The sequence below is a fragment of the Pristiophorus japonicus genome, chromosome 19 (assembly GCF_044704955.1).
Source record: "Pristiophorus japonicus isolate sPriJap1 chromosome 19, sPriJap1.hap1, whole genome shotgun sequence".
Taxonomy (NCBI): Eukaryota; Metazoa; Chordata; class Chondrichthyes; family Pristiophoridae; genus Pristiophorus; species Pristiophorus japonicus.
The window spans coordinates 35,132,375-35,254,270 of record NC_091995.1 but is presented as its reverse complement, the minus strand read 5'-3'; the positions used below and the strand labels follow the sequence as shown (position 1 = coordinate 35,254,270).

The window sequence follows — 121,896 nt, the reverse complement described above, 5'->3', positions numbered from 1 at the left end:
TTTTGGGGAACGTAGGGAATCGAGGGATATGGGGATCGGGTGGGGAAAGTGGAGTTGAGGTAGAAGATCAGCCATGATCTTATTGAATGGCGGAGCAGGCTCGAGGGGCCGTACGGCCTACTTTTTATTTCTTATGTTCTTAACCTGCAAAGATTTTGTGTTTTCGTTCTCCTCCTGAAAAAGTGAATAAAAAATAATACATCTTAGAACGAGCGTAAATTGGTTGACGGGTCAATTACTGAATGCAGCGTCCAAACAATTCTGCCAGCTCGGTCGGGTGACTTTACGCTCCATTCATTTTCCTTGCAGTGATAAGTCGGAAGACGATCTTTTCAGTAATGTGACGTTTGGGATGCGTACAACTTCTGGTCACAAGATCCCGTTACCAAAGTTACAGCAAGGACACCGTGTAAGTGAAGAACTCATTGACTTGCGGCGCTGCCCGGGACAGTTTCAGCCCCTTCCCTTTAACAATGCGCGGGGAAGGCCACTCTATCAATCACTGGGAGCGAAATTGGATACCGGGGTGGGGGGGGCAGGGTCACCAAATTGTGTCGGTCGCCCGTTAACCTTCCCGCCCCATACACAGTTCAGTTGACTTCAGCACTACTGAATAGCATGTGCGTGCGGTATAACGGGCGGCAAAATCGATTGCACCAGTTTTCTGTCCCCCCCGCCCGTATTATTACCCTAGTTCCCTTTGCAGTCATTTGCCACCTGTCCGCCCATTTCACCAGTCTGTCTCTGTCCTCCTGAAACCAGCTCCCATCCATCTCACTGCTGGCTGCATTGCCAGGTTGTGTGTCGGCTGCAAACTCTGAAATGACATCCTTTGTAACCAAGTCCAGCTCATTAATATATATCAAAAAGAGCAGTGGTCCTAAAACCGATCCCGAGGGGACACCATTGTACACATCCCTCCCAATTCAGAAAAATAACCGTTCACCACTACTCCCTGCTTTCTGTCTCACAGTCTTGGTGCCAGCTGGGGCTCAGTGGGCAGCACTCTCACCTCTGAGTCAGTAGGTTGTGGCTTCCAGTCCCAACTCCAGGAACTTGAGCACAAAATTCTCGGCTGACACTCCAGTGCAGTGCTGAGGGGGTGCTGCACTGCCGGAGGTGCCGTCTTTCGGACGAGACCTTAAACCAAGGCCCCGTCTACTCTCTCAAGTGGACACAAAAGATTCCATGGCACGATTGCGAAGAAGATCAGGGGAGTTATTCCTGGTGTCCTGCCCATTATTTATCCCTCAATTAACTTAACAAAAACAGATTATCTGCATCATTAGCACATTGCTGTTTGTGGGAGCTTGCTGTGTGAGCGATTTGGTTGCCACGTTTCCCACATTACAACAGTGACTACACTCCAAAAGTGCCTCGGTGGCTGTAAAATGCTTTGAGACGTCCGGTAGTCATGAAAGGCGCGATATAAATGTAAGGCTTTCTTTGTTTCAGTCAACTTTGTATCCATGCTGTCATTGCCTCTTTAATCCCATGGGCTTCAATTTTGCTAACAGGCCTATTATCTGGCACTTTATGAAATGCCTTTTGAAAGTCCATATGCACTACATCAACCGCAATACCCTCATCAATCCTTTCCACTACTTTATCAAAGAACTCAATCACCTTTGTTCGATACTATTTGCCTTTAACAAATCAGTACTGGCTGTCCTTTATAGTAGGAAGCTTACAACGCAGCTATGAGCTCTCTTGAAGGGTGATAGAGAAAATACACACGGAATAGCAACCCACAGAAATTAGCTAATTCGCTTTAACTCCAAGAGGGAGAAATTGGCCTCCTTTGCGCCTCCCATTATCGTCTCTGGGGTGGGGGGGGGGCGGAGGGAGGGGGGGAGCAATAACGCGACCGGGCACGGCAAAATAAGCGACTCCCGCTGAACTCCCTGTGCGGTTTGTGGCAGCGGTCACCCCGAGCGCCCCCGACCTCCTGCGCCCGGAGATCGTGATGTCATTGCCGTGTGCATCGCCCCGATGGCCGAACGTCGGTTCCGCCCGCCCCCCCCCCCCCCGCAGCATCGCTGGGCGACAACACCGGCAGCTGTAAGAGGCGATGTTCGGGAGGCTGGGAGCTTGATGGGGGGCGTGGGGTCGGTTGGCGGAATTTACAGGGGATCTTGGTGCAGGACTGGCGTGCTGGGGGCTGATTGGGCTGGATCGCGGGTCCATTGGCGACAAGGCACATCATCCCAATACAGAGCCTGCGGAAACGGCCCTTCCCTTTTCGGGAGGAAACATCCCCTCCTGTGTGGTTTTGTGCTCCAAGGGAAGTGGTAGCGCTGATTTAGCGCTCCACTTCCTTCCCAGTGTGCTAACAGCCAATTTAGAGAAAGTTGACAAACGGGGTGCTAATGAATTTCTTGTCCTAAGTCTTAAAATGTGTCGTATAGCTGTAAGTAATCTCGATGTCTCGCTTTCCACTCTTAGATACAGAACGACAGAAGCCGCGTGACTTTAAATAGTACCGCTCTGCTCGAGAGCATGAAACAGCAAGGAGGGTTAGACAAGTTCCGCGAAGGCACTTTGTATATTACAGCAGAGGTGACGGACAAAAGTAGTAAGTAATCAACCGTATAGAATTGTTATTTATATTTTAAATAATCACCAATGCTAAATACTGTATATGTCTCTCATCAACATCCCACATGTACACCAACGACACCCAGCTCATTCATCACCACCACCTCTCTCGACCCCTCCACTGCTTTGATTTGTCACGCTGCTGGTCCAACATCCAGTGTTGGATGAGCAGGAATTTCCTCCAACTAAATTGGCAAGGGAATACACATTAAATGGTAGGACACTGAGAAGTGTAGAGGAACAAAGGGACCTCGGAGTGCATGTCCACAGATTCCTGAAGATAGCAGGCCAGGTGGATAAGGTGGTTAAGAAGGCATACGGAATACTTGCCTTTATTAGCCGAGGCATAGAACACAAGAGCAGGGAGGTTATGCTTGAACTGTATAAAACACTGGTTAGGCTGCAGCTGGGATACTGCGTGCAGTTCTGGTCACCACATTATGATGTGATTGCACTGGAAAGGGTGCAGAGGAGATTTACAACAATATTGCCTGGACTGGAGAATTTTGGCTATGAGGAAAGATTGGGCAGGCTGAGTCTGTTTTCTTTGGAGCAGAGGAGGCTGAGGAGAGATCTTATTGAGGTGTATAAAAGTATGAGGGGCCTGGATAGAGTGGATAGGACGGACCTGTTTCCCTTGGCAGAGGGGTCACCAACCAGGAGGCATAGTTTTAAGGTAATTGGTAGAAGGTTTAGAGGGGATTTGAGGGCAAATGTTTTCATCCAGAGAGTGGTGGGGGTCTGGAACTCACTGCCTGAAAGGGTGGTAGAGGCAGAAACCCTCACCACAGTTAAAAATTACTTGGATGTGCACCTGAAGTGCTGTAATCTACAGAGCTACGGACCAAGAGTTAGAAAGTGGGATTAGGACGGTTAGCTCTTTGTAGGCCAGTGCGGACACGATGGGCCAAAATGGCCTCCTTCCGTGCTGTAAATTTCTATGATTCTATTTCTATAAGTATTAGGAACACCAAGGCCATCGTTTTCGGTCCCTGCCGCAAACTCCTTTCCCTAGCCACCAACTCAATCGCTCTCCCTGGCCACTGGCTGGGGCTGAACCAGATCGCTGCCTCAGCTTCCTATCTGATCCTGAGCTGAGATTCTCACCCCACTAGTTACTGGTCACCAACCAAAAAATGAACCGTTTATCCCGACTCTCTGTTCTCTGTTAGTTAGCCAATCCTCTATCCATGCTAATATATTACCCCCAACCCTGTGAACTTTTATCTTGTACAGTAACCTTTTATGTGGCACCTTATTAAATGCCTTCTGGAAGTCCAAATACACCACATCCACTGGTTCCTCTTTATCCACCCTGTTTGTTACATCCTCAAAGAACTCCAACACATTTGTCAAACATGACTTCCCCTTCATAAATCAATGCTGACTCTATCTGACCGAGTATGTTCAAGGCAGAGATCGATAGATTTTTGAATATTGAATCATGGGATATGGGGATAGTGCAGGAAAGTGTTGAGGTAGATGATCAGCCATGATCTTATTGAATGGCGGAGCAGGCTCGAGGGGTCAAATGGCCTACTCCTGCTCCTAATTCTTATGTTCTTAAAACCTACCTCTTTGATCAAGCTACTGTTCACCCTGTCCTAATATATCTTTATGTGGCTCGGTGTCAATTTTTGTCTGATAACATGCCTGTAAAATGCTTTGGGATGTTTTACTGTGTTAAAAACGTTATATAAATACAAGTTGCCATTGAACATTTTTTGTGCAGGACATACTGAAAGAAAGACACTGGACAACATATCATTTCGAATTTCACCCTACGATGTGAGCTTATCAATCATAAAACCTTATTTTATACCAGGAGCTGAATTTTACTTCCTGGTATGTATACCTTTATCACAATGAGTTATATATGTGTGTGTGTGTGTGTGTGTACATGCACCAGTGCGTACTGAGCAACTGTAACCAATTTAAATCAGTGCCCCACTAACAGGTTGCACTGTCAGTGTATGGCGAGAAAGTTAACCGGTTAATATACACCAACCACGGTTCATGTTATTAACACAGGTACGTTGAATCGTAAGTGGACTCTCAGAGCCCTTCGATTAACCTCATAAATTATATTGGCCCAGAAATCCCGGCATCCCCGGGTCCGTACGGAGTGTGTACAGACCCGGGAAGGCATCGCAAAAGCCGGTTTTCAGCGCACAATGCGCATGCGCTGAAAACCGGCTTTTCCGATCTGTCACTCTGACAGATCATCGGCATCTCGGGAGCGAGGATATTTGCAAGGGCAAGATTGCAGGATTGACCCATAGCTTGCCCAGAAAATGTTCTCAAACCTCTTGCGCCTGATAAAAGCAGGTGTATAGCCTACTGTTACAGGCACAAGAGTTTTAAAACATACAAAAACGGAATAAAATAAAATTAAAAAACACATTTTGTTGTTAAAAAAAAATCCCTGCCCACTAAGGTAAGTTTATTTTTAACCCTAATTACAAAACTTTTTTAAAAATCAGAAAAATATATTTTCTGTCTAAGACATTTATTAACTTTAATTTCAATTAATTTTAATTATGTGAGGTGTGTCTTTTATTTTTTATTATGGTGTTTAGTGTGTTTGTTTTCTATTCTCATTAATAACAATGAGAACTGGTAGATACGGTTCTCAGTGCCATTAATGAGAAAGCTGTGGAACACTGTACCTGATTGGTTGAGCAGTGACTGCATCTTCTGGGTGGGAACCTGGAGGACGGGAGCACACTTCACAGCGCGGGAAGAGAAGGCCTCCCCACCGGAATCTCACGCTCCTCCGGGACCACCAGGTAAATTCGTAAAAATTCTCCGGTCAGAGGCGTTCGTCCAAAATAAGCCATCGACCTGAATTTCAGGGCCATTACCACATATGCAGGCAACTGTATACATTAAACAAAAAAAAGATTAACATTTATATAGCACATTTCATGACCACCGGACGTCCCAAAATGCTTTAAAGTCAATGAAGCACTTTTGGAGTGTGGTCACTGTTGTAATGTGGGAAATGCGGCAGCCAATTTGTGCACAGCAAGCTCCCACACACAGCAATGTGATAATAATGATAACTTTTATTTATAAAGCGCCTTTAATGTAGTAAAAGTCCCCAAGTGCATCACAACAGTGTTATAAGACAAAACAGATAAATTTGACACCGAGCCACAAAAGAAGAATTTAAGGCAGGTGACCAAAAGCTTGGTCAGAGAGGCAGGTTTTAAGGAGCGTCTTAAAAGGAGGAAAGAGAAGTAGAGAGGTGGAGAGGTTTAGGCAGGGAGTTCCAGAGCTTAGGGCCCAGGCAACAGAAGGCACGGCCACCGATGGTTGAGCAGTTATAATGAGGGATGTTCAAGAGGCCAGAATTTGAGGAGCGCAGACATCTTGTGGGATTGTGAGGTTGGAAAAGATTAGAGATAGGGAGGGGCAAGTCCATGGAGTGATTTGTAAACAAGGATCATAATTTTGAAATCGAGGCGTTGTTTAACCGGGAGCCAATGTAGGTCAGAAACCACAGGGGTGATGGGTAATCGTGACTTAGTGCGAGTTAGGACACGGGCTGCTGAGTTTTGGATGTCCTCTAGTTTACGTAGGGTAGAATGTGGGAGGCCAGCCAGGAGTGCGTTGGAATAGTCAAGTCTGGAGATAACAAAGGCATGGATGAGGGTTTCAGCAGCAGATGAGCTGAGGCAGGGGCGGAGGCGGGCGATGTTACGGAGGTCGAAAAAGGCAGTTTTAGTTATGCTGCGGATATGTAGCCGGAAACTCATTTCAGGGTCAAATATGACGCCTAGGTTGCAAACAGTCTTGTTCACCCTCAGATTGATGTTAGGGAGAGGGATGGAGTCAGCGGATAGGGAATGACCAGATAATCTGTTTATTTAGTGACGTTGATTGAGGGATATATATTGGCCAGGACATCGGGAGAACCTCCCTGCTCTTCTTTGAAAAAGTGGGATCTTTAATATCCACCTGAGAGGACAGACGGGGCCTCCGGTATAACGTCGTATCCGAAAGACGGCACCTCCGGCAGTGCAGCGCTTCCTCAGCACTGCATAGGGAGTGTCAGCCAAGATTTATATGCTCCAAGTCCCTGGAGTGGGACTCAAACCCACAACCTTCTGGCTCAGAGGGGAGGATGCTATCAACTGACGCATATGGCACTTTATATAGATACCCCTCTCCTGCTAGGTAGGCTCTGTCACATGTATACTGTAAGCTTCCTCCATTCACCATTCTCATGTACCTAATCTCTAAAATGCAAGCATCTCCCCTCACACCGATCCCACAGGGGTTGAAATTAAACATAGGCGTTGGGCTTGGACTTACCAGTAGATCTGTGGCATCAACAGCGAATACAGGTTTATTAGATTGAAGGAAGTACACAGAAATTTCGGTCTGACTTAGAATTTATATGGAGGCAAAAGTGTTTGAAGCTTCAGACTGTGGCGTATGTAATGTATCCACCAGTGAGTGTGCTCACAGGTTTGTGGAACTGTTGCACTGTGAGTGGCTCAGCCAGTCACGTGATGTTCACAAGACTCAATAAAACCCCAGCCAGTAGGGGGGTCTAGGTCATCCACGATGAGTTGTGAGCCCAGTGGATGAACTGGTAATATGCAGTGCGATTTTTAAACCTTTTGTTAATAAACCAACTAGTTTTTAACAGCAATGTGTTGCTATGAATTCTTGAGCAAAGAGACCCATGAGGCAAATAAAGATGAGTGGGAAAGCAAGTTGTGAGGAGGACACAAGAAATCTGCAAAGGGATATAGGCACGCTAAGTGAGTGGGCAAACCTTTGGCAGTTGGAGTATAATGTGGGAAAGTGTGAGGTTATCCACTTTGGCAGGAAAACGAAAAAAGAAAATTAATATTTAAATGGAGAGAAATTACAAAATGCATAGTTCAGAGGGACCTGGGGGTCCTTGTGCCTGAAACACAAAAAGTTAGTGTGCAGGTACAGCAAGTGATCAGGAAGGCAAATGGAATGTTGGCCTTTAGTGCAAAGGGGATAGAGTATAAAAGCAGAAAAGTCCTGCTACAACTGTACAGGGTATTGGTGAGGCCACACATTGAGTACTGCGTACAGTTTTGGTCTCCTTATTGAAGGAGGGATATACTTGCTTTGGAGGCTGTTCAGAGAAGGTTCACTCGGTTGATTCCTGATTTGAAGGGGTTGACTTATGAATAAAGGTTGAGTAGGTTGGGCCTGTACTCATTGGAGTTTAGAAGAATGAAAGGTGAAATATATAAGATACTGAGGGGGCTCAACAAGGTTGACGCAGAGAGGATGTTTCCCCTCGTGGGGGAATCTAGAATTAGGGACATAGTTTCAGAATGAGAGGTCGCCAATTTAAAACGGAGATGAGGAGGAATTTCTTCTCTCAGGGGGTTGTGAATCTGTGGAATTCTCTGCCCCAGAGTGCTGTGGAGGCTGGGTCATTGAATATATTTAAGGTGGAGATAGACAGATTTTTGAACGATAAGGGAGTCAGGGGTTATGGGGAACGGGCAGGGAAGTGGAGCTGAGTCCATGATCAGATCAGCCATGATCTCATTGAATGGCGGAGCAGGCTCGAGGGGCCAAATGGCCTACTCCTGCTCCTATTTCTTATGTTCTTAAATACATTACAGCATGGGAACAGGTGAATGGGCAGGTGCGATAACTTCTGTGTCCCCACATGGTAAGGTGCCGGGTGGGGTGGCGGGGCGGTGTTGGAAGATTGAACCAGAGTTTCATGGAGGGTACGGTCCCTCTAGAAAGAACAGAGGAGGGGAGGCGGGGAGCAGGGGAGGTGGGGGGGGGTGGCAAACAATGCATTTGGTAGTGGTATCATATTGCAGGAGGAAGAATTGGCTGAATGGGGAGGCTGATGGGATACAAAGTGAGACCCGGGAGGGGAGGTGGATGGGGGGAGACCCCATCATGCTTGCGAGAGAAGTGGGGTGAAGCAGGGGTAAGGGGACGTCCCCAGCCTGGGAGGGGGTCAAGTGCCGCAGAGGAAAGGCCTCAGTTGAGGGGAAATGGAGGACATTTTCGGGAGCTCTGTTGGGGAACGTAGAGTCACCAGGGCAGGTTCGAGGGAGTTGCGGGAACTGGGAGAACGGGTTCGAGACTTTACGGGATGCTGGGTGGGAAGTGTCGAGGCAGTTTCGGGACGCCATGGGCTTGTGGTCGAGGTCAGTGGAAAGCCTACACAGTGGCCAGAGAGAGATCGAAGCACAGGGCTGCATTTTCAGATGGTGGATTTTTCGGGCGGTAATGGTGGCCGGGCAGTGATGTCTGCACCGGGAATCGGTTTGCGTCGGCAGCCACAGAACTCACCAGCTGGGCCCTGAGTGTAGGGCGGAGCGCGAAGGGAGGCGTTACACACCTCTCTCAGGGCGCTAGGCCGTCTGAGCCACTGAAAATCCCGAGCTAAAGAGCTGGTCTCAGAGCGCCCTAAGAGAGGTTTCCCTGGAAAAAAAACAAAACTCATTCCCGATACCTTGAACACCCCACATTAGGATCAATCGCAAAAATAAAAATAAAAATAAACAAAACGATCCTACGTACCTCATCCATTCCTTACTGCACTCGCTGCTGCCGGGACAGCTCTGACCGCTTAGTTTTCCAGGCGGCCCCACAGGGGCGCGCTACGGGGCGCTAGAGGCTCAGCGTTAATTCAAAATCGGAGCGCAGTTGAAGCTGGTTGCATTGCACGCCGGCTTGACATTCCCGGCCGGTGCTGCTCCGCACCGCCCCCCCCCCCCACCCCGGCAAAACCAGCAACTAATTTCCCGGTGGGGCGCTGGGAGCTGGCCGCTCGCCCCGAAACCATGCCCACCACCATTGCCGTCCCTGCGGGGTGCTAACGGGGGCCGGCAGACGACCGAAAATCCAGCCCATATAATCTTGCAGCACGGAAGGGGGAGCACTGGGCTCATTGCCGGACGTAGCCAGACCAAGAAGTGCAGGAAGGGAAGGGAGGAATCCGGGAAGGACGACCGAATACAAAGGCAAAATACTGCGGGCGCTGGAATCGGGAATAAAAACAGAAAATGCTGGCAATCTCAGCGGGTCAGGCAGCCTCTGCGGAGAGAGTTAAGGCTTCGGGTCGATGACCCTGAGCCAGAACTGACGCATATTCGACATGAGCGGATTCTGAACAAGCACTGGAAGGGGGAGGGGGAGAAAGAACAAAAGGGAAGGTCTGTGATAGGGTGGAAGGCAGGCGAGATTAGAGAGACAAAATGGGATGATGGGCCAAATTGAAATGCTAATGGCAGAAGTTATCAGAGAATCATAGAAGTTTACAGCACGGAAGGAGGCCATTTCGGCCCATCGTGTCCATGCCGACCAAGATCTAATCCCACTTTCCAGCTCTTGGTCCGTAGCCCTGCAGGTTACAACACTTCAAGTGCACATCCAAGTACTTTTTAAATGTGGTGAGGGTTTCTGTCTCTACCACCCTTTTGGGCAGTGAGTTCCAGACCCCCATCACCTTCTGGGTGAAGAAATTTCCCCTCAAATCCCCTCTAAACCTCCTACCAATTACTTTAAATTTATGGCCCCTGGTTGTTGACCCCTCTGCTAAGAGAAATAGGACCTTTCTATCCATTATATCTAGGCCCTTATAATTTTTATACACCTCAATGAGGTCTCCCCTCAGCCGTCTCTGTTCCAAGGAAAACAAACGCAGCCTATCGAATCTGTCCTTGTGGCTTAGATTCTCCACTCCCGGCAACATCCTCGTAAATCTCCTCGCTATCCTCTCCAGTGCTATCACGTCCTTCCTGTAATGTGGTGACCAGAACTGCACGCAGTACTCCAGCTGTGGCCGAAACAGTGTTTTAGACAGTTCAAGCATAACCTCACTGCTCTTGTATTCTATGCGTCGGCTAATAAAGGCAAGTATTCCGTATGCTTTATTAACCACCTGATCCACCTGGCCTGCTACTTTCAGGGATCTGTGGACATGCACTTCTAGGTCCCTTTGTTCCTCTACACTTCTCAGTTTCCTACCATTTAATGTGTATTCCCTTTCCTTGTTAGCCCTCCCCAAATGCATTACCTCTCACTTCTCCGGATTAAATTCCATTTGCCACTGTTCTGCCCACCTGACCAGTTGATAGATATCTTCCTGCTGTCCGCAGCTTTCTTCTTTATTTTCAACCGCACAGCCTATTTTAGTTAGAAAAAGGTAGAAAAAGGTTAATCTGTAAGGGTGTGAATGGCGGAATATTGATCAGCTGCCATTGGAGACAAAGAAACATAGAAAAATAGAAAATAGGTGCAGGAGTAGGCCATTCGGCCTTTCGAGCCTGCACCACCATTCGATATGATCATGGCTGATCATGCAACTTCAGTACCCCATTCCTGCTTTCTCTCCATACCCCTTGATCCCTTTAGCCGTAAAGGCCACATCTAACTTCCTTTTGAATATATCTAACGAACTGGCCTCAACAACTTTCTGTGACAGAGAATTTCATAGGTTCACCACTCTCTAGGTGAAGAAGTTTCTCCTCATCTCGGTCCTAAATGGCTTACCCCTTATCCTTAGACTGTGACCCCTGGTTCTGGACTTCCCCAATATCGGGAAAATTCTTCCTGCATCTAACCTGTCCAGTCCCATCAGAATTTTAAACGTTTCTATGAGATCCCCTCTCGTTCTTCTAAATTCCAGTGAATATAAGCCTAGTCGATCCATTCTTTCTTCATATGTCAGTCCAGCCATCCCTGGAATCAGTCTGGTGAACCTTCGCTGCACTTCCTCAATAGCAAGAATGTCCTTCCTCAGATTAGGAGACCAAAACTGAACACAATACTCCAGGTGTGGCCTCACCAAGGCCCTGTACAACTGCAGTAAGACCTCCCTGCTCCTATACTCAAATCCTCTAGCTATGAAGGCCAACATGCCATTTGCTTTCTTCACCGCCTGCTGTACCTGCATGCCAACCTTCAATGACTAATGTAACATGACAGCCAGGTCTCATTGCACCTCCCCTTTTCCTAATCTGTCACCATTCAGATAATATTCTGCCTTCCTGCTTTTGCCACCAAAGTGGATAACCTCACATTTATCCACGTTATACTGCATCTGCCATGCATTTGCCCACTCACCTAACCTGTCCAAGTCACCCTGCAGCCTCTTAGCATCCTCCTCACAGCTCACACCGCCACCCAGCTTAGTGTCATCTGCAAACTTGGAGATAGCATACTCAATTCCTTTGTCTAAATCATGAATGTATATTGTAAATAGTTGGGGTCCCAGTACTGAACCTTGTGGTACCCCACTTGTCACTGCCTGCCATTCTGAAAAGGACCTGTTTATTTCTACTCTTTGCTTCCTGTCTGCCAACCAGTTCTCTATCCACGTCAATACATTACCCCCAATACCATGTGCTTTAATTTTGTACACCAATCCCTTGTGTGGGACCTTGTCAAAAGCCTTTTGAAAGTCCAAATACAAGGAGAAAAAACCATAAGATCCGGTGTGGGTGGGGGGGGGGGCGGAGGGGGGGGCGCGGCTGCCGGGGGTGGGGGATGGGGACGCGGCGGGGGGCAGGGAGAAGAAGGGAGCTAAAAATGGGCAGAGGTTATGGTCTGAAATTGTTGAACTCGACGTTGAGTGCAGAAGGCTGCAAAGTGCCCCAACGAAAGACTATCGAATGATGACCAAAGGGTGCAATTGGGCAGCTGGTATGCCATCGTGCGTTAATGGTTTCTTTGTCATGGCATTGTTTCACAGACATCAGTCACTAATCCCGACGGCTCCCCTGCACCGGACGTAACTCTCCAGGTATCGATAAATATCTCCGGGGAAACGACAACAACAGATGACAACGTAGGATTGACTGACAAAATCGGGGAACAAAGCTTTGTAATCCATGTTCCTCCACACACGCAGCATATAAATATCACGGTAAGAGTTTGTTTCCAGTTTCATTCAGCTGACTTACTGCAGTTATAGGCCCAGAATCTGCAGGTCGGAGACTTCCCACGGGCAGAGGCCTCACTCACACCCACAAGAAAAAAACCCCGGCGGATTTACCTGAAGTTCGGAAATTCGCGATCCTGGGCCTCTCCGGGTACCCGCGAGTCCAGGCCCACGTACCCCAGGGATGCAGCCACAGCCGAATTTAGAAGAATGAGAGGGGATCTCACAGAAGCATATGAAATTCTGACGGGACGGGACAGGTTAGATGCAGGAAGAGTGTTCCCGATGTTGGGGAAGTCCAGCACCAAGGGGTCACAGTCTAAGGATAAAGGGGTAGGCCATTTAGGACCGAGATGAAGAGAAACTTCTTCACTCAGAGAGTTGTGAACCTGAGGAATTCACTACCACAGAGAGTTGTTGAGGCCAGTTCATTAGATATATTCAAGAGAGAGTTAGATGTGGCCTTCACGGCTAAGGGGATCAAGGGGTATGGAGAGAAAGCAGGAAAGGGGTACTGAGGTGAATGATCAGCCGTGATCTTATTGAATGGCGGTGCAGGCTCGAAGGGCCGAATGGCCTGTTCCTGCACCTATTTTCTATGTTTCTCTGTTTCGATGTTTTGCAAGCACGTGGGCTGGCCCAACCAATGACAGCAGGGAACCCGCATTCATACTTATGATATCGATGGACTGGCTTTTCGGTTCTGCTCATTTGGAGGTGGTCATGGTGGCGGGGCGGTGAGCTTTGCACCCAGCAGCAGTTTGCGCCTCAGTCAGCAAAATTCATCAGCTGGGCCTTGAGTGTGGGGTGGAGCGCTGAGGGAGGCGTTACACACCTCTCTCTCAGGGCGCTCGTCCGGCAGAGCGAGTGAAAATCCCAAGCTAACCAGCCGGCCTGGGAGGCTGTAAGAGAGGTCACGGCGGGCGGGGGGGGGGGGGGGGGGAAACGTGAAAAATACCCATCAAAAACATTCCCAATAAATAACTCACGCCACCACAACATAAATCGCAAAAAAAGAAATCCAATCAAAAAACAATCACGCTCACCTGAGATTTGCATGACTTAACTCACTGCAGCCGATACAGCTCAGACCGCCCGCAGTCCCAGGCGGTCCCAGCAGGGGGCCTTCTTAACCACCTGATCTACTGGGTGCTATGTATCGGGCGGGAGCCAGAAATCGAGCCGGTGCCACAACCAGGGGCGTTGTACACCGGCTCGCCTCTCCCGGGTGGTAATGCTCCGTGCCCCGTTGAAAGCGGCACCGAAAGTCCCAGCGGGGCGCTGGAAGCTGCCCACCGCCCCGGAAGTGCTCACCGCCGCCATTGCCGCCTCTCTGGGGCGCTAACAGGGGCGGCGGAAGACGGAAGATCCCGCCCCGTATCGGGTTTTCGTACGGAGTAAGTATGAATGGGGATCGCTCAAAAAATACACAAACACATGAAATAATCTTATTTTTAATGAATTGAAATGCTATTTAATTAAATATTTTGAACAAAAATTTACATTTTTTGTTAAAAAAAAATGTATACGTTTTAACGGGGCTAACAAATAAACTTGCCTTATTGGACGGGGTTTTTAATGTATAAATGAGAGATAACATTTTGTTTTCTATTTTTTTAAACTCTTACGCCGGTAAAAGCAGGCCTTACGCCTGCATTTACCAGGTGTAAGAATCTCACGGGCGAATAGACCAACACTCCGCCCGCAGAGGCCCTCTACTTTCCGATTTGTCCGATCTGTCACATGCGCAGCGTGTGCCGAATCCCGGAACTTGCGGGACCCCTGTGGGGGTGTGCGCATCTCGTACACGCCATTCGGGGCCGCAACTTCTGCCCCGTTGTCTTGTACATCTGCTGGTCGTAAGGGGGTAAGGATACTACATGAAATGAACATTGCAGGTCCACAATGCGATATTGTCTCGTATCGAGCATCAGATTGGATACCAACAGTCAAAGGTCACAGCATGGCTGGCATGCAAACTAATGGATACAACTGCAACTTGCATTTATATAGCGCCTTTCACGTAGTCAAACTTCCCAAGGTGATTCACAGGGGGGATTTTCAGACTAAATTTGACACCGTGCCATATAAGGAGATAGCAGGACAGGTGATCAAAAGCTTGGTCACAGAGGTAGGTTTCAAGGCCGCAAATTCAGCCCATTATCGATTTGTTCATTTCACTAATTCCAGGCATAAGCAGTTTCAGTTTATGATGGCATTTTGGATATTAAGGGAATCAAGGGCTATGGGGATGGAGCAGGCAAGTGGAGTTGAGATAGATGATCAGCCATGATCTTATTGAAAGGCGGTGCAGGCTCGAGGAGCTGAGTGGGCTCCTCCTGCTCCTATTTCTTATGTTCTTATTTAGTCTGACAATCCCACCTCCCCAGCCCCCACCCTGACCAAATAATTCTCTCACATGCTCGCTGTTATGTATGCAACACTTTGTAACCAGCATTCTACCACCACCAGAGGGCGTAACTGTTGGAGTCCCAAGGGATCCCAGCATCCCTTGGGAGCACTGTATATAAGCAGGCCTCCCATGCTGTGCCAGCACTCTGGAGTCAGAATAAAGAGGCTAAGGTCACACTTACTCCGGTCTACAGTACTCAGTCACATTGCTTTATTTGAGACATAACACTCGCTATCTGATTTGGGGGCTGAGGAGCATGTTGGGGTGGGATCCCGGTCCGACGGTCTCTGCCTCTCATTTCTGCGCTTCCAAATTTGGGAAGCTGGGACTGCGATTCCTTATATCCGCCCCTTGCTGCGGACTTTATTGGGCAGAAGGCGTCCTCATCATTCACTGGTATTCCCCCTGTCCTGTCCACCTGAGGCTAATTTTAAGCTAAACCCAATAAGAAATTCAGGAGCAACTTCCTTACTCGCTTTGTTTCATCTCGCCCCATCAACATATCCTTCTATCCCTTTCTGCCTCCGGTACTCATCTGGCCTTTCCTCAGAAGCATCTACGTTATTCACCTCAGCCACTCACTGAGGTAGCAAGTTCCGCCTCCCCACCACTCTCTGGGCAAAGAAGATCAGCTTGAATTCCTCCTGTAATTTTGAGGGGCCTGGATAGAGTGGATAGGAAGGGCCTATTCCCCTTAGCAGAGGGAGCAGTAACCAGGGGGCATCAATTTGAAGTAAGTGGTAGGAGGTTTAGAGGGGATTTGAGAAATGTTTTCACCCAGAGGGTGGTGGGGTCTGGAACTCACTGCCTGAAAGGGTGGCAGAGACAGAAACCCTCATAGCATTTAAAAAGTACCTGGATATACTTTTGAAGTGCCGTAACCTACAAGACTATGGACCGAGACCTGGAAAGTGGGATTAGGCTGGATAGCTCTTTGTCATCCAGCACAGACACGATGGGCCGAAATGGCCTCCTTCCGTGCTGTAAATTTCTCTGATTCTATAAATGCCAGATTGGATTTATCAGCAGCTATCTTATATTTGTGGCCCCTAGTTTTGGATTGCCCCCCCCCCCCCCCCGCCAATGAAGACACTTATGTCTCGCCCCTTTTCATAAATAATGTTAAAGACCCCTATCAGTCTTCTCCTTTCGAGAGAATTACATTTAACAAAAACAGCCAATTGTCACCCTTTTTTCACAGGAGAAGTGTGATGTATGTATTTAAACCTTACCCAAATGTAAGACTTGCCACTAGGGGGCACACCTGTGGGAGACCTAAGGGTCACCTGTGCACCCTGGGGCAAGCAGGTATAAAAGGTGACTCACCATGAGGCCTCCTCACTCTGGAGACTGAATAAAGAGATCACGGTCACAACAGTTTGAGCTTGCGATATAGTCCTGTGGATTTATTCTGAACATAACAAGAAGAACCACCCAAACCCCGCCCCCTACTGCCGTGGAGGCCCATCCGGAGCAAGTTCCAACATTTTGGGGTCAAAATGACCCTTTATTACGCCGCCCGTTAGCACCGGTGCTCGGCGGCTAACCGGCGGCAAAGGCCCACCATCGGTGTTCAGCGGCGCGCGCGGCTCGGGAGAAATTCAGTCGGCTCTTTGGTAGAGGCGCCAAGAGATAACACCGCACCATCTAACGCCACCCGCGTGTTGACGTCACCCCCCCCTTGGCGTCGCTCCCACGATATTTGGTTTGTGTTGAGGCCTAACGGCAAGGTCTCCGTACTGCCTGGGAAAGGTGGAGGGAGCATCGCGGTGCCCCGGGGGGGGGGGGGTATTCGCCCAGAGATCGAGGTCAGTTTTGTTCTTTATTTATTTCCTCTTCCTTTCATTAGTTGTAACAGTGCGGATGTTTGTGTGTGTGGGTGGGAGAAGTGTGAGGGTTAGTTTTTTCTTTCTACCCTTTTCTTCCCGTTTCCCAGCGAGCACTGCTGCAGGCTCCCGATGAGAAATCCAGTCGGCCCACATGAGCTCCAGCCCGACGATGAGTGTGCAACGCCACTTTTTAGCGCTGCTCCCTCATCTTTGGCTGTGAAAACAGGAATTTGGCACTTAGAGCCTGCACCTAACGCCTGGCGGTAAAATCAGCACTCGGGCAGTGACACTGCCTCAAAAACGGCGGGACCGAATTTCAACCCCTAAGATCCCACGTGGGATCCAACCTGGGCTCTTTGGCTTGTCAGGCCAAAATGACAACCATTACACTACAACGCCCCATTGAAGTCAATTTCTACCCCAATGATTGAATTTTTCAGTCTTTATAGATAACTTTCAAGTGTATTTGTCTGTCTATCTGTGTATCCACCCGCGCCTCAACCTGTATATTGCCTTCCAGGCGATTGCTGGAACTGACGACCGTACGAAAAGTAAGACGTTTGCAGCAGTAAGGAAACACAAGTCCCCGAGCAAGAGGTATCTTCATATCAACGTGCCCCATGTTTTTCTGTATCCTGGAGACATCATCAATGTAACTCTGACAGCCATCAGCCAGCTCGACATCCATGATCTTCATCACTTCTATTATATGGTGAGTTTACAAAACTTTCACGGAGGCGTTCAACAACAAATTGTATTTATATAGCGCCTTTAACAGAGCAAAACGTCCCAAGGCACTTCACAGCAGTGTTGTAAGACAAATAAATAGGAGCAGGAGTCAGCCATTCGGCCCCTCGAGCCTGTTCCGCCATTCAATCAGATCATGGCTGATCTTGGACCTCAACTTGTCGAAATCTCGACCTCAGAAAAGAATGACTCCGACACTTACAGCTCCGATGGAAGTTTCCCTTTTAATTTACTTGCTCGCAAGGGGTAGGTTTCACTCAGTCAAGGGCCAAATGAACACCTCCGCAATGGTACAGCTTCACAAGATATTTATACAGTAAAACCCAAGTTCTGGCCTCTCCCTGTGTATTGCTCTGTCTCACAGTCAGTGAATACAGATAAAGAGTTAATTACTATATCCTGGTCCTGAAATGGTATCCAGATATTTCCTTTTGTCAGGGTTATCAGAAAGCCAAACGGCCATTACTCCATGAGTCATAGGTAATGGGCTATCACCTGTCTTGTATTGTATCAGGATTATCCAATTTCCTGGTCAGTTTACCTGTTTGCTTCAAATGGATGAGGTAAAGGAAAGAGATAATGGCTAGAAGATAAGGGTGGGGTGACATGGAACTCCTGTAGTGTAGACAATAGGAGAGCACCATGGGGGGTTACTTGTCTCAGCATGACTTGTCTCCTAGCTGTCTGATAACCATCAGCCATCTAACAGCAGGTTTAGCTGTTCATAATAAGCTGGCTGCTAAAATGCAGAAAGTTCTGGAAGGGCCAGGACTCCATTTTAATCAAAAGGCACACAAATACCGTATGGTATCAGCTTAGATAAAAATACATTTCCACATTCCCCCATTTTGTCCTTCACAAGGACAACTCAATCCATTCTGATCTTGTACAGTCTCTCCATTTCCATTTCTTTTAGTTTCATTACTCACTAGGCATATTATACCCTCAGGATTTCCTATTCTGGGAGTAATGCTTAGGAAGGGAGGCTGATGGTTATTATCATAATTGGGCTGGTACCATCCCTGGAAGGCTGTAAGTTTATACCCTGCCGACCTCCATTCTGTTTGCTCCTTTGTTTCTGGCCCCTTAGTTAGTTTTGTCCTGTTTTGCACTGTCAACCATTCTACCATTTCTGATTCGTTAAAGGGGACAGATCTCAGGGGAATACCCCCCCTGGAGTGGACAGGTACATGGGAACATATCCAGCAACTCGACAAGTTTCTTTCTTGAGCATACCTATGACTCAGAGCCATAAATACGTTTACGTGCAATTCCCTTCGGTGGTGGGTCTGTACCCCTGGTGTAATCAATAATGTGAAGTAAAACCCTGTCAAGCCCAGCACCATCAGTCCCCATAGTCCATACAGTTCTTTATTCAGTCTTCCTTTTTCTGTTCCTCTGATTCCTTCGTCCCTTCCTCCTGGTCGGGTGCCCGTTTGCAATGGGATGCGTGGATCCATGTTGGTCTTTCCTTTACCTTGATTGCAGTATTGGTCGCCAGGAAGACCTGGTATGGTCCTTCGAATCTTGGCTGTAGACTGCTTTTCCTTTTTAAAAATCTTGATGTAAACGAATTCCCCTGGCTCCAGGTTATGACACTTCCCTTCCGCTGGCTTGACTTGGGCTTTCTTTACCTGTGAATGAAAGCTGGAAATACATTTGGTTAGTGCAATACAATAATTCAACATATTTTCCTCCATTTTGTGGATGTCCATCTGTTTTGCAGTAAATGGTGCTGTAAAAGGTAGTCGTTGGGGACGTCCCATAACTATCTCATGTGGTGACAAGCCTGTTGTTCTGTTGGTTGCAGATCGCATTACCATCAAAGCTAAGGGCAGCAGTTCTGTCCATTTCAGTCCAGTGTCATTGCATAGTTTTGCCAGCTTATTTTTAAGCATTCCATTATATCTTTCAACAAGTCCAGCTGATTGTGGATGATAACTGCAATGAAAACGTTGATTAATCTGTAAAGCTTTACACATTTCTCTTATGACAGTTCCCGTGAAATGTGACCCGTTATCACTGGAAAGCTTAGCAGGGATTCCGAAGCGCGGTACAATTTCTTTTAACAAACATTTAGCAACAGTAGTGGCATCGGCCTTTTTACATGGAAAGGCTTCAATCCATCTAGAGAACACATCTACAATAACTAATACATACTTGAATCCCATACACATAGGTAATTCAATAAAATCCATTTGTAAATGTACAAAAGGCCCGACTGGATTTGGGTGGGAGGCAGATTCTACTTTTTCCGTCTTACCCGGATTCATTGTCTGACAGGTAACACAATTTTCACAGATTTGTTTTGCAATTGCCGAAATACCTGGTGCATACCAAGTTGCCAAAATATAATCTGCCAATCCCCCTTTGCCTGCATGTGTGAATGTATGAACACATCGGGCAATCCATGGAAGTAAGGATCTAGGGGCCACCACGCGGCCGTCATGGTGAACCCATATTCCTTCTGGATTTTTATAACATTGATCCTTCGTCCAGGTCACCACCTCCTCCGTACTGGTCTGTGTCTGAAAGGCCAGCACGTCATTAATAGTGGGTGGCGGGTCTGAGCAATTATTTTTCCTTAGTGGGAACAATGTCACCTGCATCCCCCCTTTCGACAGAGCTGCTGACTTAGCTGCATTATCAGCTCTACAGTGTAGATATTAACTGTGTGTCCTTCAGCCAGAATACAGGCTCGAGTTAACGCAAACAATTCGGCTTGTTGGGCTGAAAAGGAGTCTGGAAGAGAGGCTGTTTCGACAACATTAAACTGAGTTACAATTGCATAAGCTGCTCTAGGTTGGCCCCTATCATTTCGTAGGGCTGATCCGTCAACATAGTACATTAGATCAGGGTTACACATTGGTACATCTGTTAGATTGATACGTGGTTTAGTCACTAATTCGGTTACCATTTCACATGAATGGGGTTCGCCGTCGTCTTCCGTGGGGAGTAGAGTGGCTGGATTTAAGGTAGTACATCTTTTGATGACAAGGTTCGGATTTGATAACAGTTCGACCTCGTATTTAGTGGTTCTTGCGGAGGTTAGGTGTTGGGTGGCACATTTAGTAAGTAAAATCTCGACAGAGTGTGGGATATACAAAATGGTCTGATGATTTAGAGTTATTGGCTGAGCCTGTTGCATAGCATAATAAGCTGCTGCCAACAAAGGAAGACATCCTGGTAGTCCGCGTGCCACTGGGTCTAGTTGGGTACTGAAATATGCTACCGGTCGCTGCCTGTCCCCATGTAACTGAGTCAAAACAGATTGTGCAAAACCCGACTTGTGATGCACAAATAAGTTGAATAGCTTAGTGTAATCTGGTAATTCCCAAGGCTGGTGCTGAAGTGAGGGACTGCTTAAGGTTCTGGAAAGCATTCCGGGATACTTCATTCCACATGCTTTAAGCATTGTGAGAATATAGTAGATTCATTCACAGCTCGTAGGTCATGGACAAACCTTCATTTGTGTGGGCTTCTGAACTGGACAAATCTGTGTGTTACACGGACTTCTCATTTATGCTTATAGTGATTCACAGATCACAGAATGTAAAGTACTTGTTTTCTAATTTTATTAAAAGGCTTCCAAACCCAAGATTTTTTCCAATACACCCAAAATGTTGATCAAGAGATCACCTGAAATATCTCAAAATCCCAATTCAACTGTTTTACTGCCACTCTTTATCAAAAAAAAATCCTCTTACTGAGCTAGAAGCTTTTGTACCAAGAATTTACACCAAGGACAATGAGAGTGTACTCCCCCAGCCTGCACCTCGAGAGACCCACAAAGGCTTTTTAAAAAAAAAAGCATTACAACTTTTAACCACCGGGACCATGTCTCAACAAACCCATCCTTTGTGCATTTCCTAGCTCCGTAACCTCTCATCCGAATAAATCCACACCTGCGCTTCTAACTTAAAATGTCTTAAACTTCCCACATACAGGACAACACTATGAAGGGTTAAAAAACTTCACTTTGTTTGAAAAAGTGGGCGGAGCTAAAACAAACAGGCAGCTCCACAACTTTTCCAAACAGGTTTCCAGACACAAGGAAAAAAGACAGAAGCACTCTCATTCAAAGACAAGACATTCACGCACTCTCATTCAAAGACAAGACATTCACAAGTCTCTCTCCATTCAATAAAGCTTTTTCTTTTACTAGCTTCATTTTTTTTTCATAAGTCACTATCAGGTTCTCTTTTTTTTTTTTACATTTGATTTACTTCCTCTGTTAATTTTACATGGGCTTGAAGAATCGGAACCCAGGCCTTTTCTATTACTTTCCTTTTTTTTTTGGATCTCTGTTTATAAGACACTCCTGGAGACAAGTTGTTCTCTCTAAATTAAATGAACCATCGGGTGGAAATAGCCTGTTTTCACCCTTAGTCCACTTTACTGGTTTTTGTTTCTTTGGTCAATTGAAGACTGACCACAATTCTGGAGCATGACATAGGCTGGTGTGCCTTTTGTGGTGTTTTAACTTGCTCCGGCACCCATTCTGGATGATTAAGATTTTCCCACAGTTTCTGATCTCACAATCCTTTCGGCCAACCGAGTTCTCTACGCCCACTTCTCCTGGCCGTTACGTGGCCTGAAAAGGCTCTTAATTCGGGCTCAGTCTGGGTGTGTGAGATATGTTGGCACGAACCAACCGTAGTTGATCAATCAGTTACTGTTTCTTTTCTTAATCAATCCTTGTGGTTTTTTTTTTTCGAATCACAATTTTCCCTAGTGACTCTTCCCGTTTCTCTAATGGCAATGACTCACAAAGGTATTGCAACCAACAGTAATACAAGGACAACAAACAATATTCCCGTGAGTACACAAATCATAACCTCTAAACAAATTCTCAGTCTGCGTTGTACGCCACTACAGACCGAGTCCTTAACTTATCCTAATAACAGCTGATAAAACTTAAGGTTCCGTACCCAAACCCTTTGATCGATTGCGCTCTTTTTTTTTTTAATAGTCTTATCACATAAGAACCCCTTCCGAATTAAAAACAATAAAAATCTTATCACATAAGAACCTTCGATCGATTATTAGCGCTTTCTTTTTTTCTTTTCTTTTAATAGTCTTATCACATAAGAACCCCTTCCGAATTAAAAACAATAAAAATCTTATCACATAAGAACCTGGAACCCTTTTCGATCGACTAGCGCTTCCTTACCTACTGAAACCTTCCCCGGGCTGTCTCGAGATTTTTTTCAGAACCTGTTCTCTTCTGCTGGCGAGCTGAGAAAGAAATGGTTATAAAAAAAATACCTTTAACTTTTAAATGCCGAGTCTTGTAGATGCAGTACCTCAGCTGTGGACAACAGATTACATCTGCGATTCAACAGTGAAGAAACCTCTTGTGAGCAAAGGCTCACCTTGTTTGGCCACCGAAGCCTTTCACTGGAGAGGCACTATGCCTGTATCCGTTTTACTCACAGAACAGAGAGTATGCATCTCGGTGGAACCTCCAATAACTGTCGAAATCTCGACCTCAGAAAAGAATGACTCCGACACTTACAGCTCCGATGGAAGTTTCCCTTTTAATTTACTTGCTCGCAAGGGGTAGGTTTCACTCAGTCAAGGGCCAAATGAACACCTCCGCAATGGTACAGCTTCACAAGATATTTATACAGTAAAACCCAAGTTCTGGCCTCTCCCTGTGTATTGCTCTGTCTCACAGTCAGTGAATACAGATAAAGAGTTAATTACTATATCCTGGTCCTGAAATGGTATCCAGATATTTCCTTTTGTCAGGGTTATCAGAAAGCCAAACGGCCATTACTCCATGAGTCATAGGTAATGGGCTATCACCTGTCTTGTATTGTATCAGGATTATCCAATTTCCTGGTCAGTTTACCTGTTTGCTTCAAATGGATGAGGTAAAGGAAAGAGATAATGGCTAGAAGATAAGGGTGGGGTGACATGGAACTCCTGTAGTGTAGACAATAGGAGAGCACCATGGGGGGGTTACTTGTCTCAGCATGACTTGTCTCCTAGCTGTCTGATAACCATCAGCCATCTAACAGCAGGTTTAGCTGTTCATAATAAGCTGGCTGCTAAAATGCAGAAAGTTCTGGAAGGGCCAGGACTCCATTTTAATCAAAAGGCACACAAATACCGTATGGTATCAGCTTAGATAAAAATACATTTCCACAAACTCCACATTCCTGCATGATCCCCATAACCCTGGTCTCCCTAATATGGCGGGGGGGGGGGGGGGTTAGGGCGGTAGGGCGGGGGCGCGAGCTGAAAAATAAACAGTGAGGAGGGAGGGTACTTTTTCCGTTGGTGTTGCAGGATAAGTTGCCTGGGAAGGACACTGAAGTGAGTGCGATGAACAGGCTCAAGAGGCCGAGAGAGTTGCTGAATGACACAGCGAGACACGCGTGGGTTGAACAACAAAGAACACAAGCTCGTTGGGGATTAATAACCCCACCAATTAAGTCTTGAAGTGAGCTCACAAGGATGCCTGATCCAGTTTCGCTGACCAACGCTCGGCCCAAAGTCACAGCCGCACTTGCTTCAACCGGCTGGCGTCCGCGAGTTCTCGAAACGCACAAGATTTTTATTTACGCGAGGCGCGCAGTGATTCAAGGGCTGCAGCAGGCTTTCTGCCGTCAGGCGTTACAGGGCAGGAATTGACACTGCCCGACACACATGCACACATACAACAGTTCCTTCCCTACTGCTGCTTCCCCATACTGCGTCACATTATAACTCTATATATATATATTTTTTCCATAACAAGATATTTAAAATGTCCCCCATGTCCCACCGCCCGCCCCCCTCAGTTCATTTGATATATTTACAAACAGCTTAGAAGGAAAAGGTGTGATATACAGTTTTTTTTGAAGAAATAGGTTAAGCATGATTGTTTCTTGGGCTATTCGTGAGCTCAATACCGATCTATGTTACAACTAGGAACATTAAAAAAAATACACGCACGCATATACGCACCCGTCGGATTAAAAACTGTACGAAAACCCACGAGGCTAGTACAGGAGGGAATGTGGCACAGAATTACAATTCTTGTGGGGGCGAAAAAAAAACTATTTATAAAAAGACCCGTCACACGGAAGGTTTAACAAACCAAAACAAAATTCCGCGACCAGCAATGTTCCCTGCCTTTTTGGGGGCATGACCACTTTAAGGGGTTGCGCCGCTTGTTCAAAACCTCCGGGGGTTACGTTCTTATCGGAACCCTTCACAGCAGTTAGAGTTACACCGTCTACAGCACAGACGGTGGAGGCCCCGACCTGTGAGGGAACATGAGCGGCAGGTCGGGGCCATAAAATGAGCGGCATGCGGCCCAGGGAGCAGCGTGGGGGCGTACCACTGCAAGGTACAGCACGAGCTGGTGCAGGAGGGCAACGGCAGCGAACAGTGACGTCAGCAAGGTCCAGGTCGGTGATTGGAGTGTGGGCAGATACAGCAGGAGCGACGAGATCGGGGCGAAAGAGCGGCGAGAGAGTGTGGGAAGGATATGATCGGGGCCCAGGGGAGGCGTGAGTTTGATGCCAGGGCCCAGGGGCAGCCCGGGCCCAGCCCACACTGCGATATGTGTGCGCACTAGGTCCGTGCAGCAGAGCAGGTCTCCAGTTGTCCTGGTTAATCCTTGCCACTGGACCAAGACCTAGCTCTGTCAGGCCCGTGTGGTGGCTGGTGTGCAACGGCCACCCCACGTTAAAACAATCCACGCAACAGGCATCGTCCACCCTTCAATATGTTCGGGTTCTTCATTCGAAATACCTGTGAACCTCTCCCTTTTTTTTTGGCGTGGAAGCAAGTCATCCTCGCTTCTAGGGACTTCCTACGATGATAAGACAAAACAGAATAATTTGACACCGAGCCGCATAAGGGGAAATTAAGGCAGATGAACAAAAGCTTGGTCAAAGTGATAGGTTTTAAGGAGCGTCTTAAAGGAGGAGAGAGAGGTAGAGAGGCGCAGAGGTTTCGAGGGGGAGTTCCAGAGCTTAGGGCCCAGGCAGCTGAAGACACAGCTGTTGTGTATGCATGCCTGTTTACTGTGTGATGTCTGTAACACTGAATGTACCCTTGTACTGTAAACACCTTACCAGCACACTAGAGGGTGCTGTTGCTGGAGACCCAGGGTTTGCCTGCACACGGCAGATAACCCAGTATAAAAGGGAACACACAGCTTGCTGTCAGCATTCAGGAGCTGCTAATAAAGGACTGGAAGTCTGCACAGTTTAAGCACCATATCCTGCCTCATGGAGGCATTACTAAAGGTGCCTGCATACACCACAACGGCCACCAATGGTGGAGCGATTATAATCAGAGATGCTGAAGAGGGCAGAATTAGAGGAGCGCAGCCATCTTGGAGGGTTGTGGGGCTGGAGGAGATTACAGAGATAGGGAGGGGGCGAGGCCGTGGAGGGATTTGAGAACAAGGATGAGAATTTTGAAATCGAGGCGTTGTTTAACCGGGAGCCAATGTAGGTCAGCGAGCCCAGGGGGTGATGGGTGAGCGGGACTTGGCGCAAGGTAGAAAGTAGAAGGCAGTCCTCAACCCGCAAACAATTTGCAAGTTTGCAAAGCAGCAACAACCTGTATTTATACAGCACCTTTAACGTAGTAAAATGTCCCAAGGCGTGTGACAGGAGTGTTATCAAACAAACTTTGACACTGAGCCACATCAGGAGGTATTAGCACAAGTAAAGTATTTGCTTCATGGGTTCTTTGCTTAAGAATGCATAGCAACACATTGCAATTAAGAACTAGTCGGTTTATTAGCAAAAGGTTTAACAATCACATGACATCTTCCCAGTTCATCCACCAGGCTCACAACCACCTGCCCCATCGTGGAGCCGCCCAACCCAACTGGCTGGGGTTTTATTCAGTCTTGTCAACATCACGTGACTGGCTAAGCCACTCCCAACTCAACAGCTCTATAACGATTTTGTTGTGAACAATAAAAAATAATTAAATCAAAGTCAAGTGCCCTCTGATTAAAGTGGGGGACTCACCAAACACTTTCAAACTAGTGCCCCCTTGTTTTTTTTTGGTGGGGGGGGTGGTTTGAGGGCATTAAAAACACAAATTATACAAGTGCCCCCTGGCTAAAAGGGCGGGGGGGACACTAAAACCTGCACAAAAAACAAATTAAACTTTAGACAAAAAACATCAAATTAAAATTTGGTTGCCGGGGGTGATGATGCATTCCAGTCCCTCCGGCGCCCACCTCTCGCGGAAGGCCGCGAGCGTACCGGTGGACATCGCATGCTCCATCTCCAAGGACACCCTGGCTCGGATGTAACCGCGGAAGAGAGGGAGGCAGTCAGGCTGAACGACCCCCTCCACCGCCCGCTGCCTGGACCGGCTGATGGCCCCCTTGGCCGTGCCCAGGAGCAGTCCTACGAGGAGGCCCTCGGACCTACCCGCTCCCCTCCGCACAGGGTGCCCAAAGATCAGGAGTGTGGGACTGAAGTGCAGCCAGAATTTCAGGAGCAGCCTCTTTAAATAATGGAAGAGGGGCTGCAACCTCGCACATTCGATAAAAACATGGAACACGGACTCTTCCAGACCGCAGAAATTGCAGGCGGCCTGGGAGCCCGTGAACCGACTTAAAAACTTGTTGCACGGGACTGCTCCGTGCACCACCCTCCAGGCCAAGTCCCCGATAAATAGCGGGAGGACTGCCGCGTAGAGTTCACTCCATCGGGGACCCCCGCCTCCTCCGGACGGCAAGGTGGTGCGCCATGGCGTGTCCGGACGGCAGACAAGGATGGCAAGGTGGAAAGTGTGCAGGAGCAGCCCGTACAGGAAACCCCTCCGTGCAGAACTGAAAGGCACGGAGGGGATTTATCAATAGCTCGACAAAGCTGTGAGCATACTCACGGGTGCATACATTACAGGACAGGCGATGAAAAGTTTGGTCAGAAGAGGTAGGTTTTAATGAGCATCTTAAAGGAAGAAAGAGAGGTGGAGAGATGGGCAGGCTTACGAAGGGAATTCCAGAGCTTAGCGCCTAGGTAGCTGAAGCCACGACCACCAGTAGTGGAGCCATAAAATCAGGGATGGACAAGAGGCTAGGAATGGAGGAGCACAGATAGCTCGAGGGGGTGGGTGTTGTGGGGCTGGAGATGGTTACAGAGATAGGGAGAGGGGGGCGAGGCCATGGAAGGATTTGAAAATAAGGATGAGAATTTTAAAATCGAGGCATTGCTGGACAGGGTTGATGGGTGAATGGGACTTGGCACGAGTTCGGACCCCAGAAGCAGAGTTTAAGAACATAAGAAATAGGAGCAGGAGTAGGCCATTGACCCCTCGAGCCCGCTCAATAAAATCACGGCTGATCTGATCATGGACTCAGCTCCACTTCCCTGCCCGCTCCCCATAACCCTTCACTCCCTTATTATTCAAAAATCTGTCTATCTCCACCTTAAATATATTCAATGTCCCAGCCTCCACAGCTCTCTGGGGCAGAGAATTCCACAAATTCACAACCCTCTGAGAGAAGAAATTCCTCCTCATCTCAGTTTTAAATGGGCAGCCCCACATTCTGAAACTATGCCCTCTCGTTCTACATTCCCCCACGAGGGGAAACATCCTCTCTGCAGCCACCCTGTCGAGCTCCCTCAGTATCATACGTTTCAATAAGATCACCTCTCATTCTTCTAAACTCCAATGAGAATAGGCCCAACCTGCTCAACCTTTCTTCATAAGTCAACCCCTTCATCTCCGGAATCAATTTACGGAGGGTGCAAGCGAATTGAGCCCTAATCATTTTAATGAAAAGAACGACTACTTTAGCTGCTAGGATAAGGAAACCTTAACCGGACCTCTTCAGGGTTATCGCTAACATGCACTCATTTACTGGCCGAATCGTTGTTCATACCTAAATTTGCCATCTGATAACACGGGCAACTCATCAATTGCATACAAAATGGCAGGTTAGTAATGTTTTTAAACCGAAATGGAGATCTCTTATCATTGTGGAGTACGGAACATTACTGGAGTAATGTAATAGAGGTTGACTCTGAAAGAAGTTCGAAAGGGCGGGGGGGCGGGTGATGGGGAGTAGTGCCCGCATCACCCCCTCCCCGTCCTCCAGTGTAACTTCAGCGGGCGATTGACCGAAACCCATGGGGAACGGCGAGAAGAGCCAATTCCACCGGTCGCTCAGGAGATGCCTCCTTCACCTGTAGCTGTGGCTCAATGGGTAGCACTCCTGCCCCTGAGTCACAAGATCCTGGATTCAAGTCCCACTCCAGGAACTCGAACACATATATCCAGGCTGACAACTCCCAGTGCAGTGCTGAGGGAGCGCCGCACTGTCGGAGGTGCTGTCTTTTGAGCGAGCTCCAGCTTGACAGATTGGAAAAGCATTGTGCGCTGAAAACCGACTTTCGCGATGCCTTTCCAGGTCCGTACACACTCCGTACGGACCTGGGAGGCCGGGATATCTGGGCCAATGTTTCAGCTCGATGACCTTTCGTCAGAACTGGAATAAGTTCTAGATGTAACAGGTTTTTTAGCACGTGTAGGGGCAGGGAAAAGGGGGAGGGGCAGGGAAAGGGGGAGGGAAGGAAATAACCAAAAGGGAAGGTCTGTGATAGGGTGGAAGGCAGGAGAGATTAGAGAGACAAAAGGGATGATGGTGCAAGGCAAAAGGGGGATGGAATTAGGCCAAGTAAAGAAACCAAAGATGGGTCTAGAGGAGGTGTAAATATCAACAGCAGAATCACGGCCAGCATCTGTTCTCTGAGACAATGGGAGCAGAGGTTGTGATCTGAAATTGTTGAACTCGATGTTGAGTCTAGAAGGCTGTAAAGTGCCGAATAGAAAGACGAGATACTGTTCCTCGAGCTTACGTTGAGTTTCGTTGGAACAGTGTAGGAGACCGAGGTCAGAGAGGTCAGAGTGGGAGTGGCGCGGAGAATTAAAGTGACAAGCGACCGGAAGCTCGGGGTCACACTTGCGGACTGAACGGAGGTGCTCTATAAAGTGGTCACCCGATCTACGCTTGGTCTCCCCAATATAGAGGGGACCACACCGTGAGCAGCGAATACAGTATATTAGGTGGGAAGAAGTACAAGTAAATTGTTGGTTCACCTGGAAGAAGTGTTGTGGACCCTGAATGGTGGAAATGCATTTTGGGTCATCTTTCACTGACTTCGATGGAGAGTAAAATTGGGCAGGATGTTAAACCAGTGTTCATAGAATCATAGAATGGTTACAGCACGGAAGAAGGCCATTCGCCCCGTCGAGTCCGTGTCGACTCTTAGATAGTCCCACTCATCCACCCTTTCCCTGTAACCATGCAAATTTTTTCCTTCAGATACTTATCCAACTCCCTTTTCAAAGATAAGATTGAGCCGGCCTCCACCATCCTTTCAAATAGTGTATTCCAGGTCCTAACCACTCGCTGTGTCCTCTGGTTCTCGACCCTTCTGCCAATGGGGAACAGTTTCTCTCTCTCTACTCTGTCCAGACCCCTCATGATTTTGAACCCTTCTATCAAATCTCCTCTCAACCTTCTCTGCTCCAAGGAGAACAACCCCAGCTTCTCCAGTCTATCCACGTAACTGGTACCCCTCGTCCCTGGAATCATTCTCATAAATCTTTTCTGCGCCCTCTCTAACGCCTTCACATCCTTCCTAAAGTGCGGTGCACAGAATTGGACACAATACTCCAGTTGGGGCCAAACCAGTCTTTTATACAGGTTCATCATACTTTCCACACTTTTGTACTCTAAACCTCTATTTATGAAGCCCACGATCCCGTAAGACTTTTCAACTGCTTTCTCAACCTGCCCTGCCACCTTCAATGAAATTGTGCACATTTACCCACAGGTCTCTCTGTTCCTGCACCCACTTTAGGATTGTAAAATTTAGTTGATAGTCTATGCAACCTATCTTGAAAATGTAACCCTTTTAGCCCCGGTATCATTCTGGTGAATCTATGCTGCACCCCCTCCAAGACTAAGACCTCCCTCCTGAGATGTGGTGCCCAGAACTGAACGCTGTATTCTGAATGGGGTCTAACCGGAAATTTAAGCAATTAAAGCATAAATTCCACTCCTTTGTATTCCTATTGGTTCTAATGTTCAGCTGCTTGTCCTAAAGCCTCTTTTACGAATGTGTGCCTGCTCTGATCGTAGCTACATTTTGTCCTCAGGTGCTCGGCAAGGGCAAAGTGCTGGATTTCAGGACAGTCGAGAGGGTGGAGGAGACCACGGTTCAACTTCCCATCACTCAGGACATGGTCCCTTATTTCCGCATTGTTGCCTATTATATCCTGGACGCGAACGGCACAGAGGAGATCATCGCGGACTCGCTCCGGGTTGAAGTGGAGAGCCCATGTGATACTAAGGTTTGCCACACACATTTCGTGCAGTTTTTTTTGTTTGCGATATGTGTACCTGATAACTGTAGCTAAAGTAAACGTTGGTCCCTTAGAGGATGAGACTGGAGAATTAATAATGGGAACAGGGAAATGGCAGAGACTTTGAACAAATTTTTTATATCAGTCTTCACTTTAGAAGACACTAAAAGCATCCCAATGACAAATAATCAAGGGGCTATCGGGAGAGGGGAACTTAAAACAATCACTATCACTAGAGAAAAAGTACTTGGTAAAATAATGGGACTAAAGGCAGACAAGTCCCCTGGACCTGATGGCTTGCATCCTAGGATCTTAAAAAAGGTGTCTGAATAGATAGTGGATGCATTGGTTGTAATTACCAAAATTCCCTGGGTTCTGGAGATGTCCCAGCGGATTGGAAAATTGCAAATGTAACGTCCGTACTTAAAAAAGGAGGGAGACAGAAAGCAGGAAACTATAGATCAGTTCGCCTAACATTGGGAAAATGCTGGAGTAGATTATTAAGGAAGCAGTAGCAGGACATTTGGAAAATCATAATACAGTCAAGCAGAGTCAGCATGGTTTTATGAAAGGGAAATCATGTTTGACAAATTTGCTAGAGTTCTTTGAGGATGTAATGAGCAGAGTAGGTAAAGGGGAACCAGTGGATGTGATGTATTTGGATTTCCAGAAGGCATTCGATAAGATGCCACATGAAAGGTTATTGCACAAGATAAGAGCTCACGGGGTTGGGGGTAATATAGTAGCATGGATAGCGGATTGGCTAACTATCAGAAAACAGAGAGTCGGGATAAATGGGTCACTTTCAGGTTGCCAAACTGTAACTAGTGGGTTGCCACAGGGATCAGTGCTGGGGCCTCAAGTATTTACAATCTATATTAATGACTTGGATGACGGGACCGAGTGTAATTTAGCTAGATTTGCTGATGATACAAAGATAGGAGGGAAAGCAAGTTGTGAAGAGGACACAAAGAATCTGCAAAGGGATATAGACAGGCAAAGTGAGTGGACAAAAATTTGGCAGGTGGAGTATAATGTGGGAAAATGTGACGTTATCCACTTTTCTGGAAAAATAAGACAGCAAATTATTGTTTAAATGAAGAGAGATTACAAAATGCTGAGGTACAAAGGGATCTGGGGGTCCTTTTAGATGAAACACAGAAAGTTAGTATGCAGGTATAGCAAGTGATCAGGAAGGCAAATGGAATGTTGGCCTTTATTGAAAGGGGGATAGAGTATAAGAACATAAGAACATAAGAACATTAGGAACAGGAGTAGGCCATCTAGCCCCTCGAGCCTGCCCCGCCATTCAATAAGATCATGGCTGATCTGGTCGTGGACTCAGCTCCACTTACCCACCCTCTCCCTGTAACCCTTAATTCCCTTATTGGTTAAAAATCTATCTATCTTTGACTTGAAAACATTCAATGAGCTAGCCTCAACTGCTTCCTTGGGCAGAGAATTCCACAGATTCACAACCCTCTGGGAGAAGAAATTTTTTCTCAACTCGGTTTTAAATTGGCTCCTCCGTATTTTGAGGCTGTGCCCCCGAGTTCTAGTCTCCCCCACCAATGGAAACAACCTCTCTGCCTCTATCTTGTCTATCCCTTTCATGATTTTAAATGTTTCTATAAGATCACCCCTCATCCTTCTGAACTCCAACGAGTAAAGACCCAGTCTACTCAATCTATCATCATAAGGTAACCCCCTCATTTCTGGAATCAGCCTAGTGAATCGTCTCTGCACCCCCTCCAAAGCTAGTATATCCTTCCTTAAGTAAAGTGAGCAGAACTGCACGCAGTACTCCAGGTGCGGCCTTACCAATACCTACCTCCCTGCATTTGTACTCCATCCCTTTCGCAATGAAGGCCAATATTCCATTTGCCTTCCTGATTACCTGCTGCACCTGCAAACTAACCATTTGGGATTCATGCACAAGGACCCCCAGGTCCCTCTGCACCACAGCATGTTGTAATTTCTCCCCATTCAAATAATATTCCCTTTTACTGTTTTTTTTCCCAAGGTGGATGACCTCACACTTTCCGACATTGTATTCCATATGCCAAACTTTAGCCCATTCGCTTAACCTATCCAAATCTCCTTGCAGTCTCTCTGAGTCCTCTACACAACCCGCTTTCCCACTAATCTTAGTGTCATCTGCAAATTTTGTTGCACAACACTCTGTCGCCTCTTCTAGGTCATCTATGTATATTGTAAACAGTTGTGGTCCCAGCACTGATCCCTGTGGCACACCACTAACCACTGATTTCCAACCGGAAAAGGACCTATTTATCCCGACTCTCTGCTTTCTGTTCGGCAGCCAATTCTCTATCCATGCTAATACATTTCCTCTGACTCCGCGTACCTTTATCTTCTGCAGTAACCTTTTGTGTGGCACCTTATCGAATGCCTTTTGGAAATCTAAATACACCACATCCATCGGTACATATCTATCCACCATGCTCGTTATATCCTCAAAGAATTCCAGTAAGTTAGTTAAACATGATTTCCCTTTCATGAATCCATGCTGTGTCTGCTTTATTGCACTATTCCTATCCAGATGTCACGCTATTTCTTCCTTAATGATAGTTTCAAGCATTTTCCCCACTACAGATGTTAAACTAACCGGCCTATAGTTACCTGCCTTTTGCCTGCCCCCTTTTTTAAACAGAGACATTACATTAGCTGCTCTCCAATCCGCTGGTACCTCCCCAGAGTCCAGAGAATTTTGGTAGATTATAACGAATGCATCTGCTATAACTTCAGCCATCTCTTTTAATACCCTGGGATGTATTTCATCAGGACTAGGGGACTTGTCTACCTTCAGTCCCATTAGCCTGTCCAGCACTACTCCCCTAGTGATAGTGATTGTCTCAAGGTCCTCCCTTCTCACATTCCTGTGGCCTGCAAATTTTGGCATTGTTTTTGTGTCTTCCACTGTGAAGACGGAAGCAAAATAATTGTTTAAGGTCTCAGCCATTTCCACATTTCCCATTATTAAATCTCCCTTCTCATCTTCTAAGGGACCAACATTTACTTTAGTCACTCTCTTCCGTTTTATATATCGGTAAAAGCTTTTACTATCTGTTTTTATGTTTTGCGCCAGTTTACTTTTGTAATCTATCTTTCCTTTCTTTATTGCTTTCTTAGTCATTCTTTGCTGTCGTTTAAAATTTTCCCAATCTTCTAGTTTCCCACTAACCTTGGCCACCTTATACGCATTGGTTTTTAATTTGATACTCTCCTTTATTTCCTTGGTTATCCACGGCTGGTTATCTCTTCTCTTGCCGCCCTTCTTTTTCACTGGAATATATTTTTTTTGCGCACTATGAAAGAGCTCCTTAAAAATCCTCCACTGTTCCTCAATTGTGCCACCATTTAGTCCTTGTTTCCAGTCTACTTTAGCCAACTCTGCCCTCATCCCACTGTAGTCCCCTTTGTTTAAGCATAATACCCTCGTTTCTGATACAACTTCCTCATCCTCAATCTGTATTACAAATTCAACCATATTGTGATCACTCATTCCGAGAGGATCTTTTACGAGGAGATCGTTTATTTTTCCTGTCTCATTACACAGGACCAGACCCAAGATGGCTTGCTCCCTTGTAGGCTCTGTTACATACTGTTCTAAGAAACAGTCCCGTATGCATTCTATGAATTCCTTCTCCAGGCTACCCCCTGCGATTTGATTTGACCATTCGATATGTAGGTTAAAATCCCCCATGACTACTCTAATTCCTTTTTCACATGCCTCCATTATTCCCTTGATTATTGCCCGCCTCACCATGAAGTTATTATTTGGGGGCCTATAAACTACCCCCACCAGTGACTTTTTCCCCTTACTATCTCTAATCTCCACCCACAATGATTCAACATTTAGTTCATTGGAGCCAATATCATCCCTCACAACTGCCCTGATATCATCCTTTATTAACAGAGCTACCCCACCTCCTTTCCCTTCTTGTCTATCTTTCTGAATCGTCAGATACCCCTGTATGTTTAATTCCCAGTCTTAGCCACCTTGCAACCATGTTTCTGTAATGGCCACCAAATCATACCCATTTGTAATGATTTGTGCCGTCAACTCATTTACTTTCTTTCGAATGCTGCGTGCATTTAGGTAGAGTGTTTTCATCCTCGTTTTTAAACCATGATTTTTAGTTTTTACCCCTCCTGCAGCCCTTTTATATTCAGTGGCCCTTTTTGTTTCTTGCCTTTGGTTTCTCTGCCCTCCATTTTTACTCATCTCTTTTCCGTTTTTTGTTTTTGTCTCCTTTTTGTTTCCCTCTGTCTCCCTATATTGGTTCCCATCCCCCTGCCATATTAGTTTAACTCCTCACCAACAGCACTAGCAAACACTCCCCCTCGGACATTGGTTCCGTTCCTGCCCAAGTGCAGACCGGCCAGTTTGTACTGGTCCCACCTCCCCCAGAACCTGTTCCAATGCCCCACGAATTTGAATCCCTCCCTGCTGCGCCACTGCTCAAGCCACGTATTCATCTGCGCTATCCTGCGATTCCTACTCTGACTAGCACGTGGCACTGGTAGCAATCCCGAGATTATTACTTTTGAGGTCCTACTTTTTAATTTAACTCCTAGCTCCTTAAATTCTTCTCGTAGGATCTCATCCCTTTTTTTACCTATGTCGTTGGTACCAATGTGCACCACGACAACTGGCTGTTCTCCCTCCCTTTTTAGAATGTCCTGCACTCGCTCGGAGACATCCTTGACCCTTGCACCAGGGAGGCAACATACCATCCTGGAGTCTCGATTGCAGCCGCAGAAACGCCTATCTATTCCCCTTATGATTGAATCCCCTATCACTATCGCTCTCCCACTATTTTTCCTGCCCTCCTGTACAACAGAGCCAGCCACGGTGCCATGAACTTGGCTGCTGCTGCTTTCCCCTGATGAGTCATCTCTCTCAACAGCACTCAAAGCAGTGTATCTGTTTTGCAGAGGGATGACCAGGTGGGACCCTTGCACTACTTTCTTTGTACTACTCTTCCTGCTGGTCTTCCATTCCCTAGCTGGCTGTGGATCCTTCTCATGCGGTAATACCAACTCACTAAACGTGCCACTTATGTCATTCTCAGCATCGTGGATGCTCCAGAGTTAATCCACCCTCAGTTCCAATTCCGCAACGCGGTCCATCAGGAGCTGGAGGCGGATACACTTCTCACACATGTAGTCCTCAGGGACACCGGAAGCGTCCCTGAGTTCCCACATGGTACAGGAGGAGCATATCACGTGACCGAGCTCTCCTGCCATGCCTTAACCCTTAGATACCCTTAAATTGGTAATAACAATGTTACAGTTCACTTACTGATATAAAAAATAAAAAGAAAAGCTACTCACCAATCACCAGCCAATCACTTACCCCAATGGCTGTGACGTCACCTTTTGATTCCTTTCTACTTCTATTTTGCTTTCTCTCCCGCTGTAGCTGCACCGGTACGCCTTTATAAGCCGCTCCGACACTGCTCCCACCTCTCGCTGACTGCCGCTGACTCTCGAGCTCCCGCTGGGCCTTTTATAGGCCGCTCCGACACTGCTCCCACCTCTCACCAACTGCCGCTGGCTCTCGATCTCCCGCTGGGCCTTTATAGGCCGCTCCCCTCTCACCAACCGCCGCTGGCTCTCGATCTCCCGCTGGGCCTTTTATAGGTATAAAAGCAGGGAAGTCCTGCTACAATTGTACAGGGTATTGGTGTGGCAATACCTAGAGTACTGCGTACAGATTTGGTCTCCTTATTCAATGAGGGGATATACTTGCATTGGAGGCATTTTCAGAAAGGGTTAATTCCTGAGATGAAGGGGTTATCTTATGAAGAAAGGTTGAGCAGGTTGAGCCTGTACTCATGGTGTTTAGAAGAATGAGAGATGATCTTATTGAAACAGATATGATTATGAGGGCTTGACAGGTTAGATGCAGAGAGAATGTTTTCCCTTGGGGGGTGGGGGGGGGAATCTAGAACTAGGGAGTATAGTTTCAGAATAAGGGGTTACCCATTTAAAACTGAGATGAGGAGGAATTTCTTCTTTCAGAGGGTTGTAACTCTGTGGAATTCTCTGCCCCAGAGAAGGCTGGGTCATTGAATATATTTAAGGTAGAGATAGACAGATTTTTGAGCGATAAGGGAGTCAAAGGTTATGGGGAGCGGGCAGGGAAGTGGAGTTGAGGCTAAGATTAGATCAGCCATGATCTTATTGAATGGTGGAGCAGGCTCGAGGGGCCAAATGGCCTACTCCTGCTCATATTTCTCACGTTCTTATGTTCTTATGTAATGTATGCACCTGTGAGAATGCTGCCAGGTTTGTGGAGTAGTTGCATTGTGAGTGGCTTAGCCAGCCACTTGATGTTCACAATACTCAATAAAACTCCAGTCATTTGGGTCTAGGTCATCCACCATGAGGTATGCAGTTGTGAGCCTAGTGGATGAATTGGTAATGTGTCGTGTGATTGTTCAATCTATGTTAATAAACCAACTAGTTCTTAATAGCAATGTGTTGCTATAAATACTTAAGCAAAGAAACCATGAAGCAAATACATTACAGTCACATTCTTTATTGTCTTTGGTACTCTTGATATACGCAACTATTAACGGAGCAGGCTCAAGGGTCTGAATCACCTGCTCCCCTTCCAGTGAGTGTTACAGCCTGATTAGAAAACATGGAACAATTACAGATAATGATTGACTTTCTCTTCTAATCTTTGTTTCTGGTTTGATAATTCTATTCAGTGAAAAATTCATGAGCGGAGCTCAGAGGGTTACATTCTGAGGGAAGGTTGCATCCTCCTCACTACTGCGTCAGCTGTGGCTCAGTGGGCAGCACACTCGCCTCTGAGTCAGAAGGTTGTGGGTTCAAGTCCCACTCCAGGGACTAAGGCACATAAATCTAGGGTGACACTCCCGAGGGAGTGCTGCACTGTCGGAGGTGCCGTCTTTTGGTTGAGACATTAAACCGAGGCCCCATCTGCCCTTTCCGGTGGTTGTAAAAGATCCCATGGCACTATTTCAAAGAAGAGCAGAGGAGGTGCACTGGCCAATATTTATTCTTCAATCAACATCACTAAAAAACAAACTATCTGGATCATTATCACATTGCTGTTTGTGTGAGTTTGCCGTGCGCAAATTGGCTGCCGCGTTTCCCACATTGCCACAGTGACGACACTCCAAATGTACTTGATTGGCTGTAAAGCGCTTTGAGATATCCGGTGGATGTGAAAGTCCCTATATAAATACTAGTCTTTCTTTTCTTTTTGCTTACTATATTTGCAAGCCTTGTGACAGCTGCAAACTTTCAAATTGTACCCTGTACACCTAAGCCCAGCTTATTAATATATATCAAAAAGGGCAGTGGTCCTAATACCAAGGCCCGGGGGAACACCATTGTGTACTTCCCTCCAGTCTGAAAAACAGCCGTTCATCACTACTCTCTGCTTACTGTCTCTCAGCCAGTTTTGTATCCACGGAACCCATGCGTACTCACAATCATTCATGTTCAGAAGACTATTGCTGCCCCTTGAGGCTCACAAGTTGATTGTAATTTACAGTTTCAGGTAGATTCAGCACTGTACAAGAAGCACGGCAGAAGTTACCAACTATCGTTATCGGTTCTGTCCAACAGTGCGGCAGAGGTATATGTGCAAACGGTGGATATCAGTCTGAAAGAACAACATAAACAGGACACTATCACCATGAGGAAGGTAATGACTCATCAGGTAGATTTGTTTTCAGCGGAGATCATTGATATTAAAGTTCATAAGCTTCAATTAGGATTGGGGTTTTTTCCTACACTTTCGTGGTTCGATACACAGAAAGTATTTACAACATCTTTTAAAAGAATTGACGGGCTTCAAATTGATGGACATGTGTGAAAGTAAACGCAGAAAAACGTGTGGTGATACATTTTGGTAGGAAGAATGAGGTGAGACAATAAGAGCTAAGTGGTACAATTTTAAAGGGGATGCAAGAGCAGAGGGTGTTTGTGTAACAAAACAGGTTAACAAAGTAGTTAATAAAGCATATGGGATCCTGGATTTTATAAATAGAGGCATAAAGCCAGGAAGTTATGCTGAACCTATATCAAATACTAGTTCAGCCACAGCTGGAGGACTGTGTCCAATTCTGGTCACCACATTACAGGAAAGATGTGATTGCACTAGAGAGGGTACAGAGGAGATTTACGAGAACATTGCCCGGACTAGAGAATTTTAGCTATGAGAAAAGATTGACTAGGTTGGGGTTGTTTTCTTTGGAACAAAGGAGGCTGAGGGGAGACCTAATTGAGGTGTATAAAATTATGAGGGGCCTGGATAGAATTGATAGGACGGACCTAGTCCCCTTAACAGAGTTGTCAATATCGATCTTATCGAAACATTTCAGATTATGAGGGGGCTTGACAAGCTGGATGCAGAGAGGATGTTTCCACTAGTGGGGGAGACTAGAACAAGGGGGCATAATCTTAGAATAAGGGGCCACCCATTTAAAACTGAGATGAGGAGAAATTTCTTCTCTCAGAGGGTTGTAAATCTGTAGAATTCGATGCATCAGAGAGCTGTAGAAACTGGGATATTGAATAAATTTAAGACAGAGATAGACAGTTTCTTAACCGATAAGGGAATAAGCGGGCGGGGAAGTGGACCTGAGTCCATGATCGGATCAGCCATGATCATATTAAATAGCGGAGCAGGCTCGAGGGGCCATATGGCCTACTCCTGCTCCTATTTCTTATGTTCTTATGTTCTTATAACCAGGGGGCATAAATTTAAAGAAATTGGTAGTAGCTTTAGAGGGGATTTGAGGGAATTTTCTTCATCCAGAGGGTCTGGAACTCACTGTCTGAAAGGGTGGTCAAGGCAGAAACCCTCATCACATTTAAAAAGTACTTGATTAGCCACTTGAAGTGCCGTAACCCACAGGGCTACGGACCAAGAGCTGCAAAGTGGGATAAGGCTGGATAGCTCTTTGTCGGCCGGCACGGACACGATGGGCCGAATGGCCTCCTTCCGTGCTGTAAACTTCTATGATTCTGTGATTCTATGATAATAATTCTGGCAGAACTCCATTGGCTTCATTATTCTGAAGGAGCTTGATGTGGGCACGATCCAACCTGCCAAGCGTAGTTTATTGCTCCAGATAGTTACTCACACTGCCACCTTAGTTAGGATCATTTGTGTCTTCAGTCATTTAAAAGCTTGTATTGGGGAACGAGGAGGTTGGACCTTGAGGCTGTACCTCAAGGAACTGCTGACAATCAAGCCTCGAGTGACGCGTAAAAAAGCTCTTCCTTGTCTGCTGTCTCTAAGCGGCCGATTTTGATCAAGGCCCCAGCCTGCCCTAGTGCCGCCCAAATTGCCGCCAATGGCCGCCGGGGTCCCGGACGGCACTTTGGGCGGGATATTTATCAACAAGGTCCCTCGAAGGTCGGCGGGTGGCAAATGAGTGACTCACGCCGCCAATCTGGGTGGCAGCGGGCGGGAGGTCTCATTCCCGGCGGCAGAGGCCTTTGCCGCCCAAGTGCTGCCGAGGCTGGAGTCGGGCCCACAGAGGGTCGAAAACCTGAATAAAATAATCCGCAGGAAAAACATTTTTAAAACTATCGGAAGACCTTCAGGGGACCCCCATCCAGGTAAGTCGCTGTGGGGGAAAAAAAAAATGTTCACGATCCTTTTGTTCAGGATCTTCAAGCTTACTGTCGGGGACAGACCAACCTCCTGGCAGCTGTCCACCCCCGCTCTGCCGCCGACTCCTGCCTGCTTCAATCTGGGAGCTCGCCGGGCGGGAGCTCAGTTGCACCACTCGGCCGCCCGCTGACGTCAGCGGACGGTTCCCGGCGGCGCTCCCCTCCCGCCCGCTGCAGGCCATCCCGAAAAGTGGCACTGGGCGGATCTTCCAGAGGAATGTCGGCGGCAATGGGCAGTGAGTGATGAATTTCGGCCCCCAAGAGTCATGCTTAACACAAATTTGAGTAGGTGCTGACTAGACACGGGTCTACGTCTCGGAACTGAGCCCTAACTCAGCACGAACTGACCAATTGCTCAGAAAGGCCACAGGATGGATCACCTGCTAAATGGTTAAACAAAAATTGACCCACGTTCATCATCATCATAGGCCGTCCCTCGAAACGAGGATGACTTGCTTCCACGCCAACAAAGGATGAGTTCACAGGTGTTTCAATGAGGGACCTAATATTCTCGGACCCGAACGACATGTTGAAGGGTGGAAGATGCCTGTGCGTGGATTTTTTTAACGTGTGGTGGCCGTTGCACACCAGCCATCACATGGGACCTGTCAGAGCTAGGTCTTGGTCCAGTGGCAAGGATTGACCAAGACGACTGGAGACCAGCTCTGCTGCACGGACCGAGCACACACACACACATATTGCAGTGTGGGCTGGCCCGTGCTGCTTCTGGGTCCTCGCCTCTCCTGGGCCCCGAACTCACGCCTCTCCTGGGCCCCGAACTCACGCCTCTCCTGGGCCCCGATCACATCCCTCTACAATCTCCCGCCGCTCCTTCGCCCCGACCTCGCCGCTCCTGCTGTAGCTGCCCACGCTCCAATCACCGACCTGTACCTTGCTGGTGTCTCTCTTCACTGCCGTCGCCCTCCTGCACCAGCTCGCGCTGTACCTTGCAGTGATACATTCAGTGCATGTTTAGTGCAGTGGGGACACCTTTGAGGTTGGGACTAGGGCCCATTGTTGGGAAAAGCGGAGGGGCTTTAAATTTCACTCAACTGACCCATACCTACTCCACGCTCACATCGGTGGCAATTTTAACCGAACTCGCGGTCCATTATGGAGAGTGATATCGGGGTGGGGGTGTAAAACCAGCGATGCCCCTTGTCGGATTCCCGATGGGCGGGTCAGGTTAAAATTGCCCTGATCTCTGACGTGGAATTGTTCTATTCTCCAAAACAGCTGGGTCAGCCGTGGCTCAGTGGGCAGCACACTTGCCTCTGAGTCAGAAGGTTGTGGGTCCATGTCCCACTCCAGGGACTTGAGCACAAATAATCCAGGCTGACACTCCCAGTGCAGTGCTGAGGGAGTGCTGCACTGTTAGAGGTGGCGTTTTTCTGATAAGAAGTTAAAGCGAAGTCCCATCTGCTCTCTCAGGTCGACATAAAAGATCCCATAGCAATATTTTTAAGAAGAGCAGGGGCGTTATCCCCGGTGTCCTGAGGCCAATATTTATCCCTCAATCAACAGAACAAAAAACAGATTATCTGCTCATTATCACATTTCTGTTTGTGGGAGCTTGCTCTGCGCAAATTGGCTGCCGCGTTTCCCACATTACAACACTGACTACACTCCAAAAGTAAGTAAAGAGCTTTGGGATGTATGGTGGTCGTGAAAGGTGCTATTTAAATGCAAGGCTTTCTTCTTTTTTAAAACATCCTTGCCTTAATGTTCACCAAATAAAGATATGGACAGTGTCAAATTCACAGCACAATAATCCAGCAGAAGTAGTGATGCACTTATTCCGCATTTTCTCCAACCAACTAGGTCCTTGAAGCTTTAGATTCCTACGACATAGGTTCATCGTACGGAAGAAGTGGGACGGACGCTGTAAGTGTCTTCAAGGATTCCGGGCTGCATTTCTTCTCCAATCTGCTTCCAGAACTGCCTGGTAATATATTGTTAATACATCTACCACCAATCCTATCTGGCAAAATATTGTTTGTGATTCCATCACTAAAACGATCTGATAATATATTGTGATACGTGCTCTTTCTAAAACAAATGTTATGACACAAAAGCAAAATATTGCAGATGCTGGGAAACCGAAATATAAAGGAAAATTGCTGGAAATGCTCAGCGGGTCAGGTAGCAGCCGTGGAGAGAGAAACAGAGTTAATGTTTCAGGTCGATGAGCCTTCATCAGAACTGGAAAAAGTTACAGATGTAACAGATCTTTCAGCAAGTACAAAGATAGGGAATGGGTGGACGGGGGGGGCAGGGGAACGTTGGTGGGGTGGGGCGGGTGGGGGGAGGATAGATCAAAAGAAGGTGGAAGGCAAGAGAGATCATGGGCCAGAATTTGATGAAAGTTTCCGCCTGTCCCAGTGCTGCCCAAAGGAGTGCTGATGGCCGCCGAGGTACCAGAAGGTACTTTGGGAGGGGTTTTGATCAATGAGTTACCTCGAAGGTCAGCGGGCGGCAAATGAGCGATTTAAGCTGCCAATCTGGGTGGCGGCAGGCGGGAAGTCTCATTCTCGGTGGCAAAGATGCTTGCCACTCAGGGGCCGCCGAGGATGGAGTCGGGCCCACGGATGATCGAAGAAATAGAGGAATTAGCACCAAAAACAGGGAATCATGAGCTCTGGAAACTGTGGTATTGGGAGCTCCAGAAACTGTGGAATTAGTTTCAGAAACTGTGGAATTAGCTCCAAAAACTGTGCAATTAGCTCCAGAAACTGTGGAATTAGTTCCAGAAATTGAGGAATTAGTTCCAGAAACTGTGGAATTAGTTCCAGAAATTGAGGAATTAGTTCCAGAAACTGAGGAATTAGTTCCAGAAATTGTGGAATTAGTTCCAGAAATTGTGGAATTAGTTCCAGAAATTGAGGAATTAGTTCCAGAAACTGTGGAATTAGTTCCAGAAATTGAGGAATTAGTTCCAGAAACTGAGGAATTAGTTCCAGAAACTGAGGAATTAGTTCCAGAAACTGAGGAATTAGCTCCAAAAACTGTGGAATTAGTTCCAGAAATTGAGGAATTAGTTCCAGAAACTGTGGAATTAGTTCCAGAAACTGAGGAATTAGTTCCAGAAACTGTGGAATTAGTTCTAGAAACTGGGGAATTAGTTCCCGAAACTGAGGAATTAGTTCCAGAAACTGTGGAATTAGTTCCAGAAACTGGGGAATTAGTTCCAGAAACTGTGGAATTAGTTCCAGAAACTGTGGATTTAGTTCCAGAAACTGTGGAATTAGTTCCAGAAACTGTGGAATTAGTACCAGAAACTGTGGAATTAGTTCCAGAAACTGTGGAATTAGTTCCAGAAACTGGGGAATTAGTTCCAGAACCTGTGGAATTAGCTCCAGAAACTGAGGAATTAGTTCCAGAAACTGAGGAATTAGCTCCAGAAAAAGTGGAATTAGCTCCAGAAACTGTGGAATTAGCTCCAGAAACTGTGGAATTAGTTCCAGAAACTGAGGAATTAGTTCCAGAAACTGTGGAATTAGTTCCAGAAACTGTGGAATTAGTTTCAGAAGCTGTGGAATTAGCTCCAGAAACTGGGGGATTAGTTCCAGAAACTGTAGAATTAGTTCCAGAAACTGTGGAATTAGCTCCAGAAACTGTGGAATTAGTTCCAGAAACTGAGGAATTAGTTCCTGAAACTGTGGAATTAGTTCCAGAAACTGTGGAATTAGTCCCAGAAACTGTGGAATTAGCTCCAGAAACTGAGGAATTAGTTCCAGAAACTGTGGAATTAGTTCCAGAAACTGAGGAATTAGCTCCAGAAACTGTGGAATTAGTTCCAGAAACTGCGGAATTGGTTCCAGAATCTGTGGAATTAGACCCAGAAACTGGGGGATTAGTTCCAGAAACTGTGGAATTAGCTCCAGTAACTGTGGAATTCGTTCCAGAAACTGAGGAATTAGCTCCAGAAACTGTGGAATTAGCTCCAGAAACTGTGGAATTAGTTCCAGAAACTGTGGAATTAGCTCCAGAAACTGTGGAATTAGTTCCAGAAACTGAGGAATTAATTCCAGAAATTGGGGAATTAGTTCCAGAAACTGTGGAATTAGCTCCAGAAACTGTGGAATTAGTTCCAGAAACTGAGGAATTATTTCCAGAAATTGGGGAATTAGTTCCAGAAACTGAGGAATTAGCTCCAGAAACTGTGGAATTAGCTCCAGAAACTGGGGAATTAGCTCCAGAAAATGAGAAATTAGTTCCACAAACTGAGGAATTAGCTCCAGAAACTGGAGAATTAGCTCCAGAAACTGGGGAATTAGCTCCAGAAACTGGGGAATTAGCTCCAGAAACTGGGGAATTAGTTCCAGAAACTGGGGAATTAGTTCGAGAAACTGAGGAATTAGCTCCAGAAACTGTGGAATTAGCTCCAGAAACTGGAATTAGCTCCAGAAACTGGGGAATTAGTTCCAGAAATTAGGGAATTAGTTCCAGAAACTGTGGTATTAGTTCCAGAAACTGTGGAATTAGCTCCAGAAACTGTGGATTTAGTTCCAGAAACTGTGGAATTAGCTCCAGAAACTGGGGAATTAGTTCCAGAAACTGGGGAATTAGCTCCAGAAACTGGGGAATTAGCTCCATAAACTGGGGAATTAGTTCCAGAAACTGGGGAATTGGCTCCAGAAACTGTGGAATTAGCTCCAGAAACTGTGGAATTAGCTCCAAAAACTGTGGAATTAGTTCCAGAAACTGGGGAATTAGTTCCAGAAACTGAGAAATTAGTTCCACAAACTGAGGAATTAGCTCTAGAAACTGGGGAATTAGTTCCAGAAACTGGGGAATTAGCTCCAGAAACTGAGGAATTAGTTCCAGAAACTGAGGAATTAGTTCCAGAAACTGGGGAATTAGCTCCAGAAACTGAGGAATTAGTTCCAGAAACTGGGGAATTAGCTCCAGAAACTGAGGAATTAGTTCCAGAAACTGAGGAATTAGCTCCAGAAACTGTGGAATTAGTTCCAGAAATTGAGGAATTAGTTCCAGAAACTGAGGAATTAGTTCCAGAAACTGAGGAATTAGATCCAGAAACTGGAATTAGCTCCAGAAACTGGGGAATTAGTTCCAGAAACTGTGGAATTAGTTCCAGAAACTGTGGAATTAGCTCCAGAAACTGTGGATTTAGTTCCAGAAACTGTGGAATTAGCTCCAGAAACTGGGGAATTAGTTCCAGAAACTGGGGAATTAGCTCCAGAAACTGGGGAATTAGCTCCAGAAACTGGGGAATTAGTTCCAGAAACTGAGGAATTAGCTCCAGAAACTGTGGAATTACTTCCAGAAACTGTGGAATTAGCTCCAGAAACTGAGGAGTTAGTTCCAGAAACTGAGGAATTAGTTCCAGAAACTGTGGAATGAGTTCCAGAAACTGGGGAATTAGTTCCAGAAACTGGGGAATTAGTTCCAGAAACTGTGGAATTAGCTCCAGAAACTGGGAATTAGTTACAGAAACTGAGAAATTAGCTCCAGAAACTGTGGGATTAGCTCCAGAAACTGAGGAATTAGCTCCAGAAACTGTGGAATTAGTTGCAGAAACTGTGGAATTAGCTCCATAAACTGAGGAATTAGTTCCAGAAACTGAGGAATTAGTTCCAGAAACTGTGGAATTAGTTCCAGAAACTGTGGAATTAGCTCCAGAAACTGGAATTAGCTCCAGAAACTGTGGAATTAGCTCCAGAAACTGAGGAATTAGTTCCAGAAACTGAGGAATTAGATCCATAAACTGTGGAATAAGTTCCAGAAAAAACTGTGGAATTAGTTCCAGAAACTGTGGAATTACTTCCAGAAACTGTGGAATTAGTTCCAGAAACTGAGGAGTTAGTTCCAGAAACTGAGGAATTAGTTCCAGAAACTGTGGAATGAGTTCCAGAAACTGGGGAATTAGTTCCAGAAACTGTGGATTTAGTTCCAGAAACTGAAGAAATAGTTCCGGAAACTGTGGAATTATTTCCTAAACTGGGGAATTAGCTCCAGAAACTGGGGAATTAGTTCCAAAAACTGTGGAATTAGTTCCAGAAACTGAGGAATTAGTTCCAGAAACTGAGGAACTAGTTCCAGAAACTTTGAAATTAGTTCCAGAAACTGGGGAATTAGTTCCAGAAACTGTGGAATTAGTTCCAGAAACTGGGGAATTAGTTCCAGAAACTGTGGAATTAGCTCCAGAAACTGTGGAATTAGCTCCAGAAACTGTGGAATTAGCTGCAGAAACTGTGGAATTCGCTCCAGTAACTGTGGAATTAGTTCCAGAAACTGTGGATTTGGTTCCAGAAACTGGGGAATTAGCTCCAGAAACTGGGGAATTAGTTCCAGAAACTGTGGAATTAGTTCCAGAAACTGGGGAATTAGTTCCAAAAACTGAGGATTTAGTTCCAGAAACTGTGGAAGTAGCTCCAGAAACTGTGGATTTAGTTCCAGAAACTGTGGATTTGGTTCCAGAAACTGTGGAATTAGCTCCAGAAACTGGGGAATTAGTTCCAGAAACTGGGGAATTAGCTCCAGAAACTGGGGAATTAGCTCCAGAAACTGGGGAATTAGTTCCAGAAACTGAGGAATTAGCTCCAGAAACTGTGGAATTACTTCCAGAAACTGTGGAATTAGCTCCAGAAACTGGGGAATTAGTTCCAGAAACTGGGGAATTAGTTCCAGAAACTGTGGAATTAGCTCCAGAAACTGGGAATTAGTTCCAGAAACTGAGAAATTAGCTCCAGAAACTGTGGGATTAGCTCCAGAAACTGAGGAATTAGCTCCAGAAACTGTGGAATTAGTTGCAGAAACTGTGGAATTAGCTCCAGAAACTGTGGAATTAGCTCCAGAAACTGGAATTAGCTCCAGAAACTGTGGAATTAGCTCCAGAAACTGAGGAATTAGTTCCAGAAACTGAGGAATTAGTTCCAGAAACTGTGGAATTAGCTCCAGAAACTGGAATTAGCTCCAGAAACTGTGGAATTAGCTCCAGAAACTGAGGAATTAGTTCCAGAAACTGAGGAATTAGATCCATAAACTGTGGAATAAGTTCCAGAAAAAACTGTGGAATTAGTTCCAGAAACTGTGGAATTACTTCCAGAAACTGTGGAATTAGTTCCAGAAACTGAGGAGTTAGTTCCAGAAACTGAGGAATTAGTTCCAGAAACTGTGGAATGAGTTCCAGAAACTGGGGAATTAGTTCCAGAAACTGTGGATTTAGTTCCAGAAACTGAAGAAATAGTTCCGGAAACTGTGGAATTAGTTCCAGAAACTGGGGAATTAGCTCCAGAAACTGGGGAATTAGTTCCAAAAACTGTGGAATTAGTTCCAGAAACTGGGGAATTAGTTCCAGAAACTGAGGAACTAGTTCCAGAAACTGTGGAATTAGTTCCAGAAACTGGGGAATTAGTTCCAGAAACTGGGGAATTAGTTCCAGAAACTGTGGAATTAGCTCCAGAAACTGTGGAATTAGCTCCAGAAACTGTGGAATTAGCTGCAGAAACTGTGGAATTCGCTCCAGTAACTGTGGAATTAGTTCCAGAAACTGTGGATTTGGTTCCAGAAACTGGGGAATTAGCTCCAGAAACTGGGGAATTAGTTCCAGAAACTGTGGAATTAGTTCCAGAAACTGGGGAATTAGTTCCAAAAACTGAGGATTTAGTTCCAGAAACTGTGGAATTAGCTCCAGAAACTGTGGAATTAGCTCCAGAAACTGGGGAATTAGTTCCAGAAACTGTGGAATTCGTTCCAGAAACTGTGGAATTAGTTCCATAAACTATGGAATTAGTTCCAGAAACTGTGGAATTAGCTCCTGAAACTGTGGAATTAGTTCCAGAAACTGAGGAATTAGCTCCAGAAACTGTGGAATTACTTCCAGAAACTGTGGAATTAGCTCCAGAAACTGAGGAGTTAGTTCCAGAAACTGAGGAATTAGTTCCAGAAACTGTGGAATGAGTTCCAGAAACTGGGGAATTAGTTCCAGAAACTGGGGAATTAGTTCCAGAAACTGTGGAATTAGCTCCAGAAACTGGGAATTAGTTCCAGAAACTGAGAAATTAGCTCCAGAAACTGTGGGATTAGCTCCAGAAACTGAGGAATTAGTTCCAGAAACTGAGGAATTAGCTCCAGAAACTGTGGAATTAGTTGCAGAAACTGTGGAATTAGCTCCATAAACTGAGGAATTAGTTCCAGAAACTGAGGAATTAGTTCCAGAAACTGTGGAATTAGTTCCAGAAACTGTGGAATTAGCTCCAGAAACTGTGGAATTAGCTCCAGAAACTGTGGAATTAGCTCCAGAAACTGAGGAATTAGTTCCAGAAACTGAGGAATTAGATCCATAAACTGTGGAATAAGTTCCAGAAAAAACTGTGGAATTAGTTCCAGAAACTGTGGAATTACTTCCAGAAACTGTGGAATTAGTTCCAGAAACTGAGGAGCTAGTTCCAGAAACTGAGGAATTAGTTCCAGAAACTGTGGAATGAGTTCCAGAAACTGGGGAATTAGTTCCAGAAACTGTGGAATGAGTTCCAGAAACTGGGGAATTAGTTCCAGAAACTGTGGATTTAGTTCCAGAAACTGAAGAAATAGTTCCGGAAACTGTGGAATTAGTTCCAGAAACTGGGGAATTAGCTCCAGAAACTGGGGAATTAGTTCCAAAAACTGTGGAATTAGTTCCAGAAACTGAGGAACTAGTTCCAGAAACTGTGGAATTAGTTCCAGAAACTGGGGAATTAGTTCCAGAAACTGTGGAATTAGTTCCAGAAACTGTGGAATTAGTTCCAGAAACTGTGGAATTAGCTCCAGAAACTGTGGAATTAGCTCCAGAAACTGTGGAATTAGCTGCAGAAACTGTGGAATTCGCTCCAGTAACTGTGGAATTAGTTCCAGAAACTGTGGATTTGGTTCCAGAAACTGGGGAATTAGCTCCAGAAACTGGGGAATTAGTTCCAGAAACTGTGGAATTAGTTCCAGAAACTGGGGAATTAGTTCCAAAAACTGAGGATTTAGTTCCAGAAACTGTGGAATTAGCTCCAGAAACTGTGGATTTAGTTCCAGAAACTGTGGATTTGGTTCCAGAAACTGTGGAATTAGCTCCAGAAACTGGGGAATTAGTTCCAGAAACTGTGGAATTCGTTCCAGAAACTGTGGAATTAGTTCCATAAACTATGGAATTAGTTCCAGAAACTGTGGAATTAGCTCCTGAAACTGTGGAATTAGTTCCAGAAACTGGGGAATTAGTTCCAGATACTGGAGAATTAGTTCCAGAAACTGTGGAATTAGTTCCAGAAACTGGGGAATTAGTTCCAGAAACTGTGGAATTAGTTCCAGAAACTGGGGAATTAGTTCCAGAAACTGGGGAATTAGTTCCTGAAACTGTGGAATTAGTTGCAGAAACTGTGGAATTAACTCCAGAAACTGTGGAATTAGTTCCAGAAACTGTGGAATTAGTTCCAGAAACTGGGGAATTAGTTCCAGAAACTGGGGAATTAGTTCCAGAAACTATGGAATTAGTCCCAGAAACTGTGGAATTAGTTCCAAAAACTGTGGAATTAGCTCCAGAAACTGTGGAATTGCTTCCAGAAACTGAGGAATTAGTTCCAGAAACTGGGGAATTAGTTCCAGAAACTGGGGAATAAGTTCCAGAAACTGTGGAATTAGCTCCAGAACCTGTGGAATTAGTTCCAGAAACTGTGGAATTAGTTCCAGAAAATGTGGAATTAGCTCCAGAAACTGGGGAATTAGTTCCAGAAACTGTGGAATTCGTTCCAGAAACTGTGGAATTAGTTCCATAAACTATGGAATTAGTTCCAGAAACTGTGGAATTAGCTCCTGAAACTGTGGAATTAGTTCCAGAAACTGGGGAATTAGTTCCAGATACTGGGGAATTAGTTCCAGAAACTGTGGAATTAGTTCCAGAAACTGGGGAATTAGTTCCAGAAACTGTGGAATTAGTTCCAGAAACTGGGGAATTAGTTCCAGAAACTGGGGAATTAGTTCCAGAAACTGTGGAATTAGTTCCAGAAACTGGGGAATTAGTTCCAAAAACTGAGGATTTAGTTCCAGAAACTGTGGAATTAGCTCCAGAAACTGGGGAATTAGTTTCAGAAACTGTGGAATTCGTTCCAGAAACTGTGGAATTAGTTCCATAAACTATGGAATTAGTTCCAGAAACTGTGGAATTAGCTCCAGAAACTGGGGAATTAGTTCCAGAAACTGGGGAATTAGTTCCAGAAACTGGGGAATTAGTTCCAGAAACTGGGGAATTAGTTCCAGAAACTGTGGAATTAGTTGCAGAAACTGTGGAATTAACTCCAGAAACTGTGGAATTAGTTCCAGAAACTGTGGAATTAGTTCCAGAAACTGGGGAATTAGTTCCAGAAACTGGGGAATTAGTTCCAGAAACTATGGAATTAGCTCCAGAAGCTGTGGAATTAGTTCCAGAAACTGTGGAATTAGCTCCAGAAACTGTGGAATTGCTTCCAGAAACTGAGGAATTAGTTCCAGAAACTGGGGAATTAGTTCCAGAAACTGGGGAATAAGTTCCAGAAACTGTGGAATTAGCTCCAGAACCTGTGGAATTAGTTCCAGAAACTGTGGAATTAGTTCCAGAAAATGTGGAATTAGCTCCAGAAACTGGGGAATTAGTTCCAGAAACTGTGGAATTCGTTCCAGAAACTGTGGAATTAGTTCCATAAACTATGGAATTAGTTCCAGAAACTGTGGAATTAGCTCCTGAAACTGTGGAATTAGTTCCAGAAACTGGGGAATTAGTTCCAGATACTGGGGAATTAGTTCCAGAAACTGTGGAATTAGTTCCAGAAACTGTGGAATTAGTTCCAGAAACTGTGGAATTAGTTCCAGAAACTGAGGAATTAGTTCCAGAAACTGAGGAACTAGTTCCAGAAACTGTGGAATTAGTTCCAGAAACTGGGGAATTAGTTCCAGAAACTGGGGAATTAGTTCCAGAAACTGTGGAATTAGCTCCAGAAACTGTGGAATTAGCTCCAGAAACTGTGGAATTAGCTGCAGAAACTGTGGAATTCGCTCCAGTAACTGTGGAATTAGTTCCAGAAACTGTGGAATTAGTTCCAGAAACTGGGGAATTAGTTCCAAAAACTGAGGATTTAGTTCCAGAAACTGTGGAATTAGCTCCAGAAACTGGGGAATTAGTTTCAGAAACTGTGGAATTCGTTCCAGAAACTGTGGAATTAGTTCCATAAACTATGGAATTAGTTCCAGAAACTGTGGAATTAGCTCCAGAAACTGGGGAATTAGTTCCAGAAACTGGGGAATTAGTTCCAGAAACTGGGGAATTAGTTCCAGAAACTGGGGAATTAGTTCCAGAAACTGTGGAATTAGTTGCAGAAACTGTGGAATTAACTCCAGAAACTGTGGAATTAGTTCCAGAAACTGTGGAATTAGTTCCAGAAACTGGGGAATTAGTTCCAGAAACTGGGGAATTAGTTCCAGAAACTATGGAATTAGCTCCAGAAGCTGTGGAATTAGTTCCAGAAACTGTGGAATTAGCTCCAGAAACTGTGGAATTGCTTCCAGAAACTGAGGAATTAGTTCCAGAAACTGGGGAATTAGTTCCAGAAACTGGGGAATAAGTTCCAGAAACTGTGGAATTAGCTCCAGAACCTGTGGAATTAGTTCCAGAAACTGTGGAATTAGTTCCAGAAAATGTGGAATTAGCTCCAGAAACTGGGGAATTAGTTCCAGAAACTGTGGAATTCGTTCCAGAAACTGTGGAATTAGTTCCATAAACTATGGAATTAGTTCCAGAAACTGTGGAATTAGCTCCTGAAACTGTGGAATTAGTTCCAGAAACTGGGGAATTAGTTCCAGATACTGGGGAATTAGTTCCAGAAACTGTGGAATTAGTTCCAGAAACTGTGGAATTAGTTCCAGAAACTGTGGAATTAGTTCCAGAAACTGAGGAATTAGTTCCAGAAACTGAGGAACTAGTTCCAGAAACTGTGGAATTAGTTCCAGAAACTGGGGAATTAGTTCCAGAAACTGGGGAATTAGTTCCAGAAACTGTGGAATTAGCTCCAGAAACTGTGGAATTAGCTCCAGAAACTGTGGAATTAGCTGCAGAAACTGTGGAATTCGCTCCAGTAACTGTGGAATTAGTTCCAGAAACTGTGGATTTGGTTCCAGAAACTGGGGAATTAGCTCCAGAAACTGGGGAATTAGTTCCAGAAACTGTGGAATTAGTTCCAGAAACTGGGGAATTAGTTCCAAAAACTGAGGATTTAGTTCCAGAAACTGTGGAATTAGCTCCAGAAACTGTGGATTTAGTTCCAGAAACTGTGGATTTGGTTCCAGAAACTGTGGAATTAGCTCCAGAAACTGGGGAATTAGTTCCAGAAACTGGGGAATTAGCTCCAGAAACTGGGGAATTAGCTCCAGAAACGGGGGAATTAGTTCCAGAAACTGAGGAATTAGCTCCAGAAACTGTGGAATTACTTCCAGAAACTGTGGAATTAGCTCCAGAAACTGAGGAGTTAGTTCCAGAAACTGAGGAATTAGTTCCAGAAACTGTGGAATGAGTTCCAGAAACTGGGGAATTAGTTCCAGAAACTGGGGAATTAGTTCCAGAAACTGTGGAATTAGCTCCAGAAACTGGGAATTAGTTCCAGAAACTGAGAAATTAGCTCCAGAAACTGTGGGATTAGCTCCAGAAACTGAGGAATTAGTTCCAGAAACTGAGGAATTAGCTCCAGAAACTGTGGAATTAGTTGCAGAAACTGTGGAATTAGCTCCATAAACTGAGGAATTAGTTCCAGAAACTGAGGAATTAGTTCCAGAAACTGTGGAATTAGTTCCAGAAACTGTGGAATTAGCTCCAGAAACTGTGGAATTAGCTCCAGAAACTGTGGAATTAGCTCCAGAAACTGAGGAATTAGTTCCAGAAACTGAGGAATTAGATCCATAAACTGTGGAATAAGTTCCAGAAAAAACTGTGGAATTAGTTCCAGAAACTGTGGAATTACTTCCAGAAACTGTGGAATTAGTTCCAGAAACTGAGGAGTTAGTTCCAGAAACTGAGAAATTAGTTCCAGAAACTGTGGAATGAGTTCCAGAAACTGGGGAATTAGTTCCAGAAACTGTGGAATGAGTTCCAGAAACTGGGGAATTAGTTCCAGAAACTGTGGATTTAGTTCCAGAAACTGAAGAAATAGTTCCGGAAACTGTGGAATTAGTTCCAGAAACTGGGGAATTAGCTCCAGAAACTGGGGAATTAGTTCCAAAAACTGTGGAATTAGTTCCAGAAACTGAGGAACTAGTTCCAGAAACTGTGGAATTAGTTCCAGAAACTGGGGAATTAGTTCCAGAAACTGTGGAATTAGTTCCAGAAACTGTGGAATTAGTTCCAGAAACTGTGGAATTAGCTCCAGAAACTGTGGAATTAGCTCCAGAAACTGTGGAATTAGCTGCAGAAACTGTGGAATTCGCTCCAGTAACTGTGGAATTAGTTCCAGAAACTGTGGATTTGGTTCCAGAAACTGGGGAATTAGCTCCAGAAACTGGGGAATTAGTTCCAGAAACTGTGGAATTAGTTCCAGAAACTGGGGAATTAGTTCCAAAAACTGAGGATTTAGTTCCAGAAACTGTGGAATTAGCTCCAGAAACTGTGGATTTAGTTCCAGAAACTGTGGATTTGGTTCCAGAAACTGTGGAATTAGCTCCAGAAACTGGGGAATTAGTTCCAGAAACTGGGGAATTAGCTCCAGAAACTGGGGAATTAGCTCCAGAAACTGGGGAATTAGTTCCAGAAACTGAGGAATTAGCTCCAGAAACTGTGGAATTACTTCCAGAAACTGTGGAATTAGCTCCAGAAACTGAGGAGTTAGTTCCAGAAACTGAGGAATTAGTTCCAGAAACTGTGGAATGAGTTCCAGAAACTGGGGAATTAGTTCCAGAAACTGGGGAATTAGTTCCAGAAACTGTGGAATTAGCTCCAGAAACTGGGAATTAGTTCCAGAAACTGTGGAATTCGTTCCAGAAACTGTGGAATTAGTTCCATAAACTATGGAATTAGTTCCAGAAACTGTGGAATTAGCTCCTGAAACTGTGGAATTAGTTCCAGAAACTGGGGAATTAGTTCCAGATACTGGGGAATTAGTTCCAGAAACTGTGGAATTAGTTCCAGAAACTGGGGAATTAGTTCCAGAAACTGTGGAATTAGTTCCAGAAACTGGGGAATTAGTTCCAGAAACTGGGGAATTAGTTCCAGAAACTGTGGAATTAGTTCCAGAAACTGGGGAATTAGTTCCAAAAACTGAGGATTTAGTTCCAGAAACTGTGGAATTAGCTCCAGAAACTGGGGAATTAGTTTCAGAAACTGTGGAATTCGTTCCAGAAACTGTGGAATTAGTTCCATAAGCTATGGAATTAGTTCCAGAAACTGTGGAATTAGCTCCAGAAACTGGGGAATTAGTTCCAGAAACTGGGGAATTAGTTCCAGAAACTGGGGAATTAGTTCCAGAAACTGGGGAATTAGTTCCAGAAACTGTGGAATTAGTTGCAGAAACTGTGGAATTAACTCCAGAAACTGTGGAATTAGTTCCAGAAACTGTGGAATTAGTTCCAGAAACTGGGGAATTAGTTCCAGAAACTGGGGAATTAGTTCCAGAAACTATGGAATTAGCTCCAGAAGCTGTGGAATTAGTTCCAGAAACTGTGGAATTAGCTCCAGAAACTGTGGAATTGCTTCCAGAAACTGAGGAATTAGTTCCAGAAACTGGGGAATTAGTTCCAGAAACTGGGGAATAAGTTCCAGAAACTGTGGAATTAGCTCCAGAACCTGTGGAATTAGTTCCAGAAACTGTGGAATTAGTTCCAGAAAATGTGGAATTAGCTCCAGAAACTGGGGAATTAGTTCCAGAAACTGTGGAATTCGTTCCAGAAACTGTGGAATTAGTTCCATAAACTATGGAATTAGTTCCAGAAACTGTGGAATTAGCTCCTGAAACTGTGGAATTAGTTCCAGAAACTGGGGAATTAGTTCCAGATACTGGGGAATTAGTTCCAGAAACTGTGGAATTAGTTCCAGAAACTGTGGAATTAGTTCCAGAAACTGTGGAATTAGTTCCAGAAACTGAGGAATTAGTTCCAGAAACTGAGGAACTAGTTCCAGAAACTGTGGAATTAGTTCCAGAAACTGGGGAATTAGTTCCAGAAACTGGGGAATTAGTTCCAGAAACTGTGGAATTAGCTCCAGAAACTGTGGAATTAGCTCCAGAAACTGTGGAATTAGCTGCAGAAACTGTGGAATTCGCTCCAGTAACTGTGGAATTAGTTCCAGAAACTGTGGATTTGGTTCCAGAAACTGGGGAATTAGCTCCAGAAACTGGGGAATTAGTTCCAGAAACTGTGGAATTAGTTCCAGAAACTGGGGAATTAGTTCCAAAAACTGAGGATTTAGTTCCAGAAACTGTGGAATTAGCTCCAGAAACTGTGGATTTAGTTCCAGAAACTGTGGATTTGGTTCCAGAAACTGTGGAATTAGCTCCAGAAACTGGGGAATTAGTTCCAGAAACTGGGGAATTAGCTCCAGAAACTGGGGAATTAGCTCCAGAAACTGGGGAATTAGTTCCAGAAACTGAGGAATTAGCTCCAGAAACTGTGGAATTACTTCCAGAAACTGTGGAATTAGCTCCAGAAACTGAGGAGTTAGTTCCAGAAACTGAGGAATTAGTTCCAGAAACTGTGGAATGAGTTCCAGAAACTGGGGAATTAGTTCCAGAAACTGGGGAATTAGTTCCAGAAACTGTGGAATTAGCTCCAGAAACTGGGAATTAGTTCCAGAAACTGAGAAATTAGCTCCAGAAACTGTGGGATTAGCTCCAGAAACTGAGGAATTAGTTCCAGAAACTGAGGAATTAGCTCCAGAAACTGTGGAATTAGTTGCAGAAACTGTGGAATTAGCTCCATAAACTGAGGAATTAGTTCCAGAAACTGAGGAATTAGTTCCAGAAACTGTGGAATTAGTTCCAGAAACTGTGGAATTAGCTCCAGAAACTGTGGAATTAGCTCCAGAAACTGTGGAATTAGCTCCAGAAACTGAGGAATTAGTTCCAGAAACTGAGGAATTAGATCCATAAACTGTGGAATAAGTTCCAGAAAAAACTGTGGAATTAGTTCCAGAAACTGTGGAATTACTTCCAGAAACTGTGGAATTAGTTCCAGAAACTGAGGAGTTAGTTCCAGAAACTGAGAAATTAGTTCCAGAAACTGTGGAATGAGTTCCAGAAACTGGGGAATTAGTTCCAGAAACTGTGGAATGAGTTCCAGAAACTGGGGAATTAGTTCCAGAAACTGTGGATTTAGTTCCAGAAACTGAAGAAATAGTTCCGGAAACTGTGGAATTAGTTCCAGAAACTGGGGAATTAGCTCCAGAAACTGGGGAATTAGTTCCAAAAACTGTGGAATTAGTTCCAGAAACTGAGGAACTAGTTCCAGAAACTGTGGAATTAGTTCCAGAAACTGGGGAATTAGTTCCAGAAACTGTGGAATTAGTTCCAGAAACTGTGGAATTAGTTCCAGAAACTGTGGAATTAGCTCCAGAAACTGTGGAATTAGCTCCAGAAACTGTGGAATTAGCTGCAGAAACTGTGGAATTCGCTCCAGTAACTGTGGAATTAGTTCCAGAAACTGTGGATTTGGTTCCAGAAACTGGGGAATTAGCTCCAGAAACTGGGGAATTAGTTCCAGAAACTGTGGAATTAGTTCCAAAAACTGAGGATTTAGTTCCAGAAACTGTGGAATTAGCTCCAGAAACTGTGGATTTAGTTCCAGAAACTGTGGATTTGGTTCCAGAAACTGTGGAATTAGCTCCAGAAACTGGGGAATTAGTTCCAGAAACTGTGGAATTCGTTCCAGAAACTGTGGAATTAGTTCCATAAACTATGGAATTAGTTCCAGAAACTGTGGAATTAGCTCCTGAAACTGTGGAATTAGTTCCAGAAACTGGGGAATTAGTTCCAGATACTGGAGAATTAGTTCCAGAAACTGTGGAATTAGTTCCAGAAACTGGGGAATTAGTTCCAGAAACTGTGGAATTAGTTCCAGAAACTGGGGAATTAGTTCCAGAAACTGGGGAATTAGTTCCTGAAACTGTGGAATTAGTTGCAGAAACTGTGGAATTAACTCCAGAAACTGTGGAATTAGTTCCAGAAACTGTGGAATTAGTTCCAGAAACTGGGGAATTAGTTCCAGAAACTGGGGAATTAGTTCCAGAAACTATGGAATTAGTCCCAGAAACTGTGGAATTAGTTCCAAAAACTGTGGAATTAGCTCCAGAAACTGTGGAATTGCTTCCAGAAACTGAGGAATTAGTTCCAGAAACTGGGGAATTAGTTCCAGAAACTGGGGAATAAGTTCCAGAAACTGTGGAATTAGCTCCAGAACCTGTGGAATTAGTTCCAGAAACTGTGGAATTAGTTCCAGAAAATGTGGAATTAGCTCCAGAAACTGGGGAATTAGTTCCAGAAACTGTGGAATTCGTTCCAGAAACTGTGGAATTAGTTCCATAAACTATGGAATTAGTTCCAGAAACTGTGGAATTAGCTCCTGAAACTGTGGAATTAGTTCCAGAAACTGGGGAATTAGTTCCAGATACTGGGGAATTAGTTCCAGAAACTGTGGAATTAGTTCCAGAAACTGGGGAATTAGTTCCAGAAACTGTGGAATTAGTTCCAGAAACTGGGGAATTAGTTCCAGAAACTGGGGAATTAGTTCCAGAAACTGTGGAATTAGTTCCAGAAACTGGGGAATTAGTTCCAAAAACTGAGGATTTAGTTCCAGAAACTGTGGAATTAGCTCCAGAAACTGGGGAATTAGTTTCAGAAACTGTGGAATTCGTTCCAGAAACTGTGGAATTAGTTCCATAAACTATGGAATTAGTTCCAGAAACTGTGGAATTAGCTCCAGAAACTGGGGAATTAGTTCCAGAAACTGGGGAATTAGTTCCAGAAACTGGGGAATTAGTTCCAGAAACTGGGGAATTAGTTCCAGAAACTGTGGAATTAGTTGCAGAAACTGTGGAATTAACTCCAGAAACTGTGGAATTAGTTCCAGAAACTGTGGAATTAGTTCCAGAAACTGGGGAATTAGTTCCAGAAACTGGGGAATTAGTTCCAGAAACTATGGAATTAGCTCCAGAAGCTGTGGAATTAGTTCCAGAAACTGTGGAATTAGCTCCAGAAACTGTGGAATTGCTTCCAGAAACTGAGGAATTAGTTCCAGAAACTGGGGAATTAGTTCCAGAAACTGGGGAATAAGTTCCAGAAACTGTGGAATTAGCTCCAGAACCTGTGGAATTAGTTCCAGAAACTGTGGAATTAGTTCCAGAAAATGTGGAATTAGCTCCAGAAACTGGGGAATTAGTTCCAGAAACTGTGGAATTCGTTCCAGAAACTGTGGAATTAGTTCCATAAACTATGGAATTAGTTCCAGAAACTGTGGAATTAGCTCCTGAAACTGTGGAATTAGTTCCAGAAACTGGGGAATTAGTTCCAGATACTGGGGAATTAGTTCCAGAAACTGTGGAATTAGTTCCAGAAACTGTGGAATTAGTTCCAGAAACTGGGGAATTAGTTCCAGAAACTGGGGAATTAGTTCCAGAAACTGAGGATTTAGTTCCAGAAACTGTGGAATTAGCTCCAGAAACTGTGGATTTAGTTCCAGAAACTGTGGATTTGGTTCCAGAAACTGTGGAATTAGCTCCAGAAACTGGGGAATTAGTTCCAGAAACTGTGGAATTCGTTCCAGAAACTGTGGAATTAGTTCCATAAACTATGGAATTAGTTCCAGAAACTGTGGAATTAGCTCCTGAAACTGTGGAATTAGTTCCAGAAATTGGGGAATTAGTTCCAGATACTGGGGAATTAGTTCCAGAAACTGTGGAATTAGTTCCAGAAACTGGGGAATTAGTTCCAGAAACTGGGGAATTAGTTCCAGAAACTGGGGAATTAGTTCCTGAAACTGTGGAATTAACTCCAGAAACTGTGGAATTAACTCCAGAAACTGTGGAATTAGTTCCAGAAACTGTGGAATTAGTTCCAGAAACTGGAGAATTAGTTCCAGAAACTGGGGAATTAGTTCCAGAAACTGTGGAATTAGCTCCAGAAACTGAGGAATTAGCTCCAGAAACTGGGGAATTAGTTCCAGAAACTGTGGAATTAGCTCCAGAAACTGTGGAATTAGTTCCAGAAACTGGGGAATTAGCTCCAGAAACTGTGGAATTAGTTCCAGAAACTGTGGAATTAGCTCCAGAAACTGAAGAATTAGTTCCAGAAACTGGGGAATTAGCTCCAGGAACTGGGGAATTAGCTCCAGAAACTCGGGATTTAGTTCCAGAAACTCAGGATTTAGTTCCAGAAGCTGGGGAATTAGTTCCAGAAACTTGGGATAGAAACATAGAAACATGGAAAATAGGTGCACGAGTCGACCATTCGGCCCTTCGAGCCTGCACCAGCATTCAATGAGTTAATGGCTGAACATGCAACTTCAGTACTCCATTCCTGCTTTATCGCCATACCCCTTAATCCCCCCAGTAGTAAGGATTACATCTCACTCCTTTTTGAATATATTTAGTGAATTGGCCTCAGTAACTTTCTGTGGTAAGAGAATTCCACAGGTTCACCACTCTCTGGGTGAAGAAGTTTCTCCTCATCTCGGTCCTAAATGGCTTACCCCTTATCCTCAGATTGTGACCCCTGGTTCTGGACTTCCCCAACATTAGGAACATTCTTCCTGCATCTAACCTGTCTGAACCCATCAGAATTTTAAACATTTCTATGAGATCCCCTCTCATTCTTCTGAACTCCAGTGAATACAAGCCCAGTTGATCCAGTCTTTCTTGATAGGTCAGTCCCGCCATCCCGGGAATCAGTTTGGTGAACCCTCGCTGCACTCCCTCAATAGCAAGAATGTCCTTCCTCAAGGTAGGAGACCAAAACTGTACACAATACTCCAGGTGTGGTCTCACCAACTGTAGTAACACCTCCCTGCCCCTGTACTCAAATCCCCTCGCTATGAAGGCCAACATGCCATTTGCTTTCTTAACCGCCTGCTGTACCTGCATGCCAACCTTCAATGACTGATGTACCATGACACCCAGGTCTCGTTGCACCTCCCCTTTTCCTAATCTGTCACCATTCAGATAATAGTCTGTCTCTCTGTTTTTATCACCAAAGTGGATAACCTCACATTTAGCCACATTATACTTCATCTGCCATGCATTTGCCCACTCACCTAACCTATCCAAGTCACTCTGCAGCCTCATAGCATCCTCCTCGCAGCTCACTCTGCCACCCAACTTAGTGTCATCCGCAAATTTGGAGATACTACATTTAATCCCCTCGTCTAAATCATTACTGTACAATGTAAACAGCTGGGGCCCCAGCACAGAACCTTGCGGTACCTCACTAGTCACTGCCTGCCATTATGAAAAGTACCCATTTACTCCTACACTTTGCTTCCTGTCTGCCAACCAGTTCTCAATCCACATCAGCACACTAGCCCCAATCCCATGTGGTTTAACTTTGCACATTAATCTTTTCTGTGGGACCTTGTCGAAAGCCTTCTGAAAGTCCAAATACACCACATCAACTGGTTCTCCCTTGTCCACTCTACTGGAAACATCCTCAAAAATTCCAGAAGATTTGTCAAGCATGATTTTCCTTTCACAAATCCATGCTGACTTGGACCTATCATGTCACCTCTTTCCAAATGCGCTGCTATGACATCCTTAATAATTGATTCCATCATTTTACCCACTGTCAGGCTGACCGGTCTATAATTCCCTGTTTTCTCTCTCCCTCCTTTTTTAAAAAGTGGGGTTACATTGGCTACCCTCTACTCCATAGGAACTGATCCTGAGTCTATGGAATGTTGGAAAATGACTGTCAATGCATCTGCCAATTCTAAGGCCACCTCCTTAAGTACTCTGGGATGCAGTCCATCAGGCCCTGGGGATTTATCGGCCTTCAATCCTCAACACAATTTCCCGACTAATAAAGATTTCCCTCAGTTCCTCCTTCTTACTAGACCCTCTGACCCCTTTTATATCCGGAAGGTTGTTTGTGTCCTCCTCAGTGAATACCGAACCAATTGGTCTGCCGTTTCTTTGTTCCCCGTTATGACTTCCCCTGATTCTGACTGCAGAGGACCTACATTTGTCTTTACTAACCTTTTTCTCTTCACATATCTATCGAAACTTTTGCAGTCCGTCTTAATGTTCCCTGCAAGAGGGGCATAGAAAAGTCCGAGCATAACTCACCTAGCTTTCGAATTGCCCCTCAATCTTGCGGCGCTAGTTCGACCGATTCCACCCAGATTTCACTGGATTCTGGGTGCAAAACCAACGGAGACAAGCGAAAACAAATGTAGAGGAGACCACTTCGTGAGCAGCGAATACTAACTTGAAAGAAGTACAAGTAAATCGCTGCTTCACCAGGAAGGAGTATTTGGGGCCCTGGACGGTGGGAAGAGAGGAGGTATAAGGGCAGGTGTTGCATCTCCTGCACTTGCACAGAAAGGTGCCAAGGGAAGGGGAGGGGCTGCTGGGGGTGACTGCAGAATGGACTAGGCTGTCGCGGAGGGAGCAGTCCCTCCGGAATGCTGAGAGGGGAGGGGAGGGGAAGATGGGATCACCGCTGGAGGTGGCGGAAATGGCGGAGGATGATCCGTTGAAGGTGGAGGCTGGTGGGGTCAAAGGTGAGGACAAGGGAAACCCTGTCGTGGTTCTGAGAGGGAGAGGAAAGGGTGAGAGCAGAGGAGCGGCAAATAGAACGGACACGGTTGAGGGCCACGTTAACCACGGTGGAGGGGAATCCTTGGGTTGAGGAAAAAAGGAAGACGATGTCAGAGACACTAGTGTGGTAGGTGGCACCGTCAGAACAGATGCGACGGAGTTGGAGAAACTGGGAGAATGCAATAGAGTCCTTACTGGGTGCAGGGTGGGAGGAAGGGTATTCCAGGAGAAAAGCCAAAGCTGCCTTCAAGAAAACTGAATATCAAGCGGGCCATAATAACAAGCTGCTGATACGACAACGACGTTCTACCCCATCCGACCTTAAAACGTAAGTTCTGAAAGACAGGAGAGCTGAAGATCAAGATAACATTACCAATACTGGAGCAGCAGAAGAATCATTTTACAGGGCATGGTGCTGATACAGCGCAGCACTTTCCACACATGACATGGGGTAGAATTAACAGATCCGCATAGTATCTATGTCCTACATTACTATCGTGACTACACTGCAAAAGTACTTAATTGGCAGTAAAGCGCTTTGAGACGTCCAGTGGTCGTGAAAGGCACTGTGTAAATATGTTTCTTTTCCGGAGTTTCTACCGGGTTTGTGGCAATATATTGCCGACGTTATGACCTGCGATCGTAGAGGCCGTGCTATTTCCTGCCGCTGATTCTCCTTTACCCACCATTACGGCTCACGTTCAAGTGATAACGAACGACAGAACTCCTGATTTGCCTCAGGCTTAAAATTGGCCGTTGCGTGATAGGGAGCAACATCGCACATAAGCAGACGATTGTCCAGTGTCACCCCTTTCGAAGCCTGCAGCACAGGGGCAGGCCACTCGGCCCATTGTGCTGTCCCTTTGGAAGAGCGGTCCAATTAGCCCCACTCCCCACCCTGCTCTTTCCCCGCAGCCCTGCACAATTGTTCTTTTTCAAGTATTATTCCAATTCCCTTTGTGGAACTTGCTATTGAATCAGCTTCCAACACCCCTTCAGGCAGCGCATTCCAGATCTTCAGCCGAAGGTTGGCCAGAATCCGGTAGTAATGCTGTAAAACGGTGTGACACCCCATTTGGGTCCCAACAGGACCAAGGATTGGAAGCACCCATGCGGAACTTCGACCTCACTGACTTCTTCATTAATTCTTGTTTTTTTTTTCTCCGCTCTCTCGATCATGGTCACCTGATAGGTCCTGCGTTCAATGTCAGCTCAATGCGGAGGCTGAGGACTGTTCCAGGAAATAAAACATCCAGGTATAGTAATATACACCACCCTTATCTCCTTCTTCAGCAGTCCCTCGGAGTCGAGGAAGACTTGCTTCCACATTAAAATGAGTTCGCAGGTGACTGAAGAGACCAATGAGGGTCCTGCAGTCTCTGTCACAGGTGGGACAGACGGTGGTTGAAGGGATGGGGTGGGTGGGGTGCCGGGGTTGTTGTGTGCTCCTTCCGCTCGTTGCGCTTGGCCTCCGCGTGCTCCCAGCGACGAGACTCGAGGTGTTCAGTGCCTTCCTGCATGCTCTTCCTCCACTTTGGGCGGTCTTGGGCCGGGGATTCCCAGGGGATGGTGCCCTTTTTCAAGGAGGCTTTGAGGGTGTCCTTGAAGAGTTTCCTCTGACGTGATCTTACTGAATGGCGGAGCAGGCTCGAGGGGCTGAATGGCCTACTCCTGCTCCTATGTTCTTATAGAGAAACAGCTGCCTAAGCCCTAAACTCTGGAATTCCTACATTAAAGGCGCTATATAAATGCCACCTGGGACTGGCTTGCCGTGTCGGTGCTCTGAGTGGAGCGCTTGTTTTGGGACATGCGGACGATGTGGCCCGCCCTCATGTTTCCGTATATTGTTTGGTCCAATGCTCCATCATGTGTGGCTGTATGGAGAGGGAACACCTGCAATTTATACAGCGGCCCCTCGAGCCTGCTCCGCCACTCAATGAGGTCATGGCTGATCTTCTTCCTCAACTCCACTTTCCCGCCTTATCCCCATATCCCTTAATTCCCTTAATATCCCAAAATCTATCGATCTGGAATATACTCAACGACTGAGCATCCACAGCCCTCTGGGGTAGAGAATTCCAAAGACTCACCACCCTCTGAGTGAAGAAATTCCTCCCCATCTCAGTCCTAAATGGCCGACCCCTTATTCTGAGACTGTGACCCCTGATTCTAAACTCCCCAGCCAGTAGGAAACATCCTCCCTGCATCCACCCTGTCTAGCCCTGCAAGAATTTCACACGTTTCACTGAGATCTGCTCCCATTCTTCTAAACTCCAGAGAATATAGGCCTAGTCTACTCAATCTCTGCTCATAGGACAATCCCCCCATCCCAGGGATCAGTCTGGTGAACCTATGTATATTCTTCTCCATAACATATCGAGCTGAAAAGCCAAGAGAGGGAATATATAAGCAGTAAAAGTTTCCCCCTTTGCCTTGCAGCTCAATATCGGATAACCATCCTCCCAGCTCCTGGAAGATTCAGGCCCTCAATACGTCCGTAAAAGATGGTGAGCAAACTCCATTGTAACGGGGCGTTTCAGTAAGGTAATTTGGCCTTCGAGTGATAATGGAGGGCAGAACTCCTGAGTTGCCTGTGCAAATGTAATAAGTAGTGAGTAAGCTTAAGAGTCAACATTTACCGTCGAGTCACGGGGAGACCGTGAGATTGGATATTTGCGGGTTGCAGCACAGGCAGTACCACGCAGGGTCACCTGTTACACTCTGTGCCCGCTATTCAGTCCAATTCACCCCATAGAATGGTATATCACTGCCCCCTGAAATGGTCAGCAAATACCATTCCGCCTGTTGTACATCCCCACGCATGACCGGTTTCACCCCCTTAGAATGCGACAGCACTGTACGAGGCCACTCGGTCCATCGTGCCTGTGCTGTCCCTTTGGAAGAGCAACACAATTAATCCCACTTCCCCCCCGGCCCCCCCCCCCCCCCCCCACACCTGATCTTTCGCCGTAATCTTCGATCTTCTCTCTTTTCAAGTATTATTCCAATTCCCTTTGTGGAACTTGCTATTGAATCAGCTTCCAACACCCCTTCAGGCAGTTCATTCCAGATCTTCAGCCGAAGGTTGGCCAGAATCCGGTAGTAATGCTGTAAAACGGTGTGACACCCCATTTGGGTCCCAACAGGACCAAAGATTGCAAGCACCCATGCCGAGATTCTACCTCACTGACTTCCCCATTAATTCTTGTTTTTCTCTCTCCGCTCTCTAGATCGTGGTCACCTGATAAGTCCGACATTCAATGGCAGCTCAATGTGGAAGCTGAATACTGTTCCAGGAAATAAAATATCCAGGTTAAACCCTCATCCATGCCTTTGTTACCTCGAGACTTGACTATTCCAACGCACCCCTGCCCAGCCTCCCACTTCATTACCCTCCATAAATTAGGGGTGATCCAAAACTTGGCAGCCCGTGTCCTAACTCACACCAAGTCCCGCTCACCCATCACCCCTGTTCTCGCTGACCTACATTGGTTCCCAGTCCCACAGTGCTTCAATTTAAAAATTCTTATCCTTGTTTTCAAATCCCTCCATGGCTTCGCCACTCCCGATCTCTGTAATCTCCTCCAGCCCCACAAACCCGCCCTCGAGATATCTGCGCTCCTCTAATTCTGCCCTCTTGAGCATCCCTGATTATAATTGCTCAACCATCGGTGGCCGTGCCTTCAGCTGCCTGGGCCCCAACATAAGAACATAAGGATTCGGAACAGGAGTAGGCCATCTAGCCCCTCGAGCCTGCTCCGCCATTCAACAAGATCATGGCTGATCTGGCCGTGGACTCAGCTCCACTTACCCGCCCGCTCCCCGTAACCCTTAATTCCCTTATTGGTTAAAAATCTATCTATCTGTGACTTGAATACATTCAATGAGCTAGCCTCAACTGCTTCCTTGGGCAGAGAATTCCACAGATTCACAACCCTCTGGGAGAAGAAATTCCTTCTCATCTCGGTTTTAAATTGGCTCCCCCGTATTTTGAGGCTGTGCCCCCTAGTTCTAGTCTCCCCGACCAGTGGAAACAACCTCTCCGCCTCTATCTTGTCTATCCCTTTCATTATTTTAAATGTTTCTATAAGATCACCCCTCATCCTTCTGAACTCCAACGAGTAAAGACCCAGTCTACTCAATCTATTATCATAAGGTAACCCCCTCATCTCCGGAATCAGCCTCGTGAATCGTCTCTGTACCCCCTCCAAAGCTAGTATATCCTTCCTTAAGTAAGGTGATCAAAACTGCACGCAGTACTCCAGGTGCGGCCTTACCAATACCCTCTGGAACTCCCTCCCTAAACCTCTCCACCTCTCTTTCCTCCTTTAAGAGGCTCCATAAAACCTACCTCTTTGACCAAGGTTTTGGTCACCTGCCCTAATTTCTCCTTATGTGGCTCGGTGTCAAATTATGTTCAGTAGCGCTCCTTTAAAGCGCCTTGGGACACTTTACTACATTGAAGGCACTAAATAAATACAAGTTGTTGTTGGTACTGCAGTCTCTCACTGTCCTCATTTTTTAATTAGGGTATAAATATTCAAGGGGTGGAGATGGTTGACAAGTTATGATAGTAAGAACTTTTCTACAGTGCTGAAATTTCGAATGATTTTTCAAATTTTAATTGCAAGAAAGACTTGCATTTAAGTAGCGCCTTTTACGAGCACCAGATGCCCCAAGGTGCTTTACAGCCAGTGAAGTTTGGTTCAATACTCCATCATGTGTGGATGTATGAAGGGAAAGAAAAGAAAGACTTGCATTTATATGACCACCGGACGTCTCAAAGCACTTTACAGTCAATGAAGTACTTTTGGAGTGTAGTCACTGTTGTAATGTGGGAAACGGGCCAGCCAATTTACGCACAGCAAGCTCACGCAAACAGCAATGTGATAATGACTCAGATCATCTGTTTTTTTTTGTTACGTTGATTGAGGCATAAATATTTGCCAGGTTACCTGGGATAACTCCCTTGTTCTTCTTCGAAATAGGGCCATGGGATCTTTTACGCCCACCTGAGAGAGCAGACGGGGCCTCGGTTTAACATCTCATCCATAAGACGGCACCTCCGACAGTGCAGCGCTCCCTCAGCACTGCACTGGGAGTGTCAGCCTAGATTTTTCTTTGGTGCTCAAGCCCCTGGAGTGGGACTTGACCCCACGACCTTCCGACTCAGGGCGAGAGAGAGTGCTACCCGCTGAGCCACAACAGGGAACAACAACAGTAAACTGCATTTATATAGCGCCTTTAACGTAGGAATTTCAGCGCTTCAGGCCTTGGCGGCTGCTTCTACAGAGCATATCGAACGGAAAAGCCAAGATAGAATCAGTTAAAGATTCTCCTTTTGTCTTGCAGGTTAATATCTGATATTCATCTTCCGCAGTCCTGGGAGATTCAGGTTCTGAGCATGTCTGCGGAAGATGGTGAGCACATTCAATTGTAACGGGCGCTTTAGTAAAGAAAAAGAAAGACTTGCATTTATATAGCGCCAATCACGGGCACCGGACATCTCAAAGCGCTTTGCAGCCAATGACGTACTTTTGGAATGTAGTCACTGCGTTAATGAGGGACACGCGGCAGCCAATTTGTGCACAGCAAGCTCCCACAAGCAGCACTGTGATAATGACCAGATAATAAGTTTTTGTTGAGGGGATAAGTAAGGTGACTTGCCCTGTCCAGTGGGAAGATCCTGACAATTTCTCAGTCACCTGCGTTCGCGCGGACAAAGATTCAGAAAGTCGAGCTTGCGTTCAGAGGTGCTCCCGAGGGTCGGGGTAAATCTTCACTTTTCCCGCCCAAATGGACAACCCGCGTGGTGGACCCAGGGCCCGTTCTGCACATCGCGCGATCTTTGACCTTTGGAAAATGGGGCGGGATCTACGGCGGATAGCCGATCCACCACTGCCCACTTTCTGCGCGGCGGTAAAACGAAAAAGAAATTCACCCGCGTTCCCTGTAGCTCTGGCGGGAAATCGCAGAAACCCCGGTGAAATGGCGTCAAACACTGCCTTTGCTGTTCCTCTGCCGTTTTCGCGGGTCACCCCTCGAGCTGTCGGTGAAGGATCGCGACTGCTCCCATGGAAAGTCGAATGGCTGGACATTTGGTTGAACGTTTTGTTGAGGCGTTAATGTCGGGCGGTCGCTAAATTTGGCGCCGGGTAACGGTTTGCGTCGGCATGCAACAAATTCAGTTCTTGCGCCCTGAGAGTGGACCAGAGCGCTAAGTGAAGTGTTCACACGTCTCCTGGGGGCACTAGGCCGGGTGAGCAACAAATAATCTGCTGCTAAAGAGCCGGCTTCGGAGCGTCCTAAGAGAGGCATCCCTGCAAAAGATAAAAAACACAAAACAAATGCCCTGTACAATACATAAGAACATAATAGGAGCAGGAGTAGGCCATACGGCCCCTCGAGCCTGCTCCGCCATTCAATGAGATCATGGCTGATCCGATCATGGACTCAGCTCCACATCCCCGCCCGCTCCTCATAAACCTTTACTCCCTTATCGCTCAAAAATCTGTCCATCGCCGCCTTAAATATATTCAATGACCCAGCCTCCACAGCTCTCTGGGGCAGAGAATTCCACAGATTTACAACCCTCTGAGAGAAGAAATTCCTCCTCATCTCAGTTTTAAATGGACGACCCCTTATTCTATGCCCCCTACTTTTAGTTTCCCCTGTGAGTGGAAATATCCTCTCTGTATCCAGCTTGTCGAGTCCTCTCATTATCTTATATGTTTCGATAAGATCATCTCTCATTCTTCTGAACTCCAATGAGTATAGGCCCAACCGACTCAACCTATCTTCATAAGTCAGCCCCCTTCATCTCCGGAATCAACCTAGTGAACCTTCTCTGAACAGCCTCCAATACAAGTATATCCTTCCTGAAATTCAGAGACCAAAACTGTACGCATCCCAAACAAAGTTAAATGGCAAAAAAAAAATCAATCCCATTTACCTCCTCGAGTCAATCCTTCCCTTGGCACCCCAGGACAGCTCTGCACACCAGCTTTCTCTGGCGGGGTCATGCCGTGTCGATACCGGGGACATTGCACACCGGCGTGATGCTCCCGGGCGATACTCCTCAGCGCCACGGGTACGCTGAATTTGCAGACCGGCCCAAATGCCGGCGCTCGCGGCTGCAAACCCTTTAGCGCCCCTCTTCCGACCCGTGTGAGGGACGCTGTCCAATCGAATTTCTAGCCCAAAGTATTTACAGCACAGAAATAGGCCATTCTGCCTAACTGCATACAGTTATGGTCTCCTGAGTTGAGGAGGGATATACTTGCATTGGAGGCAGTTCAGAAATGGTTCACCAGGTTCATTCCTGAGATGAGGGGGTTGACTTATGAGGAAAGGTTGAGCAGGTTGGGTCTGTACTCATTGGAGTTCAGAAGAATGAGAGGTGATCTTATTGAAAAGTATGAGATATTGAGCGGGTTTGACAGGGCAGATGCTGAGAGGATGTTTCCCCTCGTGGGGGAATCTAGAACTATAACAACAACAACTTGTATTTATATAGCACCTTTAACGTAGTAAAACGTCCCAAGGCACTTCACAGCAGTGTTATAAAACAAAAATTTGACATCGAGCCACGTTTGAACAATTACAGCAGATGACCAAAAGCTTGGTCAAAGAGGTAGGTTTTAAGGAGTGTCTTAAAGGAGGAAAGAGAGGTAGAGAGGCGGAGAGGTTTAGGGAGGGAGTTCCAGAGCTTAAGGCCCATCTGCTGAAGGCACGGCCACAATGGTTGAGAGATTATAATCAGGGATGCTCAAGAGGGCAGAATTGGAGGAGCGCAGATATCTCGGGGGTGAGGGGGGGGGGTTGTGAGGCTGAAGGAGGTTACAGAGATAGGGAGGGGATTTGTAAACAAGGATGAGAATTTTGAAATTGAGGCGTTGCTTAACTGGGAGCCAATGTAGGTCAGCGAGCACAGGGGTGATGGGTAAACAGGACTTGGTGTGAGTTAGGACACGGGCAGCCCAGTTTTGGATCACCCAGTTTACATAGGGTAGAACTAGGGGGCATAGTTTCAGAATAAGGGATCGCCCATTTAAGATGGAGATGAGGAGGAATTTCTTCGTGAATCTTTGAAATTTTCTACCCAGAGAGCTGTGGAGCTGAGTCATTGAATATATTCAGGGCTGAGATAGACAGATTCTTGAACTATAGGGGAGGCAAGAGTTATGGGGAAGAGGCAGGAAAGTGGAGTTGAAGTTAAGATCAGTTTGTGATGAATGGTAAGTATACCACATTCCTCCAGTTTTAGAGAACTTTGATGTTGTAGGTACTCTGGTGGACACATATAAAAAAAATTACATTATTTCAGTTGTATATTGGATAAAATTAGAGGCGCACCATACACGGATGACACTAAGTTGGGTGGCAGTGTGAGCTGCGAGGAGGATGCTGTGAGGCTGCAGAGCGACTTGGATAGGTTAGGTGAGTGGGCAAATGCATGGCAGATGAAGTATAATGTGGATAAATGTGAGGTTATCCACTTTGGTGGTAAAAACAGAGAGACAGACTATTATCTGAATGGTGACAGATTAGGAAAAGGGGAGGTGCAAAGAGACCTGGGTGTCATGGTACATCAGCCATTGAAGGTTGGCATGCAGGTGCAGCAGGCGGTTAAGAAAGCAAATGGCATGTTGGCCTTCATAGCAAGGGGATTTGAGTACAGGGGCAGGGAGGTGTTGCTACAGTTGTACAGGGCATTGGTGAGGCCACACCTGGAGTATTGTGTACAGTTTTGGTCTCCTAACCTGAGGAAGGACATTCTTGCTATTGAGGGAGTGCAGCGAAGGTTCACCAGACTGATTCCCGGGATGGCGGGACTGACCTATCAAGAAAGACTGGATCAACTGGGCTTGTATTCACTGGAGTTCAGAAGAATGAGAGGGGACCTCATAGAAACATTTAAAATTCTGACGGGGTTAGACAGGTTAGATGCAGGAAGAATGTTCCCAATGTTGGGGAAGTCCAGAACCAGAGGTCACAGTCTAAGGATAAGGGGTAAGCCATTTAGGACCGAGATGCGGAGGAACTTCTTCACCCAGAGAGTGGTGAACCTGTGGAATTCTCTACCACAGAAAGTTGTTGAGGCCAATTCACTAAATATATTCAAAAAGGAGTTAGATGGGGTACTGAAGTTGAATGTTCAGCCATGAACTAATTGAATGGCGGTGCAGGCTAGAAGGGCCGAATGGCCTACTTCTGCAACTATTTTCTATGTTTCTATGTTTCTATACCAGTCCCGAATTACAATTTAATCCACATCAGTTCCAATATCTTGTATATTCACTTGCATTCCTTATTTTAAAAGGACTATGTCTCGCTAAACATAAGGAGGTTCGATTGGATGGAAACGATTTCCAACCCAGGATTTCATCAACTGCGCTGGCGAGAGAAGGAGAGGCACATCTCCATGGAGACGACTAATTAGACTGGCAAGTTCTAAACCAATACAATAACAACTTGTATTTATGTAGCACCTTTAATGTAGTCAAGTGTTCCAAGGTGCTTCACAGGAGCGTTATCATAAAACAAATTTGACACTGAGACACAAAAGGAGATATTAGAACAGGTGACCAAAAGCTTGGTCAAAGAGGTAGGTTTTAAGGAGCGTCTTAAAGGAGGAGATTGAGGTACAGAGGCGGAGAGGTTTAGGGAGGGAGTTCCAGAGCTTGGGACCCAAGCAACAGAAGGCACGGCCACCGATGGTTGAGCGATTATAATCAGGGATGCTCAGGAGGGCAGAATTAGAGGAGCGCAGCCATCTCGGGGGGTTGTGGGGCTGGAGGAGATTACAGAGATAGGGAGGGGCGAGGCCATGGAGGGATTTGAAAACAAGGATGAGAATTTTGAAGTCGAGGCATTGCTTAACCGGAAGCCAATGTAGGTCAGCGAGCACAGGGGTGATGTTAGGAACCCATCCTATACCAATTCTCCACACAATGTGATGTTTTAATGGTATTCGAACGGTTTTGAATTGAAAGTAAGTGCACAATTACTGGGAGAAGCCATTAATTGCTGGGGAAAGATGTTCCTCCATCGTTTCTTACCAGCTGACACCTTGGCTGGGGAGGGAGTAGGAAATGTTAACCGCACTCATCACAAAGTTGAGGGGGATCGGGCGCAACCTTAGTTTTACATTGAAGTTATCAGAGGCAATATTGGGTGGGGTGTAAAAATTGCTTTCCGGCGAGATCGTTTAACGTTAGGCCCAAAGAGAGAGATAGCGACAGATAGAGAGAGGGAGAAGACACAAACAGTCACTCATGCAGACACTAACATACGGAAGCTATCTTGAGATCATACAGTATGGAATGGGAATTCTGGTGACTGTAATGTATTTGCTTCATGGGTTCTTTGCTTAAGAGTTAATAGCAACACATTGCTATTAAGAACTTGTTGGCTTATTAACAAAGGTTTAACAATCACACTGCACATTACCAGTTCATCCACCAGGCTCACAACTGCATACCTCATCGTGTATGACCAAGACCCAACTGGCTGGGGTTTTATTGAGTCTTGTGAACCTCACGTGACTGGCTAAGCCGCTCACAATGCAACAGCTCTACAAATATTTTAAAGTAACATTCAATCAAGTGCCCCATTTAATAATGGCACTAGGACCCACAAATTCTCAAATAAAACTTTAAAGGAAACTTCAATCAAATTAAAATTTGGCTGCCGGGGATGATAATGCACTCCAGTCCCTCTAGCGCCCACCTCTCATGGAAGGCCGCGAGCGTACCGGTGGACACCGCGTGCTCCATCTTCAGGGAGACCCTGTCTCGAATGTAACCACGGAAGAGAGGCAGGCAGTCAGGCTGAACGACCTCCTCGACCGCCCGCTGCCTGGACCGGCTGAAGGCACTCTTGGCCGTGCCCAGGAGCAGTCCTACGAGGAGGCCTTCCGACCTGCCCACTCCCCTCCGCTTAGGGTGCCCAAAGATCAGGAGTGTGGGACTGATGTGCAGACAGAAATCGAGGAGCAGCCCCTTCAAATATTGGAAGAGGGGCTGCAATCTGACACACTCCACATAAACATGGAACACGGACTCCTCCAGACTGCAGAGCAACAGCTCTACAACTATTTTTGGAGAAAACAATTAAATCAAGTGCCCCATGATTAAAGGGGGGACACACACCAAAAACTTTCAAACAAGTGCCCCCTTGGGTTTTTTTGAGGGCACTAAAAACACAAATTATACAAGTGCTCCCTGGCTAAAAGGGGGGCAGGGGAGGCCACTAAAACCAGCACAATAAACAAATTAAGTTTTAGACATTAAAATCAAATTAAAATTTGGTTGCCGGGGGCGGTGATGCACTCCAGTCCCTCCGGCGCCCACCTCTCGTGGAAGGCCACGAGCGTACCGGTGGACACCGCGTGCTCCATCTCCAGGGACACCCTCGCTCGAATATAACCATGGAAGAGAGGCAGGCAGTCGGGCAGAATGACCCCCTCGACCGCCCGCTGCCTGGACCGGCTGATGGCCCCCTTGGCCGTGTCCAGGAGCAGTCCTACGAGGAGACCTTCCGACCTGCCCGCTCCCCTCCGCACAGGGTGCCCAAAGATCAGGAGTGTGGGACTGAAGTGCAAACAGAATTTGAGGGGCAGCCCCTTCAAATAATGGAAGAGGGGCTTCAACCTCACACACTGAACATAAACATGGAATGCGAACTCCTCCGGACCGCAGAGCAACAGCTATACGACTGTTTTAGTTACCTGTGAGCATACTCACAGGTGCATACATTGCAGTGGCCTGCAAAAACATGCAGATGTTAATGCATTCCTTGGGCCACGGAAACAGGTTGAGAAAATTCCTGAAATATTGCCCACTGTGGAACTGTGAATCCCCCCCTCACAAATGTGGTTCAGCACAAAAATATGAAAAATGTTCCTATTGCAGCCGGGCCCGATAATACTGTCAGAAACAAACACTCCTGTAAAGCAACATAAGATCATAAGAAATAGGAGCAGGAGTAGGCCATTCTGCCCCTCGAGCCTACTCCGCCATTCAATTGAGATCATAGCTGATCTGCCTCAACACGTTCCCGCACTATCCCCAAATCCCTCGATTTCCTTAATATCCAAAAACCTATCGATCTCTGTCTTGAATATATTCAATGACTGAGCCTCTACAGCTCTCTGGGGTAGAGAATTCCAAAGATTCACCACCCTCTGAGTAAGAGATTTCTCCTCATCTCAGTCTTAAATGGCCGACCCCTAATTCTGAGACTGTGACCCCTGGTTCTGGACTCCCCAGCCAGGGGAAACATCCTCCCTGCATCCACCCTGTCAAGCCCTGTAAGAATTTTGTATGTTTCAATGGGATCACCGCTCATTCTTCTAAACTCTAGAGAATATAGGCCTCGTCTACTCAATCTCTCCTCATAGGACCATCCCCCCATCCCAGGCATCAGTCCCAATGAAGGTGTTGTCTTATTACGAAAGGTTGAGCAAATTGGGCCGACGCTCATTGGAGTTTGGAAGAATGAGAGGTGATCTTATTGTAACATACAAGATTCTCAGGGAGCTTGACAGGATAGGCGTCGAGAGGATATGTCCCCTCGTGGGGGGAATCTAGAACAAGGGGGCATAGTTTCAGAATAAGAAAAACTGAGATGAGGAGGAATTTCTTCTCTCAGAGGGTCGTGTATCTGTGGAATTCTCTGCCCCAGAGAGCTGTGGGGGCTGGGTCATTGAATATATTTAAGGTGGAGATAGACAGATTTTTGAACGATAAAGGATTTGGATGGTGGGCGGGGAAGTGGAGCTGAGGCCAGGATCAGATCAGCCATGACCTTATTGAATGGCGGAGCAGGCTCGAGAGGCCAAATGGCCTCCCCCTGCTCCTATTTCTTATGTTCTTATGTCTGATGAACCTTCATTGCACTCCCTCTGTGGCAAGTATATAATTCCTGAGGTAAGGAGACCAAAACTGTACACAATACTCCAGGTGTGGTCTCACCAGGGCCCTAGATAATTGCAACAAGACATTCTTATACTCTGCTTTTCTAATTTCAAAACCCGTCAAAAATCTTCGATTTGCGTTTCAGCTGAGTGATCCTGGCCCTACGTCTCGGATGGATTAAGATGCAAGAATGGAAACAACAGCACCTTCTGTTGATTGAGGTCCCTGGAAGGAATGGCTGTCCAGCTCTCAGTAACATTGATTAATCCAGGCTGAATGTAGGCTGCATTCGCAGCACATTGTAACGGAATAAAGTCATGTGTGCGGTACTAACAGAGTTTCTCATGCTGTCACAATATCACAAAGGCCAGTACAAATGAGGGCAGTCAATCTTTTCATCTTGATCACAGTCCACGAGAAAAATTAATGAACTCCAATCACAGCACCTGCTAGCATCTACTCTCGTCTTTGGACCTTTGTTGCCTCTTCCCAGAAGTCCAATCACTTTTTGATTCAGGAAACGCATGCTAACCTCGGCCCTGAACTGCTCTTTTTCCCATTACACCTATGTCCCATTGCCCGGAGTATCAAGTGTTGGTTTTTATATCGACAGAAGCAGGCCATTCGGCCCAACTGGACGTGCCGGTCTTTATGTTCCACCCTTTCACCCACCCGACTTCATCTCACCCCATCTACATATCCTTCTATTCCTTTCTCTCTCGTGTATGTGTCCAGCTCGCCTCAACCACTCCGTGTGGTAGCAAATCCCACATTCTAACGGTAATGTATTTGCTTTGTGGGTTCTTTGCTTAAGAATTCATAGCAACACATTGCTATTAAGAACTAGTTTGTTTATTAGCAAAAAGTTGAACAATCACACTACACATTACAGTTCATCCACCACGCTTACATCCACCTGCCTCATCGTGGATCCCCCGAACCCAACTGGCTGGGGTTTTATTGAGTCATGTGAACATCACGTGACTGGATAAGCCACTCACAACTCAACAGCTCTACAACTCTTTTGGAATAAACAATCGACATTAAATCATAAACATTAAATCGTGCCCCCGATCTGGGGGACATTCAACAGCTCTACAACTATTTTGTAGAAAACAATCAAGTGCCCCCTGATTAAAGGAGGGGTCAACAGCTCTACAACTATTTTAGTTGAAGACAATTAAATCAAGTGCCCCCTGATTAAAGGCAGGGGGACACTCGAAACATTTTCAAACAAGTGCCCCTTTGTTTTTTTTGGGGTGTTTTTTTGAGGGCACTAAAAACACAAATTATACAAATGCCCCCTGGCTAAAAGGGGGCACTAAAACTGGCACAAGAAACAAATTACATTTTAGACAAAAAACATCAAATTAAAATTTGGTTGCCAGGGGTGATGATGCACTCCAGTCCCTCCGGCGCCCACCTCGCGCGGAAGGCCGCGAGCGTACCGGTGGACACAGCGTGCTCCATCTCCAGGGACACCCTTGCTCGGATGTAAGCACAGAAGAGAGGCAGGCAGTCGGGCTGAACGACCCTCTCGACTGCCCGCTGCCTGGACCGGCTGATGGCCCCCTTGGCCGTGCCCAGGAGCAGTCCTACGCGGAGGCGCTCTGACCTGTCCGCTTCCCTCCGCAAAGGGTGCCCAAAGATCAGGAGCGTGGGACTGAAGTGCAAAGAGAATTTGAGGAGCAGCCCCTTCAAGTAATGGAAGAGGGGCTGCAACCTCGCATACTCAATAAAAACGTGGAACATGGACTCTTCCAGACCACAGAAATTGCAGGCGGCCTGGGAGCCCGTGAACCGACTTAAAAACTTGTTGCACGGGACTGCTCCATGCAACACCCTCCAGGCCAAATCCCCAATAAATAGAGGGAGGACTCCCGCATAGAGTGCAATCAATTGGGGATCCCCGCCTCCTCCAGACGGCAAGATGGTGCGCCATGGCGTGTCCGGACGGCAGACGAGGATGGCAAGGTGGAGAGTGTGCAGGAGCAGCCCGTACAGGAAACCCCTCCGCGCAGAACTGAAAGACAAGCATACTCACAGGTGCATACATTACACTGACCTGTCTCTGGGTTTCTCCTGAATGAACGCAGGGACAAAAAACTTTCACAGATACAATTTTCTGCCACTATACATAACTGGTTAGAGGACCTTTCCATTCTACATGTCAACGGTGGAACTCTCGGCGTTACAGTGTGGAGATTTTGGATTAGTTAAAAGCTTGGCGTATATCTATAATAGCTTTAAAAATATTTTAGCAGTTCTGTATGAAATAAAAAGAAAAACTTGCTTTTATATAGTGCCTTTCACGACCACCGGATGTCCCAAAGCGCTTTACAGCCAATGAAGTACTTTTGGAGTGTAGTCACTGTTGTAACGTAGGAAACACGGCATCCATTTTTTTTTGTTATTCGTTCCGGATGTGGGCATCGCTGGCAAGGCCAGCATGTATTGCCCGTACCCAATTGCCCCTTGAGAAGGTGATGGTGAGCCACCTTCTTGAACCGCTGCAGTCCATGAAGGTGCTCCCACAGTGCTGTCGGGGAGGGAGTTCCAGGATTTTGATCCAGCGACAATGATACATTTCAAAATCAGGATAGTCTGTGTCTTCGAGAAGAACTTGGAGGTGGTGGTGTTCCCATGCATTAAACAACTAAAGGGAGAAGGAGGCTCCATGAATGTCACCATCCTCAATGATGGCGGAGCCCAGCACGCGAGTGCAAAATACAAGGCTGAATGAAGCGTTTGCAACCATCTTCAGCCAGAAGTGCCGATTGGATGATCCATCTCAGCCTCCTCCTGAGGTCCGCACCATCACATAAGCCAGTTTTCAGCCAATTCGATTCACTCCATGTGATATCAAGAAATGTCTAAGCGCACTAGATACAGCAAAGGCTGTATCTAGTGTGTAACCCTGCACCTTGTACGTGTTAGAGGTCGTGGGTTTGGGAGGTGTAGCTGGAGAAGCCTTGGCCAGTTGCTACAGTGCAGCTTGTAGATTGCATATGGTGCGCCGGTGATGGAGGGAGTGTATGAAATACCTGGGCAGTTTTCTCCATTGTCGGGCAAATGCCACTGTTGCAGCTGTACTGTGACAGTTTGGTTAGAGGCACGGCTAGTTCTGGAGAACAAGTCTTTACCACGACAGCGGAAGATGTTGTCAGAGCCCACAGCCTCTGCTGTATCCAGTGCGCTCAGCTGCTTCTTGATATCTTGTGGAGTGAATCAAATTGGCTGAAGGCTGGCTTCTGTGATGGTAGGAACCTCAGGAGGAGACTGAGATGGATCATCCAATCAGCACTTCTGGCTCAAGATGGCTGCAAATGCTTCAGCCTTGTATTTTGCACTCACGTGCTGGGCTCCGCCATCATTGAGGATGGGGATATTCATGGAGCCTCCTTCCGTTAGTTGTTTAATGGTCCACCAACATTCATGACTGGATGTGACAAGACTGCAGAGCTTTGATCTGATCCGTTGATTGTGGGATCGCTTAGCCCTGTCTATGGCATGCTGCTTCCCGCTTTTTAGCATGGATGTAGTCCTGTGTTGCAGCTTCCTCAGGTTGGCATCTCATTTTTAGGCACGCCTGGTGCTGCTCCTGACATGCTCTCACGCACTTAACATTGAACCAGGGTTGGTCCCCTGGCTAGATGGTAACAGTAGAGTGAGGGATATTCCGGGCCATGAGGTTACAGATTGTGGTGGAATACAATTCTGCTGCTGTGATGGCCCACAGCACCATGGGTTCCCAGTTTTGAGCTGCTAGATCTGTTCTGAACCTATCCCATTTAGCACGATGGCATTGCCAAACAACACGATAGATGGTCTCCTCACTTTGAAGACAGGACTTTATCCCCACAATGACTGTGCGGTGGTCACTGCTACCAATGCTGTCATGGAGAGATGCATCTGCGACAGGTAGATTGGTGAGGATGAGGTCAAGTAGGTTTTTCCCTCCTGTTGGTTCTCTCATCACCTGTCGCACACCCAGTCTGGCAGCGATGTCTTTCAGGACTCGGCCAGCTCGGTCAGTAGTGGTGCTACTGAGCCAGTCTTGGTGACGGACACTGAAACCTCCCATCCAGAGTACATTCTGTGCCCTTGCTTGATACTCTCAGTGCTTCTTCCAAGTTGTGTTCAACATAGAGGAGCACTGATTCATCAGCTGAGGGAGGGCGGTAGGTGGTAATCAGCAGGAGGTTTTCTTGCCCGTGCTTGACCTGAAGCCATGAGACTTCGTGGGTTCCGAAGTCAATGTTGAGGACTCCCGGGGCCACTCCTTCCCGACTGTATTCCACTCTGCCGCCACACCTGGTGGACCTGTCCTGCCGGTGGGACAGAACATACCCAGCGATGGTGATGGAGGAGTCCCTGGTGTCCCGGCCAATATTTATCCCTCAATCAATATCACTACAAAACAGATTATCAAGTCATTATCACATTGCTGTTTGTGGGAGCTTGCTGTGCGCAAATTGGCTGCCGCGTTTCCTACATTACTACAGTGACTACACTTCAAAAGTGCTTTGTTGGCTGTTGAATGCTTTGGGATGTCCTCAGGTCATGAAAGGCGCTATATAAATACAAGTCTTTCTTTCAATGAATCTCGTGTGGCAAGTGGTTAAAATAGTGGACAACACTGGGTTAGATAGTGAGGTAGAGGGGCTGAATGTAGTGAATGAAACAGCACCAGTGAGCAGCAACAGGTACTTGAGGACGGGACAGCCAGAAGGTCAAGGAACTCACCCAGCTCTTCTGAGCAGGACAGAGGTGGCCCCTTCATGGGCCCAGCCATGAAGAAAAACTACTAGCCTCACACAAAAGGCAGGGAGTCATTTTAACTTTCGGTAATCGTGTATAACAGGATTGGTGTTTTTTTAAAGTCGTTCGCAGGATGTGGGCGTCGCCAGCAAGACCTGCATTTATTGCCCATCCCTAATCGCCCTCAAGAAGCTGGCGGTAAGCCTTCTTCTTTAACAGCTGCAGTCCGTGTGGTGAAGGTGCTCCCACAGTGCTGTTAGGCAGGGAGTTCTTAGTAACAGTTGATATAACTGAGTGGCTTGCGAGGCCATTTCAGAGGGCTGTGAAGAGTCAACCACATTTCTCTGGAGTCACATATAGGCCGGACAATTTCCTTCCCTAAAGGACATGAGTGAACCAGGTGGGTTTTTACAGAAGGTCTAGTTTAAAGTCACTGTTACTGATACTAGCTGTTTATTCCACATTTATTTAATTCACTGGATTTAAATTCCCAAAGTGGGATTCGAACTCATGTCTACTGGATCATTAGTCCAGACCTCTGAATTACTAGATCAGTAACATTACCACTGTGCTCCTAATCGCCCATTCCGATTTTCCCTGATTGCAGTTAATGAAAAGGAAAATTGGGAGGGTTGTATAACGCGTGGCCGACCAGGTATCAGAGATAAAACAGGGCGGAATTACATGACCCAGCTCCTATATGCCCTGCCCAATATTGGCTGCGGCAAATCATACCGCTGACATCGTCCTGGACGAATTTCTACCCCAATGTGTCAGGGTAAAGAAATTAACCTTTGGGAAAATGTACAGGAATGGAAAATAAAGAATGTACTGACCATGCACTAATCGTGCAAAAGAAAGCAAGACTTGCATTTATAAGAACATAAGAGCATTAGAAATAGGAGCAGGAGTAGGCCATACAGCCCTTCGAGCCTGCTCCTTACTACTAGGGGAATCAAGGAGTATGGTGAGAAAGCAGGAATGGGGTACTGAAGTTGCATGTTCAGCCATGAACTCATTGAATGGCGGTGCAGGCTAGAAGGGCCGAATGGCCTACTCCTGCACCTATTTTCTATGTTTCTATGTTTCTATGTTTCCACCATTCAATAAGATCATGGCTGATCCGATCATGGACTCAGGTCCAATTTCCCGCCTGCTCCCCATAACCCCTTATCGTTTAAGAAACTGTCTATTTCTGTCTTAAATTTATTCAATATCCCAGCTTCCAAAGCTCTCTGAGGCAGCGAATTCCACAGATTTACAACCCTCTGAGAGAAGAAATGTCTCCTTTACTCAGTTTTAAATGGGTGGCCCCTTATTCTAAGATCATGCCCTCTAGTTCTAGTCTCCCTATCAGTGGAAACATCTTCTCTGCATCCACCTTGTCATAATCTTACACGTTTCGATAAGATCAACTCTCATTCTTCTGAATTCCAATGAGTGGAGGCCCAACCTACTCAACCTTTCCTCATAAGTCAACCCCCTCATCTCCGGAATCAACCTAGTGAACCTTCTCTGAACTGCCTCCAAAGCAAGTATATCCTTTTGTAACTATGGAAACCAGACCTGCACGCAGTATTCCAGGTGTGGCCTCACCAATATCCTGTATAGCTACAACAAGACATCCCTGCTTTTATTCTCCATCCACTTTGCAATAAAGGCCAAGATTCCATTGGCCTTCCTGATCACTTGCTGTACCTGAATACTAACCTTTTGTGTTTCATGCACAAGTACCCCCAGGTCCCGCTGTACTGCAGCACTTTGCAGTCTTTCCCCATTTAAATAATAACTTGCTCTTTGATTTTTTCTGCCAAAGTGCATGACCTCACACTTGCCAACATTATACTCCATCTGCCAAATTTTTGCCCCTCACTTAGCCTGTCTATGTCCTTTTGCAGATTTTTTATGTCCTCCTCACACATTGCTTTTCCTCCGATCTTTGTATCATTATATAGCGCCTTTCACAATCGCAGGATGTCCCAAAGCACTTTACAGCCAATGACGTACCTTTTGTTGTAATGTGGGAAACGCGGCAGCCAGTTTGTGCACAGCAAGCTCCCACAAACAGCAATGTGATAATGACCAGATAATCTGTTTTAATGATGCTGGTGGAGTGATAAATATTGGCCAGGACACCGGGGAGAACTCCCCTGAGGTTTTTTGGAAATAGTGTTCTGGGATCCTTCACATCAACCTGAGAGAGCAGACAGGGCCTCGGTTTAACGTCTAATCTGAAAGACGGCACCTCTGACAGTGCAGCACTCCCTCAGCACTGCACTAGAGTGTCAGCCTAGATTTATGTGCTCAAGTCCCTGGAGTGAGACTTGAACCCACAACCTTCTGACTCAGAGGCGCGAGTGCAGCCCACTGGCACATATGAAGTAATATCTCCATCTAAAAAAAAAACACGAGACTTGCAATGTAACGCACGCATGAATAAGCAGCAGGAGGGGCAAAGTCTTCAAGTAGAACTGGTTCAGTCAGGGCAATGACTCTCGCTGAGGTGAAGCAATAGCGCAATAAATACCAGAAGAATCTTACAGATGGAGCGCATCAAGAGAGAAGTAGCTTGGGAAACTGATACCGATCACGCCTGGTGAGGAAGACGAGTGTCCATCAGCTGTACAAGTTCACTGAAAGGACTGGCAGTAGAAGGTCATATATAATGTTCTCGCACCATGGTTGTATATATATCATAGACCTAGTGTGTTCAGAAACTGAACTTCAAGTCATAGTTAACATCTTCACCGAGGCGTACGAAAGCATGGGCCTTACACTAAACATCCATAAGACAAAGGTCCTCCACCAACCTGACCCCGCCACACAGCACTGCCCCCCCAGTCATCAAGATCCACGGCGCGGCCCTGGACAATGTGGACCACTTTCCCTACCTCGGGAACCTATTATCAGCAAGGGCAGACATCAACGATGAGGTTCAACACCGCCTCCAGTGCGCCAGCACAGCCTTCGGCCGCTTGAGAAAAAGAGAGTGTTCGAAGTCTCGTCGACGAGAGCATGCAGAAAACAAGCGCAGGCAGCGGAAGGAGCGTGCGGAAAACCAGTCCCACCCACCCTTTCCTCCAGCCACTGTCTGTCCCACCTGTGACAGAGACTGTAATTCCCGTATTGGACTGTACAGTCACCTGAGAACTCAGTTTTAGAGTGGAAGCAAGTCTTCCTCGATTTCAAGGGACGGCCTATGTTGATGAGTGTATAAGATAATTGTTCGAGAAACTGGGTTACAGAATTTGACTGAAAGGTTAGGGATGAAATGGAGACTTTTGTTTTTAGAATGATGCAGTACAGAAGTCAGCCATTCAGCCCATCGTCCCAGTGCCGCCTCTTTCAAAGACCTATCCATGAGTCCTACTCCTCCTGCTCTTTCCTCTGAGCCCTGCAACATTTCTCCCTTCAAAGTATATATAAAATCATAGAATCATAGCATGGTTACAACACATAGCATGGTACAGTAGCATAGTGGTTATGTCACTAGACTAGTGATCCAGAGGCCTGGACTAATGATCACTGAGACAAGATTTGAAGTGTTCAAATCCCACCACGGCAGCAGGGGAATTTAAATTCAATTAAATAAATCTGGAATTTTAGCTTCAGTCATGGTGACCATGAAACCACCAGATTGTCATAAAACCCCATCTGGTTCACTAATGTCCTTTAGGGAAGGAAATCTGCCGTCCTTACCCGGTCTGGCCTATATGTGACTCCGGACCCACAGCACGGTGGTTGACTCTTAACTGCCCCTCTGAAATGGCAGCTCACCACCACCTTCTCAAGGGGCAATTAGGAATGGGCAATAAAAGCTGGCCTTGCGAGCGACACCCACATCCTGTGAACAAGTAAAAAAAATGGAGGTCACTCGGCCCATCGAGCCCATACCGGCTCTCTGCAACAGCACTTCAGTTAGCCCCACTCCCCACAGCCCTATAATTTTTTTTTACGGGAATAAAACCTTCAAGTATTTGTCCAATTCCCTTTTGAAAGTTACTATTGAATCCGCATCCACCACCCTTTCAGGCAGCGTGTTCCAGACCACAACAACTCGCTGCGTAAAAATCATTTCCTCATCTCCCTTCTGGTCCTCCAAGTGAACATACGAACAATGATGGACAAGTAAAGATCCGCTGGTCCATTGAGCCTGTCCTATACACTGTATACTCTACACCCCACTCGAAACCACGGGACCAATTGAACAAATACTTTGGTTCTGTCTTCACGAAGGAAGACACAAATAACCTTCCGGATGTACTAGGGGACCGTGGGTCTCGTGAGAAGGAGGAACTGAAGGATATTCTTATTAGGTGGGAAATTGTGTTAGGGAAATTGATGGGATTGAAGGCCGATAAATCCCCAGAGTCTGATAGACTGCATCCCAGAATACTTAAGGAAGTGGCCCTAGAAATAGTGGATGCATGAGTGATCATTTTCCAACAGTCTATCAACTCAGGATCAGTTCCTATGGACTGGAGGGTAGCTAATGTAACACCACTTTTTAAAAAGGGAGGCAGAGAGAAAATGGGTAATTATAGACCGGTTAGCCTGACATCAGTGGTGGGGAAAATGTTGGAATCAATTATTAAGGATGAAATAGCAGTGCATTTGGAAAGCAGTGACAGGATCGGTCCAAGTCTGCATGGATTTATGAAAGGGAAATCATGCTTGACAAATCTTCCGGAATTTTTTGAGGATGTAACTAGTAGAGTGGGCAAGGGAGAACCAGTGGATGTGGTGTATTTGGACTTTCAAAAGGCTTTTGACAAGGTCCCACACAAGAGATTAATGTGCAAAATTAAAGCACATGGTATTGGGGGTAATGTACTGATGTGGATAGAGAACTGGTTGGCAGATAGGAAGCAGAGAGTGGGGATAAACGGGTCCTTTTCAGAATGGTAGGCAGTGACTAGTGGAGTGCCGCAGGGCTCAGTGCTGGGACCCCAGCTCTTTACACTATACATCAATGATTAGGATGAAGGAATTGAGTGTAATATCTCCAAGTTTGCAGATGAGACTAAACTGGGTGGCAATGTGAGCTGTGAGGGGGACGCTAAGAGGCTGCAGGGTGACTTAGGTTAGGTGAGTGCGCAAATGCATGGCAGATGCAGTATAATGTGGATAAATGTGAGGTTATCCACTTTGGGGGCAAAAACGCGAAGACAGAATATTATCTGAATGGCGGCAGATTAGGAAAAGGGGAGGTGCAACGAGACCTGGGTGTCATGGTTCATGGCATTGAAAGTTGGCATACAGGTACAGCAGGCGGTAAAGAAGGCAAATGGTATGTTGGCCTTCATAGCTAGGGGATTTTAGTATAGGAGCAGGGAGGTCTTACTGCAGTTGTACAGGGCCTTGGTGAGGCCTCACCTGGAATATTGTGTTCAGTTTTGGTCTCCTAACCTGAGGAAGGGCATTCTTGCTATGGAGGGAGTGCAGTGAAGGTTCACCAGACTGATTCCCGGGATGGCTGGACTGACATATGAGGAGAGACTGGATCAACTGGGCCTTTATACATTGGAGTTTAGAAGGATGAGAGGGGATCTCATAGAAACATACAAGATTCTGACGGGACGGGACAGGTTAGATGCGGGTAGAATGTTCCTGATGTTGGGGAAGTCCAGGACCATGGAACGTAGTCTTAGGATAAGGGGTAGGCCATTTAGGACTGAGATGAGGAGAAACTTCTTCACTCAGAGAGTTGTTAACCTGTGGAATTCCCTGCCGCAGAGAGTTGTTGATGCCAGTTCATTGGATATATTCAAGAGAGAGTTAGATATGGCCCTTACGGCTAAAGGGATCAAGGAGTATGGAGAGAAAGCAAGAAAGGGGTACTGAGGTGAATGATCAGCCATGCTCTTATCGAATGGTGGTGCAGGCTCGAGGGGCCGAATGGCCTACTCCTGCACCTATTTTCTATGTTTCTATGTTTCTATCTCCTGGGAAAGACGAAAATAACAGTTTAAGGGTGAAAAATTGAATGGAACAGTGCCCCAAGAGAGGCGCTAAGCACTGTCAGCGTCTCCTGAGAATTTGACTCCATGAGGAATAGAATAGAAATTTACAGCACGGAAGGAGGCCATTTCGGCCCATCGTGTCCGTGCCGGCCGACCAAGAGCTATCCAGTCTAATCCCACTTTCCAGCTCTAGGTCCGTAGCCCCGCAGGTTACGGCACTTCAGGTGCACATCCAGGTACTTTTTAAATGTGCTGAGGGTTTCTGCCTCTACCATTGTTTCAGGCAGTGAGTTCCAGACCACCACCACCCTCTGAGTGAAGAAATTTAATCTCATATCTCCTCCAAATCTCCCCCCAATTACTTTAAAACTATGCCCCCTGGTTGTTGACCCCTTTGCCAAGGGCAACAGGTCCTTCCTCTCCACTCTATCTCGGTCCCTCATAATTTTATACACCTCAATAAGGTCTCCCATGGGGTACTGAAGGAATGATCAGCCATGATCTTATTGAATTGTGGTGCAGGCTCGAAGGGCCGAATGGCCTACTCCTGCACCTATTTTCTATGTTTCTATGTTTCTCCCCTCAGCCTCCTCTGTTCCAAAGAAAACAGACCCAGCATCTCCAATCTTTCCTCACAGCCAAAATTCTCCAGTCCAGGCAACATTCTTCTAAATCTCCTCTGCCCCCTCTCCAGTACAATCACATCCTTCCTATAATGCGGTGACCAGAACTGCATGCAGTACTTCAGCTGTGGCCTAACCAGTGTTTTATACAGTTCAAGTATAACCTCTCTGCTCTTGTATTCTATGTCTCGGCTAATAAAGGCAAGTATTCCATATGCCTTCTTAACCACCTTATCCACCTGGCCTGCTACCTTCAGGGATCTGTGGACCTGCACTCCAAGATCCCTTTGTTCCACTGGAAAACTTTAGCTATGAGGAAAGATTGGATAGGCTGGGGTTGTTTTCTTTGGACCAGAGGAGGCTGAGGGGAGAGGAAGTCATTAAAACTGACATTGCACCCGATCCCGTTGGTTTCCCATCCAGTGAGTTTGGTTAAAATTATCCTCATTATCCCAACCCATTCGGGGGGGCCGGGGAGAGGGGTGGAAATTGATGGTAGCAGGTCAGTCTTCCATTATACACCCAATTCTCCTGACCCGTTCCCGTCAGTTTCCCACCAGAATAGTTGGATTAAAATTGACCCAATAAGCTCGCAAATTAAAATATGACAAAGGGACTCTGGAAGCTGTGCCTTGGCTGATCCCGGGGGAGGTTTAGCACTCTGCATTGCCTTCGCATTGAAGTCCAATGCAAGGGAAAATAGAGTGAGGTGTATAACGGGGCGGTCAATTCGATATCGCCCGTTTAATGCCCAAAGTTAAAAACAAGCCCAATTTAGAACCAGTAGCAACGCCCTCTGCTGAGAGGCAATGGCTACTGCTCGACAATCGTCGGGGGTCAAAGGGGAACTGGTGTGACCAAGAAGAGCTTCACACAGACCAGCTTTGAGCAAGCTCAGTGTGCAATCATAACAGTTTCACGACTAAACAATGACTTTGCAGGTCTCAGCAGAGCATCAACCGAGGCTCAGTGGGTAACGCACTCATCTCTGAGTCAGAAAGTTGTGGGCTCAAGTCCCACTCCAGGGACGAGCACATAAGTCTAGGCTGACACTGCACTGCAGTGATGAGGGAGTGCTGCACTGTCGGAGGCGCTGTCTTTCAGATGGGATGTTAAACCGAGGCCTCGTCTGCTCTCTCAGGTGGACATAAAAGGTCCAGTGACATTATGTTGAAGAAGAGCAGGGGAGTTATCCCCAGATGTCCTGGCCAATGTTTATCCCTTAATCAACATAACAAAAACAGATTATCTGGTCATTATCACATTGCTGTTTGTGCGCAAATTGGCTGCTGCGTTTCCCACATTATAACAGTGACTACACTCCAAAAGTACATCTTTGGCTGTAAAGCACTTTAGGATGTCTGATGGTCATGAAAGGTGCTATAGAAATGCAAGTCTTTCTTTTCTTTGCTCAATATTTTGCCATTATGACATTCACGCTTGGTAACACTTGCCAGAAGAGCAGAGTGAGAGACCGTTCCTTGTGAAATCCTAATGCTTCCCCTTTCTGTTTTTGCCCCAGGGGTGGGGGGGGAGATATTGGCCAGGACAGGAGGGGAAAACCCTCTTCTTTAAACACTGGCCTTCGAATCCCGTGTATCCACCTGAACTAAGGGACCAGGCAGGTTTAATCACATAAGGTAGTTTAGTGCTTATGTTACTGAACTAGTAATCCAGAGGTCTGGACTAATCTGTGAGACGTGACTTCAAATCCCTCACTGGCAACTGGGGACTTTAAAAATTCAGTTAATTAAATAAATCTGGAATTTAAAAAACTAGCATCAGTAATGGTGACCATGAAACTGTTCAAATATTGGGAAAACCCAACTAGTTCACTGATGTCCTTTAGGGAAGGAAATCTGCCGTCCTTACCTGGTTTGGCCTATATGTGACTCCAGATCCACAGCAATGTGGTCGACTCTTAACTGCCCCTCTGGAAATGCCGTAGCAAGCCACTCAGTTGTACTGACCAGGTCAGCACTGTGGGAGCACCTTCACCACATGGACAGCAGCGATTCAAGAAGGCGGCTCACCACCACCTTCTTAAGGGGCAATTAGGGATGGGCAATAAATGCCGGCCTTGCCAGCAATGCCCACATCCCATGAATGAACAAATAAAACATAGCTTAGGCATCTGAACCCAGGTAGATATTTGTGCCCATAAAGTAAATGCTTTTCATTGACAGATAACACATTTAGTCTGTTTAGTATTTCAACCTAAACTTGCTCAATTCAATTAGCTGCAGAATAATCAGAATAATATTCTTGCTTCAGTTATCGAGATAGTCAGGTTTCTTCAGTTTTAAGGTAAGTTATCTGTTTAATAAACCAAAGAACAGTGAAAAAGCACGTAAACCTCAGTTTATGCTCCCTACGAGTACAGGTGGCTGCTACATTTAAACGCAATAATCCTGTCTCTCATTAATTATATTAGACTCACTGCCTGGAAGGGTGGTGGAGGCAGAAACCCTCACCACATTTAAAAGGTGTTTGGATGAGCACTTGAAGTGCTGTAACCTGCAGGGTTACGGACCTCGAGCTGGTAATTGGGATTAGACTGGATAACCCCTTGTTGGTCGATGCAAATATGATGGCAAGCACTGCAGGGAATCAAATACAGGCAGGGTGATCTCCTGGACTAGTTTTGATCGCCTGGATGGGTCGGAGAGGAATTTTCCCAAATTTTCTTTTCCCCAATTGGCCTGGGTTTTTATCTGTTTTTTGCTTCTGGCTCCGGTTGGGGTGGAGTGTCGAATGTTTCAGTGCAAGGGGTGTCGCAGTTGTGTGGGGCGGACCGGTTGGGCTGGGTGCTCTTTACCTTTCCACCATTGTTTATTGTTCACAGGTTCATAGGTTTATATGTAACCTTCAGGGCTGCTGACCGAGGGCTGTGCGGCTCTTTGTCAGCCGGCGCGGATACGATGGGCCGAAATGGCCTCCTCCTGCGCTGTAGATTTCTATGTTTCTACGTTTCCATCAGCCTGCCATGCTGATCATTAATGAAGTGTTTTTTTAACCCTCTCATTTGCCAACTACCAGACCAAACCATCACTTGCTGCCTCCGTTGCTATTGTGCCACCTGTCGGAGCTGTTTGTTACATCTCTCCCCGTCGTGTTCTGGCTCATTGAGAGGAGCAATGTCGGCACCAGAAAATAGAATGCTTGCCCATTCCGGGCACGGCAAGTCAACATTAAAGGAGGTCTGGATCAGATATAACGCAGCCTGGTGCAGTGTGAATCGCCCAATAAAGCCTCTCCATCAGTAAATGCCACATCAGGGGACGAAAGTGGACATGGGCAGAGCACAAAACAGGCGACATCGCATTTGCCGCTTGTTATAGGACACAGCAGATAGTCAGTTCTTCTTCTTTTAAATTCGTTCCTGGGATGTGGGCGTCGTTGGCAAGGCCAGCATTTATTGCCCATCTCTAATTGCCCCTTGAGAAGGTGGTGGTGAGCCACCTTCTTGAACCGTTGCAGTCCGTGTGGTGAAGGTATTCCCACAGTACTGCTAGGGAGGGAGTTCCAGGATTGTGACCCAGCGACAATGAAGGAATGGCCAATATGTTTCCAAGTCAGGATGGTGTGTGACTTGGAGGGGAACGTGGAGGTGGTGGTGTTCCCATGCTCCTGCTGCCCTTGTCCTTCTCGGTGGTAGAGGTCGCGGGTTTTGGAGGTGCTGCCGAAGAAGCCTTGGTGAGTTGCTGCAGTGCACCTTGTAGATGGTGCACACTGCAGCCACGGTGCGCCGGTGGTGGAGGGAGTGAATGTTTAAGGTGGTGGATGGGGTGCCAGTCAAGCGGGCTGCTTTGTCCTGGAAGGCGTCGAGCGTATTGAGTTTTGTTGCCACGTATCAGCCCAAGCCTGAATGTTGTCCAGGTTTTGCTGCATGTGGGCATAGACAGCTTCATCCAGGCAGGTGGAGAGTATTCCATCATACTCCTGACTTGTGCCTTGTAGATGGTGGAAAGGCTTTGGGGAGTCAGGAGGTGAGACACTCGCTGCAAAATACCCAGCCTCTGATCTGCTCTTGTAGCCACAGTATTTATGTGGCTGGTCCGGTTAAGTTTCTGGTCAATGGTGAACCCCACAATGTTTATGGTGGGGGATCGGCGATGGTAATGCCGTCAAACTTCATGGCGCTGTTGTAGGAGGTAGGCACCGTTAGAATATACCAGAATACTAGGCATTAGGCACCTGCTAGATATATTTAAAACTCACATAAGTTTAAAATGGACACACACATAAAATGGCTGCCCAGGCATGATGGGAAATCAGGTAGTCAAGCTGTGAACTGTTGAACGTTCAATGACCAAGCAATAACCCTGTGAGGCCCACTATAGGAATGCCTGGGATGCGGGAAGACAGAGATAAGAAGGAAACCATCTCCTGTGAACAAGGTCATAAACCAATTAATTCCCCAGGAAGAAAGATAAGAGGGAAACCATCTCCTGTAAACAAGGTTATAAACCAATTATTTCTCCCAGATGAAAGAACTAGGGAGAGAACCTATAAAGTCATCGATCAGCCCAAGCTGACAATAACCGAACATATGGTTCCCTGGATACTAGGGGAATTCTATTGGGTTAAAAGAACCTATATGTAATCTATAATCGTTGTGATTGGCTTGTGTCCAGCCGTGATGGGCTGTGTAGCTGTAGTAAACTGTTTTGTAACTGTTGTGAAACATATAAAGGTGCATGTAACCCTTTGTTCGGTGGAGAGAAACCTGGATACGGTCCTGAGTTTTTCCTCCCCGCTGAGCGTAATAAAGGCCGCCAGGCGTTGGAACCGACTCTGAGTGTTGAGTGATTCGTCTGAGAAAACACTAACGCTAACAGCGCGGTGATTAGACTCTCACTTGATGGAGATAGTCATTGCCTGGCACTGTGTGGCGCGAATGTTACTTGCCACTTATCAGCCCAAGCCTGAATGTTGTCCAGGTTTTGCTGTATGCGGGCACGGACTGCTCCATTATCTGAGGAGTTGCGAATGGAACTGAACACTGTGCAGTTATCAGCGAACATCCCCACTTCTGACCTTATGATGGAGGGAAATTCATGGATGAAGCAGCTGAGGATAGTTGGGCCTAGGACACTGCCCTGAGGAACTCCTGCAGTGATGTCCTGAGGCTGAGATGGTTGACTTCCAACAACTACAACCACCTTCCTTTGTGCAAGGTATGACTCCAGCCAGTGGAGAGTTTTCCCCCTGACTCCCATTGAAGCCAATGGACATGAATATCGTGTGAAGCATATATCGGGCGAGCGATGTGATGGTGCCTGCTTTGATTCATCGCCCTTGTCTGATTTCACGCCTGACTTCTTCAAATGGTATGCTGGCCTTTATTACAAGAGGATTTGAGTACAAGAGTAAAGATGTCTTACTACAATTATATCGGGCCTTGGTGAGACCGCACCTGGAGTATTGTGTACACTTTGCTTACCTAATGAAGGATATCCTTTCTGTAGAGCGAGTGCACCAAAGGTTCACCAGACTGATTCCTGGGATGGGGGGATTGTCCTATGAGGAGAGATTGAGTAGACTAGGCCTATATTCTCGAGAGTTTAGAAGAATGAGAGATGATCTCATTGAAATATACAAAATTCTTAGAGGGCTTGACAGGGTGGATGCAGGGAGGATGTTTCCTCTGGCTGGGGAGTCTAGAACCAGGGGTCACAGTCTCAGAATAAGGGGTCGGACATTTAGGACTGAGATGAGGAGAAATTTCTTCACTCAGAGGGTGGTGAGTCTTTGGAATTCTCTACCCCAGAGAGCCGTGGAGGTTCAGTCATGGAGTATATTCAAGACAGAGATCGATAGATTTTTGGATATTAAGGGAATCAAGGGAAATAGGGATAGTGCAGGAAAGTAGAGTTGAGGTAGAAGATCAGCCATGATCTTATTGAATGGCGGAGCAGGCTCGAGGGGCTGAATGGCCTACTCCTGCTCCTATTTCTTATGTTCTTATGTCCACAGGGAAGTTATAGTTGGTCTTATTCTTGCTTTTGGCTTTGGATTGTTGCCTCGACAAGGATGCCGTGCCAATCGGCTCGTGGGCTGCTGGACATCATGTGTCGCGATGTTGGCCATCGTTGAATGAGGGCGATTGTCTTCCTGGCACAGAGGGCGGCAAAGGGTCCGCAAGGGAGATTTATCTCAATGCAACTTACATTGCAGATGTAGACTCTGAGTTCAAAGTTTGAAGAGAGAGTGAGATAAAGGAAACCAATTGTGGAAACAAGTGAGTGCTGATGTCTATGGAGCAGAACCCAGTTTCCCGATGGGTGGGAAAGTTAAAATTGCCCACGCCCCTGTCATGTATCTCACATTACTGTACATAACTGTATCTTACCATGCTATACATGACTGTAACTGGATATGACTGTAACAATAAGCATACCTTACCACCAGGGGTGCACTTGCAGGAGACACTCCATACCTGTCCCACTGAGGTATATAAAGAGAGGTCTCAGGCAAGTGCAGCACTGGAGAGCTGAAATAAAAGGTGCAGGTCCTGAGTGACCTTGACTTCAGCATGTGTCTCATGTAAGTCAGTACATTAGAGTCAGGACTTAACAGTGGCGACGAGTTACGGGATCACAGAATCCACAGAATGGCTACCAACAGCTCAGATGAGAAATACAATGCTGGAGACAATTGGGATGACTTTATAGAAAGGCTCCAGCAAAGCTTTGTGACCAAAGACTGGCTGGGCGACGATAAGGCAGACAAGAGAAGAGCCCATCTCTTGACCAGCTGTGGCTTGAAAACATACGCTTTAATGAAAGACCTGCTGGCACCCGAGAAACCAGCAAGCAAGTCGTTTCAGGAGTTGAGCACACTGGTGAGAGACCATCTGAAGCCAGCGAGCAGCCTACACATGGCCAGACACAGGTTCTACAACTACAGACGCTGTGTGGGTCAAAGCATACCCGACTTCGTGGCGGAACTTCGGAGGCTGGCTAGTTCATGTAAGTTCCCCGATGAACTAAGGAGAGAAGTGCTGAGAGACTTTTTTATTGAAGGAATAGGCCATGCAGGCATATTCCGAAAGCTTATAGAGACTAAGAACTTGACTCTAGAGGCAGCAGCACTGGTCGCACAGATGTTCTTGGCAGGCGAAGAAGAAACGAGGCTGATCTATATTTTGGGTACGACAACCAACGAGGCATCGGAACAAGGGGTTCACATTGTGAAACAAACCTCTACCCCCACACACAGACAAAGGCAGGAGAGCAGGCCTTCAACAGCAGACAGTGGCGCCAGAAACCATCAAAATCAAGGGCCACATGAACGGCCGATCACACCTCATCAACCCACAATGTGAGCAATCAACAACAGATTGAGAGCAGCTCAAGGGAGATCAGCCAGACACAGCTACACAGGGCATCTGGCTCGCATGTGCAGAAAAACAGCAGCTCGGCTGGTATACGAATCGGAAGGGTCGGAAAGCGGACCAGAAGACGGTTGGAACAGTGCACGGGACGCCGAGGTACAGCGGGTTAACACGATCAATGTCCATTGTTCTTACACCAAGACGCCTCCAATTATGATGAGGGTTCTACTCAACGGGATACCCGTCAACATGGAACTGGACACGGGGGCCAATCAATCCCTCATGAGTGTTCAACAATTTGAACAGCTGTGGCCGCACAAAAGCAACAGACCAAAACTCACAAAGATCGACACCAAACTAAGGACCTATACTAAATAAATCGTCCCAGTCCTTGGCAGCACCATGCTCTCGGTCACACACAAAGGGATGGTGCACCGACTTTCCCTGTGGATTGTCCCCGGGGATCTCCCAGCCCTGTTGGGGAGAAGCTGGCTAGCAGAACTTAATTGGAAATGGGATGATGTTCACGACATGTCGTCAGAGGAACGGACCTCCTGCTCAACAGTTCTAAGCCGTTTTGAACATCTCTTTCAGCCAGGTGTGGGCACCTTCAAAGAGGATAAAGTTAGAATCTACATCACACAGAATGCCAGACCGGTCCATCACAAGGCTAGAGCTGTGCCTTATGTGATGAGGGAAAAGATTGAAAACAAACTGGACCGGCTTCTGCGGGAAGCCCCATCGTCTCCGTCATGAAGCCTGATGGATCCGTGCGAATCTGTGGGGATTACAAGTCTACCATAAACAGAGTCTCCCTACAGGACCAATACCCGTTGCCCAGAGCGGAGGACCTATTTGCCATGTTGGCTGGAGGAAAACTTTTCTCAAAACTTGACCTCACATCTGCGTATATGATGCAAGAACTGACCGAAGAGTCTAAGCTACTCACCACCATCAACACACATCGAGGCCTTTTTGTGTACAATCGATGTCCATTCGGCATCAGGTCAGCAGCTGCTATATTCCAGCGCAACACGGAGAGTCTGCTCAAGTCCATCCCGGGGACGGTTGTGTTTCAAGATGACATACTCATCACGGGCAGGGACACCGAGTCTCATCTCCGCAATCTTGAGGAAGTACTAAGTCGATTGGATCAGGTAGGCCTAAGAGTTAAGAAATCCAAGTGTCTGTTTCTCGCGCCTGAGGTTGAATTTTTGGGCAGAAGGATTGCCGCTGATGGAATCCACCCAACAGAATCCAAAACCGAAGCGATTCGCCTGGCACCCAGGCCCCGGAATGTTTCAGAACTGCGCACCTTTCTTGGGCTACTCAATTACTTTGGGAACTTTATGCAGAACTTGAGCACGCTGCTGGAGCCTCTCCACGTGCTACTCAGAAAGGGGTGCGATTGGTTTTGGGGGGATGCCCAAGAACGCGCCTTCAATAAGACACGCAACCTTCTATGTTCCAAGAGTGTTTTAGCCTTTTTTGACCCAGGTAAAAAGTTAGTCCTTACGTGTGATGCGTCAGCGTATGGGGTCGGGTGCATTTTACAGCACGTCAATGATGCGGGTAAATTGCAGCCCATTGCTTATGCCTCCAGGTCACTTTCGCGGGCGGAGCGCGGGTACAGCATGGTTGAGAAGGAGGCGCTCACGTGCGTGTACGGTGTCAAAAAGATGCACCAATACCTTTTCGGGGCCAAGTTTGCGCTAGAACCGACCACAAACCCCTCACGTCCCTACTATCCGAGTGCAAGGCAATCAACGCCAACGCCTCGGCGCGCATTCAGCGGTGGGCACTCATGCTGGCGGCTTACAACTACACGATAAGGCACAGACCAGGCACAGACAACTGTGCCGACGCGCTTAGCAAGCTACCCCTGGCGCCCACAGAAGGGTCCGATGAACAGGACTGTGAGATGGTCATGGCAATCAATGCCTTTCAATCCACAGGTTCGCCCATGATGGCTCGCCAAATCAGAGCCTGGACGACCAGTGACCCCACGTTACCTCTAGTTAAAAGATGCATTTTAACCGGTGACTGGGCAGAGGCTCACGATGCCTGCCCCGAGGAGGTCAAACCCTTCCATAGGCGCATGCATGAACTCTCACTACAGGCAGACTGCCTGATGTGGGGCAGCCGAGTAGTTATGCCATTACGAGGCAGGGAGGCATTTGTCCGGGAGCTCCATCGCGAGCACCCGGGGATCGTCCTTATGAAGGCCATAGCCAGATCTTATGTCTGGTGGCCTGGCATTGACGCGGACTTGGAGCTCTGCGTCCATCGATGCACCATTTGTGCCCAACTCAGTAATGCCCCCAGGGTGGCCCCTCTAAGCCCCTGGCCCACCAAACTGTGGTCGCAGGTGCATGTAGACTATGCGGGCCCATTCATGGGCAAAATGTTTCTCGTAGGCGTTGATGCATTTTCAAAATGGATCGAGTGCACCATTTTAAACTCGAGCACCACCTCCACCACTGTGGAGAGCCTTAGAACCATGTTTGCAACGCACGGCATTCCTGACATATTGGTCAGTGATAATGGTCCGTGCTTCACCAGTGCAGAATTTCACGATTTTATAGTTGACCACGGTATAAATCACGTGAAGATGGCATCTTTCAAGCTGGCCTCCAATGGCCAGGCGGAGCGAGCAGTGCAGATCATTAAGCAAGGCATGCTCAGAATCCAAGGTCCCACGCTGCAGAGCCGCCTGTCGTGTCTGCTGCTGGCATACAGATCTCGTCCGCATTCGTTGACTGGGGATCCCTCCACGCAACTATTGATGAAACGAACCTTAAAGACCAGGCTCTCGTTAATCCTCCCAGACATGCATGAAATTGTTGAGGCTAAGTGTCAAAAGCTAACTGAGTACCATGACCGAAATTCGAGGAGGAGGTGGAATGAGATAGGGGACAAAGTGTCTGTGCTAAACTATGGCCGGGGTCCCAAATGGCTTGCAGGGACAGTAACAGACAAAGAGGGAAACAGGCTACTGGTTGTCCAAAACCTGCCGGAGGCATGTAGACCAAGTAAAAAGTAGACTCACTGATAACACTGAAGAACCAGAGGCAGACTACAATGTGGAACTCACAACACACCTGGTGGACAGACAGGTGGAACAACCTGAGGAAAGTGCAGTCTCAACAGACAGCCCAGGCGAGATACCAGCAATCACACCGAACGAAACAGACAGCCCAGGCGAGATACCAGCAATCACACCGAACGAAACACAGGCACCAAGGCAAACAACTGAACCACAACTAAGACGCTCCACGCGAGAGCGCAGACCACCTGAGAGACTGAATCTATAAAGGCAATAAGACCTTGGGGGAGGGTGATGTCATGTATCTCACATTACTCTATATAACTGTATCTTATCATGCTATACATGACTGTAACTGGATATGACCTGTAACAGTAAGCATACCTTACCACCAGGGGTGCACTTGCAGGAGACACTCCATACCTATCCCACTGAGGTATATAAAGGGAGGTCTCAGGCAAGTGCGGCACTGGAGAGCTGGAATTAAAGGTGCAGGTCCTGAGTGACCTTGACTTCAGCATGTGTCTCGTGTAAGTCAGTACATTAGAGTCAGGACGTAACAGCCCCCTCCCCTCACCCCCGCCCCTGTAAGGTTAACTTTTCATTGCTGTTCTACTGAAGTGGTAAACCTACGTTGAATTCCTCCAGAGCCAATATATCCATCCTAAGGTGTGTGCCCAAAACTGCTCACAGTGCTCCACGTGTGGTCCAACTAGGGCTTTGTACACATGTCAACCGTTTCAGCAGAATACCAATGAAATGTTAGCCTTTGGACAGGGGGGGGGCGGGGAACAATTCTAACTTAACCCACCCATTGGGAAACTGATGGGATTGGGGGCAATGGTGGTTTCACACCCCGTCCCGATTTCACTCCCCATTTACGTCAATATCAGGCGGGGTGTAAAACCGACGATCCAACTGATCCCGTGGGTTCGGTTAAAATGAGCCCCTTTGTTTCTATTTCCATTGCTGACGGACTTACTGGGGTTATTTGTAGTTAGGATGAGAGTGTAGAATGGGCCGTGCCGATACCATGCAGAGAATTTTCAGCAGAGAGTGTTGTCTTTTCTCTTTACCTAACCCCGCCCCCCCCACCACGCCCCCCCCCCCCCACCCCCCGTCTACGATTTCAGGAAGAATAATTCAGTACCATCCAGCCTTGTTTCTATTAACATCAGGAGTGTGATGGAATACTCTCCACTTGCCTGGATGAGTGCAGCTCCAACAACATTCAAGAGGCTCGACACCCTCCAGGACAAAGCAGCCCACTTGATCGGCACCCCCGTCCAGTATCGAACGTTGTACCTGATTTTTTTCCCTCCATTGACTTCAGCTGATATTGTAAGAATGCATCATTCATTGTAAAAGATTGCCATAACTTGACCAGCATGCTTCGTGATGCCAAGAGACGAGTTGCTGAGAGAACTTGGTAACAAAAATAAGACTGCTGTGGCTGCGAGCCATTAATCACAGATAAGGGAAGTAGCAGGCCTTCAGACCTTGAGAGCTTTGCGAGAACAGGCACCGAAACAGAAACACCTGCTGAAGTTGCCCCTTTCCTTTAGGCCGCAAATCGGCGGCCATGCTGGGGAGTGGAGTGGCCGGCGACTTTTGGTGGAACGGCTGCTGCTAGCCCCATTGCCCTCCCGAGGTTTCCCTGTAATGCCCCAATCCACCCCCTAACCCCCCACCCACCGCTCCGCTGCTCAATGCGTCTTAAGTACGTCATCACCCTGCGCATCGCTGATCTAACTCCCCCGACGGTGAAATTCCCCTCTGAAAATCTTCGGCACGACCGGCGATGCCAAAACAAGTTATTTCCCGGTGGTCCAGTGAGGCTGAGGTCTTCTGCAGCGGCGGTGTGGCTTCCCGTAAAGGGGAGGGCACACTGCCGCGACCGCCATGTTTTTATTTTGTCAGACGACTGCCATGTCGGCCCGACAATTATGCCCCCCCCCACCCCCCCCCGGTTCGGCCGGGCCGCCAACAGGAGCCTGGTACCCCCTCATGGGTGCCAGGCCCCTGACCCGGCTGAAACCCTCCCTGGTGGCCCAGTGGGCCAGAATGTTATCATCGCGGAGGCTCTCCCCTTTAAGTCAAGGGGCTAAGCCGTGGTGACAGAGCACCATAATGACATCATCGCGGTGCTCACTCTGCTCCACCCCCAACTTCTGCCCCTCAGGTGTGGTCACCGCCCCCATCAAGAGCGACTTCCGGATCCGAATTTAAAAAAAACAACAAAGAGCAGAATTTCGCTCAAGAGGCGTCCTGAACCACAGCTTCGATAAAAACGATTGAACCGGGGTGTGTGGCCCATTTCGAGCGTGGGGGGGGGGGGGGAGGGGGGGGGCAATTTTGGCCCCATGAAGTCTCCAGTTTTGGGACCTAATGACTAACTGGCAGAAACAGATAAGAGAGAAAATGACAACTGCCGACCATTTGTCACACAGCTTGAGCCAAGTTTTGGGTTGTAAAAAGTGCTGCTAAAAGACGTTCGGGGCTGCAGTCGGGAGCAAATTGCTCAATTGCCAGTTATATGAGCCACTTCTAGTCACTGCCGAACCGACCACTCGCTGGTGTTAGTACGTGTGAGTTTTTGCTTATGATCGCTTGTGTTTAAAGTAAAGGAGCAGATCTGAGCATGCTGATTTGTAATCTGAAAATACAGTGTGTAATAGTTCCATTCGGTGCTTACTTAAAATCTCCTGTCGAATTTAAACAATGAGAACTTATTCCAGAAATCTTTGTCTCGAGTTGTCTGTTCCATGGGTCCAAACTCTATAAACTGTTGGATGGGGCCTAAAGTTAAAATGACCCCCACAGTACATTTGATTTTTGCTTTGAACGTATTTATTGCAGAGGATTACAAACCGCGTACTGCACTGTACTGCGTTGTTAATGGGAGGCCGCTGATACAGGACAATATTAATCCATTGCTAATATTAATTTATCGAGCGGAGTTTGCATGGCTATCTGAGCTCTCGGCACCGATGCCTGCCTTTCAAGAATGAAACGACGCCCCTTTATATGTGCATGATGGCGAGTTTTAGCGACCCCCCCCCGCCCCCCCCTTTGCAAGCGGTCCAGAAGAAGGAGTGGAGTTTCTCGGTGAAGGTGTCGGTGAAGGTGTGGAGATGGGACATGTCGCCGGGGGTCACACAGGGACACCTGTCCGACCCCGTAGTCCAGGCACACCCCCAACTTCGTGGGTCTGACCTTCGGGAGGAGGCGGGTCGGAGGTGAGGTCAGGGCCTGGGACTCCCAGAACAGCCGCTCCAGCGCCCAGAACCCATTCTCGGGCTTCAGTGTCCCTTTCCCTCTGCCTCTGGACCTACTCTCTGGCTGCCCCCCATGATCCAGACCCTGTCGTCGCCCACCTCCACCTCCCAGCCATGCCTCCCGCCGGTGAACGTCACGGCACTCAGCAGGCAGAGGCAAGCGATGAAACTCTCAGTGTGGTCTGGGCCCTCCCTGCCACTCCTCCGCCAGACTCACCACGGGCCAGTCAGCGGACACATCCGGGAACAGGATTGGCCATTTTAGGTTCCGGGGTCACCTCGGGCCAGTCAGCGGACACATCCGGGAACAGGATTGGCCATTTTAGGTTCCGGGGTCACCTCAGGCCGGTCAGCGGACACATCCGGGAATGGGATTGGCCATTTTAGGTTCCGGGGTCACCTCGGGCCAGTCAGCGGACACATCCGGGAACAGGATTGGCCATTTTAGGATCCGGGGTCACCTCGGGCCAGTCAGCGGACACGTCCAGGAACGGGATTGGCCATTTTAGGTTCCGGGGTCACCTCGGGCCAGTCAGCGGACACGTCCAGGAACGGGATTGGCCATTTTAGGTTCCGGGGTCACCTCGGGCCAGTCAGCGGACACGTCCAGGAATGGGATTGGCCATTTTAGGATCCAGGGTGTCGTGTATGCAATAACTCAAAAGACTGAATACCGTAAACTCCGAACAGATACAAACCTGGCTCTACTTTATTAGGGCCCACAGTAATCACATTACAAGATGGCTGGCCTTTTATACCTGGGCCGCACACGCATGCGCACAGCCCAATGACCTCCGATACTGGCGCCATCTGGTGGCTAGTAAACCCAAACACACATACATGACACAGGGTCACCTTGGGCCAGTCAGCAGACATATCCAGGACGGGATTGGATATTTTAGGATCCAGGGTCATCTCGGGCCAGGCAGCGGACATGTCCAGGATGGGATTGGCCGTTTTAGGATCCAAGGTCACCTCAGGCCGGTTTAGCAGACATGTTCGAGGCGGGATTGGCCATTTTAGGATCCAGGTTCATCTCGGGCCGGTCAGCGAACACATCCAGGGCGGGATTAGCCATTTTAGGATCCGGGGTCACCTGGGACCAGTCAGCGGACACGTCCAGGATGGGATTGGCCATTTTAGGATCCGGGGGCACCTGGGACCGGTCAGCGGACACGTCCAGGACGGGATTGGCCATGTTAGGATCCGGGGTCACCTGGGACCGGTCAGCGGACACGTCCAGGACGGGATTGGCCATTTTAGGATCCGGGGGCAGCGAAGTCGGAACTGAAATGAGAAGAATTTTTAAAAGAGCTAAAAGTGTTATTGTTTTTGTTGTTTAAGCTGTGTGAGCTCCTCCACGCCAATAATCGGAAGCCACAAAGGGCATCAAAGCATATGGAGCATTACATCGGATCACATAGGATAGAAGGCACAAAAACAGGCCATTCAGCCCAACCAGTCTGTTATGTATTTAACCCCTTGTAACCTGTATAACATCTGACCACCAGAGGGCCCACCTGTTGGAGACCCAAGGGATCCCAGCATCCCTTGGGAGTACCGTGTATAAACAGGCCACCAATGAGGTATCTGCACTCTGGAGTCTTATTAAAGGAGATAAGGTTACACTTGCTCATTGTACACAGTGCCCAGTTTCATCCTTTATTATGAACACATCAATTGCCGACGAGATAACGAACAACCGCGTGAAAATTCAAAGAACAGTTGGTATCCTGGAGAAGTTCTCAGAAGGGGACGATTGGGAAGCCTTCGTGGAGAGACTTCACCAATACTTTGTGACCAATGAGCTGGAAGTGGACGAGAACGCTACCTAATGAAGGGCGATCCTACTAACTATCTGTGGAGCAACAACCTATGGTCTCATGAAGAATCTCCTGGTTCCAGTAAAACCAGCAGCTAAATCCTATGAAGAATTGTGTACACTGGTTGGGAAGCACCTAAATCCTAAGGAAAGCGTTTTGATTGTGAGATATCGGTTCTAGACGTGTCAACGATCGGAGGGCCAGGAAGTGGCGAGCTATGTCGCTGAACTAAGGCGCCTCGTAGGACATTGTGAATTTGAGGGATTCCTAGAACAAATGCTTAGAGACTTTTTTGTACTGGGCATTGGCCATGAGGTAATCCTTTGCAAACTGTTGAAACTCCGAATCTAAGTAAAGCCATAACGATAGCCCAGGCATTTATGTCCACCAGTGACAACACCAAGCAGATTTCGCAGAGTAAAGAAGTTTTGGCCAGTACTGTGCATAAAGTAACGTCGGTTTCGAGCAGGAATATACATGGCAGAACGTACACGCCGGCTGCTGCTGCCCGACCTCAGATGACCCAGAGTCCGCCATCAATCATTAATGTGAGGCAGTTAACACCTTGTTGGCGTTGTGGAGGTGATCATCGGGCCCATCAATGCCGCTTCAAGCACTATGCGTGTAACGGTTGCAGAACAATGGGACACCTCCAGCGAATGTGCAGGTGAGCTGCAAACCCTGCAAACCACCACGTTGCAGAGGAAGATCGATCCATTGTGGATCAGGCTGAATTGGAGACTTGTACCGCAGGAGGTAGAAGTGTACGGGGTACACACATTCACTGTGAAATGTCCAACAATAATGGTGAAAGTTGAACTGAACAGAATTCCAGTATCTATGGAACTGGACACGGGTGCGAGTCAGTCCATAATGAGTAAAAAGGCCTTCGACAGGCTGTGGGGCAAAAAGGCACACGGGCCCAAGCTCGGCCCCATTCACACCAAACTAAGGACTTACACCAAGGGACTAATCCCTATAATTGGCAGTGCAGAAGTCAAAGTCTCCTATGATGAAGCAGTGCTCGAACTCCCGCTGTGGATTGTGCCAGGGGATGGCTCCACATTGTGTGGCAGAAGCTGGCTGGGAAAATTCCGCTGGAACTGGGACAGCATCTGAGCGCTTTCGTCCCTCATCGGCGCCTCATGTGCCCAGGTTCTAAGCAGGTTTCCATCGTTGTTAGAGCCAGGCATTGGAAGCTTCTCGGGGGCGAAAGTGCAGATCCATTTGGTTCCCGGTACACGACCCATCCACCACAAGGCACGGGCAGTACCATATATGATGCGTGAGAAAGTGGCAATGGAGCTGGACAGGCTGCAGTGAGAAGGCATCATCGCGCCGGTGGAATTCAACGACTGGGCCAGTCCGATTGTCCCGGTACTTAAAGGTGATGGCATGGTCAGAATTTGTGGGGACTATAAAGTAACGATTAACCGTTTTTCGCTGAAGGACCAGTACCCGCTACCCAAGGCAGATGACCTATTTGCGAACCTGGCTGGAGGGAAGACGTTCACCAAACTGGACCTGACCTCAGCCTACATGACGCAGGAGTTTGAGGAGTCTTCGAAAGGCCTCACCTGCATCAACACGCACAAAGGTCTGTTCATCTATAACAGATGCCCGTTCGGGATTCGGTCGGCCGCGGCAATCTTTCAATGGAACATGGAGAGCCTGCTAAAGTCGGTTCCTCACACCATGGTCATCCAGGACGACATACCGGTTACAGGGTGGGACACCATGGAGCACTTGAAGAATCTGGAAGAGGTTCTTAGTCGGTTGGATCGCGTGGGGCTCAGGTTGAAATGCTCGAAGTGTGTTTTCCTGACACAGGATGTCGAGTCCTTGGGAAGAAGAATCCCAGCAGACGGCATCAGACCCACCGACGCCAAGATGGAGGCCATCAAGAACGCGCTGCGACCACAGAACGTGACGGAGCTGCGGTCGTTCCTGGGACTCCTCAACTATTTCGGTAATTTCCTACCTGGGTTAAGCACCCTGCTAGAACCCCTACATGTGTTACTGCGCAAGGGAGACGACTGGGTATGGGGGAATTCACAAGATGCTGCCTTTAAGAAAGCCAGAAATCTGTTGTGTTCAAACAAACTGCTTGTCCTGTATAACCCTTGTAGACGATTAGTGCTAGCTTGCGATGCGTCGTCATACGGGGTCAGGTGTGTGTTACAACAGGCTAACGAATCGGGAATTTTGCAACCGGTCGCTTATGCGTCCAGGAGTTTGTCCAAGGCCGAAAGGGCCTACAGCATGATTGAAAAAGAGACTCTGGCGTGCGTGTACGGGGTAAAGAAAATGCACCAGTACTTGTTTAGCCTCAAGTTTGAGCTTGAAACTGACCACAAGCCGCTCATATCGCTGCTCTCTGAGAGCAAAGGGATTAAGACCAATGCCTCTGCCCGCATCCAAAGATGGGTGCTCACGCTGTCGGCATACAACTATGTAATCCGCCACAGACCGGGCACAGAGAACTGCGCTGATGCTCTCAGTCGGCTACCATTGCCCACCACCGGGGTGGAAATGGCACAGCCTGCGGACTTGCTCATGGTAATGGAGGCATTCGAGAATGAAAAGTCACCCATTATGGCCCGCCAGATCAGGACCTGGACCAGCCAGGATCCTTTACTGTCCTTGGTAAAAAAAACTGTGTCCTCCATGGCAGCTGGTCCAGCGTTCCAGCGGAGATGCAGGAGGCAATTAAGCCGTTCCGCGGGCGCAAAGATGAAATGTCCTTGCAGGCGGACTGTCTGTTGTGGGGCAATCGCGTGGTATTGCCCAAGAAAGGCAGAGATACGTTCATTTGTGAACCGCACAGCACCCACCCAGGCATTTTAATGATGAAAGCCATAGCTAAATCCCATGTATGATGGCCTGGCATTGACTCAGATCTAGAGTCATGCGTGCGCCAGTGCAACACTTGCTCTCAGCTGAGCAATGCACCCAGAGAGGCACCGTTAAGTTTGTGGTCGTGGCCCTCTAAACCGTGGTCGAGGATCCACATGGTCTATGCAGGCCCATTTCTAGGCAAAATGTTTTTGGTTGTCATGGACACTTACTCAAAATGGATTGAATGTGCAATAATGTCTGTAAGCACATCCATGGCCACTATTGAAAGCCGACAAGCCACCTTTGCCATGCACGGCGTGCCTGATGTCCTAGTCAGCGACAATGAGCCGTGTTTCACCAGTGCTGAATTCAAGGAATTCATGACCCGCAATGGGATCAAGCACGTCACATCTGCCCCGTTCAAACCCGCATCCAACGACCAGGCAGAATGGGCAGTTCAGACCATCAAGCAAAGCCTGAAACGCATGTCAGAAGACTCACTGCAGACCCGACTGTCCCGAGTGCTGCGCACCAGACCCCACTCACTCACTGGAGTTCCCCTAGCCGAGCTGCTCATGAAAAGGGCATTCAAAACAAGGCTCTCTCTTGTCCACCCTGATCTCCATGATCACATGGAGGGCAGGCGGCATCAACAAAGTGTGTACCATGATCACGCAAACTTGTCACGCGATATTGTGATCAATGATCCTGTGTTTGTACTCAATTGTGGACATGGTCCCAAATGGCTTGCTGGCACGGTCATAGCCAAAGAGGGGAGTAGGGTGTTTCAGGTCAAATTGGCCAATGGACTAATGTGCAGAAAACATTTGGACCAGATCAAATTGTGGTTCACCAACAGCTGCGAACAACCCGAAGAAGACACCGCCAACTTTGACCCTCCAACACACACACAAGTGGAAACTGACATCATGGTTGGTCACTAAGCCGAACTCACCATCCCCAGCAGCCCTGCAAGGCCGGTTGCCCAGCAGCCCAGTTAAGAACTAACCAACTCACCCACATCCGCATTTGTACCGAGACGATCGACAAGGGAGCGAAAAGCCCCAGATCGTCTCACCTTGTAAATAAGTGTACTATTGACTTTACGGGGGAGTGATGTTATGTTTTTAACCCCTTGTAACCTGCATTACACTACCACCAGAGGGCCTACCTGTTGAAGTCCCAAGGGATCCCAGCATCCCTTGGGAGCACGGTATATAAGCAGGCCACCCACGAGGTACCTGCACTCTGGAGTCTTAGTAAAGGAGCGAAGATCACACTTGCTCATTGTACACAGTGCCCAGCTTCATCCTTTATTATGAGTGTATCACAGTCCATGCCAGTGTTTATGCTCCACTCGAGCCTCCTCCTGTCTTTCCTCATCTAAGTCTATCAGCATAAGCCTCTATTCCCTTCTCCTTGAAATGAACATAAGAACATAAGAAACAGGAGCAGGAGTAAGCCATACGGCCCCTCGAGCCTGCTCTGCCATTTAATATGATCATGGCTGATCTGATCATGGACTCAGCTCCACTTCCCTGCCCGTTCCCCATAACCCCTTATCCCCTTATCGGTTAAGAAGCTGTCTATCTCTGTCTTAAATTTATTCAATGACCCAGCTTCCATAGCTCTCTGAGGAAGCGAATTCCACAGATTTATAACCCTCTGAGAGAAGAAATTCTTCCTCACCTCAGTTTTAAATGGGCGGCCCCTTATGCTAAGATCATGTCCTCTAGTTCTAGACTCTCCTATCAGTGGAAACATCCTCTCTGCATCCACCTTGTCAAGCCCCCTCATAATCTAATACGTTTCGATAAGATCACCTCTCATTCTTCTGAACTCCAATGAGTAGAGGCCCAACCTACTCAACCTTTCCTCATAAGTCAATACCCTCATCTCCAGAATGAACCAAGTGAACCTTCTCTGAACAGCCTCCAAAGCAAGTATATCCTTTCTATAATATGGAAACCAAAACTGCACGCAGTATTCCAAGTGTTTGTTTTATGTTTGCCCAGCCTCCCCTGAAATACATCTATGACTATTCGCTGAAACCACTTCCTGTGGTAGTGACTTCCACATTCTCACCATTATCTGTGTGAAGAAGTTTCTTTTGAATTCCCTATTGGTGACTATCTTATATTGATGGCCTCTAGTTATGCTCTTCCCCACAAGTGGAAACATTCTCTCTGTATCCATTCTATCAAAACCTTTCATTATTTTAAAGACCTCTATTAGATCACCCCTGAGTCTTCCTTTTTAAAGAGAAGAGAGACCCAGCCTGTTCATCCTTTCCTGATGTGTCTCCCTTCGCATTTCTGGTATCATCCTTGTAAATCTTCTCTGTACCCTCTCCAGTGCCTCTATATCCTTTTTATAATATGGTGACCAGAACTGTGCGCAGTATGTGGTCTAACCAAGGTTCCATACAGGTTTAGCGTAACTTCACTACTTTTAAATTCTATACCTCCAGAAATAAACCCCAGTGCTTGGTTTGCTTTTCTTTCTGGCCTTGCTACCCTGCGTCACTACTTTTAGTGATTTGTGTATGTGTACTCCGAGATCCCTTTGTTCCACAAAGGCAGGTAAATGGGATTGAGGTGCAGATCAGCCATGATCTAATTTGAGTGGCGGGACAAGCTGGAGGGGCTGAATGGCCTCCTCCTGTTCCTAATGATCCTATACAGCAGTTGCAATCGTGTGCCTGAGGGAGTGGCGTGTCACGGTGTGACAGATTCAGACATGATACCTAGTGATAATCAATGTCTCATTTATTAATAGTTAAGTCAAGCATGCATCAATAAGTTAGAAGACAATTACAGTAATACATGATCAAAACAATATTCGGCTCCCACACTCATAGAAATTTTGGAATGGTCATAGAATGGTTACAGTACAGGAGGCCATTCGGCCCGTCGAGTCTGTGCTGGCTCTCTGCAAGACCACCTCATCTAGTCCCACTCCCCGCCCTTTCCCTATAGCCCTGCAATTTTTTTTCCTTCAGGTACTTATCCAATTCCCTTTCGAAACATAGAAACATAGAAACATAGAAAATAGGTGCAGGAGTAGGCCATTCGACCCTTCGAGCCTGCACCACCATTCAATAAGATCATGGCTGATCTTAGTACCCTAAGTACCCCTTTCACCTCAGTACCCCTTTCCTGCTTTCTCTCCATACCCCTTGATCCCTTTAGCCATCGGGGCCATATCTAACTCCCTCTTGAATATATCTAATGAACTGGCATCAACAACTCTCTGCGGTAGAGAATTCCACAGGTTAACAACTCTCTGAGTGAAGAAGTTTCTCCTCATCTCGGTCCTAAATGGCTTACCCCTTATCCTAAGACTGTGACCCCTGGTTTTGGACTTCCCCAACATCGAGAACATTCTTCCTGCATCTAACCTGTCCAGTCCCATCAGAATTTTATATGTTTCTATGAGATCCCCTCTCATTCTTCTAAACTCCAGTGAATAAAGGCCCAGTCGATCCAGTCTCTCCTCATATGTCAGTCCCGCCATCCCAGGAATCAGTCTGGTGAACCTTCGTTGCACTCCCTCATTAGCAAGAACGTCCTTCCTCAGATTAGGAGAACAAAACTCAACACAATATTCCAGGTGAGGCTTCACCAAGGCCCTGTACAACTGCATTAAGACCTCCCTGCTCCTATACTCAAATCCCCTAGCTATGAAGGCCAACATTTGCCTTCTTCATCGCCTGCTGTACCTGCATGTCAACTTTCAATGACTGATGAACCATGACACTCAGGTCTCGTTGCTCCTCCCCCTTTCCTAATCTGCCGCCATTCAGATAATATTCTGCCTTCACGTTTTTGCTACAAGGATAACCTCACATTTATCCACATTATACTGCATCTGCCATGCATTTGTCCACTCACCTAACCTGTCTAAGTCACCCTGCAGCCTCTTAGCGTCCTCCTCACAGCTCTCACCGCCACCCAACTTAGTGTCGTCTGCAAACTTGGAGATATTACACTCTATTCCTTCATCTAAAGCCACGATTGAATCTGCCTCCACCACCCTTTCAGGCCGTGCATTCCAGATCCTAACCACTCGCTGCGTGAAAAGGTTTCTCCTCATGTCGCCTTTGGTTCTTTTGCCAATCACCTTAAATCTGTGTCCTCTGGTTCTCGACCCTTCTGCCAATGGGAACAGTTTCTCTCTATCCACTCTGTCTAGACCCCTCATGATTTTGAACATCTCCTTTCAAACTTCTCCGCTGTAAGGAGAATAACCCCAGCTTCTCCAGTCTATCAATGTAACTGAAGTCACTCGATCCTGGAACCATTCTCATAAATCTTTTCTGCACCCTCTCCAAGGCCTTTACATCCTTCCTAAAGTGCCGTGCCCAGAATACTCCAATTGAGGATGAACCAGTGTTTTATACAGGTTCAGCATAACTTCCTTGCTTTTACACTCTGTACCTTTATTTATGAACCCCAGGATCCCGTAAGCCTTTTTAACTGCTTTCTCAGCCTGCCCTGCCAACTTCAACGATTTGTGCACGCATACCCCCAGTTCACTCTGTTCCTGCACCTTCTTTAGTTTATATTACCTCTCCTTGTTCTTACTACCAAAGCATATCACCACACATTTCTGCATTAAATTTCATCTGTCACATGTCCGCCCATTCCACCAGTCTGTCTATGTCTATCTTCTTCTTAGGCAGTCCCTCGGAGTCAAGGATGACTTGCTTCCATGCTAAAATGAGTTCTCAGGTGACCGATGAGACCACTGCGGGACCTACAGTCTCTGTCACAGGTGGGGCAGAGGGTGGTTGGAGGGACGGGTGGGTGGGGAGCCTGGATTGTCCTGCGCTTCTTCCGCTGTTTGTACTGGTGTTCAGCGCCTTCCCGGATGCTCCTCCTCTCCTTTGAGCGGTCTTGGGCCAGGGATTCCCAGGTGTTGGTGGGTATGTTGCACTTTTTCAAGGCGCTTTGGGGGTGTCCTTGATGCATTTCCTCTGCCCACATGGCGCTCACTTGCCGTGTCAGAGTTCCGAGTAGAGCACTTGTTTTGGGAGTCTAGTATGAGGCATGTGGATGAAGTTGGTGAGTGTGGTCAGTGCTTCAATGCTGGGGATGTTGACCTGAGCGAGGACACAGATGTTGGTGCATCTATCCTGCCAATGGATTTGCTGGATCTTATGGAGCTATCGTTGGTGGTACTTCTCCAGTGCTTTGAGGTGCCTGCTGTACATAGTCCATGTCTCTGTCTATCACTATCCTCCTCACTGTTCACTATACTTCCAAGTTTTGTGTCATCTTCAAATGTGAACCATGTATTATAACCATATTACACCCTCTGTTCTCTGGGCAGAAGTCGCAATCAAGTTGGCGGTGTGTTCGCTTCAAGTTCCCTGATGGCTAGACAGTCTTTCGATATATTTCAATATATGGCGAACAGCTGATGGTCTTTGCTGATACCTCTGCCCCCAGCTCAAATGATCCTAGGCTTTTATAACCGCCCCCCACCCCTCGCCCCCGAACCTGGCAGAAACCTCACAACGGCAGAAGCAAAAGATAGAAAGAACAAAAGTAAAAGTGGAGGGCAGAGAAACTCAAGGCAAAAAACAAAAAGGGCCACATTACAGCAAAATCCTAAAGGGGCAAAGGGTGTTAAAAAGACAAGCCTGAAGGCTCTGTGCCTCAATGCGAGGAGTATTCGGAATAAGGTGAACGAATTAACTGCGCAGATAGCAGTTAACGGGTATGATGTAATTGGCATCACGGAGACATGGCTCCAGGGTGACCAAGGCTGGGAACTCAACATCCAGGGGTATTCAACATTTAGGAATTATAGACAGAAAGAAAAAGGAGGTGGGGTGGCGTTGCTGGTTAAAGAGGAAATTAATGAAATAGTAAGGAAGGACATTAGCTTCGATGATGTGAAATCTGTATGGGTGGAGCTACGGAATACCAAAGGGCAGAAAACGCTAGTGGGAGCTGTGTACAGACCACCAAACAGTAATAGTGAGGATGGGAACAACATCAAACAAGAAATTAGGGATGCGTGCAATAAAGGTACAGCAGTTATCATGGGCAACTTTAATCTACATATTGACTGGGCTAACCAAACTGGTAGCAATGCGGTGGAGGAGGATTTCCTGGAGTGTATTTGTAAGGTTCGAAAATCCACAGCTGCATTTTATTGGAACACCCTAAGGACAAGAAAACTACCATGGGATTGTCCTATACATTTTAAATGAACATTTTTGGCCAAGTAAAATCCTCAGACCAGGCATGCTGGGAAACGTGTGAGCAGATACAGATGTTGTGGAATCTGGCTCACAAGCGAGACAGAGGCACTGGCCAATGGGGGAAAAGTGCATTCTGGCAGGCCAATCAGGGGTCGATTTGGGCCTGAAGCGAGGAAATCCTTAACCAATAGGGACTACCCGGCCCAGTTTGAAAATATGACTCACCCCTAATGAATGTGGACCGTCATCTACCTAATGGCCCAAAAAAAAGGGAGGCCCAAACCGATTGACTCCCAGGACTGTTACAATGGACCAGCAGACTTTGAGGCACCAATGTGCACTGAAACAATACCCCGGTCCTCACACCTACCTGTACCTGTGACATCTTCTGATTAAATATTCAAAGCTATCTCCCCGCCCAAACTTACACAATGGACCACCAACTGAGTTTGAGCACAAAAAGGCCAGAACTAAATTGGAGACAAATATAGGACCTACAGAACGAGCAGTTGGAGTCAGCTTTTGGAGCAGTTGGAGTCAGCTTGTGGAAGTTGAGTCAGCTTTTCACAGGGCCCTCACTCTGGGGAAGGTGTGCTGAACTCCAGCAGCTTTTTGCTTAGGAGCTAACCGAGAGGCAAATCGAAGAAACCGACACAACATCGAGGAGGAAAATCGAACCGACCAACAACGTAAAACCCACCCCAGAGGGACCCCGAGCTGAAATAAGTGCCCCCAGAACCCCGGAGTTGATAGGATTGTGAGCATAGCCCAAACCCCCTCACAGATTCAATTTAGGATAGGAATTGGTAAGAAGGGTGGAAGTGGGAGGTGGGGTTGTGTGTGAGTGGAATGTTTTAACCTCTTATTTTCTGCTTCCCTGTTGCGAGATTTTTCGTGTTGTTGATTGAGATTGTGCCATTACTGCTATTTATGACCTCTTCCTATGCCCTCTACCTTGGTGTTTACTATTCTAAATAAATAACATTAGCCATTTTGTACTCTTACCCACTGTGTCTGGTGCCTCATTACTCACCTATCCTCATAAATCGCACGTACAGAACCCCAGGGGAGTGTGGATTCGAGCCCACACCCCAAGCTCCCCTTACATATTAGGGATGGTTTTCTAGAACAATATGTCGAGGAACCAACTAGAGGACTGGCCATCCTGGACTGGGTGATGTGTAATGAGAAAGGACTAATTAACAATCATGTTGTGCGAGGCCCCTTGGGGAAGAGTGACCATAATATGGTAGAATTCTTTATTAAGATGGAGAGTGACACAGTTAATTCAGAGACTAGGGTCCTGAACTTGGGGAAAGGTAACTTCGATGGTATGAGACGTGACTTGGCTAGAATAAACTGGCGAGTGATACTTAAAGGGTTGACGGTGGATAGGCAATGGCAAACATTTAAAGATCACATGGATGAACGTCAACAATTGTACATCCCTGTCTGGAGTAAAAATAAAACGGGAAAGGTGGTTCAACCGTGGCTAACAAGGGAAATTAAGGAGAGTGTTAAATCCAAGGAAGAGGCATATAAATTGGCCAGAAAAAGCAGCAAACCTTAGGACTGGGAGAATTTTGTAATACAGCAGAGGAGGACAAAGGGTTTAATTAGAAGGGGGAAAATAGAGTATGAGAGGAAGCTTGCTGGGAACATAAAAACTGACTGCAAAAGCTTCTATAGATATCTGAAGAGAAAAAGATTAGTGAAAACAAACGTAGGTCCCTTGCAGTCAGATTCAGGTGAATTTATAATGGGGATCAAAGAAATGGCGGACCAGTTAAAAAAATACTTTGGTTCTGTTTTCATGAAGGAAGACACAAATAACCTTCCGGAAGTACTAGGGGACTGAGGGTCTAGTGAAAAGGATGAAATGAAGGATATCCTTATAAATTGTGTTAGGGAAATTGATGGGATTGAAGGCCGATAAATCCCCAGGGCCTGATAATCTGCATCCCAGAGTACTTAAGGAAGTGGTCATAGAAATAGTGGATGCATTGGTGATCATTTTCCAACAGTCTGTCGACTGTGGATCAGTTCCTATGGACTGGAGGGTAGCTAATGTAACACCACTGTTTAAAAAAGGAGGGAGAGAGAAAATGGGTAATTATAGACCGGTTAGCCTGACATCAGTCGTGGGAAAAATGTTGGAATTACTTATTAAAGATAAAATAGCAGCGCATTTGGAAAGCAGTGACAGGATCGGTCTGAGTCAGCATGGATTTATGAAAGGGAAATCATGCTTGACAAATCTTCTGGAATTTTTTGAGGATGTAACTAGTAGAATGGACAAGGGAGAACCAGTGGATGTGGTGTATTTGGACTTTCAAAAGGCTTTTGACAAGGTCCCGCACAAGAGATTGGTGTGCAAAATCAAAGCACATGGTATTGGGGGTAATGTTCTGATGTGGTTAGAGAACTGGTTGGTAGACAGGAAGCAGTGAGTCGGGATAAACGGATCCTTTTCAGAATGGCAGGCAGTGACTAGTGGAGTACTGCAGGGCTCAGTGCTGGAACCCCAACTCTTTACAATATACATCAATGATTTGGATGAAGGAATTGAGTGTAATATCTCCAAGCTTGCAGACAACACTAAGCTGCGTGGCGGTGTGAGCTGTGAGGAGGAAGCTAAAAGGCTGCAGGGTGACTTGGACAGGTTAGATGAGTGGGCAAATGCATGGCAGATGCAGTATAATGTGGATAAATGTGAGGTTATCCATTTTGGGGGGAAAAACACGAAGGCAGATTAGGAAAGGGGGAGGTGCAACGAGACCTGGGTGTCATGGTTCATCAGTCATTGAAAGTTGTCATGCAGGTACAGCAGGTGGTGAAGAAGGCAAATGGTATGTTGGCCTTCATAGCTAGGGGATTTGAGTATAGGAGCAGGGAGGTCTTACTGCAGTTGTACAAGGCCTTGGTGAGGCCTCACCTGGAATATTGTGTTCAGTTTTGGTCTCCTAATCTGAGGAAGGGCATTCTTGCTATTGAGGGAGTGCAGACTGATTCCCGGGATGGCTGGACTGACATATGAGGAGAGACTGGATCAACTAGGCCTTTATACATTGGAGTTTAGAAGGATGAGAGAGGATCTCATAGAAACATACAAGATTCTGACGGGACGGGACAGGTTAGATGCGGGTAGATTGTTCCTGATGTTGGGGAAGTTCAGGACCAGGGAACATAGTCTTAGGATAAGGGATAGACCATTTAGGATGGAGATGAGGAGAAACTTCTTCACTCAGAGAGTTGTTAATCTGTGGAATTCCTTGCCGCAGAGAGTTGTTGATGCCAGTTCATTGGATATATTCAAGAGGGAGTTAGATATGGCCCTTACGGCTAAGGGGATCAAGGGGTATGGAGAGAAAGCAGGAAAGAGGTACTGAGGGAATGATCAGCCATGATCTTATCGAATGGTGGTGCAGGCTCGAGGGGCCGAATGGCCTACTCCTGCAGTTTTCCAAAGAATACAAGATGGTCAACTTGTTTTAACATCACTCACCTCCCCACAAGACTGTTTGCAAGGTTGTTTTCAAGATGGCCAGTTTGTCAGACCGCACTTGCTTGCTGCCTCACCACTGTCCTAGTTTTATTTCTATCTTTAGACTTTGGCTCTGCTTTGGGGCACTTGTTCCTTTTTTTATCATATAACTGCTTTTCCTCACAGTGAGGGTAACAAGGGTCAGTCACTAGTTAAAGGTTGACAGTTTGAAATTCAGCAGAATGGACCACACAAGTGCCAGGAAATGACTATCTCCAACAAGTGAGAGTCTAACCACCGGCACTGGACATTCAACGGCATTACCATCACCGAATCCCCCACCATCGACATCCTCGGAGTCACCATTTACCAGAAACATAACTGGACCACCCACATAAACACTGTGGCAACAAGAGCAGGTCAGAGACTGGGTATTCTATGGTGAGTGTCTCACCTCCTGACTCCCCAAAGCCTTTCCACCATCTACAAGGCACAAGTCAGGAGTGTGATGGAATACTCTCCACTTGCCTGGATGAGTGCAGCTCCAACAACACTTAAGAAGCTCGACACCATTCAGGACAAAGCAGCCCGCTTGATTGGCACCCCATCCACCACCTTCAGCATTCACTCCCTCCACCACCGGCACACCGTGGCTGCAGTGTGTACCCTCTACAAGATGCACTGCAGCAACTCGCCAAGGCTTCTTCGGCAGCACCTCCCGACCCACGACCTCTGCTACCTAGAAGGACAAGAGCAGCAAATGCATGGGAACACTGGTACACTCATAATAAAGGATGAAACTGCGTACTGTGTACAATGAGCAAGTGTGACCTTAGCTCCTTTAATAAGACACCAGAGTGCAGGTACCTCGTGTAGTGTATGCAAGCACCTTTAGTAATGACTCCACGAGGCAGGGTATGATACTTAAACTGTGTAGACTGTTGTCCTTTATTTACAGCTCCTGAGTGCGGACAACAAGCTGTGAGTTCCTTTTTATACTGGGTTACCTGCCGTGTGCAGGCAACCCTTAGGTCTCCAGCAGCAGCACCCTCTGGTGTACAAGCAAGGTGTGTACAGTATAAGGGTACATTCAGTGTGGCATAGCAGTGTTACAGACATCACACAGTAAACAGGCATGCCGACACAACAATACTCCCCCCTAAGCATTTTTCATATCCTTATTGTCATGACCAGGGGAGGTGATCAGTGGTGGGCTATGGGAGGTTGTGGTGAGGGTTGTGTGGTTGCCAGGTGTGACCCCTGTGCTTGAGGCTGGCCTCGTACGTTTCCCCTTCCTCACACACAGACCAAGTGGGTGTCACTGTTGTGGGATCCCTTGGCGGGGGGGCGGGGGGGAGCCACGGCAGCAGTGGGTGGTGTGTATACACTGTGATGTGGGTAGTTGTGGGGTGGTGGGCAGGGCCACAAGACTGGGTGGGCTCCTTGTCCACCAATTGGGATGCGAGTCAGGTCATCCCAGGGTTTGCCAGGGAAGCGGGAGGATATTGGCCTCATGCTCCTGGTGTTGGCCATGGTGGCCAGGGGTTGTCGGGCTAGTCTGGTGCAGGTTGCCATTGGTGGTGGCTGGGCTGCCCATTGACCACTGTCCCTGTAGTGGGTCTGCTCCCACTGGCTATGTGTGTCCTGCAAGAGGCATCACATTCGTTCCAAAGGTCCAGGCTACATGGTCAGGTAGCCTGCTGGACCTGGGGGTCTCCCACAGGGGGATTCCATGGCACCCAATGTCCTTTGGCAGTGTCCTACCGGTATACATGACACCTTGGCTCTAATCACACATAGTTGAGCCTGCATTATACATTCTAGCATTTGCATCACGTTTGGGTGTCCTGGTTTCAACAGACATGGTTACATTAGGCATTTCACATTCTTGATCATTATTGTTCAGCATAATAAACTTGTTCTTAACCTTACTGACACCTGCATTCATCTCATTAGTCACATTAGTTAAACCTGCATCACAATTCATGGTTATATTGCATACATTTTCATACTTGCACCCTTTAATCGCATCTTTAGCTTTAAAGTCCATGTACTCAAATAGTTGAAACTTCCCCTTTAAATTTTTTTGGTTTCCGGTCTCCTTTAAGGGAGCCTTCAAATCCGATTGGCCTCTCGATGTCACATGATGCTCCTCCATGTTCACTCGTGGCATGTTGGAGGCCATTTTGATTACAGGTTCTGCTGCTTGTGGTGTTGCAGCCATTTTCTGGTCTTGCTGCAGGTAGGCTGTGGTGCTCTTTTCTTCCACAGGTTCGATCCTGGATGTTGGGAATCCATTTATTTCGTCGATGTTCACCTCTTGGAGTATTGCCCCTGCCCGGAAAGTGGAGTTTGGATCCTCGGTCTCGGAGATTTTGCCGAGGTGCTGTGGGTAGTCGAGCTGGACAGTGGAACCTCCGGATGCAGCGATGGATCCATGTTCGAGGTCGATTGCCGGAGCCCGGAGGCCTGGGAGCAGCTTCGCTTGGACAAGCTGCCATTGTGGTCGATTAGCGGGATTTATCCAAAGTTCTTCAAGGGTCACCTGGCTCATCACAGACTGGCTCGCCCCTGTATCGCTCTCCATAGAAACTGGGACTCCGTCGACGTCTACTTTCATCGCCCACGGGGAACTTTCGGTGGAGCAGGTATGAGTTCCATACTTTACTTCCAGGGGTTGAGCAACTTCACCTTCCTCTGTGTCGGAGCCCCAGTGATCAGCCAACTCATCAGAGACGTGGTGAGTAAAGCTTTTTCTGCACATCCTTTGAAGGTGCCTTTTCTCTTTGCATGTATTGTCTTTGCAGCAGCACTGGTGGGCCCTGTGGTTTCCTCCACAGTGCCAGCACGGGGCCATCCGGTTTGCCCCATGTGGCGGACTCAGGGTTGCGGGACTCGGGGCAGCGTTTCTGCCTTTAGAAGTATCGATGCGGTGCACTGCTCTCGTCAGTTTAGAGTCCCTTAGTGCTTCATTTAGGTGGTCACCAAAGTCGCACGGTGCAGCCAGTCTCCTTAAGTGTTCCAACCTTTCTACAAAAGCGTCCCAATCTTCCCCATCGGTAAATTGCTGAAAGTTGCTGAGTTTCGACATGCTGAGCGTGTGGTTCATGACCTCGTATTCCCGTCACCAGTTGTAGCATATGCAGGCACCTTTAGTAATGACTCCACGAGGCAGGGTGTGATACTTAAACTGTGTAGACCTGTAGTCCTTTATTTGCAGCTCCTGAGTGCAGACAACAAGCTGTGTGCTCCTTTTTATACTGGGTTACCTGCATGCATATACAACACCTCGTGGGTGGCCTGCTTATGTACTGTGCTCCCAGGGGATGCTGGGATCCCTTGGGACTCCAACAGGTGGGCCTTCTGGTGGTCAGGTGTCATGCAGGTTACAAAGGGTTAAATACATAACATCACTCCCCCGTGAAGTCAACAGTACACTTATTTACAAGGTGAGACGATCTGGGGCTTTGCGCTCCCTTGTCGATCGTCTCGGTACAAATGCTGGTGTGGGTGGGTTGGTCAGTTCTTCACTGAGCTGTTGGACAGCCGGTCTTGCTGGGCTGCTGGTGATGGTGAGTTCGGCTTCGTGGTCAACCATGGGTAGCGGGTACTGGTCCTGCAACGAAAAACGGTTAATCGTTACTTTATAGTCCCCACAAATTCTAACCGTACCGTCCTCCTTGAGTACAGGGACAATCGGACTGTCCCAGTCGTTGAATTCCACCGGCGCGATGATGCCTTCTCCTTGCAGCCTGTCCAGCTCAATTTCCACTTTTTCACATATCATATACGGTACCGCCCGAGCCTTGTGATGGATGGGTCGCGTACCGGGAACCAAATGGATCTGCACTTTCGCCCCCGAGAAGCTTCCAATGCCTGGCTCGAACAACGATGGGATCTTGTTCAGAACCTGGGCACATGAGGCGTCATCGACGGACGAAAGCACTCGGATGCCGTCCCGGTTCCAGCGGATTTTTCCCAGCCAGCTTCTGCCAAACAACTTGGGGCCACCCCCTGGCACAATCCACAGCAGGAGTTCAGGTACTGCTCCATCATAGGAGACTTTGCCTTTTTGCCCCACAGCCTAAAAAAGGCCTTTTTACTCATTATGGACTGACTTGCCCCCGTGTCCAGTTCCATACATACTGGAATACCCTTCAGTTAAACTTTCAACATTATTGGTGGACATTTCGTAGAGAATGTGTGTACCCCGTACACTTCTGCCTCCTCAGTACGAGTCTCCAATTCAGCCTGATTGATCTTCCTCTGCAACGTGGTGGTTTGCAAGGTTTGCAGCTCGCGTGCACATTCGCTGGAGGTGTCCCATTGAACTGCAACCATTGCACACATAGTGCTTAAAGCGGCATTGATGGGGCCAATGTTCACCTCCACAACGCCAACAGGTTGTTAACTGCCTCACATTAACGATTGATGGCGGACTCTGGGTCAATTGAGGTTGAGCCACAGCAGCTGGTGTGTACATTCTGCAATGCACATTTCTGCTCAAAACCAACGTTACTTTATGCACAATATGGGCCAAAACTTCTTTACTCTGCGAAATCTGCTTGGTGTTGTCGCTGGTGGACATAAATGCCTGGGCTCTCGTTATGACTTTGTTTAGATTCGGAGTTTCTACAGTCAACAGTTTGCGAAGGATTGTCTCATGTCCAATGCCCAGTACAAAAAAGTCTCTAAGCATTTGTTCTAGGAATCTCTCAAACTCACAATGTCCTGCGAGGTACCTTAGTTCAGCGACATAGCTCGCCACTTCCTGGCCCTCCGATCGTTGACACGTGTAGAACCGATATCTCGCCATCAAAACGGTTTCCTTAGGATTTAGGTGCTCCCGGATTGGCGTACACAATTCTTCATAGGATTTCTCTGTTGGTTTTGCAAGAGCCAGGAGATTCTTCATGAGACCATAGCTTGTTGCCCCACAGACAGTTAGGAGGATCGCCCTTTGTTTGGTAGCGTTCTTGTCCCCTTCCAGCTCATTGACCACAAAGTATTGGTCGAGTCTCTCCACGAAGGCCTCCCAATCGTCCCCTTCTGAGAACTTCTCCAGGATACCGACTGTTCTTTACATTTTCGCGCGGCTGTTCGATACCTCGTCGCCAATTGGTACCCTCAATAATAAATTATGAAACTGAGTACTGTGTACAATGAGCAAGTGTGACCTTAACTCCTTTAATAAGTTCCAGCATGCAGGTACTTCGTGGGTGGCCTGCTTATATATCGTGGTCCCAAGGGATGCTGGGATCCCTTGGGACTCAAACAGGTGGGCCCTCTGGTGGTCAGGTGTTATACAGGTTACAAGGGGTTAAATACGTAACAAACACCATCACCTCCAAATTCCCCTCCGAGTCAATAATACTTGGAAATATATCGCCGTTCCTTCATCGTTGCTGGGTCAAAATCCTGGAACTCCCTCCCTAACAGCACTGTGGGAGCACCTTCACCACACGGACTGCAGCGGTTCAAGAATGCGGCTCACCACCATCTTTGCAAGGGCAAATAGGAATGGGCAATAACTGCTGGCCTTGCCAGCGACGCCCACATCCCATGATTGAATAAAACAAACACACTCAGCAAAATACGCAGCACAGCCTGCAAAGCATGGTGGTTAGAAGCATTAAGAACATTATGACAATATGGAAATCTAAAGGAAGCCTTAATATCCGCCTCAGGATTGGGACTCCTGAATATGGACCTCCGTTTCCACACATACTATGATAACCAAGAAGGCTTTTATGGGACCGGTGGTAACACAAATGCACGGGGACAGAATGAGACCCGTAGCTTACTATTCAACCCAACAATCACCAATAGCCGCGGCCTTGTCCAGATGCGTGACTGCACTAGACTGTGCCACATGTGCAGTCAAGATCAGTGAGCCTGTCGTCATGACAAGTGAGATTATTCGACACACAAAACACACTCTGGTGGAAATGTTGCATACTGGAAAGCTCAGGGCCATCTCCAACGTCCGCTGAGCAAGGTGGGAAGCAGTCTTATTACCACATGATGAATCAGTAAAGATAGTCAGATACACCGGGGAGAATCCGGCAGAAGGAATTCTGTCCAGAGGAGAACTCCACGAGTGCAGTGCACTAGAATGGGAGGATTATCCGGGAAACTTGAGCGAGGTAGCCCTCGAGATTCCGGACCTCACGTTACATGTAGACAGATTTCGACGGTATGTAGAGGGCCATCCCCGAACGGGATGGGCAATAGTAGGCCAACATCTACAGGTAGTGATACAAGGAGCATCGGCTCAGGCAGCAGAATTGACCGCACCGACCGAGGCCCTGTTGTTAGCAGAAGGGAAAATGGTGAACATATATACAGCTAGGAGATATGCCTTTGGGGTGGTACACGACTATCTAGTTGCCTGGGGAAGACGAGGATTTATCACCTCAGGCGGCGAGACTATCAAACATGATGGCCGAATAAAACGGCTGTTAGATGCTGCTTGTAACCTTGTTGTTGTTGAGGCCAGTTCGTTAGATATATTCAAAAGGGAGTTAGATGTGGCCCTTACGGCTAAAGGCATCAAGGAGTATGGAGAGAAAGCAGGAAAGGGGTACTGAAGTTGCATGATCAGCCATGATCTTATTGAATGGTGGTGCAGGCTCGAAGGGCCGAATGGCCTACTCCTGCACCTATTTTCTATGTTTCTATGTAAACGCGCCGAGGTGGCGGTGATTAGGGTGAAAGTCCACCACCGAGTGTTGGATGAGATTCAGCGAGGAAATGAATCCGCGGATAATGCCGCCCGCGAGGTGCCCACATCTGCAGAAGTAGAAGTAGAATCATCTGCAGTATTATCACAAAGGAAGACATAAACATAGTAAAATTACACGCGGATATAAGTAATAGGGAAAAGGCAGAATGGAAAAGGAAGGGAGGGGTGCCTGGCCCGGCCTCCGTATGTAGAAAGGATGGAAAGGTGTTTGCCTCCATCTGCATAAATAAGATATTCATGGAACTACACCATGGCATTAATCACGCTGGGCGTGACGCTATGATAACCAGTACCTCACGAGATTGGTGGTGGCCAGGAATGGGACACGACATTGCTAAATATTGCCAGCAATGTATTACGTGCGCCCAACATAATCCGAGAAAGGCCATAAAAATAAAAATGGCCCATCAACCAGGCCCACACCAATAATATTTACGATCATAAAAGGGTGTCGATATAGAGACACCAGCAAGGTTACAAGATATACATGCCGTTCGGTGGGATATCACGGAGATGCCAACTTGACTATACAACTTGATTTCACAGGACCACTGCCAAACTCTCGAGGAAGAAAATGCTGTCTAGTGAT

General features: G+C 46.9%; 1 protein-coding gene and 1 long non-coding RNA gene across 2 annotated transcripts; both read left to right on the top strand.

The window, feature by feature from the left end:
* The first annotated feature begins 330 nt into the window (after positions 1-330).
* LOC139230429 (uncharacterized) lies at positions 331-4,437 on the top strand. The gene is made up of 3 exons (XR_011587919.1): positions 331-409; positions 2,446-2,575; positions 4,331-4,437. It is a non-coding gene; the product is annotated as an uncharacterized lncRNA (long non-coding RNA).
* A 177-nt stretch (positions 4,438-4,614) lies between these two features.
* On the top strand, positions 4,615-75,522 carry LOC139230170 (complement C3-like). Its single transcript, XM_070862011.1, has 12 exons — positions 4,615-4,629; positions 12,323-12,496; positions 17,274-17,465; positions 30,641-30,835; positions 38,406-38,558; positions 42,359-42,482; positions 63,466-63,529; positions 64,713-64,780; positions 65,504-65,585; positions 67,626-67,693; positions 71,596-71,719; positions 75,339-75,522. The coding sequence occupies exons 1-11, from the start codon at positions 4,615-4,617 to the stop codon at positions 71,709-71,711; spliced, it is 1,251 nt and encodes a 416-aa protein (XP_070718112.1). The 3' UTR covers positions 71,712-71,719; positions 75,339-75,522.
* The last annotated feature ends 46,374 nt before the right edge of the window (positions 75,523-121,896 follow it).

Coding starts and splice junctions, on each gene's coding strand:
- LOC139230170 (XM_070862011.1), top strand. Junction 17,466..30,640: donor TTCATCACTTCTATTATATG/GTGAGTTTACAA, acceptor TTTTGTCCTCAG/GTGCTCGGCAAGGGCAAAGT. Junction 63,530..64,712: donor CCAGGAAATAAAACATCCAG/GTATAGTAATAT, acceptor TTTGCCTTGCAG/CTCAATATCGGATAACCATC.